At 46.2% G+C, this 130,857-nt stretch overlaps 21 protein-coding genes, 1 long non-coding RNA gene and 2 pseudogenes across 31 annotated transcripts in view; 11 read left to right on the top strand and 13 right to left on the bottom strand.

The window, feature by feature from the left end:
* The first annotated feature begins 322 nt into the window (after nucleotides 1-322).
* LOC100826041 lies at nucleotides 323-4,107 on the top strand (annotated as a pseudogene).
* Nucleotides 4,108-6,170: 2,063 nt separating this feature from the next.
* On the top strand, nucleotides 6,171-7,249 carry LOC100825724 (putative F-box/LRR-repeat protein 23). Its single transcript, XM_014900460.1, has 2 exons — nucleotides 6,171-6,328; nucleotides 6,754-7,249. The coding sequence occupies exons 1-2, from the start codon at nucleotides 6,171-6,173 to the stop codon at nucleotides 7,247-7,249; spliced, it is 654 nt and encodes a 217-aa protein (XP_014755946.1).
* A 1,943-nt stretch (nucleotides 7,250-9,192) lies between these two features.
* LOC100842663 (germin-like protein 8-11) lies at nucleotides 9,193-10,317 on the top strand. The gene is made up of 2 exons (XM_003573351.2): nucleotides 9,193-9,503; nucleotides 9,727-10,317. Exons 1-2 carry the CDS (start codon nucleotides 9,386-9,388, stop codon nucleotides 10,284-10,286), a joined length of 678 nt encoding a protein of 225 aa, XP_003573399.1. The 5' UTR covers nucleotides 9,193-9,385; the 3' UTR covers nucleotides 10,287-10,317.
* Nucleotides 10,318-11,752: 1,435 nt separating this feature from the next.
* LOC100842357 (germin-like protein 8-11) lies at nucleotides 11,753-12,815 on the bottom strand. The gene is made up of 2 exons (XM_003573350.4): nucleotides 12,578-12,815; nucleotides 11,753-12,435 (listed from the first exon to the last, which is right to left on the bottom strand). The coding sequence occupies exons 1-2, from the start codon at nucleotides 12,699-12,701 to the stop codon at nucleotides 11,873-11,875; spliced, it is 687 nt and encodes a 228-aa protein (XP_003573398.1). The 5' UTR covers nucleotides 12,702-12,815; the 3' UTR covers nucleotides 11,753-11,872.
* Nucleotides 12,816-16,787: 3,972 nt separating this feature from the next.
* LOC112271637 lies at nucleotides 16,788-18,231 on the top strand. The gene is made up of 3 exons (XM_024461360.1): nucleotides 16,788-17,178; nucleotides 17,775-17,985; nucleotides 18,120-18,231. Exons 1-3 carry the CDS (start codon nucleotides 16,788-16,790, stop codon nucleotides 18,229-18,231), a joined length of 714 nt encoding a protein of 237 aa, XP_024317128.1.
* Nucleotides 18,232-23,252: 5,021 nt separating this feature from the next.
* On the bottom strand, nucleotides 23,253-24,276 carry LOC100842050 (germin-like protein 8-7). The gene is made up of 2 exons (XM_003573349.4): nucleotides 24,097-24,276; nucleotides 23,253-23,952 (listed from the first exon to the last, which is right to left on the bottom strand). Exons 1-2 carry the CDS (start codon nucleotides 24,215-24,217, stop codon nucleotides 23,396-23,398), a joined length of 678 nt encoding a protein of 225 aa, XP_003573397.1. The 5' UTR covers nucleotides 24,218-24,276; the 3' UTR covers nucleotides 23,253-23,395.
* Nucleotides 24,277-32,793: 8,517 nt separating this feature from the next.
* On the top strand, nucleotides 32,794-33,802 carry LOC100841556 (germin-like protein 8-11). Its single transcript, XM_003573347.3, has 2 exons — nucleotides 32,794-32,996; nucleotides 33,147-33,802. Exons 1-2 carry the CDS (start codon nucleotides 32,876-32,878, stop codon nucleotides 33,707-33,709), a joined length of 684 nt encoding a protein of 227 aa, XP_003573395.1. The 5' UTR covers nucleotides 32,794-32,875; the 3' UTR covers nucleotides 33,710-33,802.
* A 119-nt stretch (nucleotides 33,803-33,921) lies between these two features.
* Nucleotides 33,922-37,630, bottom strand: LOC104583546. 2 transcript variants are annotated; one of them, XR_731368.3, is made up of 4 exons: nucleotides 37,355-37,630; nucleotides 35,363-35,468; nucleotides 34,344-35,275; nucleotides 33,922-34,240 (listed from the first exon to the last, which is right to left on the bottom strand). It is a non-coding gene; the product is annotated as an uncharacterized LOC104583546 (long non-coding RNA). The 2 variants fall into 2 exon arrangements; XR_731369.3 differs by having other exon boundaries at nucleotides 35,367-35,468.
* Nucleotides 35,680-36,999, top strand: LOC100841249 (germin-like protein 8-11). Its single transcript, XM_003573346.4, has 2 exons — nucleotides 35,680-35,943; nucleotides 36,110-36,999. Exons 1-2 carry the CDS (start codon nucleotides 35,823-35,825, stop codon nucleotides 36,667-36,669), a joined length of 681 nt encoding a protein of 226 aa, XP_003573394.1. The 5' UTR covers nucleotides 35,680-35,822; the 3' UTR covers nucleotides 36,670-36,999.
* A 401-nt stretch (nucleotides 37,631-38,031) lies between the features above and the next one.
* LOC100825109 (germin-like protein 8-8) lies at nucleotides 38,032-39,064 on the bottom strand. The gene is made up of 2 exons (XM_010236020.3): nucleotides 38,862-39,064; nucleotides 38,032-38,725 (listed from the first exon to the last, which is right to left on the bottom strand). Exons 1-2 carry the CDS (start codon nucleotides 38,977-38,979, stop codon nucleotides 38,169-38,171), a joined length of 675 nt encoding a protein of 224 aa, XP_010234322.1. The 5' UTR covers nucleotides 38,980-39,064; the 3' UTR covers nucleotides 38,032-38,168.
* A 2,613-nt stretch (nucleotides 39,065-41,677) lies between these two features.
* On the top strand, nucleotides 41,678-42,718 carry LOC100840943 (germin-like protein 8-6). The gene is made up of 2 exons (XM_003573345.4): nucleotides 41,678-41,853; nucleotides 41,986-42,718. Exons 1-2 carry the CDS (start codon nucleotides 41,733-41,735, stop codon nucleotides 42,540-42,542), a joined length of 678 nt encoding a protein of 225 aa, XP_003573393.1. The 5' UTR covers nucleotides 41,678-41,732; the 3' UTR covers nucleotides 42,543-42,718.
* Nucleotides 42,719-44,869: 2,151 nt separating this feature from the next.
* Nucleotides 44,870-45,937, top strand: LOC100840644 (germin-like protein 8-7). The gene is made up of 2 exons (XM_003573344.4): nucleotides 44,870-45,072; nucleotides 45,210-45,937. Exons 1-2 carry the CDS (start codon nucleotides 44,952-44,954, stop codon nucleotides 45,764-45,766), a joined length of 678 nt encoding a protein of 225 aa, XP_003573392.1. The 5' UTR covers nucleotides 44,870-44,951; the 3' UTR covers nucleotides 45,767-45,937.
* A 2,591-nt stretch (nucleotides 45,938-48,528) lies between these two features.
* On the bottom strand, nucleotides 48,529-53,870 carry LOC100840332 (polyadenylate-binding protein RBP45). Its single transcript, XM_003573343.4, has 7 exons — nucleotides 53,502-53,870; nucleotides 52,201-52,663; nucleotides 50,165-50,214; nucleotides 49,955-50,085; nucleotides 49,770-49,872; nucleotides 49,505-49,693; nucleotides 48,529-48,887 (listed from the first exon to the last, which is right to left on the bottom strand). The coding sequence occupies exons 1-7, from the start codon at nucleotides 53,868-53,870 to the stop codon at nucleotides 48,885-48,887; spliced, it is 1,308 nt and encodes a 435-aa protein (XP_003573391.1). The 3' UTR covers nucleotides 48,529-48,884.
* Nucleotides 53,871-54,863: 993 nt separating this feature from the next.
* LOC100824808 lies at nucleotides 54,864-58,047 on the bottom strand. Its single transcript, XM_014900459.1, has 2 exons — nucleotides 57,112-58,047; nucleotides 54,864-56,855 (listed from the first exon to the last, which is right to left on the bottom strand). The coding sequence occupies exons 1-2, from the start codon at nucleotides 58,045-58,047 to the stop codon at nucleotides 54,864-54,866; spliced, it is 2,928 nt and encodes a 975-aa protein (XP_014755945.1).
* A 1,303-nt stretch (nucleotides 58,048-59,350) lies between these two features.
* On the bottom strand, nucleotides 59,351-60,214 carry LOC112271636. Its single transcript, XM_024461359.1, has one exon. It carries the CDS (start codon nucleotides 60,212-60,214, stop codon nucleotides 59,450-59,452), a length of 765 nt encoding a protein of 254 aa, XP_024317127.1. The 3' UTR covers nucleotides 59,351-59,449.
* A 2,180-nt stretch (nucleotides 60,215-62,394) lies between these two features.
* Nucleotides 62,395-65,151, bottom strand: LOC106866545 (putative F-box protein PP2-B12). The gene is made up of 2 exons (XM_024461690.1): nucleotides 63,667-65,151; nucleotides 62,395-63,024 (listed from the first exon to the last, which is right to left on the bottom strand). The coding sequence occupies exons 1-2, from the start codon at nucleotides 64,095-64,097 to the stop codon at nucleotides 62,586-62,588; spliced, it is 870 nt and encodes a 289-aa protein (XP_024317458.1). The 5' UTR covers nucleotides 64,098-65,151; the 3' UTR covers nucleotides 62,395-62,585.
* Nucleotides 65,152-65,312: 161 nt separating this feature from the next.
* On the bottom strand, nucleotides 65,313-67,699 carry LOC100824502 (putative F-box protein PP2-B12). The gene is made up of 2 exons (XM_003571346.4): nucleotides 66,956-67,699; nucleotides 65,313-65,890 (listed from the first exon to the last, which is right to left on the bottom strand). The coding sequence occupies exons 1-2, from the start codon at nucleotides 67,414-67,416 to the stop codon at nucleotides 65,440-65,442; spliced, it is 912 nt and encodes a 303-aa protein (XP_003571394.1). The 5' UTR covers nucleotides 67,417-67,699; the 3' UTR covers nucleotides 65,313-65,439.
* A 572-nt stretch (nucleotides 67,700-68,271) lies between these two features.
* Nucleotides 68,272-69,627, bottom strand: LOC104584029. Its single transcript, XM_010238125.3, has 2 exons — nucleotides 69,241-69,627; nucleotides 68,272-68,840 (listed from the first exon to the last, which is right to left on the bottom strand). Exons 1-2 carry the CDS (start codon nucleotides 69,607-69,609, stop codon nucleotides 68,394-68,396), a joined length of 816 nt encoding a protein of 271 aa, XP_010236427.1. The 5' UTR covers nucleotides 69,610-69,627; the 3' UTR covers nucleotides 68,272-68,393.
* Nucleotides 69,628-71,060: 1,433 nt separating this feature from the next.
* Nucleotides 71,061-76,758, top strand: LOC100839835. 2 transcript variants are annotated; one of them, XR_731367.3, is made up of 3 exons: nucleotides 71,061-72,486; nucleotides 73,272-73,620; nucleotides 76,303-76,758. XR_731367.3 is itself a non-coding variant. In XM_010236018.3 (2 exons), exon 1 carries the CDS (start codon nucleotides 71,286-71,288, stop codon nucleotides 72,480-72,482), a length of 1,197 nt encoding a protein of 398 aa, XP_010234320.1. In that variant the 5' UTR covers nucleotides 71,063-71,285; the 3' UTR covers nucleotides 72,483-72,486; nucleotides 76,303-76,758. The 2 variants fall into 2 exon arrangements, 1 of the variants encoding a protein (XP_010234320.1); XM_010236018.3 differs by lacking the exon at nucleotides 73,272-73,620 and having other exon boundaries at nucleotides 71,063-72,486.
* Nucleotides 76,759-77,023: 265 nt separating this feature from the next.
* On the bottom strand, nucleotides 77,024-77,362 carry LOC104584028. Its single transcript, XM_010238124.1, has one exon. The coding sequence runs from the start codon at nucleotides 77,360-77,362 to the stop codon at nucleotides 77,024-77,026; it is 339 nt and encodes a 112-aa protein (XP_010236426.1).
* A 434-nt stretch (nucleotides 77,363-77,796) lies between these two features.
* Nucleotides 77,797-85,151, top strand: LOC104583545 (F-box/LRR-repeat protein At3g58900). 5 transcript variants are annotated; one of them, XM_024461689.1, is made up of 5 exons: nucleotides 77,819-78,023; nucleotides 78,214-79,093; nucleotides 79,164-79,328; nucleotides 79,410-79,633; nucleotides 85,031-85,151. In XM_024461689.1, exons 2-4 carry the CDS (start codon nucleotides 78,272-78,274, stop codon nucleotides 79,623-79,625), a joined length of 1,203 nt encoding a protein of 400 aa, XP_024317457.1. In that variant the 5' UTR covers nucleotides 77,819-78,023; nucleotides 78,214-78,271; the 3' UTR covers nucleotides 79,626-79,633; nucleotides 85,031-85,151. The 5 variants fall into 5 exon arrangements, with proteins under 5 accessions (XP_014755870.1, XP_010234317.1, XP_024317457.1 ...); XM_014900382.2 differs by lacking the exon at nucleotides 85,031-85,151 and adding an exon at nucleotides 79,757-79,925; XM_014900384.2 differs by lacking the exon at nucleotides 85,031-85,151 and having other exon boundaries at nucleotides 77,797-78,023; nucleotides 78,214-78,532; nucleotides 79,410-79,727.
* Nucleotides 85,152-99,040: 13,889 nt separating this feature from the next.
* LOC100823887 lies at nucleotides 99,041-101,252 on the top strand. Its single transcript, XM_024461951.1, has 3 exons — nucleotides 99,041-99,412; nucleotides 99,523-99,743; nucleotides 100,403-101,252. The coding sequence occupies exons 1-3, from the start codon at nucleotides 99,109-99,111 to the stop codon at nucleotides 101,066-101,068; spliced, it is 1,191 nt and encodes a 396-aa protein (XP_024317719.1). The 5' UTR covers nucleotides 99,041-99,108; the 3' UTR covers nucleotides 101,069-101,252.
* A 2,411-nt stretch (nucleotides 101,253-103,663) lies between these two features.
* On the bottom strand, nucleotides 103,664-107,069 carry LOC100823582 (annotated as a pseudogene).
* A 21,728-nt stretch (nucleotides 107,070-128,797) lies between these two features.
* The window catches only part of LOC112271558, a 2,083-nt gene continuing 23 nt past the window's right edge, over nucleotides 128,798-130,857 (bottom strand). The window contains exons 1-7 of one of the 4 annotated variants that reach the window (XM_024460891.1): nucleotides 130,731-130,857; nucleotides 130,553-130,654; nucleotides 130,261-130,359; nucleotides 130,023-130,124; nucleotides 129,713-129,826; nucleotides 129,262-129,358; nucleotides 128,798-129,160 (exon numbers count right to left, since the gene is read on the bottom strand). The exon at nucleotides 130,731-130,857 is cut by the window's right edge and continues 23 nt beyond it. In XM_024460891.1, coding sequence (XP_024316659.1) covers nucleotides 129,321-129,358; nucleotides 129,713-129,826; nucleotides 130,023-130,124; nucleotides 130,261-130,359; nucleotides 130,553-130,654; nucleotides 130,731-130,806 — 531 coding nt within the window. In that variant the 5' untranslated portion in view covers nucleotides 130,807-130,857 and the 3' untranslated portion in view covers nucleotides 128,798-129,160; nucleotides 129,262-129,320. The remainder of the gene's footprint in view (nucleotides 129,161-129,261; nucleotides 129,359-129,712; nucleotides 129,827-130,022; nucleotides 130,125-130,260; nucleotides 130,360-130,552; nucleotides 130,655-130,730) is intronic. The other 3 variants (XM_024460892.1, XM_024460893.1, XM_024460894.1) reach the window with 3 other exon arrangements.

Below are 130,857 nucleotides of genomic sequence, written 5' to 3'. Positions count from 1 at the left end.
CGCTGTCTCCGGGCCGCTCACCTTCCCCTTGCCGTCGAGACGCGCCGCCGCGTGCTAGGGTCTCTCCGCTGGCCTTCTTGCCTTGATTGTATACCCGCCCGGTACGAATCCCATCGTCCCCGCCCCCCTTGCCTTGCTTGTATACCCGCCCGCCGCGGTCTCGGCGTGTTGGTTTTGCGCCGGCCGGCAGGGGTTCGAATTGCAGCTCGCTGAATGCAATACTGCCATTTGGGCTTAGTTACCTCGATTAATCCTCCTTTCCAGGGATTCGTTCAGAGCGACGGCGCAAAATTAACCGACTGTTTACTGTCAGCAGTGCGCCAACCACACTAAATCAACCGAGCTACAGTACAAACCATGGAGGCGGTTCTGGTGAGCGCAACGACGGGGGCCATGAAGCCCGTCCTGGCGAAGCTGGCGGCTTTGCTAGGCGACAAGTACAGCCTTTTCAAGGGGGTGCGCAAGGAGATCGGTTTCCTCACCGCCGAGCTCACGGCGATGCACGGTTTCCTCCTCAGGATGTCGGAGGTGGAGGACCCCGACGCGCAGGACAAAGCGTGGATGGCGGAGGTGAGGGAGCTCTCATACGATATGGAGGACGCCGTCGACGAGTTCATGATATGCGTGGACGACAAAGATGTTAAGCCGGATGGGTTCTTGGAGAAGATCAGGTGCTCTTTGGGGCGGATGAAGGCTCACCGGCATGTTGGCAGCGAGATCCGAGATTTGAAGGAACGGATTGTTCAGGTGGGCGAGAGAAATGCGAGGTACAAGACTCGCGAGGCCTGCCCCAAGGCCATCGATGCGGCCGTTGATCCTAGAGCTCTTGCTATCTTTGAGCATGCGTCGAAGCTCGTCGGAATTGATGAGCCGAAGAGTGAGATAATTAAACTGTTGATGGAAGGCGATGGACGTGCACCAATGCAACAATTGAAGGTAGTCTCTATAGTTGGATCTTGAGGCATGGGAAAGACAACTCTTGCAAACCAAGTGTATCAAGAGCTCAACGAGCAATTCGATTGTCAGGCTTTCATATCAGTGTCACGAAATCCAGATATTATGAATATCTTGAGAACTATTCTTAATGGAGTTAGCAATCAAGGTTATGCGAACACCGAAGCAGGGAGCATACAACAAGTGATCATCAACATCAACAAATTCCTAACAGGCAAAAGGTACCTTCTATCTCTATTCATTTTCACTTGTCGTCTCCGTATGTAGAGAAAAATCTTGATCTTTAGAGGGATTCTAAGTTTCCACAAGTGTTTGTATCTAGATTCAGTCTGGAAATTTAAATGTAGAATGGGATTACATATAATTATATTTAATATTCTTTTAATACAGTGTTAGGGGTTAAATGTTTGAATTGACTATGGAGTATTGTTTTGGTGTCCAAAATGAGAACTAGATAGAAAGGAGACAGTATAATGGGACAATCAAAGATCTATCCTAGGACCACCTTTCATAATTATGAGCTTCTTTTATTTCACGTTTTATGATCTCCAAGACGTAGCTACTCCTATGTTGATTAATTATGGCATACATTGACTCTGCATGAAGAGAGTAACAACAGAGTAACCCCCATAGCACCCCCTCAGTGTTTGTCTATGTAGCATTGTATCTTTGGATCTGTACCTAGATTATTGGTTTGCTGCTCACGACCACCTCCGGTCCTATCCAGATAAGTTACATAGGTATGATTATTCATGTCTCCTGGGGCTGCCTCTCTTTTTTTGAACTGCTGCATACTTCTCAACACAATTGAGCTTTCTTGATCTAGCGTGATCACTCGTCCCGTTTAAACTTTAAACTGCCACTTATTTTAATGCTCGTCCTAATGTACCAAAGTAACATGAACTTGCACAATATACACACAAATTAAGTCTGTAATGCCAGTCAACAATTGTGCTGGTTTTCTTTTTTATCTTTTGTTGTCAATGGAATAACTAAGTTTCTTGTATTTTTCTTATTTTCTTAAATACTCTGTAATACAGCCATGCTAATCTCACCCATAAAATCATGTGCAGGTACTTTATTGTTGTTGATGATATATGGAACGTGGAAACTTGGGATGTTATCAAATGTGCATTTCCCATGACCACATGTGGCAGTAGAATAATCACCACAACTCGTATGAATAATGTCGCTCATTCATGCTGTTCATCATTCAATGGCCATGTTTATAATATAAAACCTCTTAATATGGTGCATTCAAGACAATTATTTCATGGAAGACTGTTCACCTCTGATGAAGATTGCCCTTCACACCTTAATGATGTTACTGACCAAATCTTGGAAAAATGTGATGGCTTACCTTTGGCCATCATTGCTATATCCGGTTTGTTGGCAAACAGAGAAAGTACAAAGGATGAATGGGATCAAGTGAAAAATTCAATTGGTCAAGCACTTGAAAGAAATCCTAGTATTGAAGGAATGATGAAGATATTGTCACTTAGTTACTTTGATCTTCCTCCTCATCTAAAAACTTGCCTACTCTATCTAAGTATATTTCCAGAAGATTACATTATTAAGAAGGATGACCTGATAAAGAGATGGATTGCTGAAGGATTCATCCCTAAAGAAGGCAGACATACAATACATGAGTTAGGAGAGAAGTGTTTTAATGATCTTATAAATAGGAGTTTGATTCAACCTGGGGGAACAGACAAATATGATAGTGTGAAGATTTGTCGAGTTCATGACACAATTCTTGATTTCATCATATCCAAGTCAATCGAAGAGAACTTTATTACTATAGTTGGTGTTCCCAATCTAACAATTGGAACACAAAGCAAAGTCCGTAGGCTCTCTATCCAAGTTGGGAAGCAGGGAAATTCTGTCCTAGCAACAGGCCTGGTATTGTCTCATGCCCGATCACTTCACCTTTTTGGGGATCCAGTAGAAATTCCTTCTTTGGATGAGTTCAGGCATTTACGTTTTCTGGACTTTAGAAAGTGCTACCAGCTGGGAAACCCTCATCTTGCAAATATAGGTAAATTGTTTCAGTTGAGGTACCTGAACCTCAAGAACACTGCAGTAAGTGATCTCCCAGAACAAATTGGACATCTACGTTGCTTAGAGATGCTTGACCTAAGAAAGACCAGCGTACGTGAATTACCAGAAGCTATTGTTAATCTCCAAAAATTAGCGCATCTTCTTGTTGACACCCGTGTTAAATTTCCTGATGGAATTGCGAAGATACAAGCACTGGAAATGTTGGAAGAGGTCAACCCCTTCAACCAGTCATTTAACTTTCTGGTAGAACTTGGCCAGCTAAAGAATCTGAGGAAGCTGCACCTTAATTTTGAATATGACTCTACAGTTGGAGACATCACAAGATTTAAGGAATGCAAGAAAGCTATTGCCTCGTCTCTCCGTAAACTTGGCACACACAGCCTCCATCATCTAAATATCGCTGATGATGACAGCTTCCTACTAGAACCATGGTGCCCTCCGCTTAGCCTACAATCACTTATGATCCATTGGTCGCCTGTCCCGCAGGTTCCAAATTGGGTTGGCTCCCTCATCAACCTTCAGCAGTTACGCCTTGAACTGGAGAGAGTCGGGCAGGAAGATCTCTGCATCCTTGGAGCCTTACCCGCTCTGCTCACTCTGGATCTAATAGGAACAGCAAAGCCTAGAGAGAGGCTCAGAGTCAGTGGTGAAGCAGGGTTCAGATGCCTGAGAATATTTTTTTACATCCAGTGTGAAGGGATGCAGCTGATGTTTGCATCAGGATCGATGCCAAAACTAGAAAAACTCAGGATTAATGTTGACGCAGATGAAACCGTGGCTTGCACTACTGATGCTTTTGATTTCGGAATGCAGAACCTCCCCAGCCTCATTACTGTTGAATGTGCATTGCGCGGAGGCAGAGTCGGGAACGCCTTTGAGGCAGCAAAGGCTGCCATGGCGAGAGCAGTCAGCACAAATCCAAACCATGCTAGTCTAGTATTTGTATAGAAAGAATTCTACTGCTGACGATGCATAGGAGCCACCTTGACACTTTAGGTGCTACTTCTTTTACTACCTAATAAGATCATGTAAATCCCCAAGATTTATCTCTCTCTCTCGGTGCCTCCTATGATCAGGTTTTCTGTTTTTTCAGCCTGGGGTAAAAATTTCATGCATGCTGCATCCAGTCTAGGTTCATCACTTCATTTGTGTGATCCGTTCATAATTTTCTGTGATGAATGTGTCCAAGTTCTTGTTGACATGCCAATTTTACTTGTTTGTTCTGAGGGATGAGTACCGCCTCCCTGAAGATACGTTTTTAGTTATATTTTAATCTTGAATTTTGCTTATTACTGCTCCGTGCTTCCCTATATAACTGCTACTTCAGAAAATATGTTTGTCAGGTGCATATGATCCTGCCTACAGGTATTTAAATTGGCTATAATGATACTACTTATTTGCTTTATGGGCCTTGTTTAGTTGTTCTGATGTCAAATTGGTAAGATGACTTGGCAACTAATCACACTCTATACACGTGTTTTATGGATCAGTTGCATTTGCTGCTAGAGTCAAATAGTCAATTCACATTGAAGTTTTGGCTTTGCTCTGTTTTTTGGTGCTCTGTATTTTTGGCTTCGCTCTGTTTTTTTGGTGTACCAGAGAGCTGGTTCTGAGTCTGACATTGGATCGTTTTTTGCTGTAGGGCAACGGCAGATATATTGCGGCAGTTCTGACGTGCCTCTTGCACGTCAGATGAGCTGCGTCCGTTTTCTTCTAGAAATTGCCTATTAATTGTATGGTGACGATTCATCTTGTTAAGTTACTCAAATTCTTGCAACTTAGAATGATATGCTACCATTATCTTCTTTTGTCCTCCTTTGTCCATTCTTGTTTTTTGTTGTTGAGAGGTTCATTCTCGGTTTCCTTCGACTAGTTGTTCTGTAAAGACATCCAGGAAGCTTTGTGCCACCGGTACAGTTTATTGGACTAAATACGTGTATGCTCTTATTATTTTCTTGACTTCAACGGCAGGTTAGATAATATGAGGGTCCTGGCAGACACTGCAGAATGGGCTACTTGGGCTTGGCAGGCCTTTCGTTGGCCCGGTTCAGTAATGGGCTTGACGGGCCTGCCGCCTTTACGGTTCGGTAATGGGCTAATTTCCGGAAAAGAGAACTTCGTGCGCGACAGTATTTCCAAAAAAGAGCAGCGACAGTTTTTTTTTTTGGTAAGACAGAAACTAGTACTCCTAAATCCTAATTGAAGAGCGGCTGTCCTCGGCGTCGCAGCGGCGATCTCTCGGCAGATAAGGCGACGGCGGCGGCGACGGCGAGCGATCCCTTCGGCGGCGGCCTGGAGGGTGCTAGATCCGGCGCACCCGAGCGCGCCGGCGGCGGATCTGACCTCGCTCGGGAAGGTGGAGGCTCGGGATCGAGCGCGTCCTCACGGCCCTGTAGCGGCAGGTCGCCTCAGGGCGTTCGGGAAGAGGACACCGAGTCGGAGGAGATCACCGCCTCCTCCCCCTTGCCGTCGTTACTGTGAGTAGATCTATACCTGAATCTTATTGTCCGCAAGATAAAGAACACAGCTTAAAAAAGGTAGCTCTGCCTTACTTGCTCTGAGCAGCAGCGTTTTGATGAATCGTCCTGATTTTATTATCAATGTCTCCAGTTATGTAGCTGTAATTTGATTATATGACCAAAATTTTCGATGTTTGATGCAATTGGCGCACTTGTTTTGACGAATTGATAAGAAATTCTAGCTGCTCAACTCACAGTCTCCTGTTATTTCTCTTTTCTGAAACAGGGCCGGTCCAGGGGAGTTGGATTTCACCAGTAGTTTTTGTGTAGAAGAATAATTTGTACTACGAGCTAGCATCTTAGAAGGAAGATCCGAGCTTCACATAACCCCTTCTGCGGATGGAAAGCACTACGCTTGGTGGCTGTTGCAGTCGCCCAAGGTACTGAGGGTCTGCAACTTCTGTTCGTCGATTGATCGGCCGAGTAATTTAGTTAGTACTACCTTGTGTTTGCAGGCACTCCCAAGAGGTGGTGGTGCAGCCAGACACCGCAAGGGACTGGTCGGAGTTGCCCCTTGACGTGCTTGCGTCGGTCTTTGCCAAACTTGGGGCCGTCGACGTTCTCATGGGCGCAGGCCTTGTGTGCCACTCATGGCTAGAGGCAGCAAAAGTGCCTAATTTGTGGCGATACATTGACATGGAGCACCACGAGGTCCTGCGTGGGAAGAAGAAGAAGAAACGTGATGTCCTGTGTGCAATGGCAAAAACGGCTGTGGACCGCTCCGATGGGCAGCTTGAGGTGTTTGCAGGGAGCGAGTTTGTTACCGATGAGCTTCTCATGTATATTGCAGAAAGGTACTCTTATTCAGTACAAGACTTTTGTCATAGATTCTAAATCAGATCCCAAAAACATGTATTTTCTTCTCTTGAGCTAAAAGTGAACCGCCTCTTAGTTTTGCAACCATAATTTATTCGGTACTGTGCTCTGATTTCTGAAATGTATGTAGCCAAACTAGTTCATGTAAATGAGGGTTGTGCTCCGATTTCTGAACTGAATGTAGTCAAACTAGTTTGTACAGATGAGGTCAAAACAAATATGCGAGCATTTGATGGCTTGATGTTAGCTGTTTTAATCACAAATTTTATTTGTGCCATGCTTAGTTCTTCTAGAGGAATAAGTTCAAAGCACAAAAAAAACTAGGTAGATCATTGCTAAAAAGCGACTTGTCAAGTCTATGACTTAACCCTACAAAAACATTGTGGTTCCATTGTTTTTGCAGGTCGCCCTCCCTTAAGAGCCTCAGCCTCGACTATTGCAATGTCTCCAATGAAGCGTTCACTGATCTCATAATCAAGTTACCTCTCCTTGAAGAACTCCTCATTTCCCTATGTCCGTTTGTTGACGGCGACGCGTATGAGGTCACCAGCAAAGCTTGTGCGCGGCTGAAGCGCCTGTTGTTGCGACAAGGGCCTTATGGTGGTGATAGAGATGGGGTGCTTGGAATCGAGATGATGCACGAGTTGCGATATCTTACTCTCGTCGGCAGCGACATCACGACGGAGGAGCTTGTTGCCATCGTTGATGGCTGTCCTCACATGGAGCGTCTCTGCGTGCGCAATTGCCGCAACATCGTTGTCGACGGCGCTCTGCGAGCAAAGTGTTCAAGGATCAAGACGCTGATTCTGCCCCCCTTGCAGCATTCACTCTACCGTCACCATTTTCATCCTGATGATGGCCTGTTCACTGACAAGTTCGACGACTGGAGGTCTGCCTAAGTGTGATGATTCGTCTCCCACAACTGCTATCGATCTATCTACACATCGACCATAGCAGTAGCAATCATTCATTTTCTGAAAGACCAGTGGAATGACGAGTTTTGGTGTGAGAGATATGTCAGGGTGGGTTCAGGCAGTTGTTGGCGCTGCAAATCTGCAATGTTGCTACTACAGGCCAGATGAGGAGTCAGACACTCCGGTTTCTGGTGTTTCAAGAATGGGTCCAGATGAGGCCGCGTGCTGCATCCAGCACAGCGCATGCAGGACCATCCATCACCCGTGCCGTGGTGTGCCTTCTGAGCTTTCCTGAGTTCTATCCGATTCGCACTGCATTTTGGCTTCAAAATTTGTTCCTTTGTTAATGTACTGTACTGACTTGAGATTACGTTGGGGTCATGGTTCCGGACTTGCACTCGATGTGTAATGATGCTGCTCCTGCCTGTGATCATTTGGAGATTGGCTGCGTGCCTGTAGAAAAGCTAACTGGTTGGATTACTCTGATGCTGAAACACAAAGAAGAGATTGTATATGCATTGAGAGTAAATAATCAAGAATTCTGCAACTTCGTCAGCTGCTCTTTGCACATCAGTTGTTTCACAAAAGCAAAGTTTTTGGTGGCTTCAGTTGCAATCTGCAACCTGCAGTAGTGCAGACTTTCCACCGAAGAGCAGAGTGCCTGAAGCCCCTGCCGCTGGAGAGCACTGGCTTCATGCTTTCTGGCATTAATAAATGATTAAAAAGTGATATTTTCTGGCTGACATACATATGTCTCTCCCCTTACCATGAATATTTTTTCTAAGAAAAAGAAGGTAGCTCATTGACTCCTTTTTTCTTCTTCTTTGCTATTGCCTTAATCGGGACTCGAAGACACATCGGACGCCGTACGTGTTGTCCATATGCATCAACCATGAAATACAGAATCAAGAAACTGATTATTTTAACAGAAATTACAGAACCAATCCCAATTACGTACTGACCACGTCAGATTTGGTTAGCATATTAGTAAAAGGTAAAGATACGAGGAACAGGAAGCTTCATAAAGTTGATCGGTTCAAGATAAGAAGACACGGTTATTAGTCGGCACACTCTACATATATACGAAAAAGCCTGGCTGCACAATGGAGCCAGTGCCCCAGGGTTGGATGCCGTCCATTTGACGCAAAGAGATTGGTGCTAAACACTCGTTTGTCAGGTCACCGTGTAATTAGTCCTAATTGTGGTACAGGAAAGGGGGGCGCTTTTATGGCTCGTCAGGTGGGTAGGTGGGCTCGTGGTAGTTGAAAAATAAAATAAGTAATAACAAGGTTTCAAATTTTGGTAGCATGAGAAGTATTCGACCAGCAAATAAATGATAAGCCTCTTCTTAGTATTAACTTTCAAATTTCGGCAGTACCTTGTATTATTTCCAGTGGCATCAGTACTATTTCGGGTGAAATTTGTAGTCCAAGCACGTTGTAATGGCTGCATTTCGGAACAAGTTTGTCTGTTCTAGACATTTCTTTAATGGATTATTATTATGTCATTTGTCCCAACGAAAACAAGTTTTTTCTTTACGATCGCGCAGCTCGCATTATCACTTGTCCCCGCTCTTCTGGGCTCCGTCCCTTAATGGAAGAAAAAAAGATTTCAACAAAAACCTTTTGCCCTCTGACCTACAAGCAGATGGGCTATTAGTGAAGAGAGAGAATTCGCGTAGTCAATTCAGGCCAGGAATTCAGATCTAGATTCTGTACCGTGCTTTCTAGACGGGATTAAAGAAGATGGATTAGCCTTGCATTAGCAGCAACCAGAGCATTGAATGCTCTCCAGGCTTCGCTCTACGATCTATATCCAACGGCAGCCGACCACTGGTGCAGTGGTACCACTGAACCAAAAATCCACTCTCACATATATATACCTAACCTAGCTACTCAATTAAAATTAACGAAGAGAGACCATTTCTATCTGGCCATATAATCTTGTTATCTTTTGACTAATTCACAGCATCACCTACGTACGTGCTAGCTCTTGTGTTGCTAAATACATAGCCCTCTTCCAAGCCAAAGCACACAACAACACAACAAACCACAATATATCACCTGCTTCAGAAGAGGAACAACATTTCCGTAGCTAGAAAGACCGCGAAAACCAGTTCCAATGGCCATCTCTTCCTACTCCCTTCTTGCTGCTGTTCTTGCTTTGTTCTCGTGGCAGGCCATCGCCTCGGATCCAAGCCCTCTCCAAGATTTCTGCGTCGCGGACAACAGTTCACGAGGTTTGTACTTTCAGCGCTTTTCATGTCAAAAATACTTGTTACTCCCTCCGATCCTATATTGTTGTCGTCGTTTTAGTTCAATAGGATCAGAGGGAGTAGTATTTAGTGCATGGAGTTCGATCTCAAAGGTGTAATTAACAAACATATATTCTCCATGTTGCAAATTGCTGATATATAGTATTCTGACTTAGCTATATTTCATGTTTTCTCCATTACGAAACAGTTCTTGTAAATGGATTTGTGTGCAAAGACCCAAAGGACGTGAAAGCGGAGGACTTCTTGGGGGCCAAACTTGACATGCCGAGAGACACGAAAGCAAACATGGTCGGGTTCAATGTCACCTTGATCAATGTCATGTGGATCCCCGGCCTCAACACACTGGGCATCTCTCTGGCACGCATCGATTACACACCCTTGGGCGAGAACCCACCACACACTCACCCACGTGCCACTGAGATCCTCACCGTGCTTGAAGGGACCCTTTATGTGGGATTTGTAACATCCAACCCCGAGAACAAGTTCTTGTCGAAGGTGCTCAACAAGGGTGATGTGTTTATTTTCCCACAAGGACTTATCCACTTTCAGTTCAACCCCAACCCTTACAAACCAGCGGTTGCAATTGCTGCACTTAGCAGCCAGAACCCTGGAGCCATCACCATTGCCAATGCCGTCTTTGGATCAAAGCCAATGATCTCAGATGATGTTCTAGCCAAGGCCTTTCAGGTGGACAAGAAGACTGTCGACTGGCTCCAAGCTCAGTTCTGGGCGGATAACCACAACTAATTACAGTACCTACCAGTACCACCTCAGAAAAAAGCATACTGTGCCATACTACATTTGTTTGTTGTTGTATTTTATTAGCTTGGAAGATATATCTTGTATGATTCAATTGTTTCAAAGTGAAATAAAATGTACTCTATATTCATTACGTATTTGTTTTGGCTTTAAATTATATTGTTTTATAGCTTGCTTGGACCATAGGATTCATGGTAGTATTGGCAGCATCTTACTCGTGGTCGACCACGACATAGAGATGTCATGTTTCCGCATCTTTCTTGTTCACCAAGTGGGTTATTTCCCAGTAGCATAGAGGGCGTCATGTGTGTTCCCTAATTAACTAACCTAAGGGTGTGCAGAAGTTACATGCCCACGAAAGAGATACCAAATGCTTTCAAGTCTTTTTACATACAAGCAAATCCATTGGCACAAACTCGGCATTACTAAAAAAGAAAGATATATAGGCCTGCAGACACTAGATTTTATTGTACAAACCAATATTCTCTACAACATTCTCAGAATTATTGAACTTGGTAACGTGATTGAAACTACATAATTATGCTGCCACTATGAGATCGTGAATTTTTCTATTGGGCTGACGACCGTCATGGAAACATGAAACTTATCGCCATGAAAAGTTTACTTATTGTGTCGAACCATGAGTCGATGTTCCTACTGTGAAAGGGACAATAATTTTCCTGTCGGATTCTTGACTTTGGCAGAGTTCTTGAAGGGAGGTCTACAAGGGAGGCATCCTTCTAACTTTTTTGACAATCAAGAATTAATAGTGAAAATTCAAAAGTGGAATGGTTTCCATTAGAACCTATCTATTCTCCTTTCTTAATTTCCCACTTCAAAATGTTATGCATTTGTTGTGGAACCTATATTCTCCTCTTCTTCCCCAACTCCAAAATGTTATGATTTTTTGAATTGTCTATGGATGTCCATTATAATATAAAATATGACATGACGCACTCTGCACAGAAAAGAAAAGTGTACCTTTGGATATTATAGTCAGGTTGTACTACTCTGTATATCTGATGCATGACCCATATGAACATATTTTGCAGTAATTTAACATATAATCTTTAATTTTTGACACCGGATTATTCAAAATATATGGATAACATCTTTGTTGGTTAACAGAGCCCCAACAAGGAAACTATTTTCCATCGGTTTTCTGCCGACAACTAAAGGACATAAATGCACATTATTTTCTAAACCATGTAAGCATGATTTTGTGTTTCTGGCACTATGAACTTAACACGCATAGATTCTTGACAGCTTACAAAAAATCTATCACAGATAGTTCCGCACAGATGCTACATATTATAGTCAAGTATGGAGGCACATGGATCAAAACCACGCTGAGGGTGTGTGTCTTCACTCTACCATTCCGAATAAATTAATTGAGTCTCCTCCTTCGATCGAGTGCTCATTTGAAGTTATGAAACCAAAATTTGTTGCACATATAAATAGAAACCAGACCTATATTTTATTCATCTTTGGAACAAATCAAATAAACAAATATATGGACAATCAAGCACAAGAAACAATTATTTATTACACATATTAGCTAGCCAGATACTCAATCAGTTGTGGTTGTCAGCCCAGAACTGTGCTTGGAGCCAGTCCACGGTCTTCTTCTCCACCTGAAAGGCCTTGGCAAGAACATCATCCGAAATCATTGGCTTTGATCCAAAAACAACGTTGGCAATGGTGATAGCTCCTGGGTTCTGGCTGCTAAGTGCAGCAATTGCAACGGCCGGCTTGTAGGGATTGGGGTTGAATTGGAAGTGGATGAGTCCTTGTGGGAAAACAAACACATCACCCTTCTTGAGCTCCTTGGACAAGAACTTGTTTTCTGGGTTAGACGTGACAAAGCCGACGTAGAGCGTGCCCTCAAGCACCGTGAGGATCTCAGTAGCACGAGGGTGCGTGTGTGGTGGGTTCTCTCCAAGAGGTGCATAGTCGATACGTGCTAGGGAAATGCCCAACGTGTTAAGGCCAGGAATCTTCATGACGTTGATCAAGGTCACATTGGACCCAACCTTGCTCATCTTGGTGTCCCTAGGCATGTCAAGTTTGGCTGAAAGGAAGAAGTCCTCTGCCGTAACGTCTTTTGGGTCCTTGCAGACGAATCCATTAACAAGAACTGCATCATAGAGGTAAATTACAAGTACACAAGTCAAAACATATATCAAATTACATATTCTGACAAGGTTGAGAACTACTTCATGTTGTAAATATATTCAGATATAATTAATCTGGCGTAAGAACTAGATATATATACATACCCTGTGAGCTGTTGTCTGCGACGCAGAAGTCCTGGAGAGGGCTAGGATCTGAAGCTACGGCCTGCCATGAGACCAAAGCAAGAACAGCCGCTAGGAGAAGGAAGTAGGAGGAGGTGGAGGCCATTTTCCCTTACACAGATGCTAGCTTTCTGTCTCTTGGTTTTCAAATTAATTGCTGGTGCTTTGGCTACGGTGGGAGGATATATGCATATTTATAGCACGTCAAGTTATGAACGAGTCAGCACTAGATTGAAATGGCTTCCTGGAGAGCATGTGCATGTCCTACTATTTAACAACTTCTCAAGTTCTGATTAAGTATAACATATGCCTTGAACGCGGCTAATTAATCTAGCAAGTAATTGACTCGGTCTTCTGTAGGTAAGTATATCTCACGGGCAACAATCACCTGACCAGGTACAGGTAGCTTAATTCAACGGCAAGAAATGTTCATCACCTTCAACGTCATGGATTATGCATGTCGAGTTGGCGACAATGATGCATTTTTCTTCTTCTTCTAGGCAACAGCCACAATCTGTTGACTAATTAGATTATCAGACGCACTCTAGCCATCACATATCCATGGACATGTCAATGAAAAGTTAAGTACGTAGTAGTATCGCATCATGTAGTGCCACCAAGCTATTAAATGATTCTGATACAAAACCCAATTTAGTCTCCCGACCCGCATATATGACCACGTCAGGTTTGGTTAGTTACTCGCTACTCACTTCGTCCCATATTAAATGATTTTCTATTACATGTATATAGACATTTTTTAGTATAGATACATCTATATTTAGAAAATTTTGAGTCACTTAATATGGGACCGGAGGAGTAGTTAATGGCAAGAGCCATTTTATAGTAACCCCATATTTAAAGAAGGGAAGGAGCAGTATATACAAATATCCACCGTTGATTTTTGGAGGGTAGAATAGAAATTCCTTTTTAAGAGAATTAACAGTAAATTTAATATTTTTAGTTCAGTAGTGGGCTTCAGAGTCGGCCCATTTGTGTGTCCATTGTTCTATCTGTGTTCGTGTGAATTCTCAAAAAGAAAAAAATCTTTGTTCGCATGCTCTCGCCGGCAGCGGCGGCCGACCTCGATGGCGCTTGTGGCCCTCTAAAACCGGCAAGCCCTGTTCCTGAGCCCTCGTGGACCATGCCGGTAAGCCCAGCGCCGCTGGCCGGAGCCATCGTATATGTTGGAATTTAGGATAAGGCAAACGCCTAAACTAAATTAAATTCCTGGAAAATCTCAAAAGCGCATTCATCGAGTCGGTCGGCCCGGATCGTTGCTTATTCTTTTGGCAGTTGGAATATGTTGCGGACGCTTAACAAATCCCGATTATTGCGTAGTCGACTTTGGTTTCCTAAGCCGAAGGTTTCCTAAATTGATGGTTTCCTAAACCGACGTCCGCATGCGTGCCTATATAATAAGACGTTCCCGGCCTCGGAACGAATACGCCAAAAATCCGTCGTTGCACCCACGATCTAATCTCGCTGTTCGCTGCCTTCTGCTACTCCATCCTGCCGGCTGCGTGCACAGCTCGCCGGGAGAGCAGGCCTCCGGAACTCCGACCTTCGAGATCCTGCCCGGGAGACGATCGATAAGGTTTTTGGGGAGCGTTCTTACGCGACTGCTCGCTTCATCACGTCACCATGGTCAACAACGGTGATCCTGCGGCTCAGGCCGCCGCTCAAGCTCAGCAGCAGCAGGCTGCTCAACTCCAAGCACATCAGCAGATCGAACAACGGGCGACTGCTGCTGCCCAGATGCAAGCACAGGCGCTCGCAGCTGCCCAGGAGGTTGCCAGGTCGGCTGCTGCAGCCGGCGTGAACATCGACGCCGCTGGACTCGTCACCGACTTCAACAAATTCATCAACAAGGAACCAACTCAGGAGAAGGACACCTTACCGTACGTAATCTACCTTTTCTTGTTGATTTTATTCAGTAGTTATATTATGCATGATGTGGAATTAGACGAGTTTTATCGCTTTGCGTTGCTGTTTAGTTTGTCTAGTTTGCATGACACAATATGCTATATGTTTTTAGCCATGATTTTCTGGATTACATATTCATCGAAAATACCTAATTTTTCAACAATCCAAAAATCTTATATGTGTAGGCAATTTTCGATGGCTAAATTTGCTGCTACTTTGAAACCACCTATGTTTACTGAACTACACTTTAAGAGGTGGCAGTATAAATGTCACATGTGGCTTGTGGCTATGGGCGCATGGTGGGCGGTACAACACGGGAAGACTCAAACGGTTGCTCCTGAGCAGCTGTATAAGAGGCTTGTGTTGTAGTCGTCGGCGCGATCCTAAGTGTGCTAGGAGATAAGCTCCTTGATGCTTATCTGCACATTCAGGATGCCAAAGAGCTGTGGGATGCGCTCGATGCAAAATTCGGCGCATCTTATGCTGATAGTGAGATGTACGTCATGGACCAGTTTTTTGACTATAAGATGGTTGCAAACCGATCTGTAGTCGAACAAGCTCATGAGCTACTGACTATGGCTAAGGAACTTGAGCAATTCAAACTTCCTCCCTCGTGGAGGAACATTGCTACTTCTCTAAAACACAAGAGACAGGAAATCTCTGTGGAGAACCTGATCGGGACTCTTGATGTTGAGGAGAAGGCGAGAGCAAAAAGATGCTGGCCCCAAAGGCAATCCCATGGAGGGTACGTCCACTGCCAACATGGTTTAGAGGAACAACCAAAACCACAACAACAGTAACAACAAGGGAAAGGGTAAGAGATTCAGCATGCCTGGTCCCAAGAACACTACCACTTTCAAGAAGAAGAAGAAAGGAGGCAACAAGGACAAGGATCCTTGCTTTGTGTGCGGAGGACTCGGCCATTGGGCGAGTAACTGCAAAGAGCGCAAAGGAGGACAGATACGGCAAAAGTTTGCCAATCTGACTATTGGCAACCATGAAAATGCAGGCGGGTATGGTAATTCATTTACTGTATTTTCTGTATGTCAATCCACCGATTGGTGGGTTGATACAGGTGCAACTATTCATGTGTGTGCTGATATTTCTTTGTTTTCTTCATATCAGGCCATCAGGTCCTCAGTGATGATGGGGAACGACGCTCATGCTTCTGTTCATGGTGTTGGCTCGGTGGATCTGAAGTTTACTTCAGGAAAGATCGTGCAGCTGAGGAACGTGCAGCATGTGCCCTCCATTCAGAATAATCTTGTTAGTGGATCCCTCCTTTGCAAGGACGGATTTAAGTTAGTGTTTGAGTCCAATAAAGTTATTGTGTCTAAGTATGGACAATTTATTGGTAAAGGTTATGAGTGCGGAGGCTTGTTCCGCTTATCCCTTTCGGATTTTTGTAATAAGGTTGTGAACAACGTCAATTGTATTAACAATGAGTCTAATGTTTGGCATTCAAGACTTTGTCACATTAATTTTGGTTGCATGACGCGGTTAGCAAATCTGAATTTAATCCCTAAAATCACCGTGGCTAAAGGTTTGAAGTGCCAAGCTTGTGTGCAAGCGAAGCAGCCTCGCAAGTCTCACAAGGCTACAGAGGAGAGGAACCTAGCACCGGGAGCTCATACATTCTGATCTTTGTGAGATGAACAGTGTATTAACCAAAGGTGGAAAACGTTACTTTATGACTTTCATTGATGATGCGACAAGATTTTGCTATGTGTACTTATTAAAATCAAAAGATGAAGCATTACATTATTTTAAGATCTATAAAGCTAAAGTCGAGAATCAACTTGAGAAGAAAATCAAACGGTTGCGGTCTGACCGCGGTGGAGAATATTTCTCCAGTGAGTTTAATTCATTCTGTGAGGAACATGGCATCGTCCATGAGAGGACGCCTCCCTATTCGCCCCAATCAAACGGGGTTGCTGAGAGGAAAAACCGCACGCTGACTGACTTGGTTAACGCCATGTTAGACACTGCGAGTTTATCCAAGGCATGGTGAGGGGAGGCTCTATTGACTTCATGTCACGTCCTAAATCGTGTTCCCACAAAAGATAAAGAGATTACACCATACGAACTAAGGGAAAAGAAGAGACTCAGACTTTCTTACTTACGGACTTGGGGTTGTTTGGCAAAAGTCAATGTGCCAATTACCAAGAAACGTAAGCTTGGACCCAAAATCGTTGATTGTGTTTTTCTTGGCTACGCTCCTAGGAGTGTCGGCTATAGATTCTTGGTTGTAAATTCTGGAGTACCCGACATGAGCGTCGGTACAATTATGGAGTCCAGAGATGTTACATTTTTTGAGAACATATTTCCCATGAGAGATATGCATAGCACATCTAGAGAGGATCATGATATACCTGCTAAACACGACAGTTCAAAGGAACATCAAGATCATGATGTAGATCCTGAACCCACCATCCCAATTGAAAATCTTGAACAAATACTTGCTGAGATTCCTGAGGAGGATGACAATGAAGCTCCTACAAGGAGTAAGCGACAAAGGATTGCAAAATCCTTTGGTGATGATTTCATTGTGTACCTTGTGGAAGACACTCCTAAAATCATTAATGAGGCCTTTGCATCTCCGGATGCAGACTGTTGGAAGGAAGCCATTCGGAGTGAGATGGATTCCATCATGGCTAATGGTACTTGGGAGGTTGTTGACCGTCCGTACGGGTGCAAACTCGTAGGATGCAAGTGGATATTTAAGAAAAAGCTTAGGCCCGATGGTACTATTGAGAAGTACAAAGCGCGGCTTGTGGCCAAGGTTTTACTCAGAAAGAAGGTGAGGATTTCTTTGATACTTACTCACCTGTAGCTCGATTGACCACAATCAGAGTATTATTGTCACTGGCTGCCTCATATTATCTGATCGTCCATCAAATGGACGTCAAGACAGCTTTCCTTAATGGAGAGTTGGACGAGGAAATTTACATGAAACAGCCATATGGATTTGTAATAAAGGATCATGAAGGCAAAGTGTGTAAGTTATTAAAGTCTCTATATGGCCTGAAACAAGCTCCTAAGCAATGGCATGAGAGGTTTGACAAAACTTTGACATCTGCTGGCTTTGTTGTTAACGAAGCTGACAAATGTGTATACTACCGCCATGATCGGGGTGAGGGAGTTATACTCTGCTTGTATGTCGATGACATACTAATATTTGGGACTAACCTCGAAGTGATTGAAGAGGTTAAGGCTTTCTTGTCGAAGTGCTTTGACATGAAAGATCTTGGTGTAGCTGATGTGATTTTAAACATCAAGCTTGTGAGAGACAACAATGGTGAGATCACTCTGTTGCTGTCTCACTATGTGGAGAGGATATTGAGTCGTTTCGGCTATGCTGATTGTAAACCTTCTCCAACTCCTTATGATCCAAGTGTTCTGCTTCGCAAGAATCACAGAATTGGAAGATACCAACTGAGATATTCTCAGATTATTGGCTCGCTCATGTATTTAGCTAGCGCAACTAGACCTGACATCTCTTTTGCTGTGAGCAAACTGAGTCGATTCACTAAGAATCCGAGAGATGATCACTGGAGTGCACTCGAGAGGGTACAATGAGTTATGGTATACACTATACTAGGTACCCCAAGGTACTTGAGGGCTATAGTGATTCAAACTGGATATCTGATGTTGATGAACTAAAGGCCACAAGTGGATATGTGTTCACACTCGGAGGGGGCGCTGTTTCCTGAAAGTCTTTCAAGCAAACGATCTTAACCAGATCAACAATGGAAGCAGAACTTTCAGCGTTAGATACATCCACGGTTGAAGCCAACTGGCTTCGAGAGCTCTTGATGGACTTGCCGATTGTTGAAAAACCTGTACCAGCAATTCTTATGAACTGTGACAATCAAACTGTGATAGTCAAAGTGAACAGTTCTAAAGACAACATGAAGTCATCAAGACACGTCAGAAGACGTCTGAAATCTGTCAGAGCAATGAGAAATTTTGGAATAATAGCATTGGGGTATATCCCAACGGCTAAAAATCTGGCAGATCCCTTTACGAAGGGTCTATCAAGGAATGTGATAGAATCTGCATCAAGGGAGATGGGGTTGCGACCCACGTGAGTTACCATGACGGTAAACCAGCCTATGTGATCGGAGATCCCGTGAAGTAGGACCTGGCAAACAAGTCATAGGATAACTGAGGAGCGTGTACATTCCTTATCCCACTTCGTTGACTATGCATTACTCTCGTATGCTGTATGGTAGGTTGTTCAACTTAATGTGTTCTGATGCATTGCATTAATTTGCAAGAGAGATACTATCCTACAGAGTAGTCTCGAAAGAACACACCTATATGAGCCTGACTGTTGGTCGCAGTCTATGAGATTTGTGTGGTCTCTAGTAAGCTCATGAAAAAGGTCTGGAGAATGACTTATATGCTCCACACCACGGGGTAGCTTTCGGCAGCCCTGTACCAGACAACAACTTAGTGAAGCTCTAACACAGAAAACTGACAATTCAAGGTCTTGTCCATTGTTCCGTTGTGCACGAGTGTAGCTATTTGTTTAGGTGGATGTTCAATCTTAACCGGTCTCCACTGAAACACTGTTATATCAAAAACAGAGTTTTGGATCAACGACATTCTTATGTGCTTATGAGATATTGTGGGGGATTGTTGGAATTTAGGATAAGGCAAACGCCTAAACTAAATTAAATTCCTGGAAAATCTCAAAAGCCCATTCATTGAGTCGGTCAGTCCGGATCGTTGCTTATTCTTTTGGCAGTTGGAATATGTTGCAGACGCGTAACAAATCCCGATAATTGCGTAGTCGACTTTGGTTTTCTAAACCGAAGGTTTCCTAAATTGATGGTTTCCTAAACCGAAGGTTTCCTAAATTGATGGTTTCCTAAACCGACGTCCGCATGCCTGCCTATATAATAAGACGTTCTCGCCTTAGAACGAATACACCAAAAATCCATCGTTGCACCCACGATCCAATCTCACTATTCGCTGCCTTCTGCTACTCCATCCCGTCGGCTGCGTGCACAGCTCGCAGGGAGAGCAGGCCTCCGGAACCCCGACCCTTCGAGATCCTGCCCGGGAAACGGTCGATAAGGTTTTTGGGGAGCATTCTTACGTGACTGCTCGCTTCATCACGTCCCTTCCTCGTCGGCTTCTTCGTCACCATGGTCAACAACGGTGATCCTGCGGCTCAGGCTGCCGCTCAGGCTCAGCAGCAGCAGGCTGCTCAACTCCAAGCACAGCAGCAGATCGAACAACGGGCGACTGCTGCTGCCTAGATGCAAGCACAGACGCTCGCAGCTGCCCAGGAGGTTGCCAGGTCGGCTGCTGTAGTCGGCGTGAACATCGACGCCGCTGGACTCGTCACCGACTTCAACAAATTCATCAACAAGGAACCAACTCAGGAGAAGGGCACCTTACCATACGTAATCTGCTTTATATTATGCATGCTGTGGAATTAGACGAGTTTTATCGCTTTGTGTTGCTGTTTAGTTTGTCTAGTTTGCATGACATAATATGCTACATGTTTTTAGCCATGATTTTCTAGATTAAATATTCATCGAAAATACCTAATTTTTCATCAGTATACCTCGTCGGCATGCCGGCCGAAGCCCTTATCGACCTCGCCGGCAAGGCCCTTGCCGCCGTCCATCTTTCTCACCACAATATGCAAGTCAACATTGAAGCTGCGGGGATGTTTGCATACTATTTTCTCCTTAATGCAGCCGTACATCTCAAAATTAAACTTCAAAGGATGGATGATTTTCTCTATGCGTGTTGAAGCTAGCTAGGTGTGCATCCAATTGTCTGTACTCTGTAGATCGTCACGCACACCACCATCTTCTGAATAAGCAATAATGCACACTATCATTCTAGACAAGGATATGGATTCAACACTTTGCACTGACTACAGGAGCTAGGACGCGGTGACAACCGGGGTGTCCGGCCGCCAAGCTTAACGGTATCATTCGAATCTGCATTCAGTATTGGCCAGCGGGTTATTAGTGATTACCGAAGCAGGCTTTCCACAGAGACAGCTGAGGCATTACTCTATCTCCAAGGCTGGCTGAGAACAGCAAGTAAGCTCCTTTTAGATTTTTTAACATTACACATTTGGTACTGCATTATACATTCCACCAAATGTTTTTTGTTCACATGTAATTTCTAGATCCGGATTACTTTGTCAGTCTTGATGATTCTGATGATGGCTGTGATGCTTCATGGTGAGGAGCTGCTAATCCAAGGAAATGGTGTCTGAAGTTCTCTCAAGGCTCAATCTTGTTTTATTGCCATGTTCAGAGCATATTAACTTGTTAGTGAATCAGCTAGAAAGTTTAGCAAACTGGATGGCTATGTTCAGAGCTGCTAATCCAAGGAAATAATACTTCTCTAGCTATTTTGTTTAGTGTTAACTCTGGTTCTGATGTCTCAAGAAATGGCTGCATCACAGCCAACAATTTTGTCCCATGGACATATACACTTGTGCTTCTTTTTTTCCAGAGTTCATATGTGGCTGACATAGTAGATTCTGACATAGTTGATTCTTTTCTTTAGTGTTTAGGTGCTCCCTGTTGTTTCTTTCGAGCTGGGGTACATATTATTCATCAAACTTGTTAATTGTGATGTTTCTCAGGTTCTGTACATCACCCTCTTGTCAGGGTACAGGTTATTCATCAAGCTTATTAATTGTGATGTTTCTCAGGTTCTGTACATGTCTTGGATTATTCATCAAGCTTGCTGATAACTACAGATGAAGTGTTATACCTACACTGAAAGCTTCAGTAAGTTCTAATGGTACTAATTCCAACAAATTAAAGTATTGCATATATATCATCAAGAGCACAAATCAATTTAACATGTATATTTTGTTTATACTTCTTCGAAGTGAACACGTTAATTTCACTCGAGACATAAACCTGGAGGAAGTAAATGAAATGCTTCAGTTCAACTAGGCTGCTTTCATGGAAGAACTAGCTACTTGTTAATTCTGTACTTCAGAACAATACTGTACAATTGTTCTGTGATACGATGTCTAACTGCCTCATTGTTTCTACTAATTCAGCCTTGAATGAGTTGCGCTACATGGACGGCTGAGCATCAACACGGCGTATATGAGATCAGAACATGACTCCAGAACACCTCACAATTCTTCTTCTTCTGAAGTATTGCCGCCTCGGACAGTCAAACAACAATTCAATACTCTTGCATAGAGCTAAGCTTCAGAAACACGCGGTAGCTCTTGTGTTTGTGCTAGTTAAACTTGATTTGTTCTCTTGACAGCAGAAAACTTGTTTGTTTCGGCATATGCGAATTTCCAGAAAATATTCTGTGTATTGATCTTCAAATTTTCTGTGAATTGATCTCTGAATATGTTTCATTCAACCATGCGAGACTTCAGATTTGTTTTGGAATTAAAAGAAGGGACATGATGTGACTCTAATCGAAACATGACAAAAACTTCCTGAAAATTCATTCAACCATTGCTGTTTTGGATTGATCTTTGAATATTTTCTTCCTGAAAATTCAGAGGATCTTCTCTGAAAGTATCTCTTTCTTTGTATTTGCATAGTTTCTGTGTATTTGATGTGCCTTTCTGTATTTTCTTACAGTTAATACAACAAAAGTTAGTACAACAAAATTCAGAATTTTCTGTTGTATTTGTTGTGTCTTTCTGTATTTTCTTGCAGGTAGTACAAGAACAGTTAGTACAACAAAATTCAGAGTTTTCTGTTGCCTTTCTGTTGTATGTTCTTCTTGAAAATTCAGAAGATATTCTGAAAGTGTCTCTTTCTTTCTATTTTCTTCCACGCATTGATATTACAGTTAAACTGAATATCTCTTCGAATTAGTAAAGGTCCACCAGACCAACCGTTAGCCAAACAGCAATATTTATTTCTGTTGTACGTATTTGATGTGCCGATCGGTTTTTACGGCTCAGCCGCGGCGCCGCTGGACAACGGCATGTGGACTTGCGGCTGCCAGCGGCAGCTGCTCTAATATGTTGCGGGCAAAGCGGACAGAACCAGAAAGCCCAGTGGCCGAGCCGTTGACATCGCTACTGGCCGGAATCCTAGCGGCACGTCAAGTCAGGAACCCGGTGAAAACTGGGGTGGGCTGCACGGCCTGAAACCTAGTATCTACATGCGGCCACCGAAACCTAGCGGACGATTGTGCAGGGGGCGAAGAAGAAGAAGTGAAGCGGAAAGAAACAAACGAACGTGGGCCGTACGGAGCAGACGTGGGCCGCAGAAATGAGATATTCCCAGACTACCGGGGTATATATACACTGCTCTGCGCGCACAAGCAGCACAGATATACCGTGATCGTTGCTCTAAAAACAAGATATACCGTGATCGTTGGATCTATGAGAAAGAACGGTTTGTATTTATCACAGGGTACCATAGAAGAGCTCTTCCTTGCCGCAAGGACAGATAATCTACAACCATTGGTTTGGTTCAATTTAATCCTAGAAAATAGATTTGATCGATATCACTCCAAGGATAGCACCTTATATATGTGGACTTTGCGAAATTTTGTTTTGAAAGGGAGATGTGTTTCTGTCTTTCATACAGAGCTCAAAATACACAAGATAACCACCCCACAACTGAATTTTGTCGGGTATAAGTGCAATTGGTCCCGTTATAGAGATGTTGATTATTGTTGGGCACCTCCAATGCATGTTTTGCAAGACATTGTGTACGTCTTAGCCGTCGAGGGAGAAAATAGGGCAGATGCTTATAAGTAATTTACTCACATAGCCAATTACACAAAACCCACATTGGCAATTAATTATTCAAAAGTAGAAATACATCGTGTATAATATCATAGATACACACTTGCATGACACATATGTGTGCCATTTATTTTATAGATTAACATGCATAGCTAGTAGTGGTTGTTCTCCCAGAACTGAGCCTGGAGCCAGTCTATTGTCCCCTTCTCGACTTGAAATGCCTTGGCCAAAACATCATCTGAGATTGGCGGCTTAGATCCAAACACTGCATTGGCAATTGTGATAGCCCCAGGGTTCTGGCTGCTAAGTGCAGCAATTGCAACTGCCGGCATGTGTGGGTTGGGGTTGAATTGGAAGTGGATGAGCCCCACAGGAAACACGAACACATCGCCTTTGTTGAGCACCTTGGACAAGAGCGTGTTGTTTGGGTTGGATGTGACAAAGCCGACATAGAGTGTCCCCTCGAGCACTGTGAGGATCTCGGTGGCACGAGGGTGCGTGTGCGGTGGGTTCTGACCCAAAGGTGCGTAGTCGATGCGTGCTATCGAGATGCCAAGGGTGTTGAGCCCTGCGATCTGCATGACGTTGATCAAAGTGACATTGGATCCAACCTTGTTGGTCATCCTAGGCTTGTCGAGTTCGGCTGCTTTGAAGAAGTCATCCGCGTTCACGCCCTTTGGGTTCTTGCAGACAAACCCGTTGACAAGCACTGTGTACATTTAGAAACATGTAAGCACGCATTATAAAGTTATTTCAACATGCATGTATGTAACTTATCAGAATGTCACGGCCAACATATATACACTCTTAGATATCATACTGTGACATGATGAAGTTGAGGAGTACATAGTACCTGGAGAGTTCTTATCAGCGACACAGAAGTCTTGGAGAGGGCTTGGATCAGAGGCGAAGGCCTGCCATGAGACCAGCGCAAGAAGAGCAACTAGGAGAAGGAAGGAAGAGGAGGAGACCATCTCTTCTGTTTCTCTTGTGCTGCTGCTAGTTAATTAAGCTTCTGTGTTTGTATTGTTGGTGCTTTGGCTTTGCTGCTGGATGGAAGTTCTTATATAGGCGCAGCTAGCAGTGTGAACATGTGAGCAGGAGAATGAGTTTAGTGGAACCAACCAACGGAATGAAATGGTCGCTGGGGCGTGCTGATTAAAGGAGCAACAAGGCATGGGTATTAGTATTACTGTGTCAAGGTTAAGATATATAGCTTGGAAATTAATCACAAGGTACTAATTTATTAACAAGCTAGTTCATACGTACATACCGCCATTGATATCTCATCAAATGAGAAAATTTCCAACCTTTACTTGGTCACCACTAACTTTCTTGGAGCAGTTAAGTTATCTAGATATATATTTAAACATTCGCTAGCTTGCACGAAACAGGATCGTGCAAATTTCTTGGAATCATTTAATCACCAACATATATAAACTCATTGTTAGGTGTTTTCTCCCAGCCTGATGTGATGCAGAGTTGCATACACAGCCATAAATACTTGATCACAGGCTGAAAAAAAACATAAATTTCTCTCGGTCGCTGACGTGTCATGTGTGTCCCATAATTTACATAACCATACAATTACTTAATTTGAATTATTTCTCTGGGAGTAGTTCGTTACTTGCAAGAGGCCACACGATACTGCGGACTGTCACAAAAGGCTACGATGATGGCCGAGCTCAAATTTCCTGGGAGTTAGTAATGTTAATTTGATTGCATCCCAAGCTAGCCAGGAATTTCAAATTTACGTTATTAAGAGTACTAATCTTTCTAAGTCTGGACTACCGGTTCATACCTAGATCCGATTAATTCGGCCTTCTTTTGAGTAGTTTACGACATACTCTCACTTCTTTTGAGTCATTTAATATGAGACGGGGGAAATACATGATTGATGCTTCCGTGGTGATTTAGTCTCTAAACAAAGGTCACGATATCGATCTTTCCTGTTCGCTTCTTCGATGAGCTCCAACCAACCGTTGCATATACACATATATGCATATTCAAATTAGAAGCTGCGTCACCCATGAATGCATCATGAAGTTTCACAAATTAGACACATTTTATACCTGGTCACCATCATATTTATACTGAATCTAGTTAAGGTGAGAAAAAGTCCACATACATCAGGTCGGTCAGTAAGGCTAATTCTTTTTAAATAATACGATTTTTTCAATCATTTTCGAAAATAATACGCGTTTTTTCAAAATTTCAGGAATAATACGGCCTCGGCTTGGCCCAGGCCGATTAGGCCCAGTCGGCCTGGCCCAGGCCGAATGGAGGCGGGCACTTTCGGTGCCGGCCGACTGGCGCCTCAGTCGGTCCAGTCCAGGCCGACCGGCCTTTCGGCTTAGCCGTGGCCGACTGGAGCCGACAGGGGCGCGGGCCCTCTTCCTTTTCCTTTTTCTTTATTCCTTCTCTCCTTCCCTTCTTCCTCCCCAGCCCGAGCAGCCCAGCGCCCAGCTCCTGCTTGCCCGTTCCCTTCTGTTCTTCTTCTCCTCTTCTTCTTCCTCAAAAATGCCCCCAATTTCTAGCCAAAATTAGTGAGTTTTGTTCCTGTTTAACCCACAAAACTGCATCCCCTTGCTATTTAGCACCCAATGACACCTTGATCTACTGTTTTCGTAGAACATGTAGAGCTAATTTCATGTTGCTAAGTTGGGGCAATGGTGGTGGTTTGGAGGAGTTTGGAGGTGGTGGTGGTGCTCATCCGGTGACTGTGAGGCTGTTCGAGGTTGGCATTCACACGCTTCAAGGGTAAATCCCAATCTCTCACATATTTATCCTAACTTTATCTTATAATGTATATGTTTATGAGGATACGTGTGTATGTATATATAGAAGTATGTTTTAGCGTTTGGTAGTGCTCATTATTTTGGACAACAGTTAATGTCGTACTGCTTAGTATTTGATGCGTCTAAATATTATGGCCGGTAGTAATATGTTTTGATAGACTAGATTTTTTTTGATGTCGTACTGTTTAGTATTTGACACGTATTAATATTTTAAATCTGTCGTACTGCTTAGTATTTGACGCATCTAAATAGTATGGCCGGTAGTAATATGTATTGATAGGCTAGATTTTATTTATGCCGTACTGTTTAGTATTTGACGCTAATCTGTCGTATTGTTTAGTATTTGACGCGTATTAATATTTTTAATATGCCATACTGCTTAGTATTTAACGCGTCTTAATATTTTTTATATGTCGTACTGCTTAGTATTTGACGCGTCTAAACATTTTTTTAGGCATTAGAGATGTCCGGTGTAGTGAAGTTTGTTTTTTACTACGGTTCCGGTACTGTCTTAACAACTGAGCACGGAGCTGATCTGAGTCAGTTTAAGTATGTGGAGTTGGATCTAACGGCCCCTCAAACATGGACGTTTAGTCAATTGCAGGAATGTTTGGTAGGATGTTTAGCGCTCAATCCTGAAACATACACCGTCCGTGTGCAAGCATTGTGGACCAAATCAAGTTCAAATATTTTTTGGGTTTCGAGGCCGATAGACCGGACATCAAAGTGGGTGCGCTGGTTAGAAAGTTGCGAGAAAAGAGGAACTACACCTGTCGCCTTAATCCAGGTTGTCGCTCATGAGACCAATCCAGCTGAAGGCGAGGGTGAATCAAGTTATGACTTGTCCCATGCAAACTCTGTGTCGAATGCTGGAGGTGGTGGTTATGAATCAGGCCAGAGCTCTGGGGCAGTAGGAGAGGATGAGTACACTAGCGAGGTAGATGCGGACGAAGAAGATGGTCACTTGCAGAACCAGATGGAGGATGAAGATACAGATGGTCGTAGTTCTTATGACGATGAGTCTCATGAGTCGGACGAAGAGGAGGTGCCGATTCCTGCATCATGGAATCAGGACTTCTCTTCAGCTAGGACTTTGAACGATGGGCACGACTCTGCATGGCAATATCATCAGAACAACATTGCGAAGGGTGCCAGATTTCCTGACAAGAAATATCTGCAGGATGCAATAATTGCTTGGGCAATGTCCACGCAAAGGGTTTTCAAAACAACAGTCTCTTCACAAAAATATCTGAAATGGAGTGCGAACAAATAGATTGTCCCGAGAGGGTGCATGGCTATGTTCGTAAGTATGACACATATTGGGTTGTGAGTGACTTGGTGTTGCACACATGTGTCATTCCCAGTATCACTCAAGACCATCGTAACCTCTCGTCGACGCTTCTTGCTCGGTTGATTTACACGGAGATAGTGGAGAGCAAAGCAATGGAAGTGAAGGCCATCATGCATAAGGTCAGGGTAAGGTTTAAGTACAACATTTTGTACGGCAAGGCTTGGAGGGCTAAGCAGAGGGCTCTTGAGGAATGATTTGGTTCGTCTGCCTCCTCCATACACTGCAAGCCCGTAATCCAGGCACCTATGTCGACATCCAACACTTCCTGCACCCAGAGTATCCAACTGTGAGGGTGCTGCATCGACTGTTCTTCACTTTCGGTGTATGCGTCCAAGCTTTCAATCATTGTCGACCGGTGATATGCGTAGATGGCACTTTTCTCACTGGCAAATACAGGGGGCAGATCTTGACTGCCATTGGCCAAGACGGCAACAATCAAATCGTTCCGCTCGCATTTGCTTTCGTGGAGGGTGAGAACACTGAATGTTGGTTATGGTTTTTCAGGCAGCTCAAGAGAGCAGTTGTGCATGATAAGCCGAATGTGTGCATCCTTCATGACAGACATGCAGGCATACTCAGTGCGATAAGGACACTGACAAACCCTGGGCCTGATGAACAAACTCCATGGCAGGACGTGCAGAGTCGTTGGTGCATGCGGCATTTGAGGGCCAACTTCTTCTCGCAGTTCAGGAATAAGTCACTTATGAATCTATTCAAGAAACTCTGCAAATAGAACCAACAATGGAAGTACACTAGGATACGTGGTTATCTTGATGAGTTCACGAAGAAACATGTTAGGGAGAGGAGAGAGGCACGAGCCGCAGCGGTAGCAGCACATGTAGCAGCAGTGGCTGCGCAGATAGTAGTTGGAACAGGACCAGCTGAGGAAGAACCTGTTGGGAAACTGACAAGTTCAGTTGTGGAAATGAATTGAGGACACAGGAGGTGAAGATTGGAAATGAAGCGTGGCCAACGTGTGAGTGCACATGCAACAAACCAAAGTTGCTTCAGCTTCCTTGCTCACATGTACTTGCTGCTTGCGGGCAGCTAGGGATGGACGCAATCTCATTTGTGTCTCCCTATTACCTGAAAGAGTCTGTGCTTACCACATGGATGGGTGAGATGCTAGAGTTTCATGCAATGGGCAATTTCAACAAGGTAACCCCTGTTGAAAGGCGGTACATCCCTGACCCCGGGCTACTGCGGACAGGCACAGGCAGACGCCCGTCCAGGCGCATCCGAAATGATATGGATGAATCTGAAGCCGGAGGACCTTCACGACAATGTTTTCTGTGCAACCATTTTGGCCATAGGGACACTTATTGTCCAACTTTCGGTACTGGCGGAGCTACTGCCCGTGGAAGAGGGAGACGTGGACGACGAGGGAGAGGAACAAACTAGACTATGGCCTTAATATGTACTCTATGTGAAACTATGCGTTAATTTGTACTCTATGTTTTAATTTGTACTCTATGTGCAACTATGTTATAATTTGTACACTATGTGGAACTATGTTATAATTTGTACACTATGTGAAACTATGTTATAATTTGTACTCTATGTGGAACTAAGTTTTAATTTGTATTCTATGTGAAACTATGTATTAATTTGTGCACTACGTTTTAATTTGTACTCTATGTGGAATTATGTGTTAATTTGTACTCTTTGTTTAACTATGTTTTAATATGTACTCTCAGTTTAACTATGCTTAACTTTGTATTGTATGTCTAACTATGTTTATAAATGTTGCAGGTACAAAATGGAGAGAGTATCATTACTATCTCCGGAGATTGAGAGTAAGCATCGGGCTGCTCGATTGGTGGCGCATCCTGGGAGTGTCGAGCCCCTTGTCACGCGCACTTCTAAGGAAAATTGGATGATACACCCTGCCTGGATTCAGCGGTATTTATTCATTCATCCCTTGCATGTTCATTTTATTTATTCATCCCTTGCATGTCCATTTTATTTATGCAGTTTGAAATGGGCTGGCCTTTTACCTTTCGCACGACTTGTTGAGGCAACTCGTGCGGAAATGGTAGAGGGCGAGCGACGAGGTTTCAACTCTACACGGCTACAAATTGACCACTCGCTGCTGAGCTGCTTAGTGGACAGATGGAGGCCTGAGACACACACGTTTCACTTTCGCTGGGGAGAGATGGCTCCTACTCTCCAGGATGTGTCGATGCTGCTGAGACTACCATTGGTGGGTGATCCCATAGGACCGTTGCAGGCACCAGCTGATTGGCAGGAGGGTATGGCACTACGTTTTCAAGGTATTCTTGCCGGAGCTGGGCCACTCACCTCGGAGGCTCACGGACCTAAGCTAGATTGGTTGCTCAATTATCAGGTTAGATCGATGTGTTTTAAGTTAATATATCTAAGAGCGTACCTCATATACTTGCATGGGTTTACTAACACTTGGTTTTTGTTGCATGCAGATTCAGAAGTTTGGGTATCCAGAGACCCAAATGACTGAGCCTCAGATCACTCGGAGCCTTGAGGCATATATAATGTGGCTTCTCGGGAAGGTGAGGTTCACCAAGAACCACGTCACCACCATTAGCGCGCGCTACATCCCTATTGCAGTGGAGATCGCGAATGCAACTTGTGGTGACGACATCACACAGAGGAGTTGGGGTTCGGCTGTCTTAGTGGCTACGTACCGAGGTATGTGCAAAGCTTGCCAGTTTGCGTCGCCCAAGTCAACCCTGCTTGGATGTCCTTTATTGTTGCAGCTCTGGTCGTGGGAGAGGTTTTCTATCGGCCGACCAAACGTTACGGGTGATCACCCTAACCCTTCTTGGACGATGAAGAACTCTTACCCGTTTTGCTTGGCATGAAGATATCTTCATCGGATTCCTCTTCTTCAACCCATAACAATGGATGTTTTCTAGCCCATTGTAGGTATGACTCACTCTTACCTTGACTGTGCTTCTTCCACCTTTCGTGCAACCTTAGCGGTTCTTGCCGTATCTCTGCAGAAGTCCTCAATGGGAATCTGCACCTTCTTAATTGGTGGTCCAGCTCAGTTAGTAGGGTGTCACTACTAATGAGTTCGTCCCATGGAACTATCCTATTGTCTACCTTGAAATCACCGGCTAACCATAATAGCCTCCGGATACCTGACCAAAATCTACGATCATCTGGGAAGCCGGACGACATCTTCCCGGACGAAATGGTGAGACTACACTTCAATACCATGGACGGTCTTTTATAGTTACAGAAGATACAAATAGGTGGGAAACGGTGGCGGGAGAACCAGGCGGGAAACGGTGGCGGGAGAACCAGGCGAGAAACGGTGGCAGGAGAACCAGGGGGGAAACGATGGCGGGAAAACGAGGCGGGAAACGCTGGCAGGAAAACGAGGCGGGAAACGCTGGCAGGAAAACCAGGCGGGAAACGGTGGCGGGAGAATGAGTTTGAGAGCCTATAAATACCTCATCTCCGGTACTCATTCAAGCATCCTTCCACTACTGTTTTTTCCAATATTCCAGTGTCCCCCAATGAGTTTACCTTGCTCCGACCAGGACGAGAGGCCGAGGAAGATGAAAGAAGCGATGTTGCCTCCGGGGGTGGAACATCTCAGGTTTTGGTGCGGCAATCTATGCAAGGTGAAGGAGGTGACAGATTTTTCAGATAAGCTGGGCATGAAGTTTTTCATGTGTGCGAACTATGAGCATGATCCACCTGTCCCGGTTTCGCCGTACGACAAGCCTCCGGTAAGCACATATAGGTGTGCTTAAACATGTTGTGTGTGTCATATTCGATTTATTTGTAACATTAGGCTATTTTGTAGTTTCCTCCGCCCCTATGCATGTGGTATCGTTGGATTGACACGGAGATGCCAGATTGGGCGGTGGAAGAGATTAACACAAGGTCACGAAGTGCATGGCAGCGTTTCCACGCGGAGGAGCGTGCGGCAAAAGCTGCAGCCCAGGAGAAAGAGGAGCAAGAGAGAGAGCTCAAAGAGCATAGGGAGGAACAACGTCGTTACTTTGTTGAAGCACTGAGGAAAAACAGAGAGAAAGCGCTTCGCATGCAAGAGGACAAACGAAGGTGCAAGGATGCTCGTGAGACATAAAAGGAGAGGCAAAGAGAAAGGGCGCCGTGGCAAAGGCTGCAGAGGAACGTGGCGATACGTCTGGAAAATGGCCTAAGTGGACTTAGTAGTGCTTGTACTGTGTTTCAATTGTATTTGCTATCTTTAATTCTGTCCGATTGTGTTATTATCGAAGTATGTTAATTTAGTCGTATCTTGGTTCCGTAACCAGCACATTATCGATGTATGTTAATTTATCCAAGTTGTCAAGTCTTTTAGTTCAAAAAAATAGCAAGGAATCGACACAAAAATTGTCCAGCACATTATCGATGTATGTTAATTTATCCAAGTTGTCAAGTCTTTTAGTTCAAAAAACCGCAAGAATTCGAAACAAAAATCGGACATCGGCCGTGTATGCATTGATCATGCAACCAACTAGTTTTGGCGAAACTGATTAGCTTAATTAGTTCCAATCGGTTTCGGCGAAACCAACTGCATCCAGTCGACCTGGCCGAAACCGACTGCTCCAGTCGGCCTGGCCGAAACCAATTGGGCTTCAGTCGGCCTGGACCAGCCCAACTGCCTCTTGCGGGACCCACGCTCTGCGCAGCCTGCCTCTAGTCGGCTCGGGCCAGGCCAACTGGGTCTAATCGGCTTCGGCTAAACCGACCGGACCCAATCGGCTTTTGAAATTTTTGAAAAACACGTATTATTTTTAAAAATGATTAAAACATCGTATTCTTTAAAAAAAATAGCGTCAGTAAGTGCATGTACGTGCTAGTAGTACGCGTATCGTAAAAGAAAAGACATGAGGAAACTTACTAAAGCTGATATGGAAATATGTTAATTAATTCCTACTATAATCGGGACTTAGCAAAATCTACGTGCTCAGAATGACCAATTCTATTCTATATATGCGCTGCGATCATATATGCATATATACTATCAATGAAAGTTACTCAGTACAGTACTATTGCATCTGAACTAGAATAGTATTAATCTATCATGAAATAGATATAACTTTAAATACCTGGTCGAAATCTTATTGAATAATACAGATGCATGATGAGACAAGAAAAGAAGCCAACACCGATTGCTCAACCCCATATATACCTTGTCTCGTCTGGAACTCAGGATACAAAGTCATAGTAGCAGCAAAAAACATGAGGAACATTTCTGATGTTGATCCATTCCAGATAATATATTTCTCTTAATTAGTCGGCAGGAAGCTGATCAGCCTTCTTAAACAGTTAAACTAATGACCATCTCGATCTGGTCACACGTTTTTCTTGACCAGTTCACAACATCGTCACCTACTTCTGCTGCTATAAATACACGTCCAACATCTCCGAAGCCAGGGCACACACAGCAACGTAACACTTGCAAACACATCTACTTGAGAAACAGCAAATCCAGCTCTTAAAAGATTTCTTCAGAAGCGCTAATGGCCTCCTCTTACTACTTCCTTCTTCTCGCTGCTGTTCTTGCGTTGGCCTCATGGCAGGCCATCGCTTCAGATCCTAGTCCTCTCCAAGACTTCTGTGTGGCAGACAACAGTTCACGTGGTATGTAATTTCATTACTGCTTAGATCGTCAAATATTTACTTCTAACTTTTCATACGTTAAACAATTATGGGTATAATTAACATACATAATGTTGGAAAAATTATAACATTCTGACTCGGTTTTTTGTACATGTTAACTCCATGATGCAGTTCTTGTCAATGGATTTGTTTGCAAAGACCCAAAGGATGTGAAAGCAGATGACTTCTTCCTGGCAGCAAAACTTGACATGCCAAGGGACACAAAAACAAACAAGGTTGGGTCCAATGTCACATTGATCAATGTTATGAGGATTCCTGGCCTCAACACACTTGGTATCTCCCTGGCGCGCATCGACTATGCATCCTTGGGCGAGAACCCGCCACACACTCACCCTCATGCCACCGAGATTCTCACCGTGCTAGAAGGGACACTTTATGTTGGCTTTGTGACGTCAAACCCAGAAAACAAGTTTTTATCCAAGGTGCTCAACAGGGGTGATGTGTTTGTTTTCCCGGAAGGACTCATTCACTTTCAGTTCAACCCCAACCCCCACAAACCGGCAGTTGCAATTGCTGCACTTAGCAGCCAGAACCCTGGTGCCATCACCATTGCCAATGCTGTGTTTGGGTCAAAGCCGACAATCTCTGATGATGTTCTCGCCAAGGCCTTTCAGGTGGACAAGAAGACTGTGGACTGGCTCCAAGCTCAGTTCTGGACTGACAACCAAAATTAACTAATTGTATTTTGTAACATTAGTTTGTTTTTTTATATGTGAGTACTCATGTATTGATTTGTTTGAAATGATGAATGAACTATTGGTTTAATATGTCTTGTTGTATCTTGTAAAAAATGTCAACCTGTACATTCTGTTGTGATATTTTATTTTGTCTTGAGTAATAGAGAATGAGATGATCCACTTCAGGAAAAAAGTATACGTACCAAATAAAAGGCTCAATATAATGACTAAGTATATTAGATCACATGAGTCTCAAATAGGGCCAGTGCACCTAGAGAACCTTGGCTGTCTTGAATAGGTACTGTGTTGTTGTATCATCTTAAAGAACGGCATTACGCCTGGTTTTAAATTAATGAAATCCTACACAACCAAACTATATATACAAGGTGCTGACCAGATTACAAGGAAAAATGAACAAGATGAAGCAAACAAAAGAAAAAATTAAACGTGAGCACAACTCAAACGCTGATGACCTCAGCTTCTGGCAGAAACGCTGCTCCACCTCGCCGTAGATCGAACGACAGTGACCTGTCAACAAGCAGGGGAAGGCTCACCTTTGAGTTAGAGATCCAGCAGAGACACATGCACAAGGTGGAACGACATACTACCGAGCGCCAACCCCCTACCATACCTGAAGTTCTCTGCTGCAGTACATGATATCCTGACATGTCACTGAGCTCCGACCGGCCATCAAGTTCCCACAAGAGAGGGGAACAAGGACCTCGATGATGTCTCCATGGAGGAGAGCCGCACCCAACTACCCAAGGTGTTACCGTCACCAGACTAAACTATCCCTTGGCTTGCAGGGTATCAAATTAGTTCCAATACTATGACAATATAAACTTGAGTAAAAAAAGTACACTAATTGTGTCAACCGCCTGTCTACGCTACATCAGCTCTAACACGTGTGTGTGTGCTTTTGTAAAAGAAAGAGGAACAAAAGAAGTCTTCTCTTCTCATTTTGTGGCCCCTTACCCCTTCCCCACCTCAAGCTCGTCTGGGCTCCTCTCTTTTTTTCTTTTTCTTTTTTTTTTGTTGCGAAGGCTCAAGGCTCATCATTGTTATGTACTAAATTCCTCTATAATAGTGAAAAATCCATTGATTTCATATTTGACCCCAACCTATCATGTGCTCCACCCCGGCCTGACACACAAATCCATCGTCTCTGCATGAGATGATCGAGCGATCTTAGCTAGCTTGTCGAGGTCGATGAACCTCGAGGAACAAACGCTACATGACTTGGCTTTTCTCTGAACCATTCTAGCTAGTAAAAATTTAATTAATTAGTTGTCTAACTCACAAGCAAAGCATTCGACGACTTAGTGTGCAACAAGTTCTTCTGGTTTGACCAAAGTATAGGGTGGAAATGCACGGTAACTTGTTCAACAACTAATTAAACAAATGAAATAAGATTTACCTGCCATCCCGTGATGTCGACGACCGGTCAATGTATGGCCGGTTTCATGGAAACCTCTTGAATGAGAAAACAACTTACCATGCAGAATTAATTAGAGTAGCTCATGCATGTACAATTAGTCGAGCAGGGGAGCAGGCAAAGATGTCCTGAAAAAGTCAGCAAAACAGGATGATTACCTCATGTACAATAAATCTTTACTTGCACAGAGAAATTAATTACAAGTGTGGCCATACATACGATACGTGATAGAGACTGTGACCATTTCTCCTGTTCCGTTCAATGCATGCCCTGGTTTGGTGCAAGTGACCGTCTCAAGATAGATCTTCTGGGTACATATAACTGCTCCAAGTAAATTAATGGTGTTGATGAGATCAATGACAGATGAACATAAACGTGTTCATATGTTAGTTGGTGAATGTTAGGTGCAGAAGGGAGATATATATTGTAATCCTGGCCCAGCAGGATAATTAATCAGCAGGTTCTAGCTGCAGCAGCTGAGACCATTTCAGTCCGTTGGTCGATTCCACTTGACTCCTTCTGTCTCGCATAAGTTCACACTGCTACCTGCGGCTATATAAGCACAATCCATCCATCCCTAGCTTCATAGCCAAAGCAAATCAACAACCAACAACACAAGGCAAGCTATAGCATCAACACACAAGATAAACAGATCGAAGATCAAACGGCGGTCTGATGGCCTCCTCCTCTTCCTTCTTTCTCCTTGCTGCTCTACTCGCGTTAGTCTCATGGCAGGCCATCGCATCCGACCCTAGCCCTCTCCAAGACTTCTGTGTCGCTGATAAGAACTCCCCAGGTATTATCTGCTCCTCGGCTTGATGCGGGCATATTCTAACTAATTAAGTATATATATGTGGTTGCAATGACTTTCGAGGAGATTCTAATATTCAATTATATTATAAACATGTTGACATAGCTTTATGAAATTGATGCTTACGTGTTACTTCTCTGTATGCATGCAGTGCTTGTCAACGGGTTTGTTTGCAAGAACCCGATGTACGTAAACGCAGATGACTTCTTTAAGGCAGCCGAACTCGACAAGCCTAGGGTGACCAACAAAGTTGGATCCAACGTCACCTTGATCAACGTCATGCAGCTCGCTGGCCTCAACACTCTTGGCATCTCGATAGCGCGCATCGACTATGCACCGTTAGGCCAGAACCCGCCGCACACACACCCCCGTGCCACCGAGATCCTCACGGTGCTCGAGGGAACACTCTACGTCGGCTTTGTCACATCCAATCAAGAAAACAGGTTCTTATCCAAGGTGCTGAACAAAGGTGACGTGTTTGTGTTCCCTGTGGGGCTCATCCATTTCCAATTCAACCCCAACCCCTACAAACCCGCTGTTGCAATTGCGGCACTCAGCAGCCAAAATCCTGGGGCTATCACCATTGCCAATGCTGTGTTCGGATCTAAACCACCAATCTCAGATGATGTTTTGGCCAAGGCATTTCAAGTGGAAAAGGGAACAATAGACTGGCTCCAGGCTCAATTCTGGGAGAAGAACGGCCAGAACTAAAACAAGCCTCAAGAGATATATCATATGGAACATCTATATATTTGCTCTGTGCAAATTTTGCTTTAATTTCTAGCTATGTTAAGCTATGAAGTAAATGAAGAAACATGTTTCGTGCTAGTGCTTGTATAGTTGTTTGTGAGCCGCGAATTTATTAATTTCTACTTTTTGAATAAATTGGCAATATTTTGGTTTTGTGAGAAACAGTTGCCATAAGCTACTCTTATGTGTGTTTTCTGCACACAATAGCAAAACATGAGGATAATGTTGTCCCTGTTCCAAAACAGAATTTGTTGTATAAACATCCAGTTATATATAATATAAGTTTCATGATGACGGATGTACATGGCGCTGATGTGATGGCAGATGTACAAAGCATCTATACAATACATTTGAACTAAGGATGGCGTGGACCACATATATGATTCCACTAGCTAATGTCATTTCCATATGTGTGTTTCTACAGTACTTGGGAGGTACCACAAGGTACTGGTAGTCTGGTACCTTCCCTCCTAAATTTGCATCTTCCAAACAAAAAAATGTGAATGAGAGACCAAAATCCTAAATTCCTAATCATCCAATTTGACACACTCAAAACAAGCATACACGTAAATTGATGAGACCAGGGCATGGATGAGACTAAGAAATCAAGAATCATGGAAAGAAAAGATGGAGTTTGGAAGTTTACCTCGTCAATTGGGGATTGCCTGACGATGCAGAGCCGCACTACGGCGTGGTGGGAATTGGGGATTGAGGGCAGGCTTTGGCTGTGCGGCGAACGGTGGAGCCGTGGAGGACAAGCTAGCGACCGGCGAGGCAGCGAGGGCGTGCGGCGGCGAGGGACCACGACGATCGCCGGAGGCCAGCGGCGAGCCCGCGAGCTAGGGGCGATGGCGGCAGACGCTGGGGGCGGACGACGGGATGCTTCCGCGCGTGGGAGTCTCGTACGCCCTCGACTCCTCCGTTCCCAATCTGCAGAGAGGCACATTAATGGGCTGAGGCCTGAGTGGGGGCAAAACACATGGGCCGAGGGGGAGCAATTCTTTGTAGACTGGGCCATATAGTAACGGGCCAAAATTAAATTGTAGGGGCAGCTGCCCTATACATTTTCTTTTATTTTGTCCAACGAAACCAGCGTCTATTTAAAAGAGTTTTGCTTGAAAAGTTTATGCTATGTGAAAGAGGTGCATCTGGGTGACTTGAGCTCGAGCTCTGCCCGGTACGTATGATCTAGACTGTTGTTAATGAATTAGTTTTGTTAGGTGCAGAAGGGAGATATTGCATGCCCAGCTTGTGATTTCTAAGCTATCTAACCTAGGTAGACACTGCAATACTCATGTGTTGCCTCTTCAGAGGCATTGACAATTATTCGAAAGTACAAATACATTCAGGAATTAATATCAAAGAACACACTTGCATGACATAGTGCCATTTATTCTATATATAACTTAGCATACATGGCGAGTCGTTTGCCCCTTGCAATAGATTTCACAAGGCTTTACTTAGTAGTGATTGTTCTCCCAGAACTGAGCCTGGAGCCAGTCTATTGTCCTTTTCTCCACCTGAAACGCCTTGGCAAGAACGTCATCTGAGATTGGCGGCTTTGACCCAAACACTGCATTGGCAATTGTGATAGCCCCAGGGTTCTGGCTGCTAAGTGCAGCAATTGCAACCGCCGGCACATGTGGGTTGGGGTTGAACTGGAAGTGGATGAGCCCCACAGGAAACACAAACACATCGCCTTTGTTGAGCACCTTGGATAAGAGCGTGTTGTTTGGGTTGGATGTAACAAAGCCAACATAGAGTGTCCCCTCGAGCACTGTGAGGATCTCAGTGGCACGAGGATGCGTGTGTGGCGGGTTCTGACCCAAAGGTGCGTAGTCGATGCGCGCTATTGAGATGCCAAGGGTGTTGAGGCCAGCGAGCTGCATCACATTGATCAAGGTGACGTTGGATCCAACCTTGTTGGTCATCCTAGGCTTGTCGAGTTCGGCTGCCTTGAAGAAGTCATCCGCGGTCACATCTTTTGGGTCTTTGCAGACAACTCCATTGACAAAAACTGCAAAATGGATGTAAATATCAATAACCGAGCTAGAATGTTATCAAAGTTTTTTACATGCATATGTAATCCTAGTTCACACGTAAGAACTACATGTATAAAAATTATTAATGGTACGTGAAGTGAAATTACATACCACGTGAGTTGTTGTCTGCCACACAGAAGTCCTGAAGAGGGCTCGGATCAGAAGCGATGGCCTGCCATGAGACCAAGGCAAAGAGAGCAGCGAGAAGGAAGTAGGAAGAGGAGGCCATTAGGGCTAAGTGTTTCGATCTCAAGTAGCTATCTTTCTGTAAGCTAGTGTTTGTGATGGTGTTGTGTGCTTTGGCCTTGAGAAGGTTGAGGTGTATTTATATATAGCTAGCAGAAGCAAGAGTAGTTGATCATGTTGTGTACAAGTCAATAACTTGGCAAGTTCGCATGGGCAGATAGAAATGGTCACCCTGAGCAGGTAGAGATTTAGTAAGTTTCCTCATGTCTTTCCTTTTACGATACGTGTACAGATAGTAGTGACAGACCTGACGTGGTGGTCATATACATGAGACACTGGTAGATTTTTTTCTCAGCTTAATTAGATTCAGTATAATTATGATGGTGACCACGTACCTGCTATACAAAATTTGTCTGATTTGTGATACTTTATGATGCATGCATGGGTAACACGGCTCCTAATTGAACCAGATGCCCGCATGTGTTGCGGAAATTTTCGGTTAACATGAGTTAAATTGAGTAGCAACGAAAGAGTATTCAAACTTTAAAACATATAAGGCAATTTTATGACATATTCTTTACTTCATAGGCATCAACAAAAGTTAAAGCAGTATCTAAGTATGGTAACAAATGTTTATCGGTTCACTTGATAAAGGTGTTGCTAGCCCATCCTAAAACCCGAAGGATTCTTGGAGAACACAAACAAACAACAATCTTATTTCCAACTAAATAAGAAAATACATATGATGATTTATTTTAATGTAGTTGGTCTATTTTATGTAAAGAAATGATGCCCCGCGCATTGATAGGAAACCGTGTTAAAACAAATGCATAAATAGATGTTTAAAATTAACTAAAACTAATGGGAACAGAATGTAGAAGTGTTTCTTTGCATTTAACAATGAAAGCAGAAGTATGTGACAAAATGATGTATAAAAAGAGAAAAATCCTCCCAAAAAAGACATGATTGAATTGACGAGGTGGCATGGTTTGAATTGATACATTTAATGCAAAAAATGTGAACGAACACATGTACGTATGCTTTTAAAAAAACATGCATGACCTGATGAAAAAATAACATACATGGCAAAATGATGTATAAAAACAGAAAAGCTTTTACAAAATAACATGATTTAATTGATGAGATGGCATAGTTTGTATTTATAGATTAATGCAAAATGTAAATGAACACATGGTGGATGATTTTAAAAAAAAAGACATGCATGACCTTGATGAGATTGCATAGTTTGCATGACAATTAATATGGTGGGTCTAATGAGCCGACATGCTTGCATGTTGAGAGAAACAACTAGTAGGGTTTTTTGTTCAGATATAGAAAATATGTACACGCAACGGATGGGTGGAACGCGTCGAAGAAGCGAACAGGAAAGATCGATATCATATCGTGACTTTGCTTAGACTAATTCACCAGAGGCATCAATGTCATGCATGACGGGAAAGTAGCTATGGAGCATTTCTTCCCGTTGAATTTGTTGCATGAGCTTACCTGGTCACCCTTTTTCCGAGAGAGGGCTGTACTTCTCCGGAAGCCTCTATATTTTGCCTGGAGATGTAACATACACAAACAGACACACCATGAAGAGCTTGGCTGGTTCAACACATATCTAAACTTTAACCATTATGGTACACAAAGCTATATGGATTGCTTGAGGAAAAACCTAAAGCTGAATAAAGATTTTCTTTTCCCCATGCAATCTATCTGGATTTGGCTTGTATGTAAGAATATATTATAATTTGTATGTCTTGCAAAATACTTCTACAGTATTATTTTTACTAATTTTGTAAACATTTATAAGTCAAAATCATGAATTTGGGGGGCCTAAACCTTATATTTCGGAACGGAGGAAATAGCTAATCAGATCTATGTATGAACTGGTATTAACGAAACTCTTAATTAGTAAGATTGCTACACTGACTAATCTTACTCAGGAAAAGTGCTCGGCCATCGTCGTAGCCTTTTGTGGCAGCACGCAGTACGTGACTTCCAGCAAGTCGTACACCATGACATGTCTCTGTGCGTGAGACAGACTTGGCTCTCTCTGAACTGTTCTTCGTTGAACTCTTAGTTAATTAACTCGCAAAGCATAACCAGTTCTCCAGGCTATGTATGACCAGGTATACATAGGATAGGTTGGCACGCTAGAATATCCACTGATAACTACTCCAATTAATGAAGTGAGATTTACTCGTTCATAGATCTGGGTAACTTAACTGCCCCAAGAAAGTTAATGGTGACCAAGTAAAAGTTGGGAATTTTCACGTTTGATGGTATCAATGGCGGTAAGACGGTATGTACGTGTGAATTAGCTTCTTAATTAATAAATAAGTGCTGTTAATTAGGTGCAAAAGGAGCCCACCAGCCTTGTGATATCCAAACTACTCCCTCCGATCCTAAATTGTTGTCGAAATATTATATGTATATAAACGCTTTTTAAAAATAGATACATTCATATTTGGACAAATTTGAGTCAAGAATTTAGAATCAGAGGTAGTACATATCTTAACCCTGACACGGTAATACCCATGTGTTGCCTCTTTAGAGGCAAAAGGAAAGTTGGAAAATTGACGCACATCAAAAACTCCTTTAATCAACACTCGATCCAGATCTAGACCATTTCATTCCGTTGGTTGGTTCCACTTGACTCCTTCTCTTGCTCACATGTTCACACTGCTGGCTGCGCCTATATAAGAACTTCAATCCCCAGCTGCATAGCCAAAGCACCAACAATACAAACACACAAGCTAGCTAGCAGCAACACAAGAGAAACCAGAAGAGATGGCCTCCTCCTCTTCCTTCCTTCTCGTAACGGCTCTTCTTGTGCTGGTCTCATGGCAGGCCATCGCCTCCGATCCAAGCCCTCTCCAAGATTTTTGTGTCGCTGATAAGAACTCTCCAGGTACCATGTACTCCTCGACTTGATCCTGCCATATTCTCTCTAAGAGTGTGTACATATGTTGGCATCAGTTGTTGACATTAAGTGACATACCTGTTGAAGTAACTTCATAAATCCATGCTTACATGTTTACAGTGCTTGTCAATGGGTTTGTCTGCAAGAACCCGAAGGACGTGAATGCGGATGACTTCTTCAAGGCAGCTGAACTCGACAAGCCTAGGATGACCAACAAGGTTGGATCCAATGTCACATTGATCAACGTGATGCAGATCGCTGGCCTCAACACCCTTGGCATCTCGATAGCGCGCATTGACTACGCACCTTTGGGTCAGAACCCACCGCACACGCACCCCCGTGCCACGGAGATCCTCACGGTGCTCGAGGGGACACTCTACGTCGGCTTTGTCACATCCAACCCAAACAACACGCTCTTATCCAAGGTGCTCAACAAAGGCGATGTGTTCGTGTTCCCCGTGGGGCTCATCCACTTCCAGTTCAACCCCAACCCACATGTGGCGGCAGTTGCAATTGCTGCACTTAGCAGCCAGAACCCTGGTGCCATCACAATTGCCAATGCAGTGTTTGGGTCTAAGCCACCGATCTCAGACAATGTTTTGGCCAAGGCATTTCAAGTGGAGAAGGGGACAGTAGACTGGCTCCAGGCTCAATTCTGGGAAAACAACCACTACTAAGCATGTGGGAAATCGATTGCACGGGCAAACGAATAGTGTTTTAATTTCTAGCTATCAATGTTAAGCTATAAAATAAAGGAATGGCACATGTCATACGAATGAGTGTCAATAATATTCCCAAATGTTTCTACTTTTGAATAATTGTCAATGCGGGTCTATATGAGATTGATGTCATATTCCTCTCCGGTGTTCCGTTTTTCCTTATATGGAGTTATATTAATTTCCTTGTTCCAAAGAAAAGGATCGATATTAGCACCTGCAATTTAATACTTCCTCCGTCCAATATTAAGTGATTCAAATTTGTCCAAATATGAATGTGTCGTCTAAAAATATATGTAATATTTAGTATAAGTTTAATGCTGATGGTTACACATAGCTGATGAGATGGTATACACATGTGTGGTGCCGGTATACAGTTAACACATGTGAAGGTCCCTGCGATTTGTGCAGCTCGATCGACGTATAACTTCTTGCAAACTCGTTTCAATGGTTGCAATCGAACAGCTAACCATGTATATATCCAAATCTATGACATGCACCCATGCACGGACAATGTGCAAACAAATAATACTCAGTCATGAATCTGGGACAAGTCAGTCACGGATGTTAAAGACGCATGGTGTTAACACGAACTAGCATTCAAAAGACTGAAAGTTAGCTGTCTGCTGATCGTTTAATTGAATTAGTTAGATGGCCTCAAAGAGTTGTGATTATACTACATGTACCAACATCTCTAACAAATTAATGAATTGATGAGTAGCATGCCTAAAGCCTACTCGTTGTGGACTTCATTCACTACGCTGGGTATGGTCGTATGGAGATACAAAGAAGGGTGATGAGGGTCTTGGTGAACTAGTCCGAAAACTCTTAGAAAGATCATGTTAACTCTGAACTTCCTTGCCGTCTGACGATCTAATCGTAGCCATACTGATACCCAGGAAAACCTCTTCTTGGTTAGGCACGCATGCGTGTGGCCTCATTTTTTTCGAAAAGGAGAAATGATCCCCGGCCTCTGCATCAATAGATGTACCCAGCCGCGAGAGAAATTTATGATTTCTATCATGTGCACGTCCAGATACTACAAAACACGTCATATATCCTTGACCAAATAGTAAAATAGGGACACCTCAGTTATAACTGCCCGCAGGCCACGTTGATAGTCATCGCTCATATGTTTCCTAGGTCTTAGGTTGTCGAGGTCGATCGGTCTTGAGCAAAAAATCCATTATATTGTTGGACGGTGCATACATGAGACTTTTGGCTTAATTTCTCTGAACAGCTCTTCGTTGACTCTTAATTAGTTGATCGATTAACTCACACTAAAGTAAGGCTAAGCACTCCATGACCTCGTGCGTAACCAGTTCTTCAGGCTATGACCAAGTATATATACGATAGATTTGGCACGTTGATCCACTTAAATTAATTAATGAAGTGGGATTTACTCGTTCATTTCCCTGTGATGTCGACATTTCACCTAACATGTGACACATTTACGGCTGTGTATGCACCACATATGGTGCAGGGAGAAAGCACCTAAGAATACGTATGTACGAAGGTCGGTACTTAAATGAGATACTCCTGGTGGAAATGTTCATAATCCAGCTCTTTCGTGCAAGCGACCGTTTAAAGATAGTTTTGTGCAACTTAACTGCTCCAAGAAAGTTAATGGTGACCAAGTAAAGGTTTGGAAATTTTCGCATTTGATGATATCATTGGCAGTACGTAATATATAATAAATGGCGGAGATAAGATTTAGTCAAGACCAAAGCCAACATACTCTGTAAAAACTGAAAATATAGAAAAATTAGGTAGAAAGTCCTAAGCAAAATTTAAGGTCTTTGAAATTTTAGCAAAAATATATTTTCACGCCCTGTGTCGCTGCCTGGCCAGGCTGCGCCCTGTGTATATGAACTAGCTTGTCAATAAATTCAGTGACGGACCAAAATTTGACTCGAGCTTAGGGCTGAGCACCTAAGTCCAGGTCTAAACACTGTATAATGTGCTAAATTAGTAGAGATTTTTTTTATTTTCTTCTATGCATATACAAAGAAATTTGGTTCCACGTCCAGGACTGCCATGGGCGTTGGTCCGCCCCTGAATAAATTAGTGTTGTTATGTGCATAAGGGAGTACTTAATAAAGCTCAGCTTGTAACCTTGACATTGCAATACTCGTTGCCTTCTCAGAGGCAAAAGGAAACTTCGAAAGTTGACACCCATATCTCCTTTAATCAGCACGCCAGAGACCATTTCATTCCGTTGGTTGGTTCCACTTGACTCTTTCTCTTGCTCAAATGTTCACACTGCTAGCTGCGCCTATATAAGAACTTCAATCCCCAGCTGCATAGCCAAAGCACCAACAATACAAACACACAAGCTAAGCTAGCAGCAACCCAAGAGAAACAGAAAAGATGGCCTCCTCCTCTTCCTTCCTTCTCCTAGCCTCTCTTCTTGCGATGGTCTCATGGCAGGCCATTGCCTCCGATCCAAGCCCACTCCAAGATTTCTGTGTCGCTGATAAGGACTCTCCAGGTACTATGTATTCCTGAGCTTCACGTGGGCCGTGGCATAGTCTCTCTAGAAGTTTATATATGTTGGCATCATTTTTTGAAATTAAGTTACATACATGTTTCACAAATCCATACTTACATGTTTCTATATGTATATAGTGCTTGTCAACGGGTTTGTTTGCAAGAACCCGAAGGACGTAAACGCGAATGATTTCTTCAAGGCAGCCGAACTTGACAAGCCTAGGATGACCAACAAGGTTGGATCCAACGTCACTTTGATCAATGTGATGCAGCTCGCTGGCCTCAACACCCTTGGCATCTCAATAGCTCGCATCGACTATGCACCTTTGGGCCAGAACCCTCCGCACACGCACCCCCGTGCCACGGAGATCCTCACGGTGCTTGAGGGGACACTCTATGTCGGCTTTGTCACGTCCAACCCAAACAACACGCTCTTATCCAAGGTGCTCAACAAAGGAGACGTGTTTGTGTTTCCTGTGGGGCTCATCCACTTCCAATTCAACCCCAACCCACATGTGCCAGCAGTTGCAATTGCTGCACTTAGCAGCCAGAACCCAGGAGCCATCACAATTGCCAATGCAGTGTTTGGGTCTAAGCCGCCGATCTCAGACGATGTTTTGGCCAAGGCATTTCAAGTGGAGAAGGGGACAATAGACTGGCTTCAAGCTCAATTCTGGGAGAACAACCACTACTGAGTAAAACATTGAGAAATCGATTACACGAGAAAAAGGATGTTTTAATTTTTACCTATTAATGTTAAGCTATAAAATAAATGGCACATATGTCATGCGAGTGAGTGTGTATCTATGATATTTCCAAATGTATTTCTACTTTTGAATAATTGTGAATGTGGGTTTTTATGAGATTGTTGCCGTATTCATTTTTGTTGTTTTGTTTTCTATTCACATGTCCTCCCTTAGATCCTGCATCGCACTCGTTCTCATCCCTAGATCCGTATTTGTGCAGCTCGATCAACGTATGCCTTCTTGTAACCCCGTTTCAATGGCTGCGATCGACAGCTAATCATGTACGCATTGTAATCTAACACATGTGCACACACGGAGTATGTGTACAAATAATAGTCGTCGCATGAATATGGGACAGGTCAATGACAGATGCTGCGCAGAAATTAGTCATGTAAAGTCTAACACGTGATGTTAACACAACTATCATTAAAAAGACTGGAAGTTAGCTGCCGGATAACTGTTTAATAAAAACCATGTATAAAAGTTTCAACAAAAATTCTACATAAATACCAACGTCGGAGGTGTGTTGTACTAATGTTCTACAAAAATGCAAAATTTCAAGTTCAAAATCAAATGCATTTGAAAGAAATTAAAAAGTAAAATAGTGTCAAATAGTGAGGGTTACTATTCATGTTGATTTTTTTTGCTGCTACCAAAATCAATTGAGTTTGGACTTGAAATTTTACACATGTACTAAACATCATTTTGTATCATATGTAATTTTTTGAATTTTTTTATAAAATTTGCACCGTAGAGGCGGTTTTCACCGGATACGTTGCCTAGTTAAATGGCCTCAAAGAGTTGTGATTATACTACATGTACCCACATCTCATACAATTAAAGTGTTGATATAGCATGCCTACTCGTTGGTTTTCATTCACGGTACTTCCTACATATAATACTTCATCCGTTCCAAAATATAAAACATATAATTTTATAAACCATAAACTTCCTAAAATTTGACTAAATAAAGATATTAATATCTACTATATCAAACAAATAAACTAATAAACCATAAATGTCGACATTTAGTCTATAAATTTTATCAAACTTTAACATGGGACAAAATTTACATGACTTATACCTTGAATGGAGGGGTTACAATATGTATACCGTCTGCTTCAGAAAACAAAAAATAGCTGACCGTGTATACTTTGTAGTTGGTACAGACGTCAACATCTCAGAGGTAACAAAAGCTTCCTTTTAAAAAAAACCGGTAATAAAAGAAGCAGGTGAAGGTTTGTTGTGAACTAGTCAAAAAGGCCGACTAAGTAGTAAGTAGGGCGTATTAACTCTGAACTTCCTTGCCGGCTGACGATCTAAACGTAGCCATGATAATACTCTGAAAAACTGCTCATGGTCATGATCCTCTTGTGCCGGCTCTCCTCCTCTTGGTTAGGTACGCATGCGTGTGGCCTCTTGCAAGTAATGAACCACTCCAAGAGAAAAAATCCTGACCAAATAGATGTTTGATGACTTTACTGATCGATGACAATATCAATGTGGGACATATATGATACGGAGTATATATTTGTATTAGGTGCATTGACGCATGCAGACATGAGTTGGCGCGCCTAAATTTCTTCCATGTCGATGCACATGTATGACCCCTATTCTTAGGACACACATGAAACTATCATACCGATACTAGTGTGATATTCCTTATTTAATCTATTCAGTTTTACTTTTCAGTTTGGACATCGCCATGATCTCTGATGTATATATATAACTGGCCATTTCTTTGATATGTATGTTCACCACGCTTTTCAATTATAGTGACACATGGTGGTATTTTTAGTGAGGAATCTTGCGATAATATTTTCACGCAGGATATTGATCTACGAAACTCTGCATCAATCCTATTGTCGTTGTTGTAAGAGCTTGATTTTGCGTCATTCTAAAACATCATACAGTACTCTATTACTCTGTCGGGGTTTTTCTTCTCCTTTTTGTGATTCAGGATACTCAGTCGTCAAGGGTCCAAATACGCAATCCAGACCACGTCAGGTTAGTTGGTTAAGCTGACATATAGTAGATAATAAACAGGAAACTTTAAAGGTCGATGTCAAATTGTTTAATCAGCCAATTCTAGCTGGGAGACACAGTTAATTCGCGTTGTTTTCCCACACACTGATTTGATAGGGAGTGTCCGTAAAGAAATGTACAGGTAAAAAGGAAATGACACTCAGACTAGGGACAATACCATAAAAGTCTGATGATACTCTTTGCTGATTTGAACTACGAACCCAAAACTCATGGAGCTTAGAGGGGGAAGCAACAATAGGAGACGGGAAAGAAAAGAGTTACTCCCTCGATTCATATTACTTGTTGAAATATTACATGTATATACACGCTTTATAAACATAGATATATTGCTTGTGAAAATATTACATGTATCTAAACGCTTTATAAACAAAGATACATCCATATTTGGACAAATTTGAGACAAGTAACATGGATCAGAGGGAGTATTGTTTGTTGTTCCAACAGATTTACACACTGGTCTAGGATGGAGTGAACGGGTGATCAAACTCCAAACGTTATAAATAAGAAAGATGTAGTTATCGTACGAAGTTAATTAAGTTGAATGGATTACAAAAGGAAAGGTTCCACACGGGCGGATAAAGCTGTAATTTCATTACTGGAGTACTAGGTAACTGCAGATTACCTGTTCTAAGAAAAGAAAAACAACACATGTACTACGTCACTTATTTAGCACCAGAACACCAAGCCTCATATATGCATTGCAAAGTATATGTCGTCCAACAAAATAAGTAAATAGCCAATAGAAAGGATACGATACAAGATAACATAACAAAGTCAAGGTCGCATATTTTTGCTACAGGTACTTCAGAAATAATAGAACCAAGGCTCATAAGGCAGGGTCACCAAACATATTGCATAATGGAAACCGAAACATAAGTCAGTCAAAATCTGGAGAACTGCAGATCTGGTCTCTATAACCATCATCCAGACATACATCGGAAGCTTGATAGCTTCAACAGCATTTCACCCATCGGCTCTGATCAGTAATGATAACCAAATGGTTTGATGGGACTAGTTGGTCTCACTGAAAAGAAAGACAACTGTCTTGTTAGATCCTCGTAGTGGTCTATGTACAAACAAATGTTCATAAAACTAGCATGAGCTAACTATGTACAACACAAAGAAATGTTAATAAAACTAGCATGAGCTAACGGAACCCTGCAACTGAAAATAGTATGCCATGACATGGATAAAAAAATCAGTGTATGTGGCGAACTTACTGCACCATAATAAAAAGAAGTATAACAAATCTACAACCAATGCATAGTTCAAAAAAAATCTATAGACAAGGAGAAAACAAAAAAACATCATTTCATCAAAGGTTAATGATCTAAGATTTGTTTATCTACTTACTCATTAGTATGACACTAAAATTCATGAGCCAATTGTGGAGGAAATTCTTGAGACGCTTTTGAACAAATTCAAATGCTACTATTAACAACATGTGTGCTCAGTAACTTCAATATGAAGAGGCTTCTATAAATGTTAGTTCTTGATAATTTGTACCCAATCTTTTAATAAACGCATTATTATTTATGCATGTATCACATGCGCTACAACAACTGCACAATTCATGTTGCTTATGCTGATATAAGAGTTTCCACCAAATCGGATAGCATTGACAGTTAAGCAAGATTTCACCTGTTGCTGCTGTGGCTGCTGTGCTGCTTGTTGCTGTGGATAATTTGGATACCCAGCATATGCTCCATACCCATACATATTTGGGTCCTGAGGTTGAGCAGCATATCCATACGCCTCATAACCTTGTCCATAGCCATAGTAGCCAGCATTAGCAGTAGCACCACCCCACTGATTCGAGTCTTGAGGAGTCTGGGAATGTATAAACATCAGCTTCAGTTGATTGGAGGGAAAAGAAAGTAAATTTAGACATGAGACGTGAAATCACCTGAACTTGTTTGTTTGAAGGGCTCCGACCCCATGAAAGCCTCACATTCTGCCCTCCAATCACAGTACCTTGCAGCATCAGCAATGCCTCCTCAGAAGAGGACCTGAATGTAGAGAAAGAAATTGTTTAGATTTTAGATGACTATACAGATTGGTAGCCAAAATCTAAGGTAAAGAATAGTCAACCTGCTAGCATATTGAACAAAACCACATCTTTTGCCAACAGGGATCTTAACATGGACCACTTCACCATAAGGAGCGAAAACTTGTTTTAACATATCTTCAGTGACATTTGGGTCAAGTCCACCGACAAATATCTGCGTTCAACAAAGAAAGGACATCAATCAACTATCACCGAACATGATTTTACATAAGGAAATAGAACAAAGAACGCACAGTGGTATTGCTAGGATCACTGTCAGACTGAACTCCTTGAGCACTTGGTACTGTAAGTAAACACAAATTGAGAAGATATAATGTAAGAAATGGGCAGTAATGAAAAAATTATGCATAATTATGCCAAGCAGGATACAAACTTCAGTAGATTGCAAAAGGATGCTTTGTCAACAAATGCAGCAATTCATATACAGATATGTCATGCCATACGATTGCAGCATTGTCAAAAAAGTGCTTGACACAATCTGGCTAGCAATACAAGTTCACAGGATATAAACAACCATAGTATCAAGCATGCATAGAAAACAACAAGCTGGTGGTAATCAACAACCTGAAGCAACGAATATGATGTGGAAAAGTAAAACAGGCAATCATATATCCGTTGTTTTACGTCAAATCTCTGAACCTACATCTGATATCAGACAACACATTTGCACTGTAAGATTTTGATGATTAATGTTCAATATTCTAATTAGTGTAAATTATTCTTCAGGTATTGGTCAATTTTTCAGAAACTTCACTTGCAAATAATAAGATCTGTTTGAATGTCTCAACTCCATATTTTGATTTCTCAACTGAATATGAGAAGTACAAATATCAACATACTTTATTCCAGAATTTGCTTGTGAAAATTAGTAAGGCTGTATATAAGACTAAAGAAGTCAAATTTCCATTGATTGCATTTGAAACAGGATCAAGACATAAGATATTTGTAGAACTACAATAGCTCCTCCGTGCAGGTAAAGTTTTAACATCCATATTATTAGAACTTATATATGTGCAAGCAACGAATATGTTCTTTTCATAAGGACACGGAAAGTCCTCACAATATCTCAACAAGCTGTCAAGCTCAAATCAAGCAAAGCAATAGGAAAGAGTAGTGTTCGCAACAAAATGGCTCCATTCAACAAAACTCAGTTTGACAAAGCATCTTAATAATAAAGGTACAAAGACTAGTAAAATCACAAGATAGAGCCGATGACCAAAAACGGAATAAATAAGGCAAGTATGAAGGATGGGTAGTCTACACTCTACAGAAAGGTAGACTCCATATATATTTTTGTATTCATCCATCATAACCTGAGCTCTTAGATAAAAAACCAGAAATGGCCTCCAGATATAAAAGGTTCTTAATCTTTCCTAAGATATCAGAGAAACTAAACCAATACCAGGAAGGCTTAAACTTTAGACAGCTCGCATCAAATTTGCTCTGGTGAAAAAGCTTAATCAAACACGTTTATTTCTATAACGTTCCAGCGGATGGTTGGTGCAATTCTAAGATAAGTTCAAGAAATAGTAGAACTATTTAAAAAATGGCTATAATATCAAATGAGAAAAAAGAGAAAGGTTTGATTCTCAACAGCACTGATACGCCAAACACACCATCCAATCAAAGTTCAGAAAATAGAGAGCAACAGGATTATTCAACCCCGTAACTGTTTTATGAGACCTAATGGCTTATAAAACTGCTGAACATATGAGCAGCAGAGTTGTGAACTTCAAGTAAAAGCTTTAATGAAAGATACAGGAAGAAATAAATTGAGTGCGTGGAAGCAAGGAAAAGGGAGAAATAAAGTGCGGGATACCGAAAGAACCGACTACAAATTTAGGACATAAACGATTAACACTGACCTAACAGAGGCCACTCATTACACAAGACATGCATTGCTGCTCATGTCAGTTCCAAGGCTCCTACGTGTAGAGAGCCTGTTGGCATCCTGCTTCCACACAATGGGAGTTTTATGAGTACCTCAGAATCCTAATGTATTACATGATCCGAATTCACGAAGGAAATGGTGCGGAACTACGAATTTATTGCTCAAGGTGTACAACGTAGCTTCGATACATTTGGAAGTAGTAAAGAAAACTGAACCACAGAAAACTAATACAACCAGTAAGAAATAGCAAGAAACAGCAAGAACAGCTAAGTAACAGAAAGGACACATAAATTTAACTACAAGCCGAATGTGAATGGAAGAATCTTGAAAATGCAGCTAAAACAGAATAAACGTAACTGCTGTGCTGTTAGTGCTTACCTTTCTCTTGAGCTCCAGATACTTTCTGCTTATTTGCAGCTGGACCAATACGCATGGGCCTTGAGGAACATACCATCCCGTTCATTTCAGTCATCGCACGAGTTTGCTCGGTAGGATCACTGAATTTCACAAAGCCATAGCCCTTCGAGCGCATAGTCAGTTTATCTGTGACAACCTTTGCACCCTTCACAGACGGGTAATGTACCCTAAATGTCTCTTGTAATATGTAGTCTGTAACATCAGCAGCCAAATCACCAACAAATATTGTGTAATCAGGGCCATCATCACGTTTTTCACCAGCAGAGGCCCAATTCAATCTGTATGGCATCTCAACATTTGGCATTGTTGCCCCATTGTATGTTTGAAGAACTCTTTCAGCACCAGCACGGGTTGTGAATTCAACAAAACCGTAACCCTGAAGTTGTCCAGTTTGCTTGTCACGAATCAACTTCACAGATTGTACCTAAGAATAAAGAAGAACATGAAAAAAAAATCATTATGCTGACTGAGAGCACAATTTGAAGAGCATATTATGACAACACTCCAAACTTTGAATCAATCAACTCGGTAGAACAGAAATGCAAGTCGGTTGTGCAAAATATCATGGTAACAGCTGTTGGTATAATTTTGTTTTAGCAAACTATGAAATTGATAAGCATGTGAAACCACTAACAAAATAATCGATGAAATCTCAAACAAACCTACTGAGAACAATGTACGGGTGTTACCTATGACATATTTCCCATTACAATATCTTACAGGACTGGGCATGGGACTGGGACGATAGAGATCATATAGTAAGTGAAACGACAAAATATTACAGAAATCAACAACATCACCCCCAAGACCGACAATCAGACAGATGCTAAGACACCCCCAACACATGGCACAGAATAGACCCAAATGGACCCTATCTATCGAAAAATAGATTCCTCTCACCTCGTTCCAGTATGCACAGCCCACATCAGAGGTCATACATAGAAATCCGAAAAGGTGCCCAATTATTGCAGTCCATACCAAAATACAATTCACATATATCAACAAGACAAGCAACATTGCGAATTTCATCTAACTCATATTGCATCAAACCCTGACAGTCCTGTATCGACAAAGCAATGAAGCATCACGTTTTGCATCAATCCATGTCTATCCATGCGGTGGTGAAATAACTAACTAACGTCTTCTACAGCAAACGCCCATCCACGGGGATAACGAACAAGCACGACCAAAATCCACAACGACAGATCGTCACACCTCACGAATATACCACAAATTCCGAGAAATTGGTAACAGGAGCATACCTCGCCGGTGTGCGCGAAGCACCCGTAGACGTAGTTCTCGTCCATCCAGTACTGTAGGTCCCCGATCCAGAGCGTCCTGACCTCGTTGGGGCCCGCAGGGGCCTGCGCGGGTGCCGCCGGCGCGCCGTAGTAGGCGGCATGCTGGGGCGGCGGCGGGGCCTGGCCGTACGGGGCGGCCTGCTGGGGCGGGGGCACCTGGCCCCACATCTGCGGCGGGGGAGGCGCGTGGTGCTGCTGTGGGGGCGGCGGCGCGTAGTGCTGCTGCGGCGGCATGGGCGGCGGGATGGTGCCCCACTGCGGCGGCGCGCCGGTCGGCGCCTGCTGCGGGTGCGGCAGCGGGGCGACCCCGGGCTGCGGCTGCGGCATCATGGCGGCGGCGCGGGTCGGGGCGAACGGACGAACCCTAGGGTCGGAGCTGTGGGGAGGAGGAGGAGGAGGAGATGGGTTTGGATTGGGATGTGTGCCCGCAACGCGAGATATTTTTTGCCTTGTCTTGTCGCTTGTTATTATTGAGACCCCTAGATAGAATTCGATATGGACAACTACTCGCGGGGGTGCTTCTGCAAAAATACATCTGGGATGGGATGGGCTGGGCTGGGCTGGGCCGGGCCGTGAGACGGGATACGCGGAATCCCAGTTTGGAGATTTCCTGGCTCTCGGAGCTCTTCAAAAAAAACTTTCAAGTAAAATCCCTTGGTGCTTGGATCATATGACACACAGCCTTTGCTCAGAAAAGAATAATGACACCCTCTAAAAAAATAACACACAGCCCTTTTAATAGTAGGTGTTGATTGTCTAAATCAGCCCTTTTATAGTATGTCTTGATTGTCTAAATCCATGCTTTAATCAACAATTTTTTTTTTGAGGAACGGGCAGGAGCACTGACTTTTCATAAAGAATAGAGTAAAAAGTATTTACAGAGTGGTGACGTTATTTTGGAGGGGGAACACACAAAACCCCGACACAACACAACCGAGAAACCTAGTCGGGCTCGGGTGGCAGACCGACGACCGGGAGGCCGAAGGCCAAACTACGCTGGGAAATCTCCTCGAAGGCCAGATAGGCGACCTCGACATAGGTAAGGCGCGTGAGGTTGAAAATGCGACGGTTGCGTTCCTTCCAGACGTTCCACTAGACGTAAATGAGGTGACCGCTCATCCTCCTCCTAGCGGCCTTGTCATCGCGGGGGAGGGAGGCATCCCACCACTCATCAACTGAGGCAGAGGGCGCCGTTGATGACGCGACCTCACCCGTCCAAGCAACCACCATCCGCCACACACCACGAGTAAACGGACAGGCCACACACAAATGATCGGCAGTCTCGGGAGCTCCCAAGCATAGCTGGCAGGTCGGGTCATGAGGTCATCCCCGAATGGCGAGGCGATCGGCCGTGAGGATGCGATTCTGCGGGATTAGCCAAGAGAAAACTTTGCATTTGGGTTCAGCGAAAGCCTCCCAGATTTTAGCAGTCATGAAGCGTGGGTGAGAGCCCATGAATTGGGCCAAGTAAGCTGAGCGGCAGGAGTAGGCGCCATCGGAGGTCCAAATCCAGGTGATAGAGTCCGGCCGGTTGGGATCAAGGACGGTGGAACTGACGATCCTAGCCAGGTCCAAGAAATCACGCAGTTGCTGGAGGGAGGACAGGCGACCGACGGCTCTGATCCAGTTCCCGTTGAGCAATTCCTTATAAACAGATCTGTTCTTCCGAGACGCGATCTTGAAAAGTTCAGGGGCCCGGGAACAGAAGGCCCCCTCGCCAGACCAATTATCGAGCCGGAATTGTGCCGTGTGCCCATCTCCCACCGTGATCCTAGTAGACGCCCGGAACAGAGCCATATCCGTGTTGTCGCAAGGCAGGCAGGAACCCACCCAAGGCCTGTCCGGCTCGGTCCATTTGAGCCATGGCCAGCGTAGTCTTAGGGCACGCCCAAAACGCTCAATGTCCGTGATTCCCAGGCCACTAAGGGGCTTCGGCCGACATACCGTCTTCCAGTTGACGAGCGAGTGTCCGCCGCCCGCCGTCTCACTGTCGTCGCCCTTCCAGATGAAACTCCTCGAGATCCGATCTAGCTTAACCCTGACCCATTTCGGGAGCTTGATCACAGAGAGATGGTAGGTCGCTGTGGATGTCAGCACTGCCTTGGCAAGCGTGACACGGCCCGCCCGAGAGAGGTTCTTACCCTTCCAACCCTTGAGGCGACCGCCAACCTTGTCAATGAGGGGCTGGAAGTCGATCTTGTGCAGCTTACGGAAGTGGAGAGGCAAGCCAAGATATTTACCAGGGAAGGTGGCGATCGTCGCGGGGAAGTCCTCCAGGACGTGGGCCAAATCGACCCCCTCACACCTAATCGGGAAGGCCTCGGATTTCGACACGTTCGTGATGAGGCCGCTCGCGTCCCCGAAACGCTGCAGGATGGCCGAAATGGTGGCAATCTCCTCCTTGAGAGGATTGGCAAAGATGCTGGCGTCATCGGCGTACAAGGAGATCCTGCAGCGAATTGGGGGAGCACCCACGGGCTGTAAAAGGCCAACCTCCTCCGCCCGGTGGAGAATGACCTGGAGCGGGTCAATTGCAAAGATGAAGAGCATGGGCGACAGGGGGTCCCCCTGCCGCAGTCCCCGGCGGTGTAAGAAGGGAGTCCCCGGGCAACCATTCAGGAGGACACGCGAAGAGGCCGAGGCAAAGGAGAGACAAATCCAGTCTCTCCAACGCTGCCCAAAGCCCAAGTGCTCAAGCACCTCGAGGAGGAAGGCCCAGTCGACAGAGTCAAAGGCCTTGGAAATGTCAAGCTTCAGGAAGAGGCTAGGCGTGCGAGATCCGTGCAGCGCTTTAATGGCGTTCTGGACAAAGAGGAAGTTGTCGTGAATGCATCGCCTTTTAATGAACGCGCTCTGGCAGCAAGATACCAGAGTTCCCAGTTCTGGGGCTAAACGCAGAGCCAGAAGCTTGGAGAAAATCTTGGACATGCTATGGATCAAACTGATGGGCCTGTAGTCGCTGACCCTCGCCACGTCCGGCTTCTTGGGAAGGAGAATAATGTTGGCGGAGTTGAGCAGGTGCATGCAATTCCCCCTCAGATCGGCCATCCGCATGATGGCGGCGACCACATTGCCCTTGATAATCTCCCAGCATGACTTGAAAAAGGCGCCGATGAAGCCATCCGGCCCAGGAGCTTTGACCGAGGGGATGGAGAACACCGCCTCCTTAATCTCTGTTTCAGTGAAGTCAGCGTCGAGGGCGGACAAGTCGGCCGCCTGATACCCAAACGAGGCCCAGTCGAATGAGGTGGATCTCGTAGTGGCCACACCAAAGTGACCCTGGAAATGCGAGTGCAGCTCCTTTTCCTTGTCTGCCTGAGTGATCGCCACACCCTGCTAGGTCTGAAGCTGCTGGATGAAGTTTCTCCGGCGTCTGTCGTTCACCCGGATGTGGAAGAGCTTGGTGTTAGCATCGGCCGTCTTGATCCACGTGAGCCGGGAGCGCTGCCGCAGATTGATTTTTTGGACGGAAAGATGGCCCAGGTAGCTGCTCTTAAGGTGACGGCGCAAGGTCCGCTCCTCCGCCGAGAGAGGATGGCACTCCTCCGCGAGGTCAAGGCGCCATAATGACCTCCTTGATGATAGCGATCTGATTATCAAGAACCCCAAACCGCTCCCGTTGCCAGATCTTGAGGGCTTTCGCCGTGCGGCTGAGCTTGATGTGGATTATGCAAAGAGCGTCGGAGGAGCGAACGGGTTTGTTCCACGCAAGAGCAACCGTCTCATGGAAGCTAGGAACGCGCAGCCAGAGTTCCTCAAACTTGAAAGAAGGCCTGCGACAGCTGGGCGTCGCCCCTTGCAGGAAGAGCGAGGCATGATCCGAGCACAGCATGGGCACCGCCAAGAGGAGGGCATTTGGAAACATCATGTCCCAATCGTCGGAACAGAAGACGTGGTCGGTCTTGGTGAGCACAGGGTTCTCTTGCTCATTGGACCAGGTGAAGCGGCGGCCACCAAGGTTTATTTCTTTGAGCTGCAGGACGTCGAGAGCACCCCTGAATTTGCCTATGAGACGACGGTTGATGTTCGTGTTATTCTTGTCCACAGCTTTAGCGATGAGATTGAAATCCCCGAGAAGGATCCACTCCGATTTGACGACCGGCTGCAGAAGCTTGAGTTCCTCAATGAAGAGGAGCTTTTCCTGGTCACCCTGTGGCCCGTAGACCGACGTAAGGGACCACATTGCCCCCTTGCTACGCATGGTGACGGTGACCGTGATCGAGTGAGCCGAGAGGTGCACGTTGGAGATCGTGAAGAAGTCTTCGGAGGCCGCCAAAAGCATACCCCCTCTAGTGCCTGCCGCCGGCAGCACGGCGAAGTTGGCGGAGAAACAGTGACCGAGCAGGTCCCGGATGAGGCGGTCATCGACAACCTGCAGCTTAGTTTCCTGGATGCAGATGATGGTGGCGTGGGTGTCGCGGATGAGGTCACGAACCGCAGCCTGGCGCGAGGGGTTATTTAGCCCTCTCACGTTCCAGCACACAAGGTTGACGTTATGTTGCAACATAAAAGAAAGTAAGTTGTTGCCGTGCAGCAATGCAGAGATGAACACAAACGAGAGTCGCGGTTGAAGGCACGCACAAACGAAACCAGCAAGATGAAGAGTTAAAAGTGCTCAGAGCCCCTCCGCCTGGGCTGATCCTAGGGAAACAGTGATGCGGAGACACACAAGGACGCGAACAGTGGGAGCTCGTAGTCACACTAATCATCAGAGACCGGGGTACACTTAGGAGCAGCAGTCTTGCCCTTAGCAGCAGCCGGCTTGGCCTTCATCTTCTTCACGTGCTTGACGAGGGTCTCAATGGCCTTGATGATCGGTGCCGACAGTGGCGTCTTGAACAGGGAGACGTAGTCCTCTTTGCCCTTGTCGTCGAAGGCGGCAGATGGGTCGGGGAGGCCGCAGACCCTGGCGAGCAGATCCTGCACGGCGGCAGAGCAGGAGGTGCCGCCCTTCTTCTTGGCGGCCAGCCGCCCGCTGCGTCACGGAGGCGTTGGGAGAGACGCCCCCTTCTTAGTCAGGGCAGGAGGTGGTAGGAGCGCGGCCTGCTTGGGCCTCCCGATGGAGGTGAGGAAGTCAGCCAAGGTGCAGTCATCCGGCGCCACATCGTTGGCAGTGGCCTCCTCCACCTGTGGCGCATCCTGCAACACAGCCTGCACAGGAACCGGGCCGCTGTCGTACGCGGCATCCGCCGCAAGAAGCCCCTAGTCCACCGCTGGCGTCTCCACCTCCGTCGATGAAGGGAAAGTCGCAGGGGCAGGGAGGACCGCCAGCCCCGCGAAGGCAGAGGGGAGGTCGGCAGCGTCGCCGGCCGGCATCTCCGGACCGGACCAGGCTTCATTCGCCAGAGGCATCATGGGGGAGACAGGGGCCGTCAGAGTCGATGGTGGCGGCGCCAGGCCCAACTGCATGGCAGCGGCCGTCGCCCGAGAGACGTAGACCCTGGCCTGATCCAGCAGTGTACGAAGCTCATCCGTGCGCTCGGCCTGCAGGTTCGTCAGCAGCAGCGCATGGGCAGTCAGGCCCGCCTGAATCTCCTTGGCCTGCACAACAAAAAGCTCTTGAAGCTCAGGGTTAGTAGCATGCAGGCCCACCGGGGAGCCAGCTCCAGTGCACGTCTCCAGGTCTCGGTGGCGACCATGGTGGTCGGAGGCACCATTGCGGCGCCTAGGGGAGCAGGTGCGTTCGCGCCGGGAGGTGAGTAGATTCTCGCCCGAGTCGCGTTCCCCAGAGACGCGGCGAGGGGCGCGGCGGCCGCGCCTGTCGTCTTCGTCATCCTCACGGTGGCGAGGAGGCTGCCGGGGGTGGTCGTTCCCTCGATCGCGCCGGCGCCAGGCCCTCGAGTCCGCATCATCCCGAAGCTCAGGCGCGGCAGCGGCAGAAGGTGGAGGAAAACCGTCGATGGTCCCGATCACGCAGGTGAAGGTGGTGATGCGGGGCTTGAGGAGGGGTGGCTTGCCGGAGCTGGTGTTGTAGTCGAGGGGGGCGGCGGTGTAGTCTTCATTGGTGTCAAGGGGGATGATGACACGGTAGGAGGAACCCCGCTTGACCCCCGACGGCCGGTAGTCGGTGACGAGGATTTCATCGGCGCGTTCATCAAGCGAGCGCCCATGAAGGTGACCCACATTACCTTGGGGATGAGGCTCGGGTTGGTCATCCAAGCCCACAGGTCCAGGGTGTCCGTCTGCTCCATGAACGCCGACCGCCTGTCGAGCCGATCGAAGGAGCAGCGACGGCCGATGACGCGCTCGACGATGCGTGGGGTCCAGGCGAAGGCCGGCACCTTCTCGAGACACAGGTGCACCTTGAATGCCATGGCGGCGGCAAAGGCGTGCTCCAGAGGCCTGTAGGGGCGGATGCGGACGGTGAGGCCGCGGGCCGTCATTCGGCCCCTCGCGAGCACCTCGTCGCAGTGCGCCTTGTTCGCGAACTTGACCAGGAACTGCTTCGGATGGTGTGGCGTGACGACGATGTCGGCGTGGCTGATGCGGAACTCAGCGCGGATGGCGCGGTCGACATCGAGTGCGTCCAGACGGCGAGGCGCATTGATGGCCCAGGCGATGGCGGCCGTAGTCTCCCACTTGCGCATATCCCGGTCGATGTCGTAGGAGAAGGGGATGACGCAGGTGTCCTCCTCAGGGCGCGTGCCTGGCGCGCCGAAGCCCTGCGTGGCCATATCTTGGAGCAGCGAAGATGGCCTGGAGGGAAGAGGAGAGGCGCTTGGCGTCGAGGCAACCACGGCAGCCCAGGAACAGGAGCCAAAACACGAGCGGCGCACCGGGCTCGGAGAAGGGGCGGGGGGCGGCGAAGCGGGCAGGCGTAGGCGTGGGCACCGACGGGCACGATGGCCGCAGCCGAAGCACTCAAGGCAACGGAGCGGTTGTCGACAGGTGGAGGAGCGGTGGTCGGTAGCAAGGCACCGAAAGCAGCGTCCCCAGGTGCGCCTTTTGAAGTCCAGGAACCTCTGCTGCTCCCTGTCGTCGCGTTGGCCGCCTTTACTGTTGCGAGCGGCGCTGCTTGTACGGCGCGGAGGGCCGCCCCATTGGAGTGAAGGCGCGTCCCGTCGTTGTAAAGGCGCATCAAATCGCGAGCGGCGACGCGACCCGACCTCCTGCCATCCTTCATCAACATTGCGCAGAGACTCGGTAGGAGGTGAGCTGGAGCGGGCGCCGTGAATGCGGGGCTGACCGGTGGGTGGCCGTCCAGCCGGTGGAGGAGGAAGTACCCAACGGCAGGCACCAGGGACAGAGGGGCGCCCAGCATTGAATAGCCGCGGCTGCCGGCTGGGAGGGGAGCCAGGCGGAGGGATGGGGAGCAGATCCGCCATCAATGCCGATTTGCCAGGATCCGGCACATTGAAGACGGGGGGAACAACAGACGTGGCAGTAGGGGGTCTCCGCTACGGAGGGACGTAGATCGACGCGTTGCCAGGCTCGGTCTGCTTCTGCTGCGGCTGGATCTGGGCCAGGGACGAATCGGGGACGAACTCACCATCCTCCTCCTCGTCGCAGGCATCTGCCCAGGAGAAGCGGGCAGGAGTTGACCAGGAGGTGATGGATCCGGGGCTGGGGCTAATTTGGTGGGTGGGGATGGCTGGGAGGTTGGCGTTGGGGCTTGCCGGCGGCGCCAAGGTGGCCGCCGCGGGCGGGGGAGGGAGCATAGCTACTCACCTTTAATCAACAATCAATCCCATAATATTTAGGCTATAATATGTAAACTTGGTATCATTGGATGGATTCATATTCTTCAACACCATTTTTCTTGTGATTTTGTAAAATGCCAATGGAAGAATATTTGTATAAATTTTCTAATTGAACAGCCAAAGTGTGCCTTACATTTTTGCGGCTATGAAAATAGTTCGCAGAAACATCAGTGTGAGAAGAAAAGCAAAATTTTATATCCTTTCAAAATCCAAAGTCAAAGGCTTCAAATAAATAAAAATCAAAACATCAATTCCAACGTTTAAAAAGTCAAAACAAAATTTTCGCTACAAATAAGTTCCCTTGTTTAATTATGGAGCAAAGATAGTAACTAGTAGTACTTTCTCCGTCCAACAAAAGATGTCTTAAGTTTGTTAAAGTTTGGATGTATCTAGACATGACTTAGTGTATAGATGCATTCAAATTTAAAGTTGAGAAAACTTTTGTTGGACGGAGGAAGTAGGTGAGTATTACTCCTTGCTTTTCTCAATACATGACCAATTAGGTTTGGTTAAGACAACAATTTGATGGGAAATTAATTTCCATGACATGAATTTCATGTCATAAAAACCATGTATAACAAAGTGATGCCTCTTACAGGAAGCCCCAGGTAAGGAAGTGGCAACCTATGGCGTACCAAACGAAGAAACCCTCTAAAAGTGGTACTGGTTCAATTTACTAAAGTGGGGATGGGGGCAGAGTTGTCAGTGTTGGTTAGGATCAGCAGATTGTTTACTGAAAATCTGCATGCAGCATGGGTAGTCAGTGTTAGTCAGCCTTGAGCAGACAGCATCGCACTCGCTGCTGCTGTCGGGCTGCGGAATTGTTCCGGACATCGACCTGCAGTTGCGGCTGCCCGGCGTCTCTGATTTCCACAGGTTTTTAAAACTTCCACAGTCCTGTTGAAAAGTCACTGCTGAGTCTTGACTCCGTCGAGAAGGATGCCTGGAATCTTCTTCTCCAGGACAATTTTGCCGCAGCAGCATGGGTAAAAGCCAGCCAACATCGATCACTGCCGACTGCATAGACACACATATTGAGCAAAGTTGTCCTCTCGAATATATACCTCCAAACGCCGTGCTGGTTTGAGTTAAATGGCCAGCCAGGCTTGAGGGTTACGAATCAGATGGAAATTGCTCGGGAGACTCATTTTAAGTTCGTAGCCAAAACTAAATTTATCTGTGTTTCGAAAATGGGCCATTCTGCAGATGGCAACCATGCAATTTGGATAATATATGCATTTTCCTCCAATATCAACCCTCTCTTGGTAGTAGTTTCATTTTATTTTTTTTGCAACCATGGGCCAAGCAATGGTTCATACGGATTATAGTTTATACACAAACAAGATTAGACGGGCCTAAACTCGATGGCCTCGACGACGAGGCCGCTCTTATAGTACCACCCCAACACCTCGAAACTGACCACTGCCTCTTCCTCCGCCGTGGCGATCATGCTATCATCGACGCGTAACTGCCCCATCTCCATCTCCGACCACCCGTCGTCCCGCCTCGCCGGCCATCTCACGCCGCCCGTGGGAACAACTCCCGAAAACTTGCGCGCCTCGTCGTCGTCAGGACGGAGACAGACGGCGTGACACGAGGCGGCGTGGCCACCGACCGCCACCGTGGTCTCCTGGTCCGGGAAGCTCAGACCACGGTGGCCGTCATCCGCCACGCCGTAGACCAGGTACGCCGCGTAGTCGGTCTCCGGCGTCAGTGACGTGGCCGGCAGCCGGCCGTAGATGTCCAGGCCCGTGCAGCTCACCAGCTGCGCCACCTCCCCGAACCTGAAGAATTAATTACCGGAGATCGATCATGGCAAAATCAAGAATATGATATGATATCCAGCTGCATGTAAGATGCAAGTAATCCAGACGTGCAGTGTTGAGAGTCAGAGGATCCAGTTAACCTGAAGATTGATTAATCGGTTGTTAGTATTAATATGCTGATCTTTGCTGACAGCAGTGATTGATAACGATTTTTCTCTTTTTGAAAGTATATGATCGATAAGGATTTGATTGTACTGAATTAATTGTTTACTGATGTAGCTAGGCCGCTGCGCCAGGAGAAAAACCGGTCGATCTTGGGAGATGACAGTTGCAGGCATGTAGCCGCTGTTAATTTCTAGTACCGCCCGCCCGATTGAGACACTCTCCGTAAAAGAAACAAGATTCCGGTGATCCAAGCAGTCGTTGACACACGATAGATAGGCAAATCGCTCTGTTTAAGGAAGCTGCTATCTTAAAAGGCGCGCCATCTTAGAAAAAAAAAAGAGAGAATTTTTTATCTTCAAGTCAGCCAGCAATCCATGAACATTGACAACCTACGTAGCCAATCACAATTCATAGTTAGAAAAACGGAATTATAGGATCAGAGGTTGAGTTGAAGCTGCAGATAGCCCGATCGATCGAATTAAGCGACGGGAGCACCTGGATTTGGGATGAGGCGCCCATCTCCAGGTGAACTCGCCGCCGTCCCACGGCAGGCTGAGCCGCCTCGCCGACAGCGCCACGCACTTGCCCCTTCGCGGCGAGAACCACACCGCCGTGCCGTCGCCGAGGACGGCGCCGGCGGAGAGGCGCCGGAACGCGTCCTTGGAAGAAGACGGCGGCGGCGGCGGCCGGGTCTGTTGGAGGAGGAGGATTTCGCGGTGGTCCGGCGGGAGGAAGCGGTCCCAGACGGCGTCGGAGCCGGCGGCGGCGCGGAAGTGCGGCGACACGGCGGCGCAGCGGCAGGCGTCGCGAGGGGAAGTCATGGAGATCACCTGCGCCACCACGCTCTCCGGGAGGTCGCCGATGCCGGTGGGCGCCTCTTCCTGCGCCATGGCTGCTGCAGTGGCGGAGCCGCCGGCGTGATCCATATAACGATCCTATATATATGTGTGCTAGACGATTGATTGAGCTATTCTTGATCTTGAAATGAGGAGCTGAATCAATTAACCCTGGAAGGCTGGGACGGGTGTGGGCTTTTCTCTGGTGCTTGCCCGGAAATCAGCCTTTGTTCACGGGACGGGATAGAGACAGATCAGGAAGAAGAGCAGAGCTAGCGTATACATTGTTCTCAAACAAAAAAAAAGAAAAAAAAGCTAGCGTATACATATACGGGTGGCACCCCCTGCTTTTAAGTCGTCGATCTAATCTAATCCAGTTGATTAGTAATCCTGGTTTTACCACTACTAGGTGTAGTAGTAACATGTAATGCCTAATTAATTAATGGATTAATCGGTGACCATCTGGACAATTAGTACCACGATCAAAATATAGGGTGCGTAACTTTTGCTGACAGTTCGATTTTATAACCGAGGGAGTATAATCTGTTGTTTAATTTATCAAAGAGGAAGATCAGTCAACCCACCACCATTCTGTGGTGTACGTGCATGCACTCTTTGTTTTAATCAATGTATGCTAAAAGTCATGCCGTGTGTGCTTAGCACGTACTAGTAGTACTGACGACTTGACGAGCAAGGAGTGGAAGTTGAAGCCAGAGGCCGGTGGATCGCCGTTTCCACGACGCCGTATGGGTACGTAATGGCTGCCGTAGTACCAAGGAGCTATGTATTCTATTCTAGAATGATTCTAGAATGGAGATCTTGGGGTGACCAATCTTTGATTCCCCTCTTGTAACATGCTTTTCCTTAATCGAATGACGCCGTTTTTTCTCTCTAAAAAAAAGAATGGAGATTTTTAGAATTTGTATATTTCTCCCAGTTTTACTTGTCTAAACATTGGTCGGTCGTAAGTATTATACCAGTAACGAAACGGTCTAGTACGCCTGATAGTGACGAGAGGTAAAAGGAAAAAGGTTCTGACACGTCTAAGTCCTCTGAATTTTTGTTAGGGATTAGTAGATTGCTTAGCCGTCGGATCTTGTTTGTCTTAAAGATTCGAAATGAGCGATCGAGAAGAGTGTAGGATTGTGTTCAGATATGAATCAACGGTTCTGATATTGTCCACTGCAATTTAATAATTTTGCTTAAAAATCAAACGTTTAAGATATAACCATGCTAAAAAAAACGTGTTTTGCGGTTGGGGGAAAGACTTTACGATGAGAAATGCATGCAGACGGAGGTGTTTAATTTTTCAAACTTTCTTTTTCAATAACCAAGGTGGTCTTTTTCTTCTATAAAACATCATCGATCCTACAACATGTGGATGGAACGGGGGATGTGAGAAGCTAATTAAGACGTCACACTTGCACGGTGATCACACGGGCCTAAACACGACGCCCTCAACAATGAGCCCGCTCTTGGGGTGCCACCCTAACACCTCGAAGCTGACCACCACCACCTCCTCGGCCAAGTCAACACATGCTGCATCGTCAATACACAACCGCCCCATCTCCAACTCTGACCATCCGTCGTCTCGCGTCGTCGGCCATCTCACCTCGCCGTCGCTATCCACGCCTCTAACCTCTCGCGCCACTGCGTCGTCAGGGCAGAGGCACACGGCGTGGCGGCGGCACGACTCTGCCCGGCCGCCCACGGCCACCGCGGTCTCCTGATCAGGGAAACTCAGGCCCCGGCGGTGGCCCCCGTCCGCGACACCATAGACCAGGTACGCTGCGTAGTCGATCGCCGATGTCAGTGACGTGGCCGGCAGCCGGCCGTAGATTTCCAGGCCCGTGCAGTGCACCAGCTGCGCCACCTCGGCGAACCTGACGAGATCATGACCGTCGGAGATCCATCAGACGGACGAAACAGAAGATAACACATAATTATGCAGCAGCCGGAATATATATAATTCAGCCAAGACACGCTGGTGGCGTCGATCGATTGTTTATTTGCTTGGTGTGACGCATGCAGATCGAAGGCACAGAAGAATTAAGACTGGTCAGGGTCGCTGTCGGGCCCTAGAAAGTTTTGATCTCGACGGTTGACATTGACACACGGTTGCTTCTACACGGCGCCTGGGGTGCCAGACTGTGTTGATGGATTCTGTACCGATTTTGTCTAAGGAGCGGTCAAGAAAATATAATTTCTGTTGCCTTGAGCGAATAACGAAGGGTGTTTACCTTTCTGTGGTGGCAAATCGAAGCAGAAGAACAACCGGGCGGAAAGTCTTACCGTGGGAAATTCGTTGCTTTGGAAGGAACCAAATGAAAGGGATCGATCGATCAGAGAAAAGTGCTCCGTAATTTTTCACGTGGAGAGAGTGACTATTCAACTTGATTGATCTAGACATTTGTTTTTACAGTGTTGGATTGCTTTTTCCCCACCGCGTAGTCTTAAAAAAACAAGAACGTACAAAAACGAAACACAGTTTTTCACCAAATTAACACGTGGAAATCAGGCCGCCATGAACTGGTAAACCAATTCTAGCTAGCAAGGTGGCCAGTTACTTCTTCTTGGTAGGTTGATGATCCTCCTCCTAGTTTAATACTACCTGTTTAAGTCGAAGTTCTAACCTTATTCGAAAGTTAATAAAGAGGTCATTTTGTAGTTAAAAAAAGTAAAAGAAAAAGGCGTGGGAAACACGTCGCAGGCGGAGAAGAGATCAAACGCCTCCCTCTTTGCGTAATTTCTGCTCTGAAATGCTCTGTATCGTCGTCGGTCGAGGATGAGAAACAAACTAATTAAGCCGCGAGATAGCTAGCAATTGATTTGAACCAATTAGCCATGTAGGAATACTAGCACTACTAATAAGAATCAAAAGCAGCAATTAATTCATCAGATTTGGACCGATCGGCGGCAGCGATCGAGTGAGAAATAATGAAACGTACCTGGATTGGGGATGAGGCGTCCACTTCCAGCTGAGCTCGCCGTCGTCCCACGGCAAACTCAGCCTCCTCGCCGACAGCGCCACGCACTTGCCGCCGCTCTCCCTCGCCACCCACACCGCCGTCTCGCCGCCTTCTCCTCCTTCGTCGTCCACAACCACGGCACCGACGTCGCACAGCCGGAGGTACAACTCCTTCTTCTTCTTCTCCGACGACGACGACGAGCTCGTCGTCCGTGACGACCGCGAGAGGATGTCTCGGTAGTCGCGCGGGAGGAAGCGGTCCCAGACGAGATCCGAGTCCGCGGCGTCCCGGAAGAACGGCGACACGGCGGCGCAGCGGCAGGCGTCGCGAGGGGAAGTCAAGGAGATCACCTGCGCCACCACGCTCTCCGGGAGGTCGTCGATCCGGGTATTACTCCCGCCGGTGGCCTCCTCCTCCGCCGTCAATTCTCCCGTCGTCATGGTACAGTACTACTAGCTAGCTAAGAATATGTTGAAGATTGAAGTGAGATCCTGGAAGGCTGGAAGAAGTACTACTTACAGATGTTGGATTGTTTTAGGTAGAGGAGAGAAAAGAGAAAGCAGATGCAGCGTGATGCCTGTCTGATAAACTGATCTAGTCAATCTAGGAAAGTCGTCATGGTTTACGAGAGCCGGCCTGACTGTCGCTGTACCATGCACAGGAATACAGGATGACTAGTAGCAGTAACCGAGCAGGACCGTTGGTTCATCCGGGGAATTATATATGTGATCTAGGCTAGGAATTATATATGTTAGCCTTGTGGCCGGATCAAAGATGCTGCGTGGAATTTGTACAGACTAGCTAGCTTGCTGGAAGGGAGTGAAGAAGAAGATGATCTGGTCGTCCTTGTAATCAATCAAGAGATCATATCGTCTACGAGAAGTCGAACGCCCAGGTCAGCATATGCAATACCTCTATCTCCATATACTCCTTTGAAAGGGAGTACTTACTCCGTCCAACAAAGTGTCTCAATTTTAACTAAATTTGAATGCATCTATACACTAAGTCATATCTAGATATATCCAAATTTTAAAAAACTCGAGACTTTCAGTTTTTGCTGGACGGAAAGAGTAGTATATATCCTGTTTGATTTCCGCAGTTTAAGCCGGGGAGCAGTGATAACAGTATATACCGAAAAGAAGATGTCTTCAGTTTCACGCTTGAAAAAAAAATGAGTTTCAGACTTTTAGTTTCACCCGAGTCCCGAGGGGAACATATAGCGATTAGCGAAACATGCAGTCCTCTCTCTAAAGATCACTATTAGTTTCAAATTAAACTGCGCTTTTTTTAGAATATTTTTTTTTGAGATCAACAGATTGCTTTATTCAAGTAACATCCTGGAGAGGTATACAAAGACCATCGGGCGGATGGGAGAACCACACTCGGCGACCAACATCAAGCGATGAGGTGCTTCTAGCTAACTTGTGAGCATCCGTATTGGAGCTCCTACTCTCATGTCGAAAAATGCAAGAAGAAAAAGACTAAGATACAAATTGGATCTCTCTCGTGATTTGGAAGTAGGACCCAGGCTCCGTCCATTGATAGCCAGGACAACTTCCAGGCAGTCCGAACCAACCATCACGCGGCGTGCCCCAATGTCCATCGCGAGGGCCAACGCCTCCCTGCACGCCAACGTCTCCAGGGTAGCAGGATCGGCAATGCCATGCGACGTCACAGCTGACGCGCCAATGAATCTCCCGACAGCATCCCGGGCAATTGCTGCAACTGAACCGAGTCCTGCGGACTTCGCCACCGCCGCATCCACGTTAATCTTGGTACAATCTGGGGGCGGAGCAAGCCATCTCGGAGCAGCAGGTCTTCTCGCCGGAGCAGGCTTAGCGGGCTGGCACGCCTGCGCAATATCCTGCAGGAAGCGATCCACAAAGGCAAATTAAGGTGGATATCGGGCTCTGAAAAATGTTCTCGTGAATCACCTTCCTGCGTGCATGCCAGATTGCCCACATAGTGACAGTCATCTTGACAAAATCTGCGTGATTTAGGGACTCCATCATCACAAAGAGCCACTACTTCACTGAAGGTTCCACGGTGCCCACCATATGCTCCGTAATCTGCTCATCTACGAGTGCCCATACGCATCTCACCAACGTGCAAGAGATCAGAGAATGGCGCCAGGAGTCAGACTCCCCACAGATTGCGCACGTCGCCGAATCGGCCATGTGCCTATGTGCGAGCAAGTCCCCTGTCGGCAACGAATGCTATGCCAAGCGCCATAGGAAAACCCTAATCTTTGAAGGGACTTTTACCTTCCACAACTTGGTCCAGTTTCGACCGTCCCCTTCGGCATCAGAAGAGCTGGCCCGGCCCTCCAGCCAGGCTTCCTTCTCAAGCTTCGTCTTCACGAATAGCTGGTAAGCAGACCGAACGGTAAAGATGCCGTTCTTCTCAAACTGCCACGCCCATGAATCACTCTGGATCCTGGTAGAAAGAGGGATTGAAGTCCACGTCCATGGGAATGAAGAACTGTTGAAGCTTCTCCACATCCCAACTCGCGGTGCTAGTATTGATGTAATCACTGACCCGAATCGGGGGATCGGCCGAAGGGCATGCAATCGGCTGCATCCACGAAGATCATGGCAGCCAGTTATGGTTCCAGGCACGGGTAGACGTTCCATCGCCAATCCGTCTAATAAGCCACTGCTTCAGCATGTCTCGCCCTTCGCATAAGGATCGCCACACTTGCGAGGGATGCTTGCCCGCCCCGGCATCCAGGAACTCCTCCCCAGGAAAATACACTGCCTTCAGAATTCGGGCACTGAGCGTTGCCGGCTCCTGAGGGATTCCAGGTGGAGGCACAACCCTCGCGGTAACTTAAAACAAGACATTGAAAAGGTTGGAACTGCTTGCGCAACTGCCTTGATTAGGACCTCTTTCCCTCCAGCTGAAAGAGTTTTCTCCATCCAACCCCGCACCCTATTCCATAACCGGTCCTTCAAGTATTTAAAAGCACCACTCTTAGATCGCCCCACATCAGAGGGCATACCAAGATACTTCTCGCTTAGCGATTCCTGCTGGACAAGAAGAATATTTTTGACCTCCTATCTGGTCGTTTTAGGGCAGCCCTTGCTAAAGAACACAGAGGACTTGCTCATATTGACCTGCTGTCCAGATGCAACACAATATCTGCCAAGCAGTAACTTTGCTTCGGCGGCACCGTCCAAACTCGCTTTAATAAACAACGGGCTGTCATCTGCAAAGAGCAGGTGATTCACATCCGGAGCGGAGTGAGCCACTTTAATTCCTTTAAGATCAGACGACTGATAGTATTTTAAGAGGCACGAGAGGCCCTCTGCTGCTATCAAGAACAAGTAAGGAGAGATAGGGTCCCCTTGCCGACCTCGGCTAGGGCGAAACTCTTCCAAAGGTGAACCGTTAAACAACATTGAGAAAGAGACCGAACTCACGAGTCGCATAACCATATTCACCCATCTTCTATGAAACCCCAATTTGAGCATCATCTCCTTGAGGTAACACCATTCAACGCGATCATAGGCCTTCTTCATATCCAACTTTAGGGCACAAGTCTGGTGTTTCTTTGCACTATTCCGCTTCATGAAGTGGAGACACTCATAGGCGGCAATGATATTATCCGTGATCAGGCTCCCCGGGACAAACGCTGACTGCTCCTCAGATATAATCTCGGGCAAAATCAACTTCAATCTGTTTGCCAAAACTTTCGACGCAATCTTGTAGATAACGTTGTAAAGACTAATCGGTCTAAACTGGCTCAGATCAGATGGTGAAGCCACTTTCAAAATCAAGACTATAAAAGTCTTATTAATGCACGCTGGGTCATCTTGGCCTTACAACACACGGATAACGGCCACGGTGACCTCAGATAACGGCATAGTGACCTCCTCCCCACAAATATCCCAATGGTGCTGAAAGAAGTGGGCGGGAAACATCTGGACCAGGGCGATCGCGCTTATCCAGCCAGCGATTCAATGCCAGTACTACGGTCCAGAAACTGGGCTGGACGGACGGCCCGGCCCGTTACAGATTGTTTCCAGAGATAAGGCCCATTTTGGCAGCACCTAAAAATGGAGGGGAACACGAAAACTCTCGCTGGATCCCCTAAAAAAAAAACTCTCGCTGGAGAGAGAACCAGTTCCCAAATCCCAATTCCATTCCAACACACACACAGGACACAACCGGCGGCGGCTCGACTCGATCGTTCCCTTCCCCGGCGGCGGCGGCGAGATCTCTCCCGTACGCAGCGTTTCCCCCCAAACCCTAACCCTAGCCAGCACCCTCGCATCGCACCAACTCCGCCGGCCGGCCTCGACCCCCCATGGCGCCGCCGTCGCAGCCGCGGCTGACGGAGATCCCGGAGCAGCTGCTGGAGGAGATCTTCCTGCGCCTCGCGACCCCAGCGGACCTCGCCCGCGCCAAGGCCGCCTGCGTCGCCTTCCGCCGCTTCATCGCCGACCGCGCCTTCCTCGCCCTCTTCCGCCGCCGCCACTCCCCGCCGCTCCTCGGCTTCCTCGACCGCGCCGGGTTCCACCCTTCCTCCCCCGGCTTCTTCGTCGGCGGCGACGCCGACTTCACCTTCTCCTTCCTCCCCACCCACTGCCGCTGGACCGCCGTGGACTCCCGCGACGGCCGCGTGCTCCTCGCCCCCACCCCCGATCTCGTTCATCAGAGGTTTCCCCCAATTTTCACGGAGCTCGTGGTCTCCGATCCCCTTCACCGGCGCTACGTCCTGATTCCCCGGGTGCCTCTCTGCATTTCCCATGGGGTGTTCTCGGAATGGAGCGCCCCCTTCCTCCTGCCCCCCACCCAGGAGGAGGAGGAGGACTCGACGGCGTTCAGAGTGATCTGGTTGGCACACAACAACGGAGCGCTCTCTGGTTTCGTCTTCTCCTCGAGGACCGGGCAATGGGTTGAAGCCGTCGCCCGGAGATGGGAGGATTTCGGGATTACGCTCTACATGGCCACCACGGAGTTGATCCAAGAGGGCCCCCTTCTCAGGCGCCATTACGCGTATGGCTGTTTCTACTGGAACTTCTTCACAGCTGGGAGGATCGTGTTAATCGTGCTCGACATGCGCATAATGGATTTCTCGGATCATGACTTCATGCCGGCGGGATTGACTATGGAAGAGATGCAGGATGCCGCCATTGTGGAGGCCGGGGATGGTAGGCTTGGGTTGTTTGCTATGCGCCATGACGGTGGCATGTCGGAACTCCGTTATTTCATCAGGCGAGACATGGATGAGAGGTTTGCCTCGTGGAATCTGGTGAAGACTATCCCGCTAGGTTCTGGACACCGCCAATCTATCAAAGCTACAACGGAGAGGTTCTTGCTCCTTGAAAGGGGCATAAACTTAATGCAGGAGCCGCCAACTGATACGGGAATTTTTTCACTCAACGTCAAGACTTTGAAGCTTGACAAGGTTTCTGGCCTAAGATTCAACTCCGGAGGCGGCGGCAGAGCGCTCATCTATACAAACTTCCCACCGACATTGTTGTCTTCGCCAACATTATGAAGTGGTACGTAAACTTTCTATTTCACCATGCATGGTTATCACATTGCTCAGCTATATGCTTGATAGTTCATTAGTATTACAAGTGGCAGTTCACATATATGTTTACACGATTTAGTTGTAGTAGTAGTAGTTATTTTTCTTGCCCTTATGGGAAAAGCTAATGAAGATGAGGAACTTAATTTTGATTTATTGTCTTGTTGGTTCCAATTGATGTTTCAAGAGAACCATACAAGAGAAAGGAAAAAAAAACATGACATAGCTAGTGTATCCATCCACTACTAATTTAGGCCTCATGAAATCACAAAAAAAACTTGATCACATCAATTATTTCTGAGGAATAGTTATCTATATGTTATAGATCCAGTTTATACCTTTGGAGAGTTTCAGCCACCTCTGGAAAAATTCATACCTTTCTTTTGGGAAAAACCATGAGTGTATATGTGCTCCAATGTTAAATTAGCAATGATAATTGCGCTGGAAACTGAATAGCCATGAGGATATGTGGACTTCTTTTCTTTTTGATCCATAGATATATGGAGCCACAAAAGTTCTCTTTTACTCATCTTCGCACCTATCATTTCTTATCGTGATTTTGTTTTGAAATAAATCTTCCTAACCGGTACAATGCCATATATATAAGAGCCTAAATCACTCCTCACGAGCTGTTTGGTTAATTTGAGGTCAACCTCGTAAAACAGCTGTTTTCTTTTCTTTTTGGAAAATGTTAAGTTACTCACGAGCATACTGCGCCACCAATCCCAACCCTCGCTCACCCCGAGATTCGTGCAGAGACATGACGAACAGCAGGCTGAGTTGGCCGCCGCGCCGCCGGATGGCTGAGTCGCTTGGATGGAGGGAGCCGACTGCCATATATGGCCGGCCGCTCGGTGGACAGAGAGGGTGGGGCGACCTGACTGCCATATATGGCCGGCCGTGTGGTGGAAAGGGGGGGGGGGGACCCTGCTGCCATATGGCCGCCCACGCCGTGAAGAGAGAGAGGGTGTGCGACCCCCTCTGCCATATGGCCAGACCATCGCGGTGGAGAGAGAGACAGGCTGCACATGTATAGAGAGAGAGAGAGGTGGGCAGCGACGGCCGATGGGCTGCCCGCCAGGGGTGGGCTCACCTTTGCACAAAGGTATTCAGTTGAATACCTATTAATTTTGCTAGAAATCTACTCCCTCCGTTCCATAATTCTTGTCTCAAATTTGCCCAAAAATGGATGTATCTATTTCTAAAAAGCGTCTAGATACATGTAATATTTCGACAAGAATTATGGAACGGAGGGAGTAGATATATATAGTTTATGTAGTATATATACCTAGTTCTGCTCCATATCTTCTATAGATTGGTAGAATACCAATTATTTTTGCGTATTCAACCTGTGCTCAGTTCTAGTCTATATCTTCTATATGCCAAAATACATGCCATTTGGTTTTGGCTGTCCATATTTTTTACATTAAGATTTTGAATACCATTTTTGGAAATCCTGGGCCCGCCCATGCTGGCCGCGTGATGGAGGGAGGGGAGGAGGCGGTGGCAGTAGAGAGAGAGGGAGTGGCTGCGCCTGGAGGGGGAGGGGCCCGGTGCGTGTGGAGAGAAGAGGGGGGGGGGGGGGGGCGTGGGAGAGAGGGCAAGACGTTGGATCGACTGAAATGTGCGGCTAGGATAGGACGTGCAGTATGCTCGGGAATAAAAAATTCACTCTCTTTCTTTTTGAGACCGATAGAGAACTTTGGCCTTCACCTGCCTCGATCTGAGTCTTCCAAGGTGCCACCTCAAATACAACGATTCATTATTTGATGGACGACATGAGGTCACTGCCAAGACAACCTGATTTTTTCCACTCAATTAATTGACCTAACAAGAAAGTTGTTACACTACTGGAGAATATATGACTTTTGCATTGCAAACCTTCCAATTCTGTATGACTCAAGTTTTTCAGGATTTATTTATTTATCTTTACATGCCTCTCTCTGGCTTTGTATTCCAACTTGTATTGATTGCATTATAATGCTAGCTAGACTCATAGAAGCAAGTATTTGCAGTTGCATATTTGAAATTAAGTCGATAGACCAAAATCACCAATAGTACAAATTATGTATTGTGCATCTGCCTGTGATATTATAACTAGCGCGATATATAAGACCGCCCTATAGTTTTTATCCTTGTTGCGCTTGAACTCGTGTACATTTACAGATTGAGCTGGAAATTCTTTTCTATTTTAACTCCATATATGGAGTTGCAGACAGATCAACATACCTGGCGATGTTCATGCACTGTTTATGTAACAGATTTTGCATTAGTTCAAAAAAAGAGGAAAAAAAATGCTTGGTTGCTGCAGAACTTGTTGTTATCTTGTAGACACTTGTGAAATGAAGCTTGTTTGGCATCTGGCCTGTTTCTGTTTCGACAAGAATTATGGAACGGAGAGAGTAGATATATATAGTTTATGTAGTACATATACCTAGTTCTGCTCCATATCTTCTATAGTGGTAGAATACCAATTATTTTTGCGTATTCAACCTGTGCTCAGTTCTACTCTATGGGTGCGTTTGGATCTCAGGCTAGGAGAGTTGTAGCCTCGCTTGGCTAGGATAATCGTTTGGTTGGGGAGAAAAAATCTTGCTTTGCTAGGCAAGATATGCCATAACTGCACGAAAAAGCTTGCCATCGGAGGAGAGCCGATTCGGCTAGCCCGCACGGGCAAGCACATCGCTCTGCTTTCTTTGGTGCAAACCGCTGCCAAGTCGTGCTTGCAATTGCTGTTAACCAAACTACAAGCCCAGCTCCTCCTAGCTATGACCAGCTGAGCTAGTTTTTCCTAGCCTAGCTAAGCAAGGCAAGCCAGAGATCCAAACAAGGCCTATATCTTCTATATGCCAAAATACATGCCTTTTGGCTGTCCATTTTTTTTTACATTAAAATTTTGAATACCAATTTTGGAAATCCTGGGCCCGCCCATGCTGGCCGCGTGATGGAGGGAGGGGAGGAGGCGGTGGCAGTGGAGAGAGAGGGAGTGGCTGCGCCTGGAGGGGGAGGGGCCCGGTGCGTGTGGAGAGAAGAGGGGGGGGGGGGGGAGAGGGCAAGACGTTGGATCGACAGGATAGGACGTGCAGTACATTCAGGAATAAAAAAATCACTCTCTTTCTTTTTGAGACCGATAGAGAACTTTGGCCTTCACCTGCCTCGATCTGAGTCTTCCAAGGTGCCACCTCAAATACAACGATTCATTATTTGATGGACGACATGAGGTCACTGCCAAGACAACTTTTTTCCCACTCAATTAATTGACCTGATCTGTATGACCTAAGTTTTTCAGGATTTATTTATTTATCTTTACATGCCTCTCTCTGGCTTTGTATTCCAACTTGTATTGATTGCATTATAATGCTAGAAGCAAGTATTTGCAGTTGCATATTTGAAATTAAGTCGATAGACCAAAGTCACCAATAGTACAAATTATGTATTGTGCACCTGCCTGTGATACTATAACTAGCGCGATATATAAGACCGGCCTATAGTTTTTTTATCCTTGTTGCGCTTGAACTCGTGTACATTTACAGATTGAGCTCAAAATTCTTTTCTATTTTGACTCCATATATGGAGTTGCAGACAGATCATCATACCTGGCGATGTTCATGCACTGTTTATGTAACAGATTTTGCATTAGTTCAAGAGAAGAGAGAAAAAAAATGCTTGGTTACTGCAGAACTTGTTGTTATCTTCTAGACACTTGTGAAATGAAGCTTGTTTGGCATCTGGCCTATTTCTGATCATACATGGTCAATGACTTGATATTATTCGGTTGATGATGCAGACGAAACTGGGGGGAAAACTGGCGCTGAGCTGAAGCTGGGGTAAAGCGATTCGAAGAGCTTAGCTAGCAAGTGATATTCGTTTTGAGAGCTTGGGAGTTGCTGGAACAAAGGAGTACAACCACTCCTGATATATTCATTGTAATGAAAGCCGAAGACTCCTTTGTTCATTACATATACTGAACGATGGTAATGACAAGGCTGAAAATGAAGGTCCATTTTTCTACTCGAAGAAGACATGCATGTACACCCTGCAGCTAGCTAGGGAATTGTTAATTAGATATACTGTTTTCCAATCTTATGTTAGATATACTGTTTTCCTATCTTATGTTAGATATACTGTTTTCCTATTCGTTGGCGTTTATGTTACTTGGATCGAAGAAACAGGTTTGAATGTTTGATTTTATGACACCTGTTTGTGGTTATTGGATGTTTTGGTATACTGTTCACTCCTGATATATTCAGAATCCAATAGTACTCCGGTTCTATAAAATTAATGCAATATTATAAAGTTGGGTTCGTCAACTTATTTTACCTGTGGGTAGCATAATAGACTGATTGAACGCCCCATACATTTGTGGTTCATTCACGCAACAAATTTTGAACACACACACACTTTTTTTTCCTGAAAAGGAGGATATATAAACCCCGGCCTTTCAATACACACATATATGATTGGAAAAGAAATATGTCCCTAGAGGGATCGGAGTAGGATATTTGCTTCTATGGAATGTACGGGTGTGACGTCCATCTCCAGCGGGACTCGCCGTCGTCGTCCCACGGCAGGCTCAGCTTCCTCGCCGACGGCGTCACGCACTTGCCGCCGCCGCCGCTCCCTGCCGTCGAGCCACCGTTGACGGAAAGGCGTCGGCGGAATGCCTCCTTCGATAACGGCGTCGTCGGCGCATGCCGTCCAGAGCCGGAGACGTAGAGGATGTCATCATCGTAGTCAGGCGGCCGGAGGAAGCGCTCCCAGACGGCGTCGCGCGGACAAGTCGAGGAGATCACCTGCGCTAGGACTCTCTCCGGGAGGTCGCCGATCCGGGTGCTCTCTTCTTCCATGCTGTCTGTAAAACTTTCTTGATCTTGGACCCTGCAACAGACGTCGTAAGCTTTGCTGCTTTGCCCGGGAATTAGTTATCAGATCGTATATCTAGCTAAATTAGTCGTCTCGTGGTCTCGATTTACACGATGACTAGTAAACAATAAACAAGGAATGATGACTAGTAACGTTACTCGAGAGAACGATGCTAGTCTATGACCGTATCTACCAGAGAACGATGTTAGCCTTTGTTTCAAAGATGCTGCGGAGAATTTGTACAGACTTGAATAACACATGCATGCATCATCTAATTAATTAATCAGTTTTCCATCGGAAAAAAATGATATCGTACGACAGGAAATGCTATCTAAGGTCAGTAGATGGGCCGTCAAAGTGGTTTGGTTCAGCAATTGGGCCTGTGTCCTACATCCAGCAGTTGGGCCTTTGGGGCGGATCCGTTATCCGTGCTTACGCCTGAATGACTTGTGGGGTCACCTTGTAAGTGAGCAGCTGGTTGGTTCACTTCTGCTTCCATCGCCGACGCCTTCCATAGCTCCATCCCCAAATATTTTCTCTTCCTTTCCTCACGTCTTCCTCATGCGTCGCTAAGGCTGGAACCTTGCGATTGAAAGGTGGTGCGTAGGTAGGCGAGGCACAGCTTTGGGTCCTCACGCCACACAGGTTCCTGTTTTACAATGTTCCATCTCCAATTTTAGTTTATAGTTTTTCTATATCTCGGTGCAAAACATCGCTTTCATTTGCAACCGATGATGGATGTTTCAGAATCACACATAGTATTACAATGTAATCTTGTTTTCGCGGCGGGATTTGTTGGTTACTTACAGGGCCTAAGATTCTTGCTCGTGTACAGGAGACAACACACTTGCACGGCACCTGCTCGACCGAATGTCCAAGAGCTAGAAACCGGCATGTCCAGGTCTAACGGGCGCTTGGGCGCCGGCGACAGGATCAGCGCCCTCCCGGACGAGCTAATCCACAATGTGATGTCCTGCCTGACGGCGCAGGAGGCCGTGCAGACATGCGTGCTGGCGCGGTGGTGGCAGAATGTCTGGGCATCTGCAAGGTGCCTCAACCTTGACTCTGCCAGGTTCACCGGGTTGCAGAGGTTCAAGAAGTTCGTCGACAGTTTGATCGTGCACCGTGGGTGCACACCGCTGGATGCGTTCTGGGTCCGCACCGCTTTCGACAACTCCGGTTTGGATAATTTCACTGATTATGCTGAAATTCACCCCTGGGTCTGCCACGCGCTTAGGAGCCACGCTCAGGTTCTTGGCATAGTTCATGATGGGGATATGCTTACTATCAGAGGAACCTTCGCCTCGTCGCACCTGAAGAGGCTACACCTTTGTTATTTCTATATTGATAACCGGACTGTCGAGATGCTCTTTTGTGGCTGCCCGGTGTTGGAAGAGCTAGAGCTCATAAATTGTTTTGTCACTGCCACGACATTTTCCTCTACAACACTAAAGAGATCGACAGTTACCTTTCCTGATCGTGAGTTGTACAATGAGGATTTTCAGGATCTTTCAATAGATATGCCAAAACTGGTCTCCTTATACATAAAAGATTTCAGAGACAGAGCTCCTCATCTTGTGGATGTGTCGTCGCTGCAAAGTGCCTCAATTTACCTTAATTGCTTTGCTTTCGAAGGCTCTGATTCTGACACTAATGTTCTCCGTGCTCTTTCAAACGCCACTAGCTTGGAGTCGCTGTCTCTAACTCTCCACGATGTAGGCTTCCCACTTTGATTTTCCAGACGATTTGTCTTATGTGTATTTTACATTTCGGTCATGCTTGCAGGAAGCAATACATGTATTAGCGAGGGATCTAACAAGGTGCAAGCCATTCAGAAACCTGAAAGCTCTATCACTTGGTGAATGGTGCTTGAACGCTGGCGGCAACACGCTGCTCTACTGGATTCGATGTTCCCCTAACATAGAGAAACTTATCCTGCATCTTTCACGTGTGAGTTATATTTTTCTCCACTTGATATCGTTGATTTTGCTGAGAAATCTATTGAGTAAGTTTTCTCGTTCTTCTTGTCAGCCTGGATCTTATTACTATGCACACCCTGAGGAATATACTGCTGCCGAGGTAGACCCTGCCTGCAATGGGACAGAAACGACACCTAGATGTATAAATCTTAAGAAAATTGAAATCCACTGCCCAAGAGGCGATAAAAGAGTCCACTTCATCGTGAAGATCTTACTTGCCAATATTACCTCTCTCCCTGAAATCAATATCAAGCAATATAACATTTGAAACATATTGTAAGTTTCTGAAAATCCTACATCGCACTCTTAAATTGTATTCCAGATTTCGATGCCTCTACAGTTATATCAGCATTTGCTCTGTTATAGGGTACTAACAAGCACCATTTTATCTTGCTGTAGGGATTAACTAGCCCTAACCGGTTACTTTTGGGTTTTCTATTATTCATCAGTCTTCGTGTTGTGGGTATTAGTTAAAATTACCTGGGTTCGTGGTTTTTTGTTACAGAAACAGCTATACATGTGTTTCTCTGCAATTTACTCTTAGTATTATCATTATTGAAGAATTTAACACATTATTATGACCACATAGCACTGCGAGCACAGAGAATTTGAGATGTGTAGCAACAAATCCGCTCCTGTATTTTTACATAAAACTTCCAGTTTACCACGAACAAAAAAACAAGAGAGAATTCCATATTTGTCACTCGAAATTTGCTCATATGCCCAAATGCCACTCAGAATTTCTTTGTTCCAAATTTGCCACTCAAATTTTGTGTGGGGTACAAATATGCCACTACCGTTAGTTGACCACTAGCTGACCGTTAAATAAGAAATTAAAAGACAATCTTGACCCTAAATAGTATGTTGATTTTTCCTTTACAACGAAATACTTCATCCATCTCATTTTATTTCTCGTTTTAGATTTTTATTTTTTCCCATAATAAGTGTCGTATTGGGCAATACTGATATCGGTTTCCAGGAAGGCAGCAATCTGTCTAATTACCTTTTGTTTTACAGCACTGCCTAATTACTTTGCTTGTTGTGCATGCGCTGGGCCTGGGCTGCATGCAGCAGCCACCCGTAAGTGCGTGCGAGCCGGCGTGAAGTGCGGTCCAGGGCGTGAGATTAATTACAACAAAATCAATCTCCACGTCCGTTGCAATAATCGTGTGCTTCGGTATTTGGACTAAATCTAAAACAACGAGGGAAAATCAACAAACTATCTAGGGGTAAATTGTCTTTTCATCTTCTACTTTACGGTGAACTAGCAGTCAACTAACGGTGGTGGCATATTTGTACCCTATGCAAATTTTGAGTGGCAAATTTGGAAAGAAAATTCTAAGTGGCATTTGGATATATGAGCAAAATTTGAGTGGCACATATGAAATTCTCTAAAAAAACAAAAGGTTCCGATTTATGACTAAAAGTAGAAGCGCGGTATTATTACCTTCGTCAGCAGATGATTAGTGTTTTTGCGTGTGGAGAAATTCGTCCTGGCCTCAACTCCACTGTTAGTGTCCAGTCCACACGCGTCACAAATTAATTAACCTGGGATTCGTGTAACATGAGAAATTCGTAACGATCAAGTTCAGATTCCAGCAAGAATCAAATAACCAAAAACATTAGAATATGTCGAGGAGAACTCTGACGAACGAAAGGGAGTACCAAGGGACGAAATTTCACAAGATAGAAAACCAATAGAATGCAGAGGAAAAAAAGTTTTCGAGAGAAATAAAATACTCCCTTTGATTTTAAATTCTTGACTCAAATTTGTCCAAATATGAATGTATCCATTCTTAAAAAGCGTCTAGATACACGTAATATTTCGACAACAATTTAGGATCGGAGAGAGTAGGATGCAGAGAACCCAAATTTGAGAGAAATACAATAGGATGCACAGAATTTAACAGATCAGAGAATTGATCTGTGCAAGAGAAAAAATCCGCTCTAAAAACATCTTCAACATGGGTCCTAAACAAAGTCCATATTTAGTTTTTAAGGGATGGAGGAAAAAAAAAAGTATTCAACATGAAGGTCCTGAATCACCTCTCAAGCCCCCGTTCCCAGGGAACCCCAAGTAAGCCCCTACTCTCAGATTTTGCCATCTTCCTCCCTCCGCGTGCTGCACATCCCATCGGCCTTCCTCCTTCCGCCGCCACCTCTCCCTCGCCGGCGTCAAATCCGTCGCCACTTGTCCCTCGGCATCAAATCCCGCCGCCACCTCCCCTCACCAATCTACGCCGTTCCTCGTGCTGCCACCGCAGCTGTTGGTCCGCCACCGCGCCACCGCCCCCCCAGTCCGTCGATGCCGACCGCCCCACGCCGATTCCCAGCCGCCAGCGACGCGCAGTCGCGTCGTCCGACCCTGTGCCGGCGCCCTGCGCCTCCGCCGCCCCGCGCACCGTGCCTAGACCCCGCCGATGGGGATCCCCACGCCCAGCGCACCAAGTCCTCGTTGTCCCGTGCACCGCGCCGCTGCCAAGTCCCTGCCATTCTGCGCACAACGCCGCTGCCGAGTCCTCGCCGTCCTGCTCCCACGCATTGCGCCGCCGGCCGCCCGTGCCCCACGTCTCGGCCAGAGTGGTCTCGTGGAGAAGAAAGGGTGGTGGAGAAGAAACGGAAATAAAAGAAAAAGGAAGAATAAAATACAAGACAATGACAGATGGGCCCCATATGTCATATAGGATTTTGGGGCTGTGGAATAGGAAGGAATAAAATACAAGAAGTTTGTATTTTTTGGGACCCTAAAATTTTAGGGGAGCCCCTGGGCCTGGCTGAAGATGTTCTAAATTTTTACATAAAACCCCCAATTACAACAAACAAAAGGAAAATAAAGGTTCTGATTTCTGGGTAAGCTTCACTGATGCATGACTAGAAGTAGAAGCGCACTGTTATAACCTTCTCCAGCAGATGATTAGTGTTTGCGTGAGGAGAAATTCGCCCTGGCCTCAACTTCACTGTCGGTGTCCACAGGTGACGCAGATTAATTAACCTGTGATCCAGTTCGTAAGGATCAAGTTTTTAAAATCAGATTCCACCAAGAATCAAATAATGAAAAAAAATATATTGGAACAGGTCTAGGTCGAGGTGGAGAACTCTGATGACCGAAGCAGAGTACCAAGGGACGAACTTTTTCACGAGAAAACCAATAGAATGTAGAGGAAAAAAGATTTTGAGAGAAATACAGTACGATGCAGAGAACCCAAATTTGAGAGAAGAGAGAGAGGGACAAAAGGAACCAGCACTGGGAGGAGGGGGGGGGGGGAGATGCGGCAGTGTCATGAACTTGGTGACATGGTTTCGGCGGCAAAGAAACCCTAACGCCAAGATTTCGTCAAAACGGGAATAAAGAAAGAGATAAAGAAACAGGAAACCAAGCAAACGGTAAAAGGAAACCATCGCCATTACTAACCAGCACAATCACAATGAATCCTGGGCTTGGGGGGGTGGGGGTGGGGGGGGCTTGAGGTGAGCCGTGAACGAGGACGAGAGCGGCAGCGGGAGGCATGAAAGAGAACGGCAGCGAGCGGAGGAAGAAACGTAAGTTCGGGACTGAGAAGGAGAAAAAGAATCGCCGTGGAAGCGAGGGAAAAGGAAACGGCCTTTTACACGGAGGAGATACAACAGATGCCGTTTGTACGGATTGTACGGAGAGCATTCAGTACAAGGGAAAACGGTTTTTTTGACAGTGCACTTCTGTCATGTAATGTGCTCTAAGCGTCACGGAAATGATCTTGGTGACAGTATTCGAGCGTCACGCAGAACGTCATGGATTCAGCGTCATAGAATCTCTGGCATGACGGTTTGCATTTCGAGCGTCGTCGAATATGACACATTAGATGACAGTTTCGTAGAATGTCATATATTGTAGTAGTCTGTGACACTCTATGTTCGTCTTGGATGTGTTGAAATTAGGTCATGAATGAGAATATTCGATGACACAAATATGGTTGCGTGTCATACATTTGATTACACCATGACGTTTGAGAATAATGCCAGAAGTGTATGATCCCAATTTGTGTGACGTTTCCTGGCTGTCATGGTATGAAATTCAGATTATTTGATTTACATGGCAATTTAAATTCAAATAGCTGAAATATTTATAGAATATGATCTCACAGCATATTCATATCCACAGCAGCAATTTCACATATATCCAAAACAATAATTTTTAATATAATGCAAACTCATATCCAGATCGAACAATACTTTCACTAAATTAAATATCACAGAGCATCAACAAGTCTGATGCCATCATCAATTAACACAACTTGCACCCAATGGAAAATAGAACCTGAACTAAGTTCACATCACAAAAGTACTATTTTTAAGACAACCTATGAACCAGAAGATAGCTACTGCCATAATACTATACTCTGCAACCCAAAAGAACCATTTCAGATCTGAACACACAATCAAGTGCTATTGATCTCAGATTTCGGGTATGGGTTTGGCATTGCACTTGAGGTTGCTGAAGCTTGAGCTTGTTGCCTTAAGAGATATCTCAGAACTGCATCCATTTCTTGTTGCTTCTTTTCCAAAGCACCATTTTTCTCTTGCTGGCTGTTTTTCATGTTTTCAATTTCTTCTTGATGCTTCTTTCTGATTTCTTCTAGCTATTCCTGTTGTCTTCTTCTTAAATCTTCAATCTCCATTTGTTGTGTTTGAAGCCTTGAGCTGAACTGCTCTTGCTGCCTTTCCTATGGCTCTCTTGCATCCCTCTCTTGTTTGTGCAACCTTTGTTGTAGCTCCTGTATTTTCCTTGCTGAAGCAGTGGGAGGCCTCCTCAAGCTTGCTGGGAAACCAAGGTTTGCAAGGAAGGTGCTTGACGAGCTCGTTTCCCTCAGAACTTCTGCCACAATTTGAGTGTCACTTTTGGACGTTGCACCATCAGATCGACACTCCATCCGTTTTGCTTGCATAGCAGGCTGCAGAATAAAGTAGATCATTTAGAAGTAAAAAAATGTCTTCATATCAACCTAACCAAAGTCAGCAGAAACCTCTCTTTTACTTTATGCAAGTACAACAGCAGCAGCACTGCAATGAAATGAACTAATAGATAGTACTAACAGTAGCAGTAGCAGTAGCAGCAGTGCAGAGAAAATAACTTGTAGATAGTAGCAGCACTGCAAAGAAAGTAACCCGTAGATAGTAGCAGCAGCAACGGCAGTGCCAACACATCAACAAAATTAAATAATGAATTTATTAGTAGCAGCAGGGATGAAGAACACATGCGGAAGCAGCGGCCTCTTTCATTCAAATTAAGTCGGGTGTGACAACTGTTTGTAAACATAATTATGTAAAAGAGAAGAAACTTACATGAGCTGCTGCTGCGTTTGCACTCATGGAACCATCCTTTTTAGTGTGGCTTTCTTTGTAAAAGTCTACGACTTCTGGTTCTTCATTGTTGTACTTCGCCTTCTACAAAATATAGGAAATGTACTATTAACTATCTGCACATTCATAAATTGAAATAAGGCAAAGATTGAGAGAATAGAAATATTACACAAAAGGTGAGGTGGGCCACATAGCTCCTAGACCCAGTACATTGATGTTGCCTCACGCGTTCTCTATTCTGTTTGTTCTTTGCACAAAGTCTCTACATAATGGAGAGATATGCTAAGTAATTACTTCATATAGCAATATAATTATTTCTGCTTGTGGTTTTTGCAGAACAAACCTGGAAATCTGGATTGGACCATCTGTTGCACAATAATTCCCAATTATCTCGGCTCATCTTTGGTGGGACGTTTGCTAATCTTTTATCAGGGGAGACCTTCGTGAAGTAGTCACGCTTTAGCTTGTACCGGTGATTGCGAACACCCTTCTGGATTATCCTAGTGCATACATCTTGTGCAAGTTCACTGTCTTTATCCATGTCAAACTTATTCTGCGAAAGCGAAATGAGATGGAAGTATGTTTAGGGAAAAGTACGGTTGTATGCGTAAGTAGTAAACACAATCTTGAAATGTGAAGAACTCAAGGAAATAAAGACTTGATCATATGCAAGCATGCTTAGACAGAACAATTACATACATATAAAAATGTTGCAGGTCATAATTAAGTAGTGTTGTGTGTTCTCACCGCAACAGACTTAATAGCATTTGGAACTACATTTTTAAGTTCTTTATCTTTGTATTCCTTCCAGTGCCGCACAAGAGGCATATTTTTTCGGATGTGAATACCACACTCAGAACTTAGCTTCGAAGCTTGGTTTGGGTCTGGTGGCCTTGATTTTCCTTCTTTAAATTCAATGTGCATCTTAGCACCACCATTCCTTCTGGAATAGTCCTGCAGACCATGCCCCATAGTTTCTCGACGTCTACCTCTCTTTTTGTTTAGCACGATGGGCTGTGAATCTACATGACAGGATAGAATATGAAATTGGAGGATACTATACATGGAAATAGCAAGTAAAGTTAATTTCCCAGTGCATGCTTATACCCTGTCTTGTTGCTGGAACAATGTCATTGCTGATTCCTTGACTATCATTAGCTGGTGTACCCACTAGTGAACTGCTACCTCTAGAATTACAAGGATCAACAGGGGACTTGCTTGCAGGACTTGGTCTGGGTTGATGAGGCTGAGCTTCAGTTTGACTGGTTGGGTTGGTCAGCAACAATTTTGTTGTTGATCTTGTAGATCTTGTTGATGTGTGGGTTGCAATGCTCTTGGATATGTTACGCTTTGTATGAGGTGGCAATCTTGAAGACTTGGCTTTCTGGTAGGACAACGTGACCAGAGATTAATGAACCAATATTAATATTTAAAGATAACACACAACATGTATATTAGCAACAGAAAAACTTTCAAAGTGGTGAAATATGCATGTCTATACCACCTATGCTCTTGGCCCTGCACCTGCATTTGGTTCATCCTCTTCATTTGAATGTTCTTCATCATCAGTTGGATCATATATTTGCAGTGGTTGGGGGAAGGCAAAAGTGTTTTATAGCGGTGCCGGTTTCTACCGGTGTCCACCCCTCCAGTCATTTCCTGCCACGTAACAAAGCCCCCACCAACCCCCATGTATTTGCTCCGTATTCAATAGACCGTCAGTTTGTATTCCTCAAGCAGTCTGCTCCAGCCGACCGTTACTGATGAATACCATCATCAGTGACGGTCACGTTTCCGCGCCCGCCACTGATGATATGTACATCAGTAACGGTCGTTTTGCCACATCAGTGTCGGGCGAGCGACCGACACTGATACATTTTCAGTAATTAAAATAATAATTAAAATCACAGAAAATACACAGAAAAATATATATTTGAATAGACAACACAGCACATCACAGGACAGCACAGAAAAATACACAGCCACATCATTTAAAGCATACAAATGTATATAAAGCTGCATCATTTAAAGCATATAAAGAATACAAATCTCACTTCACGACATTGATTACAAAGTGTCAAAATTTCATAGAAGCATATAAAGAATACAAATGTATCTCATTTCAAGTTTTAAGCTATTGTTGTGGGTGAACCCTAGTCACCACTTGTTCCACGCGTTCGTAGAAGTCCCCACTAGGCTTGACGACCTCATTGTTGATGAGATGGGCGAACTCCCTTTGAATGTTATACACGACCCATTTAGGTCGGTGTGCCATTGTCATTCGGGTCCGCCAATACTCTTCCACAGCCGCGATTGACCCCTTCCACTCAGACTTGAACATGCTGGTATTCTCCATAAGGATATGACAGCAGCAGTAGCCGCTGTACACACTGCCGGCCGGCTGTTGCTGGCAAGCGAACTTGTGGTTGTGGTGAAGCTCGTCTTTTATAACCTTTACCAGCTAGTTTTTCCTTGGTCGCCACTTTCCAGGCAGTGTTAATGAGTGATTTGATGGGTTTCCAGTACCGACCTCGAACACCCTTCTTCGGAAGTAGTGAATCGAAGTAGTACACCGCGGACCAAGGCAAACAAATGAGTAGTGCCACCCAATGGTCTCTGTTTTCAAAAGAAACAAACTTTAGTATCTAAGGGTGTATAAGAAAGACTGAATTAGAAAAAACAAACGGTTCCATATATAAAATTCAACTTACTCCAAATTAAGGAAGAAGAGGATAAAGTCGTGGTCCACGTATTTCTCCAGACATGCCACCAAGTATTTAGATGCCAGGGTTCTTGAGAGATCCTTTTCTGGCTCAAGACTGATGTCACCGTAGTTGAACACCGTGGGGGTCTAGAATGGCTACTTTTTTGACCTCCATTCGCCGCATTTCCCTTATTTGGTAGGCAGACCGCAGCCTTAAGAGGTTGATATCAAGCTTTTGGCGGTTGAAGAGGTGAAACAGTTCGTTGAACTCCACACCAAAGGTGATAGAACGTTCTTGAATGTTTCCAGTTTCTTGGTCAAAGAAGGCATAGTCTCGTGGGATTCGAATATTGATTTGTTGGGCATGCCGTTGAGAACCAGTTGATGCTTGCATGTAGAACTGATGAAGCTCTTGCATCTCTCTGGACACGGCACACAGTGAATCTTCGTTGACCATCGGTCTTCCAGGATAGTAAATAAGCACCCGGTCAAACTCCCTAGCCACGAAATAGGATCCGTCTTCGAATCTCTGTCCTTGACGGGGGTTCTTCATGAGAATGTCAGGCCTATTGTCTTTCCAAACTCTAGTTATGTCAGGTACATAGTGCATCTCATCTTGATTGACATTGGAGGAGTCCTTGATGGTCTTGCCGCTGCGCCCCTTCTTTTTATGCCTCCTCTTATTGTCCCATGACTTTTGCTCCTCTTCCTTGTACTTGTCATCGATCTTGCGGCCACCCATGGACTCAGCGGCACCCAAGAGAGAGCAGGTAGGAGGGACGCTTCAAGCCTGTGCCGACCCTGTGGTCTGGCTATCTTTGAGCTGTGGAGGCATCAACATTGCCCGCTCTTCATCTCCGCCGGCATCGACAGGAGGAAGTATCCTAGGGGAAAGGCCGAGCGGCGATTGAGAATTACCTTTGTGGGCGGACGGAGATGGGAGTCATAGAGGGCCGGCGCTGGTTGTAGAGAGATACCAAGCTCCTAGGCCACATAATGCGGTAGTTTGGACAACCGCCTAAGATATCCACGCCTTCCTTCGGAGGTAGCGGGATAGCATAATCACGAGGGTCGTCGACGACGGGGTCCACCATCACACTCACTTGTGTGTCGTTCATAAGAATGCCGTGCACCAGTGGCGGTCATTGTCTGGGCATCAGGTGGCCAATGGCGCCTACAGGCTTCTCAGGCTTGTCTACGTGGATATGACACTTCATCGGTGCCTGCGCGTAACAAGAAGAAGTCATATGTGTGTAAGATCTTTATTCATGAAGGTAAGGAGTGAAAAAGAGTTTGAAAAGTATGCTTACAAGGATGTTGTCGCTCAGACTCGGATCGTTATCCCGGATGCCCTCGCTGTTGGGTTTGCCCAAAGATCAATCACATGAAGACGCACTCGCACACGATCACACAATTATTTGGCCAAGCGCGCGTATTGTGCCTTCTATTTTTCTCTTTATTTCTTTCTCACAAATCCACGATCTGACACAACCAGGGGGTATGCGTGTATATATATGAACACAATACCAAACCTCAAAACCTAAGCGGACTAGTACTCTTATTCCAATTCAATCTAGTTTAATCTCTAGTCGGACTCCAACACATACGGCAACCCTTGCCAAACTAGATATTCCCTAAACGTACTCATGCTTGCACTCTAGTACTAACTGACTCAAATACCGACTCAAGATTACTCTAACACTCGCTTGGGTCCGGTTGGCTAGCAGGTGGGTTGTCCATGCTAGGAGCCGGGCTGTAACCTGGGTGTATGTGTCATCGTCTTCCATACGTGTGTCGGACGCGGCGCTGCTCTTCAGCGGGGTGCTCTTTCGTGGGGGAAGAGGAGGAAGAGGAGGAAGGAGGTTCCTCAAACCTTCCACTCCTCCCCCGAGTATGGCTTCAAGGGCGGGGTGGTCTTTGGCCAATGCCGACACCAAATGATGGACGGCTTGCACTGCATATTCTCTTGACGCCTCTTGACACACCATAGATGCCTGCTCTCGTGCCTCCGCCTTAGCTTGTTCTATTATTTCAGCAGAAGCGGGGAGCTTTTTCTGGACCCTGCTTCGCTTCGGAGCAGGCGGGAAATAATCATCCCAGCAGGCCCCTTCGCCTTCCCCTAGAACACGGCCCGTGTGCTCCGCCTTTTGCAAGCCGGCGGTCACAGCCGACTCCCACCTCTTGTTCGGCCCGTTACTGATGTATCACACATCAGTAACGGTCGGGCCGAGGCCGCCCGTTACTGATATGTACCACACATCAGTGGCGGGCACGTTAGTACGACGGTTACTGATGTGTGGTACATCAGTAACGGTCGTCTCTTACTCGACCGCCACTGATGTCTCTCGCGAGGTATGATGGTACATCAGTGGCGGTCGCCTCGCGTGACCCTCACTGATGTATGGCTGGGCGGGGACGGGCAGACCCCGCTCTATTCATCAGTAACGGTCGCGACAACGACCGACACTGATGTTAATCATCAGTAACGGTCGCGCCGGACCCGTTACTGATGTGCCGTGACATATAGACCGTTTTGTAGTAGTGTCATTACTATTTCATTGATTTTCATTGCTATTTTTTATGGAAATTCCATTACTAATTTCGACTGACATATATCATATCATTGATATACCATTGAATTTCAAGATCGTTGTTATTTAACTGAATATCATTACTATTTTCAATACCATTGATTAATATTTTCATTGAAACGTAACAATATTTTTCAATGGAATATCAATGATATCGAAAATTCAGCAACATATCAACTAAATAATATATGTCAATGTAAATTTTTCAACGGCATACCAATAATTTCAATGATACATCAACAAACCATTGATTTTCATTGCCATACCAATAAATTTCAATGATATATCAAACAAATCCAATGATATACCAAAAGTATCTCAACCCAACACACATGGAAATCAATTTTTCAGTACCATTGATTAATATTTCATTGGAACAATAACAATTTTTTCAATGGAATATCAATGATATTGAAAATTCAGCAACATATCAACTAAATAATATATGTCAATGAAATTCAATACCATTGATTTTTCAATGCCACACCAATAATTTCAATGATACATCAACAAACCATTGATTTGTCATTGGCATACCAATAATTTCAATGATATACCAACAAAATTCAATGATATACCAAAAAAATCTCAATCCAACACACATGGAAATCAATATTTTCCCGAACCAAATCCGAAACAACCAAATTCGCAACAACATGCTGAACCATATGCTTTCGATTCGCAACAATTCGACCAATTTTTGCTGGTCACCATCTGATCAAAATAATAAAAAATGGATCCCGGGAGGAGGAAGTTGAGCACCACGACGCCGAGCCTGCACTTTCGGCAGCGTTGTAGCTTGACGAAGAGCAGCAGGCGGAGCCAGCATTTCTTCACGGATCTGGAGAGAGAGAGAGAGAGTCTGAGAGGGAGAGGGGAGAGAGAACTCACCTGGATCCGGCTGCGGCAGGACCAAGGAAGGCAGGATCCGGCGTCCGTGGGGTCGAAGGCGGCCGGATCCGGCCCCGTCCGTCCGTGGCGCAAGGGGGTAGCCTCGGGTCCAGGGCGCAGGAGGAGGGGAGGCCTCGGAAGCATGGAAGGGGAGGAGTACCGGCAGCCCGTGCTCGGCGGAGGAGGAGCCGGTGGCGGCAGGTACAACAGAGAGGTACAACAGTACACCGAACGAAGGAGGAGGAACGGAGACGGAGGGGACGAGCTTCGCAATGGAGAATCACAAGTACAGGATGCCTGGGGGACGCTTGACACGGCGTGGGCCATAAGACATCAGAGAGAGAGGTCACCTGGGAGGCGGAGGATGCGGACGGCGGCGGAGGTTCTCGCAGAGGGAGGAGGAGGGCTGGAGGCGCCAGATCTCGCCGGAGGAGGGGCTGGTCAGTGCGGATCTAGCCCGGTCGCAGGGAGGGAGGGGGGGGGGGGCTCGTCGGCGAGGATGGAGGGAAGCGGTGCGGCTGATCCCGGCGTGCGTGGAGGGGTGTACAGGCGGCGGCGGAGTTGGAGGCTTGGGGGCATGAGAGGCAGCGGCTTGTGCGGATCTCATGCGGAGAGGGAGATGGGATCAGGTGGACCCCAGTATAGCGACAGGGGAAATACGTCTTGCGCTCGTGCGTATAAGCTGCGAGAAGTTAAATAATGATTCGGCGCCCGTTGATCTCAAAGCCCGAATGGACGGTTCATAGGTACCGGTACCGCTACAATCGCCGGGGGAAGTTGCAGTTTTTACAGAGAGATTATGTAGTGTACTGTACATGGGAGTTGCTTTTCAAGATGTAGAGAGAGCCAGAGAGGTGGAGAGATTGCAGCGGCAAAGGGAAGTTGCTTCAATAACAAAACTTAATTTTTTAACTTAATATTTAATTTGATATATGGCTTACATATTCTACTCCGTACGAAAAATGACAGTCAGAAGATTACGGGGACATTTTTGAAATACGCTAGAATTACGCTAGCCTCTTGACTATTTTTTTGGAGAGAAAGCACGTGACGTGAGGTGGGCTTGTGGACTCAGCGTGTCAACTGGAATTGGAACTAATCCCTCAGAGAACATTATATTTTTGGTGAAGCACTCATCGCTTCAAAAAAAAAAAAAGGAAAAATCCAAGCAGGACTGTAGCGTACGGGCCGGCTGCTGTCACATCTTCTGCTCCAGACTCCAGAGCCAGTGCTAGCCAGCCTCCTCAATGTTTGCTTGCTTCCATGGTTTGCCCTGGCATTGCGCCGCCTTGAGACAAGAGCAGGGGCAAAGGAGAACAGCCTGCACGCAGAAGGTGCAACATGGTGACTGACTTTTAGGGGAGCCTTGATTTTTTTAGTTCAAACAAATGAACTAGTTGACAGGGTCGCAGCGCTGAAGAGATCGAGGGCCGAGCATCCGTCTGGGGTGAGCACCGTTGACAGGGTCGCGGATTGCACACGTCGCCAAGTCGAGAACGCCGCCCGCCGAAGTTTGGAGAAGAAGGTCAAGGAGAGGATCGCCGCCCTGGCCTGGCAGCTCGACGCGCAGAGGGCCACGACCATGGCCGGAAGGACGTAGCCTCCGCCTTCCTCCGGCCAGTACTGGAGCGGCGGCAGTCAAGGGAGCTCATAGTTGTCACCGTCGCCGTCGAGCATTTCGCCGGCGTCGCCCCATATGCCTCATGAAAACCATGGGAATGCCACGCCGTCGCTCTCGTGGTTCTCGCCGGACTACCACGACACCAATCCACTCGGCAGCTTCAACCAGAACACCTTCGCCGCGGATCCTCTCGGTGGCTTCAACCCAAACAGCTTCGCCTCGCCTCCTCTGCTGCGTGGGCCTCTTTCCTCCGCCGGATCTTCGTCATCAGCATCCTTCCAGCCGTTTCCCGCCAGCTGCAGCCAGACCGCTCCCAACCCGTTTGGTGGAATGTCACAAGGCGAGTCTATTATGTCTGACATGATCCACGACGGCTCCCAGCATGCCCACTACACGTACACTCAAGAAAAGGCCTAACGAGAGGACAACGACGACGTCGAGTTCAACTTCATCCACGTTTTCGCAAGAACATATTGAGACGTGCGAAAAGTGGATGGAGACGCGGAATGCTCTTGCCAAGTCCAAGGACGCCCCCTACGACCCAAAAGCCACTCCTTCGGCGGTGGTGGAGGGACGGCCCATCGGCAACAAGAAGGCAAAGGCGGCGAGGGATGCCTCGCCGGCCACGGAGCGCCTCTACGCATGCATCGAGAAGTGCATGAACGATACCGCAGCACAAGCCGCAAAAGAGGTAGGTGCTCGCCGCCAAGAGGAGGAGCTCGCTGCCAAGAATAGAGATACGGAATGAATATATAAAGAGAAAATGAAAATGGTGGGCATATTTTTTTCTGTACATTAGCATGTTTTGTACTTACATTTTATTATTTCTCCCGTAGCAAGCACGGGTTTTCAAGTAGTTAATTATTGATATATTATTATCTATTAAATTGGAGTTGGTGGTGATGGTACGGATGTCGCCGTACGTCACTTCGACATAATTACCACAATATGCCACCGGATCCCTGAATCTTCCCTTCGTACCGCCTGCTGCACTCCTCCCCCGCATCTGCCTTTGTACCGAAGCCACTGTCTACTCCAATTTAATTTGCACCATTTTCATGTTCTCTTTATATATTCTCCCCCGCGTCCGCCTTTGTACCGAAGCCGGATTTCAGACATTTTCAATATCCCTGTTTGCAGCAAACAGAGATATTTCAGACATTTCACCCGCATCCAAGTGCATAATTTCACTACTTCATAAACGAATATCAAGTCAGATTCCAACTCCAATCTTTCAATTAGCTTCTTCCAGCCACAGCTAGCTTGCATTCATCCTAAACAAAAGCAGCCTTAACGATAAACAAAAAAATGGATAAAGCTATATATGATCTTTTCAACTTAGTCCATTAACCTCGCGTCATTTGAGGAAGCCGTCGGCTACAAGCTGCATTGGTTGTGATCTTAGATGTGTTCACATGTGGGCCGATTCAACATCGCACATCTGCATGACGCATTGAACACATTGGCCGCCAGAATGGAGGAAGATGAACGAAAATCACTAGGCAATTTACACGAAGAGTGTGATATGAAGTAGACGAGATTTTGTAAATGTCTCATTAGTCCTTTCATAATTATTATAGGTAGAGATGTAGAGGCCAAAACTCAATGTGGATGCATCTTTTCACGTGGTACCTTGTGAGGAATTGTTGGTGCGATCATTTGGGGCCATCTTTCTTGGAGATTTTGTCGCTCCAGTTAACTGGAAGCTCGATTTTGTTGCTGATGTCGAGGCAGCAGGAACTCGTGTTCGTGTCGTTCTTGAGCTGTCAGCACTGGCGGACTGTTCCAGCTAGTGTCGTGTCATATACTCGCCTTCGCCGGAGAGGATGACGGATCGGAACAGGAGAAGGAGACGGGGAGCGGAGGAAAGAGTCGAGGAACGAGACTGTTTCTATTTCTTTCTGTCGAACACAGCTCCTGGGTACAGAGAAATACTCGCGCACGCCACACACCTTGGCACGCAGGCCCAAAATCCCAACTACTTACGGCCCACTGCTCGTAAGCATCCCTTCATCCGTCGCACCACTCGATGGTGTGACATTGCCCCCCTCTGAAGGACCAGCTTGTCCCCAGGCTGCTGCCGCCGGAAAACGTTGGCGGAGAACATCATAGTCCTCTCAGGTTGCTAAAGCAGCATCCAGATCAGTCCATTTTACCAGAATCTGAAGATGAGCTGCATTACCTTTCTTGATGAGACGGCGGTCCAAAATGAGCTCCGGTGAAACCTTAGATGCATCCAACGATAATGGGCGAGGGAGATCAGTGAAGACTGGAGTGTGATCTGGTACATGTGGCTTGAGCTGTGAGACATGGAACACCGGGTGGATGAGGCTGCCTGCTGGTAGGTCGAGCTTGTAAGAAGCAACACCAATCTTCTGAAGGATTTGATAGGGGCCAAAGTACTTAAATGCCAGTTTTGGGAACGGGCGATGGGCGACTGAGTGCTGTGCGTACGGTTGCAGTTTGAGGTAGACTCGCTCACCCACTGAGAAAGCACGAGGGGAGCGACGCTTGTCAGCATAGTGCTTCATTTTCACTTGAGCACGAATCAGCTGTTGTTTGACAAAGTCTGTGTACATCTCCCTGTTTGTCAGTAGGCTAAGTACATCCTGAACGGCAGTCTCCTGAGAATTCAGCAATGTACCGAAATTTGGCTCCTGCCCATAAACCACTTTGAAGGGAGAACAACCCAGGGAGGAGTGATGGGATGTGTTGTACCACAGCTCTGCTAACGGTAACCAAGCATGCCATTTGGATGGGGAATCATGGACCGCACAGCGCAGGAACATTTCAAGGCACTGGTTAACTCGCTCGGATTGGCCGTCGGTCTGTGGGTGGTGACCCGAGCTGAACTGCAGGTCAGTGCCCAACTTTGCAAACAATTCACGCCAGAGAACACTGGTGAACACGGCATCACGGTCAGAGACAATTGAGTTAGGCATGCCATGTAATTTGACAACATTTGAGAAGAACAACTCCGCCACAGATTTAGCAGTGTACGGGTGCTTCAAAGCCATGAAATGTGCATACTTCGAAAAGCGATCAACCACCAGAATCACAGAGAAAGTATCTGACTTAGGCAAACCTTCGATGAAGTCCATGGTGACATCATGCCAGGGGCGACTTGGAACCGGTAAAGGGGATAGCAGACCTGGGTATTTGCAGTGCTCATGTTTAGCCTGTTGACAAATTTGGCATTGACGCACAAAGTTTTCCACATCCTGACGAATGCCCACCCAATGAAATAATTTGCTCACTCGCTGGAAGGTGGCCTGAATGCCCGAATGGCCACCTATGGCTGAACAGTGGAATGAATGTATCAGCTTGGTGTGCAGTCCAGTGTTCTCCCCAATCAAGATTTTGCTTTTGAATTTAATGACACCCTTGTCCAAAGAATACCCATCCTCATTGCTACCAGTAACCGCAAGCTCAACAAGCAACTCTTGTGCTTTGACATCCATCTCATAAGAATTTAAAACTTCTTGTAACCATACAGGTTGCACCACCGAGACAGCATGGATGGACAGCAGGTGACCCACCCGAGAGAAAGAGTCAGCTGCAGTGTTCTCGGTGCCTTTCTTGTACTGAAATGTATATTGTAGTCCAATCAGCTTTGTCATAGCCTTCCGTTGGAGATCAGAGGCTAGCACTTGGTCACCAAGGTGACACAAACTCTGATGGTCTGTTCGGATGACAAAGGGAACGCGCAGTAAGTATGATCTCCACCTGTCAACCGCCATCATTACCGCCAAGAACTCCTTCTCATAAACACTCAATTTTTTATTGTTCACACCCAAAGCTCTGCTCATGTAAGCTACTGGATGAGAATCTTGAGACAAAACAGCAAAAATACCCGAATCACAAGCATCTGTCTCAATGCAGAACGGTTTGTCAAAGTTGGGCAGGGCGAGAACAGGTGTTTCAGTCATGGCTTGCTTTAACTTGTCAAAGGCGAGCTGTGCTTGGGGAGTCCACTGAAACTCCCCGTGCTGCAACAGAGTTGTAAGTGGTTTGGCCAAGATACTATAATTGCGGACAAACTTTCGGTAATAGCCTGTCAAGCCCAAAAATCCCCGTACTTCAGTAACATATGTGGGTACAGGCCAAGCATGCATGGCAGCTGTCTTCGCCGGATCAGTGGCCACACCTTTATCGGAGATTATGTGACCCAAATACTCCAATTGCGACTGGGCAAAAGTACACTTGCTGCCCTTGACAAACAATTGATGTTCCCGGAGTGTAGAGAACACCAATTCAAGATGTTGTAGGTGGTCAGCAAGAGATGTACTGAAGATCAAAATATCATCCATGAACACCAATATAAATTTGCGAACATAAGGCGCAAAAATGGAATTCATGAGGCATTGAAACGTGGAAGGGGCATTAGTTAAACCAAACGGCATGACTTTGAATTGGAATTGACCATGGTGTGTCTTAGAAGCCGTCTCATGCTCATCAGCCTCCACCATCCAAATCTGATGATAACCGGAATGGAGGTCCAACTTGAAGAACAGTGTAGCACCCGCAAGTTCATCAAGGAGCTCATCCACAATGGGCATTGGAAATTTACTCTTAACAGTGATATCATTCAAACGCCGATAATCAATGCAGAAACGCCAACTGCCGTCTTTCTTCTTGACAAGGAGGACCGAAGAAGCAAAAGGGCTCATGCTGGGTTCAATGACACCTGTCTGAAGCATTGTTGTCACTTGACGGTCTATTTCGTCTTTCTGGGCTGGAGAGTAACGATACGGTCTACTATTAACGGGAGTAGACCCAGGAATCAGATGGATGGGATGATCGAAAACACGACATGGAGGTAAAGAGTTAGGTTCGTCAAAGACATCCTGATACTTCGCCAAAACTGGTTGCACCTCCAACGGTTTGTCAAAGTACGTTCCAGTAACGCCAGGGCCCAAACATCATTGCCCTTGACAGACTTGGCCAACTGGTGGACAGATATGGCATGTAAGGTGGATGGGGTAGTGTCAGTAACGCCTTGTAAGCGCACCGTGCTGCCGTTATGATCAATCTCCAGCCATTGTTCTTTCCAATTGCAACGCATATCGCCCCACAATTCTAACCAATCAATTCCAAGCACAGCATCATATGTGCCCAAAGGTAGAACATGCATGTCATGCGAAAAAGTGTCACACCCCATCAACCATGTCATATTAGGTATCTTGGTAGTGCAGGGCATGTTCTGACCATTGGCAACCTTAACAGCCACTGGAGCAATGCTGAACTGCAAGGCGCCCACACGAGCAGCTAGGTCCTGATCCACAAAACTATGAGAACTGCCGGAATCAATTAACATGAGCATGACCTGATTTCCAATAATAGCACGCACCCTCATAGTCTTGTTCTTACTAGTGCCAGAAATAGCATTAAGGGACAGGGTCATAGCCTGACTAGTATCTTCAGCCTCCTGCATTTCAGCCGCCATAACAGAGTCCAACAATGCATCTTCGAGAATCGGCTCAACAGCCATAGCGTGAAGGTGCCCTTGAGCGGGGGTTGCATTCACTTGACACTGATGTTGGGGACTGTACTTCTCACCACACTTGAAACACAGTCCATTGGCCTTGCGGTAGTCCTTGAGCTGCTTGGCTTTCCACAATTCACTAGGAGCAAACTTGGTAGGTGCAGACTGTTATGATTGGGTGTACAGTTTAGGAGGTGTTACCTTGGTCATAGTCTGATGCATCCTGTCCAACACACCTTCCTGCACCAGTGCATAAGTTGCGGCCATTGCCACTGTCGTGGGCAACTGAATTTCCACGGAGGGCTTGAACGGAGCCGTCGTCGCGTTCTCCAAACTACCCTGACGTCGGTGAGGGAATTTTCTGCCGATCAACCCAAAGGAAATCAGCAACCCGCCGCACAATTGACCAGGTGTAGCCGAGAGGTTGTTACGCGGAACGAACGGATCGAACAAAGCCTCTGATACCAACTGTCATATACTCGCCTTCGCCGGAGAGGATGACGGATCGGAACAGGAGAAGGAGACGGGGAGCGGAGGAAAGAGTCGAGGAACGAGACTGTTTCTATTTCTTTCTGTCGAACACAGCTCCTGGGTACAGAGAAATACTCACGCACGCCACACACCTTGGCACGCAGGCCCAAAAGCCCAACTACTTACGGCCCACTGCTCGTAAGCATCCCTTCATCCGTCGCACCACTCGATGGTGTGACATGTCGTCATTTAACTCGGACTCCCGCCCCGCGCTCTGCACTGCAGCGCCGCCTGGGCCGCGCGGGCTGATCGATCCGGAAAGCAAAATCGGAGGAACTACCCCTCCTCCGACTCGGAGTCGCGCTCAAGTCAAAATCGGAACCCCAGGGTTCTCCTTTTCAGAAGAAAAAACAAGCGAATTAAGCGAAAAGTTTGATCGCAGACTCGCCAAACCCTAGCCTCTTCCATCGGCGGCTTGGAGTACGGGTTCCCAGGTGGAAATCGACCGAAGCCAGCAAAATCGGAGAAGAAGGTAATCAAGCTCCTCTTCTATTCTGAATTTCTGATGCAATGCGATTTTATTTTATATCATCGAATTACCACGAAATCTCACATTACTACATATTTCTTCTTCTTACTCGCGGTGGCAAGATGTCGGGAGAGGAGATGTGGTGGGAGAGGAAGATTGCAAAGCCAGCGGAGTCAGAGCCGGAGTCTGAGCCAGAGTCTTATACTTTGTCGGAGTGTGACTCGGACACAGACGTGGTGGTGAAGCAGGAGAGGATGGCGCGGCTGGTCGAGCCCGATACCAAGCACACAGCTGAGGAGAAGGTGCTCCTGGGTCTTCACATTGTTCATTGCAGACAGTTCACTGAATATGATCCAAAGCAGAATGATTTTGTCTGCACCCGCTTCTGCCATTTCAACATAGCCTTCTTCGACCTCGATGAAGAGTGTGAGTCTTTGCAACCATCTCATTGATCTCTTTTGAAAGTATTGATTTCGTAGGCAGAGATATTCATCATGTTTCTTTTTCCTGATTCTTGTGCTGGACTAAATTTACAGCCGATGCCCCCCATGGTCTGCCGCTTCAAGTGCAAAATTATTCTGATTGGTGCGAGATGGCAGATGCATCGGTTAATGTCATTTCCTTGAAGATAATCAGATCTGATGTGGGCTACCCAATCAACGTATTTGGCACCGTGCTTGCAAGGGATGAGGTTGACTATAAATGTGTCTATCTGTTCCGTCGTGAAAGGGATGATCCCCAGTGCATCACCAAATCGGTTAGCCTTTTGTTCCTCCCTCAACCTCCCTAGTTTTATTTTCCTCACTAGATTACCAATATCCAAATATATCGTGATCCTCAGTTCCTCACCTTAAATTCACCATGGAAAGATGTCTACCATTTGATTGCATCCTGAATTAATTGTCACGCTATAGTTTGGTATTCCAATTATTTACCTCGACTTATCAAAAAAGAGCTATGGTTTTTATCCTAATTAAATCAACATTTTAAAAATCTGACCAAGTTTATATGAACAAATTATCAACTGACATCTACAATACCAACGGAGTAACCATTGAATATATGTTTCATAATGCAATGGATGTTGATATTTTATTTATATAAACACATACTGTCAAGCTTTTAAAAGCCTGGACTTGGGCGAAAACCATACGCCTTATAATATGGCACCTAGTGAGTACTCGTTAAGAATGGAATGTGATGAAACTTTGATAGGTTGGGTCTGATCGACCCAATGTTTCCATAAGTCATTATTTTGTGTGTTTGAATATGAGTTACAAATGTATGATTATTGGTGTTAAATTTATCTAACTAGCCATACTTTGTTCGGTTGTCAGAATTTGATTACCCTTGTTTAACTATCGATCGATATGAGACTTTTTTTAGGTTAATTATCTTTGCCATATCCTTGTGCAGAGGAACATGTTAACTCTGACAGGTCCACGCCGGGGATTTGTCATATCTGACAGTATGTTTTTTGAGATCAATTTGAAGATCAAGGGTGATCAGACCAGTGATGACAAAGATTTTAGCAAAGGTGTGATACGACACTGGCGTGTCCCCTTTGACAGGCGACCCGTGATCACTCATCTGCTGAGTAGCTGGCAGAGTATAGTCGAATTGGCATTATCGCCTATTACGAATCCCGTGGCAGCTTCTCTTAAAGTTAATATTTTGAGTGGACCATGTGATGTTCCTTTCAAAAGCAAAGTAACGGCTCGAACCATCGGAAATACTGAAAATCATATCATTCTATATGAATATGATAACAAGGCGACGTGGAACCACATATTAATTGAAGATGATGGCGCTATTGTCTTGACTCGTAATCTGGTAGCCGTCCCTGTCCACACGGTTGACGATGTTGAAGAAATTCTGCTCAATGTTTCTTTTATTGCTGGCAATGGGAAAGATGAACGCACCTCGGTCACGCTATCATACCCTGAAGAGGAGAAGGTTTGCAATCACGGTTGCTATGAGCTGCTGGTGAGGGTTTGTTGGACAGGTATTCAAGACGTTCCGATGCGCGGAGATATTCTGAGAAGATGGACCTTGGTGCCTGCCAATCCTTTGTTCCTCTAATCGACCTTCGGGAATGGAGTCTTAGCGCCGGCCGTCGTCTGATTTATAAGCTTCTTCCTTCGTCTTTTTTTCAATCTGAGTACCTGCTGGACGCTATAAAATTTTATTTTAATTGTAATAAGCACTATAAAATTCGACTCGAGGCGATCGACTAGGTGGAAAGAAGTTGGTTTGCTGCGAGATTAGTGCACGCGTGTTATTTAGAAACCTGATTTGCCATGAAGAAAACGCTTCCATACGGTCCTTTTCTGAGTTTGAACTAAAATTCCAACATTTTGTGAACAAGCCTTGTAAACTGCTCGACTGTTTCCATACAAGTATCGAATAGCATACCTATGGTTGGCTTCAAGTTGTTGTCACATTCAGGTGTATATGACGAAAACCTAAAAGCTGAAACACCCATCACTCATGCTCCCTCGTCTCATATTAAGTAACTCAAATTTGTCCAAATATGAATATATCTATGACGAAAAAGCGTCTAAATACATGTAATAGAAAAGTCACTTGACATGGGATGAAGGGAGAAGTCAGGAGTTATTGATTGTTAGAGAAATTTGACTTGCAAAGCTGAAACTGGGCTGTTTTTAGGTCTCTTTTTAATTTATTGTACTGAAGCTATCCAGATGATCGATGGGAGCCATGGAGGTCGCATTTCTGCCTCCAGTACAAGTAAAAATAGAAAGGGTTTGCCTGATCAATTTTGCATCAATTAATCGCCGCAACAAGAGATCAATCGCATTGGTCGAGATTACTTCTCCGGGGTTGATTCTCTCAACCCCTTCTATTGGCAATAAATAGCACGCTGAGGCTGTTTCATAAAAAAAAAAAACCCGATTAGTCATGGATCGACTTGACACCTTATCAAGCAAGGCTATGAGGAGCCGGGTGCGTGGTAGGGGACAGATCGAGGAGCAGCGAGGCCGCAGTGACGCGTGCCGGTGGACCATGGCCTGGTCCAGCGGAGGCTCTTGTAGCTCGCAGCCGGCGCCGGCGAAGACGTCACTCCGGACAGGGGTGCGTGTTGGCGGATGGTTGGGACTCCGGTGATGGACCGGATCCGCAAGTATTTGATGACGCGCGTGTGTGTGCGCGCTTAAGACGTGGTTACGATCGGCCATGGAGAACTGCTCTACACCCAGGAGGTCCTCATGTACATGGACGCCGCGTTAATTCGTCCCCACACGACACCCGAATCCAGGCCACGTACTCCCTCCGTCCCAAATTAACTGACGTTGACACGACGGCGAGTGCGAGTGAGGCCACGATCGAGATGTGTCGACGCCGAGCTCTGCTGCCCTCGACGAGGCCGCCCGGTTCTGCGTACGCGCCGTCTAGTCCAATACCGCTGCGGACTGAGAAGAAGGCCACGGCGGTGGTGCTGCAGGAGATGGAGAGGCCAAGGACGACGTGGCGCCGGGCTCCCGTCCATGCTCGTCAAGGGAAGGTACTTCGACGTTGCCATTTTAAGCACTCATTTTCGTCCCAACCCAATTCTCACCGATCCAGAGGAAATGACATGGATGGAGAGAGATTTTAATTTATTTTTCCTTTACTCTCCCAATCTCACCAATGCAGTAGAATTGGGAAAGTTTTTAACTTCGGAATATTCCTAGGACGGACAACAGGGCTGCGCACGAGCCAGCAAAGTTTGCTCGTGTGGGGGAACCAACACCAAGGAGTGCGCCGTGGCCCGGCCGTGGGGTTCAACTTCTGTACCTGTGCAGAAAATTTGTAATCCAGGATTGATCAAACTGTTTTTCCTGAGTGATATATCCCATCCCTTAAAAAAGAAAAATTAAATCGATTCAACCAGGGATTCCAAAAAGGAACACCTGATCAGCTATTCTCTCAGAAAACTAAAAATAAAACATTGATCAGCTGTTTTGGGCCTGTCCCATGGCTCCCTGCCGGCGGTGCTGCACCGCTGCCGTCTGATCACGCGCGGGATTGTATCTCAACTAGACGGATTTACGCGCTTTCCTGCGTCAGTTGGCATGAGCTATGATTTGTGTGGCGATGATAACTGGAAAATTTTATCCTTGGATCACTTTTGGCTCATTTATGTCAGCGTCAAAATATAACATTTCTCTTAGTTGTGTTTCTTGTTATCGACATTTTGCGTTTGACATGTTTTTCCAGGATTTTGCTGTACATATCGTAACAATTACTTGGATACACCTAACCAATCACGGATGGTGTTGCCTCAAAATATTTGTAAACAGTCATCAATTAGCCCGACAATTGAGCTTATTCTCTGCCCAAATAGATGACATAATATACCACTTATCTTACAAACCCAACGGCGTGGATGATTGAGGTTCATCGACATCCTCACATCCACACCCAAGGGCTGCAACTCTATTTTGTTGTCGGGATATCCTTTGCTTCTTTAGGAATTCAGCTTCCCCTCACCTGACAGTACAACATACCACTCCTTGGCAACTTTGTCGTCTACATTCCAGTCTATTTTCTCGCGATCCATGATCAACATCGGTACCAGAAAAAAAAAAGGCCACTTCATTCACATAAAACTATTAGGCGACACGTAAATACCACTCCTTGGCTACTTGGTCATCTACATTCCACACTATTCTCTGGAGGCATTTCTTCTATCATTTGCAAGGTCTTCTATTTTGTGCACCAAATTCTCTGTACACTGATGTTACATAAACAAGGCAAGGTTTATGCTTGATATGTACATAAAATGAATCTTTTGTTGACGAATAACCCCCTTTCTGATTACTTTCTATTTCTAATCAGCCACATGTTTCTAGATGTGTCTGATTACTTTCTATTGAGCTCGTTCCTCCTGTTGCAACAAATTAGTTTCTGATGTACACATAATAATTCCAGTGCTTCTGTTTAGACTGAATTCTGAAACACTGGAACCTAGCTAAGCCATCGTCAGACTTAAACATAGAGCCAAGGAGACTGCATGTGTACTGCATGTGCTGATCATCATGCCTCTCGCTCTTACTTTGAAACCATTTACATTGGACTCAGGGAATCGCTGCCGTAACTCCGATTCAGCAGAAGTTGATGACGACACTGTTGCCCCGGAGTCCGAGTTGGATCCCATCTCTTGTTTCCTCCTATCACTCCCAGTTGCTAGTGTCAGCTCTAGGTCGAAATCTTCAACAGGAGGGGGTTTCTTCTCGCCTGAGTTACTGTAACATTGCAGATGATTTGTCTCCACCATTGCTTCGGCTTGAGTATCTCCTCCTGCCTGAGCCCAGTTCATCTTAACAACGTGCACCTCTGTCATCAGTTGCTTCTGAACCTGGTATACACGATGCAGCACGTTTACCTGCTTTGATCAAATAGCATACTCAGTACATATCATCGAACTCTTCCACCAACAGAGAAGAAGATTGTACCATCTCTAACCAGACGCTGTTGGTTGCACTTCAATTACCTGGTGTCTGAATGTCTGTCCTTGCCTCAGGATGGCCATCTTCATTTGTTCCTTCTCCATCACTCACCAACCCGCACAAAGCATCAGCCTCACTTGTTTCATCAAAGTCTGATAAAGTGATAATGAGTATCAAAGGTTGTTATTGTAACCAATAGCAATGGGTATGAAATACTGCATCGGCATTGCAATTATTAGAAATTTGTTTATGTGAGTCCCATCTTTTTCAGCTTGTGATGGTGACACTGTCCCTTGTGTAGCTTCTGAATGATTGTACTTCTCTGGAGAAGTATTTTTTGGTCTCAGATGGGAGTAACCTGCTTTGCCGTTTTGTCAGTTAAGCTGCATTTGTGTGCCAATGAGTATCCTATGCAAGCATTAATGTTATGGCTACGTCTTGTGTGTGATGTGCCTAACACATTAATCACCTGTCTATGTGCACATGTGCACTGCTTTGCAACATGGAAAATCTACAATGATTATTTTTATAGATTTGAGAAAACTTTATTAAAAAGATGTACTCCCTCTGATCCATATTAAGTGTCGTTGACTTAGTACAACTTCGTACTAAATCAGCGACACTTATTATGGATCGGAAGGAGTACCATTTGTCCATTATGGATCGGAAGGAGTACCATTTGTCCATGCAATGCACCAAGTTTTGGAGAAATAATGCAAACAGCATACAGGCTGTAGATTATGGGTAATAGAAACTTAACTTTATATGTTTGTGAGAAAACAGGACAAACTAAGATTCGTTAGTAGAACATAATAAATGATGCAATGATATATTCAGGAAACATTTAGGAAGCACTTTTGTGTCTGATAAAAAAAAATGGGTTTGCGTGGTTTGATATTGGCTCTCAATGTACTGAAATTCCATAAATATTCAGGTTTTCCTATCTGTACTTTCTCCAAGTAACCAAATTCTACAAGCCATTCACTGTACCACAGCTATTGAACATTAAACAGGAATTCTCCACCCGTACACGCCCGCCAAAATGAAACCTACAAAATTGAAAACCCTAAACTGTATGTTTGATTCCGTTGATTCTTTGAGACAGAAGAATTAAAGAGACTATAACATAATTCTGCATCTGTTTTCATGTTCTCTATGCTTGGATGCCATTATGCTTCCCGAGAAGACCTACTAAACAGTCGCATACAGAAGGCAATTCTGAAGAGATCAGAGAGCTCTAAAAGACTGAGAGGAAGACCAACTACAGTTTGTTACTCCCTCCGATCCTAAATTGTTGTCGAAATATTACATGGATCTAGACGCTTTTTAAGAATAGATACATCCATATTTGGGCAAATTTGAGTCAAGAATTTAGGATCAGAGGGAGTAGTAAACAGAGACATGCCATTGCACCTTCTATAGGTTGAGCATCAGCTCCTTTCCCTTTGCACATCGAATCACCAAAAATGGAATTAAGAACAAGTAAAAAAAGGTTTGCGAACTTCTATAGATATTATCATGCCTCATGACGAGCTGAAGTGCAGAGCTTTCAAGTTAAGAATCACGAGAGATGAACAAGATGAAGCAAAGATCAAGGCAGGCTTTATGCTCACCTCTGGTAAGGATCCCTGTTTCTGAATTCTTCGGAAGAAGGTAAGGCACTCCCTCTGTCTCCCTGCTCTCTGTTTATACAAGGTTCATTACTTAAATTGTGGTGTCATACAAAATTAACACTAAAATCAGACCGACCACCATAGATATTCGTCAGCCATGGATGTAACTGTATGTAAAAAAATCAAAGCAGAATATAGGAGAGGAATCATAGTACTCCGTATGAATTTTTTGTCATATCTAATTGTAGATGTGATTATTAAAACTAAAACTGAAGAGCAGAATTGACCAGGGTGTACATCTTCATTTGTTAATGTCAGCTTCTTAGAACATATTTCCACATAGGAAATATCCTTATACCGTCATGAATTTCTTGCTTCTAGCACATGGTGCCCACTTGCCATACATGCTGATAATCCAGCTCTACTATCCAAAGTTCCAAACCATCATATCTGAATCTCAACACATCCAATACTCTATGAGAGCAGTCACCGGATTGCCGCATGGCTAGATCTCCGGAAAACAAAAGCAATGCTTAAATATCGCAGATTAGCCAGCCAGCACTGCATGATTAATCATTTGACCAAATTTGGGGTAAGCTAACATTTAAAATAGTGATTCATAATAATAAAAGTAGCCATAGGTGTTACTGTTATATACTTAAGGAAGGAAAGAAATACATCAGAACAACCATTCATGAACTGTTTCTGTTCATCTAAACTTAGAAGTAGTGTGTTGGTAAAAGTTGGAGTTTCAATATCTTGTACTCCGTATCTTAATTTCTACTATGTGTATTACACCATGTATCATCACCAATGGCAAGATCAGATTGCTCGCATTTCTTCAACGTATCAAATTGGCATTACTTCGACAAACGAACTTGCAGGCTTGCAGTAGTATCAATATAGAATGACATACATTTCATCCATAGGTGATGGTTATCACCTAAGAAATAAGGTACTCAAGAATCAGTGCTGTCACAAAACTTAAATGTAAATCAGAAAGAAGATAAATCAATAAGATACCATGGAGGCATTGACTCTTGCTCCCGCCGCAACCAAGACTTGTCAAGTAAGAGAGGCTGCGGCTTCTGCTTCTTGATCTATACTCCCTCGCGCATGGTTATGCCCAATCTAGTATCATACTCCCTCACTTGATCATACTTTTTTTAGACAAATTTAAGTCACTTAATATGGACGGAGGAAGCATGAAGTAAAAACAAAATATCCAAGGAGCACGTTAAAAATGTGTTTGGCTCACCTCCAGCAAAAGAAAAGGACATGTCGAACAGAGGGGATCCAATCTGAGGGGTTTCTTATCCCACCAAAACTGGGCCTCCAGCTTGTGTGATTCATTCTGGGAGCACAACAGGAGCACACCGACAATGAAAGGAAGCAAAACAAACAAAGCAGACCCACAGGAGATGTCCAGACCTCAGCAAGCTAGCACCTGACAACCGAAGCCGGATCAGGTCGAGGAATCATGCTGCCTCGGCAAGAACCCGCGCACACAAACACTGCACCATGAAAGAGCAAATCAGCCCGATAACTCAGAAGGTGACACCGCCGACGAAGGATCCACAGAACATACCTGCATGCCGCACCGAACAAAGCAAATCCCCAAATTAGCAAATCCGACCAACGCTCAGAAAGCACCAGGAACAATCACCGCCGCCAAGCGAACCAGCACGCTGCAAGGGCGGCGACGGCGGAGTTTGGGGCTGGGGGCCTCGTCTGCAGGGGTGCTAGGGATGCGACGAAGCTGGGGGCGGGGCCGGCAGAGAGAAAACCCTAGCCAGGAGGAGGGGGGCGTTGGGAGCCTGGGAGGCAGAGATAGGGGAGCGCTCCAGGCTTTCGGGATTTCGGGATGGATCGACATGGTTCCAGGCTTGCAGCGTGGTGGAGAAAAGAAAACCAACCGACAGCAAAGATCATGTCACGCCAAGGGTGAAGATAGAGACACGCATATCGAACGACGTGGCCGATTCAAGCAGCGGAGAGAAATATTCTTCTGCTTTATGAAAGGTTTGCGCTTTCTGCTTGCTGCAACAGTATCTGTGAGTTGTGACTTGCCTTGTGTAACTGGAGGCACACAATCGGTGTCTTGACAGTGGCATAGCGCTTGCTGCTCATATGCTTTGGTGTTTTGTTTACTCTTATTTTGTCATGTTTTTCGTACCGTAGAATATCAGTGACTGTTCATTGCCATTTTATGGACATGGCACAGCTGATATGATATTAGATGTTGACATGTTTATTATATGGTAATAATCTATTGCGTGGTTTATGAGGGGGTCGAAGCAAAGTCAGAGGACCTAGTAAGCTGGCGTGTTCTCTCTATCCAGTCAGTTTGGAACCAACTTTTGTCAAGGAAATTTTCCTTGTCAAAATTTTGATTGCACTGACAAAATTTTGTGCGCATTTGGTTCATACTAGTACAGTTGCCACGTCTCTTAATTTCTTGTACTTTCACATGTAAATGTAATGCATACGACAATTGACGTTCGTAGAAAAGACAACAACATAATTTGAGATTCAATCGAAATGAACCGAACAATGGTATTAATCAAAGTGCCATTTACTTACTAAATATACAATCAAGCAAGGCATTTCTGCTGTCCACACAAACAGTGTTCTATTCTATTGTTTGAACCGGTGAAAACTGAATCTACTTATTCATTCTGCTTGTAATTTTGAGCGGATCTTTTCATCAGGTTGATTCAATTGAAGACTTTGCATTTTGCACCATCCACTTAACGAATAAATTTCCCAGTTGCGACGGCCTCTGCCCCAGCAGCACCTCCGCCGCCGCCCCTGCCGTCCCGCCTCTCCCGGGGACATACCATATACAATCCGCAGTTCCATTCTCGGTGAAATACTCCCTCCGATCCATAATAAATGTCTCAGATTTAGTAAAACTTAGTACTCACTCCATTTCAAAAAGGTTGACGTATTTTGTTTCGTTAAGACAAAAATTTGACCAATAAAAACTCTATTGATATGTGTTTTTTCATACATGAATTATATCAATGGATTCGTCTTTAAAAGTTCTTGTTAATGATCATGGTTTCGTATCATAGAATTTACATATTAATAGAGTAATTTTTGATCAAAGACTTGTCTTAACGAAACAAAATACGCCAACCTTTATGAATGGAGGGAGTACTAAGTTAGCACAAAATCTAAGAAACTTATTATGGATCGGGTGGAGTAGTTTTTTTTTATAGACAACACATATACTTCAGTGTACAATCTTTACTGACACTGTACTTTAGTGCATGTTTTGCTGTATAACATGCACCAACACTCTGTACTTTAGTGTACAATCTTTCGGTGTTATTTCAGATTCAGAACTAAACACATATACGAGTGACATTTGCTGCTTATACCAATAACCGCCGGCGTGATGATGCGGACCAAGACCAACGACGCCCTCCGTGGCTGGGGATGACCATGCATGTTAATGTTGTCCTCGTTGGGGCACATCATCGAACACCTGACGGGCATGATAGCATCAAGTTGGCAGCCTGCTGTGCTGAGGCAGAGAGCGGCGCGACAGCAGCGTTGCATGGGCATTGGGAGCGGGGGCCTACAGAGCCAGGTGTTACCGGCAAGGGGAGGCCCGCCGCAGCGTCCTGTCGCCGCCACTTCTCGCGCACTGTCGGCCATGCCTGCCGCCCTCCGCTGCCTGCGCCCAGCGGACTCCGGCGCCAGGGCCATTTGCATGCAGCCCGAGCCCACCACGCCCTGCCGCCATGCCGCCCGCGCCCCCTGCGCCGCCTGCGTATCGCCTGAGCCCGGCACGCGCCGCCCGCGCCCCCTGCGCGCTGCCGCACGCGAGCTGCGCCTGGCTTGTACCCCCTGCGCGCTATGCCTTGCCCAGGTCCAGGAGGGGACGAGAAGGGCAGTTAGGCCAAGGGAGGGAGGTCGTGCGATGCGAGCCTGCGAGTTGGGATTCGGAACGAGTGCGTGGTGCGGGGGATGAGATAGAGAGGGGGGACGTGCGCGCAGAGGGAGGAGGAGGAGGATGGCGGCAGAGTAGGCGCGCGCGAGGACAAGTCGATGCGGAGGCGCTAAACCACAACCCCGCGTGCGAGGGATAGGGGACATGAAAAGAACGGTTTTGACCAAGGTGCAGGCGGACCAAGGAAAGGCCGACGGACGAAACCAACAACGGAAACACTGGTCCTTTTATTATTATTAGGCAGAGATAGAGATGTCCGTGCTTCTCGTGATCCATTTTTCTATCCCCTTGTTGCTGCTTTACCTTCCTGCTCGGGAGGCACTCGACCTAATGTCTACTTGAAATTCCGATGACAAAATTTTGCGTGCCCTTATATGTAGCTTGTACATTTTTCTGGATATATCTAGAATGGGAAACTGTTGCATCACATCCATCCTGCCCCCTTCTCTTGCTCCATTGTGTCACTAATTCAAGTGAGCAAGTGAATACTGCATGGTTTGGGTTAAAATGCATGTGGACTGGTCTGTGCACTTTCCCTGTTTTCTCATAAGAAATGTTGTCCTCATTTGCTTTTTACATTCCTTTCTTCCATCAGTGATCTGCGCTGTAGATGGCCTGCCCATATGTCCAAGTTCTTTTTTTTAGTCATCCATCGAGATGTATATTGATTGTCGACCACCATTAGTTACTTGATGTCCTAGAGTAGGTGAGTAGCATGGATCTGGCACGATTAATTAATTTGACTCTTGTCGGGGGATGACCCCGAATGAGTCATGACGACACACTTTAGCCGAGATAACGAAAACAAAACCGGCATGGCCGTGTATGCCGGCGCCGTTGAATCGAACTAATACTAAGCCGGCATACCGGGAGTATGCCGGCATGATTATCTTATCTTATGAGTTTGCAAGATAAGGACGAGCACCCTGATCTCGGCCAGCGCCGAGATGTCTCAACGGTCTTATTCTGACCGCGCGGCGCAAAGTAAAACAACGTTATCTTCATCACGGAAAAGCACTCGCCGCTTACGTTGCGGTGCCAGGCAACTGCGCAAAGTAAGCACCGAAAGAGAATCTCTGACGGGAGCCGGCAGGTGACAGTAGTACCTGTTGTAGGGTGCCAGGGAAAGTAAAGTTGTCTTGTCCCCTGCGGTGCCACCCAGAGGGAACCAAGCCGCGTGCCCGGCGGGGCCCAAGGAAGGTGACGTTAGGACTCGGCCCGCATGTCACTGCGACACGGGCGGCCTATAAATAGAGCACTACCCCTCCCAGGAGAGAGATCCAAGACTTAGGCATCTAGGGTTTTCCCCTTTTTCTTCTTCTTCCTCAAGAATACAGCTCAAGGGGCGCCATTGTAGAGCTTGCTTATCTCGGCTAATACAACAAAGCAGGAGTAGGAGTCTTACCTCGGCAAGAGGGCTCCGAACCTGGGTAAATCTGTGTGTGCTTGTGCTTCTGTGCGTGTTTCCCTTCACGTCCTCCCTTCTCCGGTTCCTCCTTCGTCCATCGGCCCCAAATTAAGCCATCCTATGGCATCTGCCGTGACACCACCATGACAGTTGGCGCCCACCGTGGGGCCAGCAGCGGCGCTGGCTGGAGTTTTCATCCAGACGGGAAGTTTCCTCGTCACTGGAGAGCGCGTGGTCTCCGTTTTAGTCCAGAGATTCGGCTCTCTGGGCTTCATCGACAACAGAGCAGGTGTTGGTGGTGGCTGAAGATCCCCCCACCGTTTGCACGGTTCGCGGCCGGCATGTCAACTGCCCCGCTGACCGTGTGGAGGTCATGGTGACGGCTCACGGCGTTGATGCTAGCAAAGGCGCTATGGAAAGCGGCACAGTTCCGAGCAAATCTGGCAGAACAGCGAAATTCCCCTTGGAGAAGCCGGACAACATCGCTGCTCAAGCCGGTACGTCGGCTCTGCCGCCAAAGCCGACTCAGCTCCAGGCCTCCATCGAGCGGCTGACCGCGCCGATGGCGTCAAACGCTAACCCGACCCAGCTGCAGGCGGAGTTGGAGTTGGAGCACCAAAAGCTGCTGAAGGAGGCCGTCGATGTGGCTCGCGCTCGGCAAGAACTTGATATTTCGCTCCGTGAGTATAACAAAGCCCATGGTCTCAATTCTACCGCATTGACTAACCCTAGCCGAGTTGGGGAGGTGCATAACCGTGACAAGAACTTGAATACCGAGATAGCCAGAGATGGCAGAGGGGTGCCCGCAGCGTCAGCGAGTTTTGCCTCGGCGTTGAGGCCAAAATATAATACCCCTGCCAAGAATCTCAGGGCCGCTGAGGCTGCCGCCGAAGAGTTGCCGAATCTCACGGGAGAGGCACTCCGGCAGTAGCAGTTGCGCGTGAAGGAATTGCTCCACACAACCAACGAGCAGAATGAGGCGTACATGAGATTGCACGGCAAGCCCGACGCGTCTCAAGTCATTCACTCGGCAGTGGGCACCGATTGCCGGGCTGACAAACAAGCGTCCTCGCCTGGTGGCAAACGGGACAAGAGTGTCAACTCAGGCCGAGATAAGCGCCTAGAGTATTATGACCCGGTTCCGGCCGAGAAGCAAGTGGTCAGGAGAGTTGAAGACAGCCAGAGTGACCTGCTTCTCGGCAACAATCGCCGAGATCAGCAAGAACGTCACTTGGCTGGTCATGGACACCAACCTTGGGGTCCGACACCCAATACTGCTGCAGGTCAGCAGGGTGTCGGGCGCAACCCCCTGTATCAAGGTGAAGATCGCCGGCAAAATCGTTATGATAACGGGTACTTGGCCATGGGTGATGAAGGATATCTCAGGCGAGAGCATGATAATCTTGGTCCGCTCGGAGTCCGAGTTGGGAACAGACAAGTGTTGCCGCTGGACGCCCGACGTCGGCTCGATAGAATCTATCTGTCAGAGCTTCTGGAAGAACAAGGCCCACCGGGACCACGTTGTTTCGCGCACCGGATCATGAGGGAGACACCAGCCAAGGGTTTCCAGCTGCGCAGGGGTACGAGAACATATGACGGCAGCACTAAGCCGGAAGATTGGCTAGAAGATTATGTCACGGCGGTGCATGTGGCAGGTGGCAATCACCGATGGGCAGTACGTTACGTACCCTAGATGCTGGTAGGGCCGGCAAGGATATGACTGAACAATCTGCCGGAAGGCAACATAAATTGTTGGATAGACTTTGAAAAAGCTTTCGTCAACAATTTCACGAGTACTTACAAGAGGCCAAACCGCCCTCAGCAGTTGTCCATGTGCAAGCAAAGAGACAACAAGACTGACCGGGATTAGCTGACAAGATAGAACAACCTCCGCAATTCCTGTGAAGGGATAGTAGAGTCGTAGGCCATAGCGTGGTTTGCCCAAGGGGTTCGACACGGCAGCATGTTGTGGCAGAAGCTGCAAAGAGAAATGCCGGCAACTCTGTCTGAGATGATCAAGATTGCCGACATGCATGCGCTCGGTGATCTGACTCAGCCATCGCTGATGCCGGCGGAACCGCAAAGGGAGCAGCCGACATACAATCCTGTCGGGGCATTCCGGAGGAACAATCATCCAGATCACCGCAACAAGAGAAGGAACGACAGGCCAGACTACCGGTATGGGCCAGCCCATGTCGCCGCTATCCAAGATCAACCTGATGCCGGCTCTAGCCAGCGTCAAAAGGCCAGAAATCAGCAACGGGTCAAGAAGGGAGAGCAAAAGAAGCCCTGGCAAGATAAGCAGAAATATACGTTTGAGGTGATGCTGGATCAGCCTTGTCGTTTTCACACGACTAATCCTAGCAAACTAGTGAATCACACAACCCGGCAATGCAGCTAGATGCAGCGGATCGAGAAGGGTGAGGCAAGTCGGCTGCCCCCTCCTCCACCGCTCACAGGCGCTAATGCCCAGATCCAGGGACCCCCTCCCGCAAACAATGCTGTCAACCAGGTAGAAGACCGAGGTATACCGGAATATGCCGGAAGAAATGAATACAAGGAGCATCACCAGAGCTACATGATCTTCATCACGGAGCTGACTAACAAGCAGAGTCAGCGCAGGCGAGAGATGGAAGTCAATGCTGTGATGCCGGCGGTTCCGAAGTTCATGTACTGGTCGGAACAAGAGCTCAACTGGAACAGGGCAGATCATCCCAAGGTTATGCCAAATCCTGGTGGATATGCTCAGGTGGTTGATCCGACACTCATCGGGCCCGACATTAACGTCAAGTTCACTCGGGTTCTCATTGATAATGGGAGCAGTATAAACATCATGTACCGGGACACGATGCTCAAGATCGGCATTACTGATAACATGCTTGAGCCTAGCCGGACTACCTTTCATGGTATCGTGTCGGGAGTATCTTGTGCCCCAGTAGGTAAGATCCGAGTTGACGTCTTATTCGGCACCAGGGAAAACTGTCGGACCGAGAACCTAGTGTTCGAGGTGGTGGAGCTTAGCAGTCTGTACCACGCGCTGCTTGGCAGACCGGCATTGGCCAAGTTCATGGCGACTACCAACATAGGCTATCTGAAGATGAAGATGCCGGATCCGAACGACACTATAACCGTTACTGGCAACTACAAACGCTCAATGGAGTGCGCAGCGGCCGGGTCTGCTTTGGCGAGTCACTGGTCATTGCTGGCGAGAAGAAGAAGTTACAAGAAGCTGTCGCAATGGCCCAGGCGGCACAGATTGGTTTGACGGCTATGACCAATCCCCATGGAAGTGTGGATTTTCAGGCAGCCTAGGAGACGAAGAAGATACAGGTCGACAGTGAATTCCCGGACCGCACCATCATCATTGGTGCCGGCCTGGGTGAAAAATAGGAAGGCGAGCTCACCAGCTTCCTCCGTGAGCATCGGGACATCTTCGCATGGTCAAATCAGGACCTGCCGGGTGTGCCGAGGGAGCTGGGTGAGCACTCATTACATGTCAGACCAGACGCAAGACTGGTGAAGCAGCCCTTTGACACTTTGCGGACGACAGAAGGAAAATCATATCGGAAGAGATATCCCGGCTTCTAGCTGCCGACTTTATCATGGAAGTTTTGCATCCCGACTGGCTGGCAAACCCGGTCATGGTCGAGAAGAAGAAAGACGACCCAACGGCTACCAAGGTGTGGCGCATGTGTATCGACTACACCAGCCTGAACAAGGCATGTCCAAAAGATCCTTTTCCGTTACTTCGGATCGATCAGGTGATCGACTCCACTGCCGGGTGTGAGTTGTAGTCTTTTGTAGACGCGTACTCTGGTATTCACCAGATACCGCCAAACTCTAACGATCAAATAAAGACATCATTTATCACTCCGTTCGGGGCTTATTGCTATCGCACTATGCCGTTTGGTTTGAGAAATGCAGGAGCTACTTATCAAAAATGCATGCAGAAACACTTGCATGATCAACTCGGCAAAAATGTACAGATATATGTCGACGATGCGTCATAAAAACCAAGGAAAGCGCCACGCTGCTGGATGATATTCGGGAAACATTTGCAAATCTGAGGAGATTACGAATGAAGCTAAACTCCGCCAAGTGCACATTTGGTGTGCCGGCAGGGAAGCTGCTCAGGTTCCTGGTATCGAGCCGAGGTGTAGAAACGAACCACGTGAAGATTGCCGCCATAGAAAGAATGAAACTGCCGAAATGCCTCAAGGATGTGCAAAAATTCACTATATGCCTAGCATCATTAAGTCGTTTCGTTAGTCGGCTGGGTGAAAAGGCAATGACCTTATACCAGCTGATGAAGAAAACTAACAAATTTGTGTGGACGCAACAGGCAGACGTAGCTTTTCAAGAGCTGAAGAAGATGATCGCTACAGCACCAATATTAGCCTCGCCAATGGAGAAGGAGCCGATGTTGTTATACATAGCAGCAACAAACCGAGTCGTCAGTGCCGTCATAGTGGAGGAAAGAGATGAAGATGGCAAATCGGTGCAAAGGACGGTATATTACTTGAGCGAGGTGCTATCGTCGTCTAAGCAGAACTATCCTCACTACCAGAAAATGGCATACGGCGTTTATATGGCGGCAAAGAAGCTGAAGCATTACTTTGATGCACATCAGATCCTAGTTATATGTGAGGCGCCCGTCTCGGAAATCATGAATAACAAAGACGCGAGCGGCCGGATAGCAAAATGGGCTGTCGAGTTAACATCCTATGCACTGCAGTACGACAGATGGGATGCCGTGAAATCTCAGGCTCTGGCGGATTTCTTGGTGGATTGGGCCGAGATGGAGTATGAACCACCGCCCCCGGAAACTAACTACTGGAAGATGCATTTTGGCGGCTCTAAGATGAAAAGTGGGCTTGGTGCCGGCATAGTTCTGACCTCGCCAAAGCGCGACCAACTTAAATACGTGTTGCAAATTCACTTCGCAGCGTCCAACAATGTTGCCGAGCATGAGGCGCTTGTACACGAACTGAAAATGGCAAAAGAAATTGGAGTTCGCCGGATTCAATGCTTTGGTGATTCCGATCTGGTAGTCCAGCAAGCTTCTGGCAATTGGGATGCATTGGCTGCCAATATGGCGCTATACCGGTTCCATGTTCGGAAGATCAGTGGGCACTTCGAAGGGTGCAAATTTCACCATATATCGCGGGCGGAGAATGAGACAGCCGACACATTGTCAAAACTTGGCTCAACACGACAGGTCATTCCAGTTGGTGTGGCATTGGAGTATTTACGCAAACCATCCATCAAGCCATCATCAGAATCGGAGTCAATCTTTATCTCGGCAAGCTCAGAAGCTGACGTCACCCCCATGGACATTGACAGTGGCAGCGGTTCCGGTAACCCGGGGACTGAGCGCCTTAACCCGGCAGAAGCAATGGCGGTTGAGCCAATGGAGATAGACGAACCAGATGAGCCGATTTTTACCACCCATCCTGTGCCAGCTTGGGCGCAACCGATAATGTCCTATCTCAAAGATGGGAATCTCCCGGAAGAAGAAGTGTCGGCAAGACAAATTCAGAGAAGGGCGAAGGCTACACCATCATCAATGGCGAGCTATACAAGAGGAGTGGCACTAATGTCCTACAACGATGCGTCGAGCCGGAAGAATGGCAAGAGATACTTCAGGATGTTCATCAAGGAGAATGCGGCCATCATGCATCTTCAAGAACGCTAGTGGGCAAGGCATTCCGACATGGTTTCTACGACCGAGTGCACTACAGGAAGCAGAAGACATAGTCAGGAAGTGTAACGGTTGCCAAAGATATGCCAGCAAGATTCATATGCCGGCATCCGAGCTCAAGACTATTCCAATCACTTGGCTGTTCGCTGTTTGGTCTTTGGATATGGTGGGACCTTTCAAGCGGGCGCGAGGAGGCATGACGCATATCTTGGTCATGGTCGACAAGTTCGCCAAATGGATTGAAGTAAGACCGATACGAAAGTGTGACAGCAAAACTACGGTATCATTCCTGAAGGACATCATCTTGAGATATGGGTACCCGCACAGTGTCATCACGGATAATGGAATGGAACGAACTTCGCGGAGGGACCTTTCGCGCGATTTTGTGTGGAAAAGAAAATCCGGCTAGATATCGCTTCCGTAGCACATCCTCAATCCAACGGACAGGTTGAAAGAGCAAACGGCATGGTTTTAGCCGGCATTAAACCTCGGCTGATTGAGCCATTGGAACGTACTCCGGGATGCTGGCTAGATGAACTCCCGGCTATTCTATGGAGTCTCAGGACGACTCCAAATCGCTCCACAGGCTATACGCCATTCTTCCTCGTATACGGGGGGGAAGCTGTCTTACCAGCTGACATTGAACATGACTCTCCGCGAGTGACCATGTATACCGAAGCCGAGGTAAAGGAGGCCCGAGAAAATGATGTCGACCTGCTTGAAGAAACACGGGAATTGGCTCTATCTCGGTCGGCCATCTATCAACAGCACCTAAGGCGTTATCACAGCCGAAAGGTCAACCCGCGAGTATTCCGGGAAGGAGACCTCGTCCTCTGACTCGTGCAGCGCACAGCCGGCATGCACAAATTGTCGCCTCCATGGGAAGGACCATTTATTGTGAGCAAAGCGCTCCACAATGATTCCTACTATCTTATAGATGCGCAGGATCCCAAAGCAAATAGGATGGACCGGTCAGGCGAGGAGACCAAGAGGCCCTGGAATATAGCTTTACTTCGTCCGTTCTATACTTGAAAGATGAGTATTTGTATCGTTTTCTCCTTATGTTCAATGTTTTGAGACAATGAAATTATCCGCCGGGTTCTCAAAAGGAACTCGGGGACTTTCATGCTATTTATGTGTTATATTGCAATTATCATTTTGTATGTCGGGATGGCTTAATTGTGTAATCTTATGTCGGTTTAGTAGTGTGTCGGTACTGAAAATCCCCTCTATGACTTCGCTATTGTCCGCAACCCGGCTTCATGGCAAGCTAGAGATTGGGAACGAGATAACTGAACGCATGAAAAGCGATTGCAGAGACACACAAAGAAGCGAGCCGAGATGCGCATTGTTATATGACCTCGCGATTCATACGTCGAACACTGGCAAGATAGACAAAAGAACCGAAGTCATAGAATTTCGCCAACAGAAAAATTAGCCTCGGGGACTCGGTTGGGAAGTCGATATTTAAAAGACTTAAGCAAGTTAAAAACATTGTACTTCACAACCAATAGTATCTCGGACTGTTTACATTTGCACCCGGCATCTTGGGAATCTGATAATTTTAAAAGTTATTTGTTGCCGACATAACTAAGAGGAAACAGAGGGATTATTGGCGCCGGAACTCAGAGCATCCGTTGCGGTGGAGGCCGACTCGACGACAATCTCTTCGTCGGCCATCTCTGCCTCTTCGGATGCCGGGCCCTCCACAAATTTATGCACATCGGCATATTGGATGAAGGAGTAAGCCCGCTCCTGACGCTTTGCAATCAGCTCAGGGTCCGTGTAACATCCCAAAAATTTCAAACTCTTACATGTGCATTGCATCCATGAGTATCATGCCACAATTGCATATTTGAATCTCAAAAGGGTTTTAAATTTACACCCATTTAAGCTTTGGATTTTCAAACCAATAGGGTTTATGTATAAAAGGGCTTTATTGCATATATAGGCTATCCCATAATTTTTGGATAATTATTTGGAGTTGAAAAAGTATTTTATTTAAATAGGTATATATAGCCCTAAAGGCATTTATAGGGCAAATGTGTTTTTATATATTTTATTTTGAGAGGAAACTACTCCCAAAAGTTGAATCATGGTAGAACATGATTTTACAAATTTTCTGGAATTTATTTGGACCAATTTGGAGTTCAAACTCAAAAGATATCAAAGAAATGAGAAAAACAGAAAAAGAAAAGGGGTAAAAGAAAAAAAAAAGGAGCAAACGGACCGGCCCGGCCACTTTGGGCCGAACCGGCCCAGTCCGACCGCGCCCGCCCGCACGCGAGCCGGCCCAGCCGGCCCGGCCGCCCCGCGCGCGCGCCTGCACCCGCTGACAGGTGGCGCCCACCTGTCAGGGGCTTCTTCCCCGGAAGGAAAGTCCCGCGTCCGCCGCGCGCCATCCTTCTTCGCCGCCGCGCGCTCACCACCGGATTCCCCTCGCTCCGCCCTTCCTTTTGCACGCCCGAGCGCGTCCTTTTAAGCCCCGCGAACCCCTCTCTTCTTCCCCTCTACTCCCCCTCGCTATCACGCTGCCAGGCCGCCCGATTTCTCGCCGGAGTCCGACCGCCCGCGCCGCCGTCCACCGACTGCGCCGCCCGCCCGTCTCGTCCTAGGCGCCGACCCCGACCGCCCGAGCCCACGCCGACCGCGCCCCCGTCTCCGCCGTGCTGCGCCGCGCCGTCCCCGGCCACCCCCGCGACGTCAGCTTCGCCAGAGGACCCCGCGCCGCCGCGCCCGTGCCCGCGCCGCCCTCCACTCCGTCTCCGGTGACCGCCGCCGCCGCCCGGTAAAAACCCTAGCCCCTCGTCCGTCCGATCGTTGATCAATGGTGTAGATAAGATCGTTCGTATTCACCTAAACCAAACCGGTACCGACGAATAGGAACGCGCCACGTGGCATCTATTTTTATAAAATAAAAATCTAATTTTAATCCCCGGATTAATTAAAAGGCACTTTTGCAGGTAGGCCCCTGTAACTTCAAATGATCATAACTTTTAATCTGTTTGTCCAAATTTAGTGATCCACACCTTTTTGGAATCTTTAGAAAGTGTAGAATCTTTTGGCACTGTCCAAATTCAAATTTGAATATTTGAATCACATTCAAATTACAGATTAGGGTTTTATACCATTTAAATCATAACTAATTATTTAGAAGTCCTTTTTGAATGAAACCAGTGCCCAAAATTTTGTTTTAATGTCCTCTGTCCAATGGCACAGAGAAATAAATATTTTGAATTAAATTGCTTTGCAGATGCAAATAAAACCTCGTTTTAGGGTTTAAACCCTAGCTTTTGTTTTTGCTTAAAACCCTAATTGCATGTGCTTAATTATCAATGCCTTGGATCAGTGGATCACCCAAATAAAATAAACCAAACTCATGGCACATGTTTTGCATTGCATCATGACATACATATTCTTTTGCTTGTATGGTGTGTTTATGTATGTGTATGTTTGCTTGATTGTATAGTTTTCTCGGAGAGCGAACTGTGTGACTGTGAAGAGTGTCTGAATACAAACTACTATCAAGGCAAGTTCACTTTGATCATCATCCCATTATTTTATTATATTATGCACTAGGTTTTATTAGTTGCATTGTTAGGATTATTATTGTATCTATGCTATGCTATGATTCTCCTAGTAGTATAGGATACCCTTGCCATTTCGTCACCACCAATCGCCAACGTAGTAGTAAACTGCTAGGCTATGATAATATACGAGGGCGGTATTATTACAATGTGATACTATTGAATTACAAATATGGTTTTCCCTAGTGTATGGCAAAACAAGTAATTCAATGAACCGTCCTGGGTGGGCTGCTTTGAGGAAGTGGAGATGTATGCGGCGTCAGGTCCATTTCTGTGGGTCCATTTCTATGAGTCGTCTCGCCATTTCTATGGGAGCGCCTGCGTTGCAACCAAGGAATGCCACCCGGGGTAACCAGAGACTGGACTAGTTTCCTGTTTAGTAGCTTCCAGTACAACCACATGGTATTATGGGCTCTGCCAGGATGGATGTAAGAAATATGAACCTGGATCCGAGGTGACATCGGTATGTAGCAGTGTAGGTGGGGGCGCGTCCCTCAGGTGGTCTGGGGGATTATGTTCTGAAAATTTCTATAGTCGATGCCGTTGCTACTCTACCCTGAGGACAGCAAGGGATTAACACGTCGATTTCTTGTGGGTAAAGTGTACCACCTCTCGAGAGTGTCAAACTAAATACTTAGCAGTGTCCCCGGTTACGGACAATTATGAGCAACTGGACATTGGTGCTGTAAGGAAAGTCTCACTCATTCCAATTTCCTAATAAAATGAATGGTTTGAACTGAGTAGGAGTATTGATGTTTCCCCTCAATGTGCCTAGGTTAATAGGAGCATGGGTGTTTCTACCCCGTGTTCAATAGAATTCAAAACTATTTGTCTAAAAATGATAGGAGTTGAATAATGATGCTTTTATGCAAAATAGCCAAACCCCACTTAGCCAAACTATGCATGTACTTGGTAGGTCCTTTATAACTCTAGTGAGCTTGCCAATACATTCAAATGTATTGACCACACAATGGCTGCAATTAACAATGCAGGTGGATCCGACGACGAGTGAGGTTCGTCGTTTTGTTGTGGGTCATGTGCTTACATTCCAACATGCTCTCACCTTGGAGTAGTGTGGCCCTTATGTTCTACCCTTATCCGCTGCAGTTTTTAAACATTGTTTTATGATCATGAAACAGTATTTGTTTTATGCTGGCCCAAGAGGTCATGCAAGGTTGTAAGTACTATTTAAATTCTGGATGATGCGATGTAATAAAGTACTTTTGACCTTTGTTTCTGTATACTTCATCATGAAACTGTGTGTGCTAGTGAGTCGATCCAGGGACTAGCACAGTAAACACAGAGATCGAACCCTCTTAAGGGGGAGGATCGCTTCACGGCCGCCCCTGCCCTGGCCCCCTCTGCCCCCGCCGCGACCCCTGCTCCCGCCGACCCCACGGCGGCGACCCCCGCGGCCGCCGGCCCTGCCACGACCGACGCCACCACCACCATGCCCGCTGCCCCGACTCCTCCGCCAGCTGAAGAAGCCCCTGTCCCGGTGAGTCAAATTAGGGTTCAATTAGGGTTAAATTAGGTTCAATTAGGGTTAAATTACGTTAAATTAGGGTTAAATATTGTTGTTTATATTTAGTTAGGGTTTAAATATTGTTGTTTGTCTTTAGTTCTATTGTTAATTAGGGTTGAATCTTGTTGTTTTCTTAATTAGGGTTGAATCTTGCTGGTTTTTTTAATTAGGATTGCTGTTTATGTTTAGTTAGAGTTTAAATATTGTTGTTTATGGTTAAGTATTGATATTGTTGCTGTTTATGATTTAATGATACATGCATGTGATCCCGACCATCGTGTCGGTTGATATGAGGAATGTGGGCCCGGCCATCGTGCCGGGTCGTTGAGAAGGGTCCGGCCATCGTGCCAAGGGGGTATATGTGGGTGGGAGTTTTTTTTATGCAGGTATAACATTCGGGTAGACTCATTTGTTGTTTTACAGCAATGGTCATGCCGAAATTTTCTTGTTTTACAGCATAGGTCATGCCGAATTTTTCCGTTTTTTTAAATTACTTTTATAAGTGTTGGATAGGAAGCTCAGGCTCGCGTTGAAGCGGGGGCATCTTCCTCGGGCTCGGAAATTGCCATGAGCGAGGAGCAGCTGTTCCTTGAAGGAGCCGAGGAGCAGCTGCTCCTTGAAGGAGCAGCTAACGAGGAAGAAGCCCAGGGTGCGACGTCTCAGGCTACAGAGGCAACTACTCAGTCGAAGTCCAAGCGGAGGGCGAACAAGGTGCCAACGGAGTCGTGGGTTGTCACCAAGCTGAGCAAAGAAAACTACCCGGAGGAACCGGTGGAGGCCGCAGAAAGATTCTCCAACACATGCAACGCCATCGTACGGGTACGCGCTCGGATCTATCAAAGATGGAGCGACGTCCCGGAAGCTGTGAAGCAGGACTGTTACGAGGCGGCATGGAAGCGGTTCGTGCCTGCCAATGATGAGATCAGGAGACGGTTGGAGTGGCGGATGCACCAAGTCATGAGGAAGGGCCAGAGCACGTGGCAGTATAACTGCCGGAAGCTCATCAGCAAAGACTGGAAGACAGAGGTGAACAAGCACTGGAAGGGGATCTCGGAGGAGGACTGGGAGAGGTTCAAGGAGCCTATGTCAGAGAAGCAAGAGGCTGCACTCATAAGGCCTTGTCCTGACATCTTCTTTTATCGGTTGTGCTTCTTATACTCACATATAACATTAACACCGAGCATGTTGTTTTTTGTATACATGGTGCAATGGCAGAGTGGGAGTCGGATGGCTCCCACTTGTCCATCAACCAACAGTGGGATGATGCCATCAGCTACGCTCTGCAACGAAATGAGCACGGGGGCCATATGCGAGGTGTCGGTTCCGAACCCTTTCGCAGGCAGATGGCGAAAGAGCAAGGTTCCCGCAAACGCAGAAGGGCGTCCAGCAAAGAACAGAGCTCAGCAGACCTAGATGAGAAGATCCGGGTGTTGGCGAGGGAGGAGCTCAGGAAGCTGATGCGGCTTGCAAGGGACCAGCGTGATGTCGACAACTTCATCGATCACGGTGTTTTCCCGGAGGCGCCCATCCTACCAACCCCACCCGCATCGGATCTGTCCCCGCGAAGGAATAAGAGCACCTCATGCTCTGGCACCGAGTGCCAGCTTGACCCGCTTGGGCCACCCGACGAGAACCTCACGGTAAGCGTCTTCGCCCGCTATGAAAAATTGAGAAATACCACTACATGCTCCAATCCATTAATGATGTTGCCATGTTTGTCATGCGCAGAAGGGCGTCAAATGCCGGCTACACATGCCGACGGTGGGGAACCCTCGGGGCGCGCGTGGGTTGCTGATGCCGCGTACGGCCGTGGTGCACCACGTGACCCTGCGAGACGACATGGTCAGGGTGCAGGTGGACTCCGTGCTCAGGGGCTTCGAGGACGAATCGGTCCCTTATCCTCCGCACGAAGAGGCGACGACCTTAAGGGATTGCGTCAACTTCTACCTCATCTGGCCTAGGAGGTTGGTGGTCCTCGCTACGGAGCCGTCTCCATCTCCGTCCCCCCGCCTCGGTCCGTCTCCACCCGCCCGGCACATGACGTCTCCGTCGCTGCTTGGCGCCTCACCCGGTCCTTTCGACTACGAGCCCGCGGAACAAGACTTCTCACCTGCGACGGAGTGCAGCGACGACAATACGGGCGAAAATCCTCCGTCGCCGCCCAAACCCGAAGCCCCGAAGCCATCTGACCAAGACTCATCCCTTGGAGAGCCGCAGCACAATCGGCCACGTTGGAGAGCCGTCCAAGTGCCCCTGCTGGGATGCAGGTCCCCCAGAAACCAGACAGTTCCAATTTCCTGAGACGCAGGAAAAACAAAAGGGGGACAGGCGGCAAGGCAAGCAAGGGCTCCTCCAAGGAGGCGAAAGAGCCATCTTCTACGGGAAGACAACCAAAGATTGTGCCGCAGATAGAAGGGATTTGGGAAGAGCGGCCAGACATTCTGAAGATGCCCACCCACCCCTGTGTTGGAGGTAGATTGCCTGATGGGTCTTATTTCGTGGACAGGCGATTCTCCCAATTTTTGTTGTTTCACCCCGGACAACCGATGGTGACCTAGGATGACCTATATCGCCTGCCACGGGAGATGCAAGAGCTCCATGATAAATACATGAATGTGGCATCATCAGGCGCAGACCTCCAGAATCTGGAAATCAGGGTTCGAGTGCCAAACCATTATGGCTTCTTCGACTCCAATACGGGGGAAATCCAGAAGAAAAACGACGTTACCTTCGGCATTGACTTCCTCGACTTGTTTCACCTCTTCAACCGCAAGTGCCTCGACAACGCCATATTAAGACTGTGGTGTGTACATTACACGAGGGAGGCCTATAGAGTGAAGCAATATGGGATGGCCGTCCCCGACCCCCTACTCTTCAACGCCACTTTGCTTGATTCAGACCCATTGTTGGCCGAAAGTAGAAGGTTGGCGATTGAATACCTCACTCAATTCATCTTGAAGCACAGAGACCGCCATTTTGTATTGATATTGTACAATCTATAGTAAGTTGTTTTCAATTCGCGTGAATACATAAATCTTTTTCCGTTGGAAGACTTGCTTGTTATATTATTTGGCTAATACAATGTGCTCTTTTTGTGAAACAGCGGCCATTGGGTGACAATCGCCATCTTCCTCGATATGGGAGGGGTCACATATTTTGATCCACTAAGACGCAAGGGGAATGAACCACAACGCGACTTTGGGCCCATCAAATATGTCATCGACTCAGCCTATCATGACGCGTGAAATGGTACGGGATGACGAATCCTACAATGACTGGCTTCAACCGCAATCCTGACGCTCCCCTCAGGCACAATTTCAACTTCCCCTGCGAGCAACAGCCTGAAGGATCCGTCTACTGCGGTTACTACTGCACGCACACTATTCAGCAGATGATCAACGACTTCAAACCGAAGGGGAAGAAGACCTTCGAAGAAGTGAGGAATTGGTTTCTGGCCAACGCCGAGTTAGGGCACAACTCTGAAATTCTCGTGTACGAGATCCAGAAGGACATCGGCAAAATCCTCAACAAGGAGGTCCTCAAATCGAGCGGGGATTACTACGGCGGCGGGATTGTCGCGAAAAGTGGCTAAATTGTGTGGAATACTTTTATTTGTGGCTCATTCTTTCAAACACTTTGTATACACATGCATGTGACTTGAATGTTTAACTCGTGTGGAACTTTGTAATATATTTGCTGCTATTTCTGTTTCTTTGGTGTTGTATATTGTGCTGCTGTTATTATCTGTGCTGTGATGTATTCCTGCTATTTCTGTGCTACAGGAATATTTATTTTTATAAATAACTCATTTATTTTTTTCGGGAAAAAATAGTACCAGTGGCGGTTAAGAACCACCGCCACTGGAAAAGGTTCTAGTGGCGGTGGCCATAGACCGCCACTGGAAAATGTCCAGTGGCGAGTACTTCGCCCGCCACTGATGTACTCCACGCACTTTTCAGGTGGTGTCGGAGGGATTTACAGTGGCGGTTTGTGGGTATTCGGTGGCGGGTATTTTACCCGCCATTGGTGATCTCGACGCAGCAGTGGCGGGTATTTTAACCGCCACAAGTGCCAAAATCTCCAGTGACGCAGAGTTGGTGGCAGGCGTGATCACCGCCACCAACCCCATTTTTTGGCCACCACTGGAGGGGGTTTCTGGAGTAGTGAACTAACCGCCGTAGAAGCACATCCTGTGTACCCGGCGCTGGAGCGGGCACAGCCGCTGGTATACAAAGGTTCCCAACAGATCATCGGCCGTCATCCCGTCTTCCTTGAGCTCGAAGATGCCGACGTGGATTTCATCGATCTCGGCGTTGGTCTCCTTCGGATCGAACGTCCAGTTCTTCTTCTCCTCCGGCGGGCCGACTATAAATCCCGGCAAGTTGATCTTGTCGGCTTCGGAGGAGTTCTTGACGTAGAATAAGGTCTTGAGCCACTTTTTACAGGATTCAAGACCTTGAATCCGGGGAAAAACCGAACCTCGGTGAGGTATGACGGTGGCGGCGCCGCACTGGGTCACCGGCTTAGCGGCGCCGGGATTCTCTTTGTCGGGAAGAACTTGGGGCCGGAACATGAAGTATTTGGCCCACAAGTCGACGGAAGGCCAAAGGTCGAGATAGGCCTCGCAGCAGGTGACGAACGCCGAGAGTGTGAGGATGGCATTCGCCGGAAGGTGGTGTGGCTGAAGGCCAAAGAATTCTAGGAAATTCCTAAGGAAGTCGCTAGCCGGTAGAGCAAAACCACATTTGAAATGAGCGAGGAAAACAACATGCTCACCAGGCTCCAGTGTCGGCACGGTCTCGTCGCCGGGGATCCGGCACTCCACGTCTTCCAGAATCCGCCGGGAGCGGTGGAGCCACGCAATGTCCATCGGGGAGACATCGGAGCCCTCCCAGCCGGCTCGCTCCAAGCCCGTACTCTCTTCGACCTGCTGAGCAGCAGGGTCGGAAGCGGCAGCGTCCCGAGAAGAAGAAGCCATGGGTTGGAAAAGTAGATCTAGGGTTAGGACTTTCGGCGAAAAGGTGGTGGCGCAAGGCTCGAACGAGCAAGAAAAGCGGCGGCGGAGAGCAAGCATGCGTGCGCTTGTGCTTCTGTGCATGTTTCCCTTCACGTCCTCTCTCCTCCAGTTCCGCCTTCATCCATCGGCCCCAAATTAAACCATCCTATGGCATCTGCCGTGACACCACCACGACAACTCTGCTGATGCTGGAGCAGACGGCCTCTGGGTTCTCTCCTGGTGCTGGACTCCGGCTAAAATTCGTCCTCGGCGCTCTCCTTGGGTATTCATCTCACTCGTTGTACCAGAAAAGTACAAAAACTCCCTCCTCCAACGGACAGTAGAGGAAGTTTTAGGTCTTGTAGGGTAAGGGTATCGGAAACAAAGATTTTGTCCAGGTTTCGATCACTCTTGAGGTGGGTGCGTAATAGCCCTATGTACGTACGTCATGCTTGATTTATATTGATGTGGGATATTACAAAGTAGAAAAAATAAACTAAAATAACTTACTAGGAGGTGAGTCCTGGATGGCTTTGTGCGATGAGAATTAGGGCCTGTTTGCTTTCTGCCCCAGTCCATCACGCCAATCGTTGGCTCGCTAAATCGTGGACGAGCGATTCTGCCGCCAGGATTTCGCCCGTGCGTGGGCGCAAACAACAACTGACGCGGACGGATTTTCAGCAAAGCAACACGGGCGCGCCAATTTGCTGGCGCCGAAGCAAACGCTGGCCTGCGGGAGCGTTGGCACTCCAATTTTGGCAGGGCGTCCGTCGGCCGCAAAGCAAACAGGGCCTTAAGGCCGGGTACGTGGCTCCGATGTGCTGTGATGTGCTGAGCAACCAACCACAGGGGACCTTATGTGGCTGAATTGTATCTATGAACTTGCATGTGTGCCGAGGGCTTTTGCAGCCAGGCCAGCACCTTCGATTGCCTTTTTAACGGAAGACTCGAGGGCCTCTACCCGGCCTGCATCACCCACCTCCATTGGAGTCCTGGTGCAAATGTTTGCCGCAGTCTACTTCTTGTTGGCTCCACTTTGAATTGCTTGGGGACTCTTACAATCTAGCTCTGGCCGAATTCTAAGATCATGGAGGGTACTATATTCTTTTTCTTTGGGAATGAAGGGTACTAGCCTATATTCGGAATTTCGGATAGCTGCAGCGCGGTCCCTGGAACAGAGACACCTGGCCCATCTCTCCCAATGTGCATAGTTTATTAGTTGTCTCTTATAATTCATAGTAAATATTAAGAGACCACATCCTTAATAAATTTTCTCTTATTGTTGTATCTAAACTAGTTTAAGATATCAATTATGTGTCATATAGACAAAAATGCTGACGTGGACGATTAACAGCCGGCGTCACGGTCATCGGGAGAGTCCTTATACTAGATGGCACGAGAGAAGTTCCATTAATTAGTCTTTCTTTTGTTGCATAATAACCCTCAGTAAGTTCTTCATGGAATACTATATACGAGTAATATATATATGCAGTTTTGTCAATTTAATTAATGAGATGCCCAAGCTCTTCTGCAAGTCTCATGTGGTTAGGATCTCAACCAAACAAAAAAAGACAAAACATATTTATCTCTTGTATTTATGAACTGGATTCAGTCACGGTCAAACAAACAAAACACACAGGTTGTGCTGCTATACACTGTATCCGGACGTTTCATCATGCAATGGTAAACGGAGGCCACACACATCTGGCCTGCCATGTGCTCCGATCGAGCTCCGTTTCTCTAACAAATTTACAATTCACACCAGTACATAGATATAGTATATAAATACAGAATTCACGGCGCGTATACAGTAGTATATACACATTTGGTCCCAACGTGGAAAGATTCCCCTAGACGCGCGTACGTGCGTCTTTGTTTATTGGATGCGAGATAGTAGTCACTTCATGGCCTTAATTTCCCCTTTCATGACCTGGAAATGTTGGACTTACAGATTCAGCATAATATGCATGCATGGTTGATGTATATATAAGGTTGATCGACCTGGGAAGAAGAGTTTAGTTCAATACTTACATTCTGGTGATCGAGAAGCCTTTCCAGTTGCTCGCTCCTCGATACACATATGCTGATTTTCATGGTGCACTTTCATCTGGTCCAAGGATTTCTGCATCTGGAATTAGAAAACCTTGTATGATCCGGACAAAGATCCTTAATTAAAAAAAATTGACGAACAAGCACAGCGTCCTCTTAATATATTAAGGAGGTCGACCCCGAGATCGACCACAGGAGAAAAACAAGGTTCGATACAAAACAAAGGAGACCGAGAAAAACAAAAAAAAAACTGAGCGAAAAACAGAACAGAAACTAGTCACGGAACGTCATCCGATCCAGAGAGCAAAGCTCCGATGCCTTTGTTGTCGATCAGATGCCACCACCACCCCACAGCCCTATTGCTCTTGGCATCGGAAATTCTATGATGATCTGCTTATTTAATTTAGTAAAAATCTTTCTTCTGTGTACTTACGTCCCATTGTTGTGTAGTTTTCGTGAGCTGATGATCCTACATTGCTAGGATGATCCTGCAGCTGGATGCGAGGATCGCCAGCTACTCCGCCCCGTGATGGACCGTTGTTCCGCCCTTCATGAAAATAATTTAACCCCAATAAATAAATTAAAACAAGTACTAACTGAAGAGGTAAACGTACTATACTACCAACTGATGATCCTAGCTTGGATTTAGTTCAAAAAATAGGCACTAGTAGCTTGCGAAATGAAAATATATGCTGTATATATGACCATATTCGATCTCTCTTATAGGAGGAGTATTTACTTACAATTCATTGTGTTGTTTTCATGGGTTGGTGTTACATTGCCCGGGTGATCTTGTAGCAAGCGAGGATGGTTCCCAACTCCACCCCGTGTTGGAGCTTTCACCCCTTCATGAAAATAAAGATCAGTTCCATAAGAAAAAGAAGACAAAAGAAGCAAAATTCAGATAGAGTCGATATGTTAATTAAACATATAATTAACAAATCAGAGTCCTCTACATCGATCGCGCGATCTGCTAACAACCTGCTGTGTTGTTTTGACGGGTTGAGCCGATGTTGGCAGGATGATCTTGCGGGGAATTGCAAGGATGCCCAACACCACCAAGCGATGGACCACTCGCCCCTTAATTTATCAAAAAAACCAAAGAAAATTCAAGTTAAATTTTGATATAGGAAAATGAGTAAATTCATATAAACTGGAAGATATCTATGAGAGGAAGTAAACTGCAATGAGCTCGCGAGCTTTGTTTTAAAAGTTACATGCAAGCATCCTCCTAGGAAATTGTAGTCAGTAAACTTGCTCAACAAAAACAGACCCGTTGTGGTGTTTTCAGGGATTGAACCTATGCTGGGAATATGATCTTGCATGAATGGAGGCTGTCCCGGCCTAGAGGTAGCTAGCGTTAGAGTATTTCTATCTTCATGCAGAACAAAAAGAGCAAATATGTTAGCTGGAGTTCAAAATGAAATCCGTGAATCCAGGCCTGCACTTACGCGTAATCTGTTGTTGCTCATTGCTGCGCCCTGATGATCTTGAGCCATGATCTTCTCTCCTCTTCCCTCCCTGCATCTTGCTAATTACAACAAGGTAGGTGCTCTAGCTAGTAGCTAATACTCGATC

Source organism: Brachypodium distachyon, chromosome 3 (assembly GCF_000005505.3).
Source record: "Brachypodium distachyon strain Bd21 chromosome 3, Brachypodium_distachyon_v3.0, whole genome shotgun sequence".
NCBI classification, from domain to species: domain Eukaryota; kingdom Viridiplantae; phylum Streptophyta; class Magnoliopsida; order Poales; family Poaceae; genus Brachypodium; species Brachypodium distachyon.
This window is presented reverse-complemented; position numbering and strand designations above follow the sequence as displayed.

Coding starts and splice junctions, on each gene's coding strand:
- LOC100825724 (XM_014900460.1), top strand. CDS start 6,171: ATGGAGCACCACGAGGTCCTGCGTGGGAAGAAGAAGAAGAAACGTGAT. Junction 6,329..6,753: donor CTCATGTATATTGCAGAAAG/GTACTCTTATTC, acceptor TTGTTTTTGCAG/GTCGCCCTCCCTTAAGAGCC.
- LOC100842663 (XM_003573351.2), top strand. CDS start 9,386: ATGGCCATCTCTTCCTACTCCCTTCTTGCTGCTGTTCTTGCTTTGTTC. Junction 9,504..9,726: donor CGCGGACAACAGTTCACGAG/GTTTGTACTTTC, acceptor ATTACGAAACAG/TTCTTGTAAATGGATTTGTG.
- LOC100842357 (XM_003573350.4), bottom strand. CDS start 12,701: ATGGCCTCCACCTCCTCCTACTTCCTTCTCCTAGCGGCTGTTCTTGCT. Junction 12,436..12,577: donor CGCAGACAACAGCTCACAGG/GTATGTATATAT, acceptor TCTATGATGCAG/TTCTTGTTAATGGATTCGTC.
- LOC112271637 (XM_024461360.1), top strand. CDS start 16,788: ATGAGCGTCGGTACAATTATGGAGTCCAGAGATGTTACATTTTTTGAG. Junction 17,179..17,774: donor GGATTCCATCATGGCTAATG/GTACTTGGGAGG, acceptor ATCTTGGTGTAG/CTGATGTGATTTTAAACATC. Junction 17,986..18,119: donor CAGATTATTGGCTCGCTCAT/GTATTTAGCTAG, acceptor ACACTATACTAG/GTACCCCAAGGTACTTGAGG.
- LOC100842050 (XM_003573349.4), bottom strand. CDS start 24,217: ATGGTCTCCTCCTCTTCCTTCCTTCTCCTAGTTGCTCTTCTTGCGCTG. Junction 23,953..24,096: donor CGCTGATAAGAACTCTCCAG/GTACTATGTACT, acceptor AAATGTACACAG/TGCTTGTCAACGGGTTTGTC.
- LOC100841556 (XM_003573347.3), top strand. CDS start 32,876: ATGGCCTCCTCTTACTACTTCCTTCTTCTCGCTGCTGTTCTTGCGTTG. Junction 32,997..33,146: donor GGCAGACAACAGTTCACGTG/GTATGTAATTTC, acceptor TCCATGATGCAG/TTCTTGTCAATGGATTTGTT.
- LOC100841249 (XM_003573346.4), top strand. CDS start 35,823: ATGGCCTCCTCCTCTTCCTTCTTTCTCCTTGCTGCTCTACTCGCGTTA. Junction 35,944..36,109: donor CGCTGATAAGAACTCCCCAG/GTATTATCTGCT, acceptor GTATGCATGCAG/TGCTTGTCAACGGGTTTGTT.
- LOC100825109 (XM_010236020.3), bottom strand. CDS start 38,979: ATGGCCTCCTCTTCCTACTTCCTTCTCGCTGCTCTCTTTGCCTTGGTC. Junction 38,726..38,861: donor GGCAGACAACAACTCACGTG/GTATGTAATTTC, acceptor TCCATTTTGCAG/TTTTTGTCAATGGAGTTGTC.
- LOC100840943 (XM_003573345.4), top strand. CDS start 41,733: ATGGCCTCCTCCTCTTCCTTCCTTCTCGTAACGGCTCTTCTTGTGCTG. Junction 41,854..41,985: donor CGCTGATAAGAACTCTCCAG/GTACCATGTACT, acceptor ACATGTTTACAG/TGCTTGTCAATGGGTTTGTC.
- LOC100840644 (XM_003573344.4), top strand. CDS start 44,952: ATGGCCTCCTCCTCTTCCTTCCTTCTCCTAGCCTCTCTTCTTGCGATG. Junction 45,073..45,209: donor CGCTGATAAGGACTCTCCAG/GTACTATGTATT, acceptor ATATGTATATAG/TGCTTGTCAACGGGTTTGTT.
- LOC100840332 (XM_003573343.4), bottom strand. CDS start 53,870: ATGATGCCGCAGCCGCAGCCCGGGGTCGCCCCGCTGCCGCACCCGCAG. Junction 50,215..52,200: donor ATCTGGAGCTCAAGAGAAAG/GTAAGCACTAAC, acceptor GTTTACTTACAG/TACCAAGTGCTCAAGGAGTT. Junction 50,086..50,164: donor GTGATCCTAGCAATACCACT/GTGCGTTCTTTG, acceptor TGTTGAACGCAG/ATATTTGTCGGTGGACTTGA.
- LOC100824808 (XM_014900459.1), bottom strand. CDS start 58,047: ATGTTGCAACATAACGTCAACCTTGTGTGCTGGAACGTGAGAGGGCTA. Junction 56,856..57,111: donor AGATCGCTATCATCAAGGAG/GTCATTATGGCG, acceptor GCGATCACTCAG/GCAGACAAGGAAAAGGAGCT.
- LOC112271636 (XM_024461359.1), bottom strand. CDS start 60,214: ATGGCCACGCAGGGCTTCGGCGCGCCAGGCACGCGCCCTGAGGAGGAC.
- LOC106866545 (XM_024461690.1), bottom strand. CDS start 64,097: ATGGATCACGCCGGCGGCTCCGCCACTGCAGCAGCCATGGCGCAGGAA. Junction 63,025..63,666: donor GCGCCTCATCCCAAATCCAG/GTGCTCCCGTCG, acceptor TTAATTCTTCAG/GTTCGGGGAGGTGGCGCAGC.
- LOC100824502 (XM_003571346.4), bottom strand. CDS start 67,416: ATGACGACGGGAGAATTGACGGCGGAGGAGGAGGCCACCGGCGGGAGT. Junction 65,891..66,955: donor ACGCCTCATCCCCAATCCAG/GTACGTTTCATT, acceptor TGATCTCGTCAG/GTTCGCCGAGGTGGCGCAGC.
- LOC104584029 (XM_010238125.3), bottom strand. CDS start 69,609: ATGGAACGTCTACCCGTGCCTGGAACCATAACTGGCTGCCATGATCTT. Junction 68,841..69,240: donor ACTGGACCAAGTTGTGGAAG/GTAAAAGTCCCT, acceptor CGCTTCCTGCAG/GATATTGCGCAGGCGTGCCA.
- LOC100839835 (XM_010236018.3), top strand. CDS start 71,286: ATGGCGCCGCCGTCGCAGCCGCGGCTGACGGAGATCCCGGAGCAGCTG.
- LOC104584028 (XM_010238124.1), bottom strand. CDS start 77,362: ATGGAAGAAGAGAGCACCCGGATCGGCGACCTCCCGGAGAGAGTCCTA.
- LOC104583545 (XM_024461689.1), top strand. CDS start 78,272: ATGTCCAGGTCTAACGGGCGCTTGGGCGCCGGCGACAGGATCAGCGCC. Junction 79,094..79,163: donor TGTCTCTAACTCTCCACGAT/GTAGGCTTCCCA, acceptor TCATGCTTGCAG/GAAGCAATACATGTATTAGC. Junction 79,329..79,409: donor TTATCCTGCATCTTTCACGT/GTGAGTTATATT, acceptor TCTTCTTGTCAG/CCTGGATCTTATTACTATGC.
- LOC100823887 (XM_024461951.1), top strand. CDS start 99,109: ATGTCGGGAGAGGAGATGTGGTGGGAGAGGAAGATTGCAAAGCCAGCG. Junction 99,413..99,522: donor CTTCGACCTCGATGAAGAGT/GTGAGTCTTTGC, acceptor CTAAATTTACAG/CCGATGCCCCCCATGGTCTG. Junction 99,744..100,402: donor CCCAGTGCATCACCAAATCG/GTTAGCCTTTTG, acceptor ATCCTTGTGCAG/AGGAACATGTTAACTCTGAC.